Below are 142,390 nucleotides of genomic sequence, written 5' to 3'. Positions count from 1 at the left end.
GGAAACCTCTAGAAGTCTGCAGCCATGACCTGGTAATGACCAAAGGGTGGCTTTTCTTAGCACCTCCCAAAGCTAGCCAGAAAGTCCTTCCAGCTCATCTCCAGGACCATCTATGGTCTGTGGTCTATGACCCCAACTCCAGGAATGGTCTGATCCAGAATCTCACAGCCTGACCTTACACCCAGCAAGGAAATTCCTGCCAAAGCAAATGTATGATATTGCTGTCCCCAACTCAGCATCTTCAGTGGAGCTCTGAGCTTAGCAGAGAACAGGGAGATACCCCACCCCAGAATGCTTTCTCTACAAACCCCTTTCCTTCTCGTACCCACTGAGACCCTCAGCTCCCTTTCTGAAACTCAATACTAACTCCAAGAGAGCAGAGTGAACACGATGTAGATGCCAGCGGCCAAACTGTGCCTCTACTATCCTGACCTGTGTGTTCCTGAGCAAGTTATCTGACCTCTCTGAACCTCACATTTCTATAAAGTAGAGTTGATGGTGATTGTTTCCTTGCAGAACTATTATCAGAATATGTTAATTATTATTAGAATGTGACACTCAGCGCCTGGGGACAGTAAGTTCTCAGTAATGCTGCCATCAGCATTAACAACATGAGAGCAGCCAGTGTTTACTGAGCCCTGACTGACTGTCACACACCAGGCACTGCACTAAACATTTATATGTATTAACTCAATAGACCCCAGCTATTCACCACCTTCCTGCCCACCTAGGTGGTCATCTTCAGTTTTAAGGTGTGCAAAGGCAATCCAGAGCAAGGCACCCCCAAAGTCACCGTGTTGAAGCAGCTCCTTTTCAGCTTCAGGAAAGGCTGCCTGATACACCTCAGGCAGGGAGGTGCAGAACTTCGTGCTTCTCCAAGGCCTTCCATGGACGTGCATTTCCCTTCCTGCATTGCTTCCCAAGAAAAATTCTTTTACTAATCTAGAAATGGAAGGTTCTTCTATCCTCTCTGCTTTTAGAGTCCTGCCCTTCCCATTAGGCCCCTTCATCCAGGAAGTCTCCTGTGACTCTTCCCACACCCAGCTCCTCTCTTGCTCGAGCATGCTGACCTCTGGACACCTTCCTGTGGAACTCGTCTCACATTTGACCTTAGGAGCAGGTGTCCCAGGTGTCACAGCTCTGTGATGGCAGGGCATTTCTTCAGACCCCTAGGCCACAACGCCTAGGCCAGGTGGTGCTCCTCATAGATGCTTAGTAAAGATTGGAGCACCCCATTACTGAGGGGAGATTGGGAAATCCTCAGCTGCCTTCCCAGTTCCTTCTCTGCATTTCTCAAAGATGAGATGAGGGCCAGGTGCAAAGAGAGGCACTTGTTAAAATCACCCACACATTAAGAAAGGAGCCAGACTCAAGCCTAGGATTCCTGGTCCCCAGGAGAGCACTCTAGCATTGAGGCCCTAGAGGGCTGCCTCCCGTGTGGTTCATGATACTACATTAATACTTCGTAATTCTAGCAAGAGGCTCACACACTATTGCCTTCCTGCTTCAGATGGAGGCTGTTCTCTATCACCCACACACACCCCAACCATGCTGGCTCCTCCCTTCCTCCTGAGACTAGCCAGCCTAGTGACTGCAGGCTTCCATCCTGCCTCTGAGATGCTGACATGTCAGCCATCAGTCTCCATTCTGTGCTTCCAAAGGAGAGGCCGAGATGCCTGATGCAGCGTAGCTCACGCTGGGCATTCAGGCCCAGGCAGTTAGGTGAATGTATATGGCAGCTGGGTATGTGTGTATGGATACAGCCTCGCCTTTTTCTCTCCAGGATTTGTGACACTCCCTGGTCTGGGTCTATCTCCAAGTAAGGAACAGCAACTGGGTGTGACAGCATGACAGAGGTCCACTTCTCAGCTGTGTGAGGGCAAAGCAGGCAATAGAATGTCTTCAGGATCAACCTCCAAACTCAGCCTGTGCATATGTAACAAGACACAAGTGGCCTTCCTCCCAAGAAAGGAGGAAGAAGAGAAATAGAGAAGGTAGGGGAGAAGAAAGGAAAGAAGGGAGGGAAGAAGGAAGAAATTAAGGGAAGCAGAGAGAGAGGGAGGGAGGGAGGAAAGGATCTAATTTTAACATATTACATTTTTATAATATAAATCACTTCTTCACAGTTCCTCAGTGAAGACACCTCAACACACAAAGCCCTTAAGAATATGGTGTGAGTGTGTGTGGGAGTGTGTGCATATCTATATATGGCAGCTGGGTGTCTGTGCATGTGCACATGTATGTGTGTGTTTGTGCACACATGTGTGTCTTTGGGGTGTGGGGTGGATGTAGAGGAAAAGTGAGGGGGGAAAGTTGACATCTACATTTGCCTCATCCTCATACTTGTGGACAGAAGAGACAACTAAGGGACACTTAGTCACCATTTTTGGTGACTAAGAATTGCCCCATAGAGTCAAATATTGAGCCTGGTGTCCAGTTGGTGGAACTATTTAAGAAAAAGTAGGGGTGCGGACTTGTTGGAAGACGTGTGTCACTGATGTTTCAGAAGCCCTTGCCAATCCCTCTTTCTGCGTCAACTTCTATATCAGGATGTACTCTTAGCTACTGCTCCAGCACCATGCCTACCTGCTGCCTGCTCCCCACCATAATGATCATGGACTCTAACACTCTGGAACTGTGCCCCTCAAATTAAGTGTTTTATCTTATGAATTGCCTTATTTATGCCAGAACATGGTTCAAGAATGGAGTCATGCGGGAGAAATTCAGAGTGCTTGTGAGGAAACGCCAAGAAAACAAGACAAGAGTCTTGTGACCTCAGTTTCTTCAAAAACACAGAATTATTCCTGGATTATGCATTTGTGTCCCTCTCAGATCTAGTGGATAGATGTGTTTACTTCAAATTAGTCATGACAGCTGGCTATTGTTATTTGTTCACATGCATCTATAGAAAAACATAGTTTTTGCCATGTGTGGCTTGTCTGCTACATTAGGCTTGCTCTTGTGATTGGACGTTTTGCTTAGGTGACTCTTCTTAAACCTCAGAGTATAAATTGTCAGATGCTCTGAATAAAGTTGGCTATTGCATGAGACTTTAGTCTGCCTAATTTTAAGAGTCTGTTCTCCCAGGCCCCACTGCCTTTAAAGCAGGAAAGAAGTCATGGTGCTTTGTCACAACAATAGAGAAGTAAGACACTCTCATCAAAAATAAGAGCAAGGATACCTACAACCACTTAAGAATTTTTGAATATTATTTGTCACTTTTGCTTTCAACAAAAGGGAGGCAGTGGGGATGGGTCAGTAGCAGGCTATTTGCTACCAAACAGGAATCCCTAGAGTCCACCTCCTGACCTGGACCTCCTTGTTGAGTACAGCCTGGGTGTACACTGGCACACCCCTGTGTCTAGTCCTGCACTGATACACCCATCCTCCACTTCCCGGGTATCAGAGCCCTGATTTGCTGTGGTCTGGCAAAGTACAAAGCCTGAAAAAGTGGGCTATAATGGCATCAATCAAACATGACAAGCCTCACTCTTATAGTTCCCTCCTCCCTTGCAGCTAGGAGAGGTCCTTGGATGAGTAACTGCTCAAAGAGATGCCAGCAAAAGTCTGCTGAAAATAATTCTGGCCATTTATTTGGCTCTACAAATACCAGAAACTGATGGAATTAGCACCTCATTTCTTTTCTTCTTGTATGGGATGTAGAATTATTATCAGGAGCCCCAGAAGCCATACAATAACAGTAATGAGTAGGAAGAAAGAACATCAGAGATGTCAGCTTTCACAATAATTCGTAGCTGACTTACTGTCTCCCACATTCTTGGGGATGTTGTGGGGAGAGGTGTGGGTGTGGTTGCATGTGTGGGTATAAATATAGGCATGTGTGTGTGCAGGTGAAGGCCCAGGTCAACTGTGGCTGTTGTGCCTCAGAAGCTTCCTGCTCTGGATGTATAGGGTATATGCATGTGTCCACGCGCTCACATGTGTGTGAGGAAGACAAAGGTCCCTATAGATGTTTTCTTCAGCCAATCCCCACTTATTGTTTTCAAGGTGAGTCCTCTCACTGAACCTGGAACTCATCAATTGACTAGGCTGGCAAGCCACCACACCCCAGAAATTCTCCTGCTGCTACTTCCCCAGTGCTGGGATTCAGGCATTCACTTTTCTGCCCAGTTTTTCACACTGTCTTGGGGCTTGAATGCTTTACCAAATGAGCTATATCTCTAGCCAAGTCCACCTTGGTTTTGGGGGGTTTTGAGGGGTTGTTTGTTTGTTTGTTTTTGTTTTTTTGTTTTTTGGTTTTTGTTTTTTTGGGGTTTTTTTGTTTTTTGTTTTTTGGTTGGTTGGTTGGTTGTTTTTTTTTTTTCTTTTGTTTTGTTTTGATATAGGACCGCTCACTGGCCTTCCCAGTTCAGCAAGGTTGACTCACTAGCGAGCACCATGAATCTGTTCCTTGTCTCTATCTCCCCAGCTAGGATTACCAGCATGTGCCATCATGTGCGGCTTTTTTAAAGTGTGGATTCTAGGATAAACTCAGGTCATCATGCTTTTGTAGGAAATCCTTGTGCAGCTGAGTCATCTCCAGACATATTTTTACATGAGAAATTGCGAGCCAGCGACACATCCACTCCTACCTCGCATTTCCAGACCGTGACCAGACTGTTGACTCCACCTGCTAACACATCTCCCTGTGCGCACGGCTCTGCCTGTGCTGAGCACAGTCCTCCATCATGGGAGGAACACTGAGGGAGTCTTCCCAAACGGCAGATCTGTGTAAATTAGTAGCTTCTGCCAGTTCATAGGAGGACAAAGTTCATGGCTATTGATGATGTTACCATTCAGAAGACCCAAGTCCATCTGCCTACATGCCTCATCTCCATTATCCCCTGCATGCTCACGCGTGCACGCGCACATACACACACACCAAATACGCATACTTACATCATCACATCATGCCCCATGGGTGACCTTCTGACCTTCTGGTGAGAAGGTCTCTTTCCTCAGGGCTTCGATTTGAAAATTGATTCTTGTCACTAACTGAAGCATTAACAAAGTTCTCTCAACATCTATTTTTACATCTCCTACAACGGGAGCTTCTGGCAAGAGGCATCTGATTTCTACCATTTCTCTAACCTCAGCACCAGCACATGCCTGGCTCAGGACCGCTGGCTTGACTACTGTTCCCAGTAAGACAGAAATGGATTCTACCAGAATAGTGTTGAGAGGGGAAAAGGCAATGAAAGGAGCTGTGGCAACTTTCTCACACAAGACAGTGACAAGGAAGCCATGTTCAAGATGGCTGGTGACGGAAGTCCAACCCCTAGGAGTGCATGAAAGCTAATGACTTCCAACTTAGTGTCTTCTTATTCCCTGGTGGATTGGGGCTCTGCTTTTTTTACATAGTCCACACCCAAAGGTCAGGTCAACCCATACAGGCACACTCACCCTGTGTTAACAATAACAACATAAGTAGATCAGTTTTCAGGCTGTGAATCACATCTGTGTGAAGGAAGCTAGCACTTGAGCAAACAAAATACCTCCCATGGGCCAGGACCTAGGTTTCATGCCAAAATGGGCACACAATCTCCAACCATCACCTCAGACCTCAAGGAGACAAAGCTGGCATTTCAGATAAGAGTCACATGGGGCTTTTGTGTCCAGAGCCCATAAGAGGAGCATGAGGAGAGAATGGAGGGGATGTTTAGGCAAACCAGAAGAAAAGGAGCTATGCATGAAATGATGCAAGGTACAGGACAGGCTTTCTGCAGAGAGGACAAGCCCAACTGACATTTAACTTGGCCTCTGCCTTATCTGTTTCTATAATAGCTTATCAAACCATTATAGAATATTAATATAATATACAAATATTAAGAAATAGCTCCTGGCCAGATATGGTATCACATGCCTTTAACCTCAGAATCTGGAGGCAGAGGCAGGTAGATCTCTGTAAGTTTAAGGCCAGCCTACTTAGTGAGTTCCAGGACAAGTGCTACATAGAAAGATTCTGTCTCAAGAGAAGAAAAGGAAGGAAGGAAGGGAGGGAGGGAGGGAGGGAGGGAGGAAGGAAGGAAGGAAGGAAGGTGAAAAAGAAAGAAAAAAGAAATATTTCCTAGGTCTGGGGAAGAGCGAGGCTTATTTGGCATTATGTGTGTAGTTATGCATGTGTGAGAACATACATGGGTGAACATGTGTTCCCCGGTACACGTGCAGGATGAGGGGGTGCTGGGAGTCCTGCACTCTACCGGTCTCTGCCACAGACTTTTAAGACAGGCGCTGAAGCTGGAACTCAGCTTTTTCAGTTAGGCTGTCTGGGCAGTGAGCTCCAGTGATTGCCCGGCCTCCATCAGAGTACAGGCGTGCATGGCCACATCTGGCTTTTACAAGGGCGCTGGGATCAAAACTCAGGTCCTCGTGCCTGTGCAGCTAGGGTCTTACCCACTGAGCCATCCCTTCTGCCCCAGAATTTCCTGGCTTTTAAAAAAGGCAAATGTTTCTTAGAGCCTGGAGCACATTAGTAAAAGTGACAGGGTAGATGAAAATTTCCATGACCTGGACGATGGAATGAGGTATTTGGACCTTATGCAACATGAAACCATCAAGCATCTCCAAAGTCTGAGCAGGCATGGGGTGTAGATGCCAGCAGTAGGGAGCTGGCTGTTTCTGTGAGAGGCCACCAGTTTCCCTGACAGACTGCTCCCTTCTGCCTGTTCTTCCAGCTGTGCTTCCAAGCAGGCACCAGCCAGGCCTCGTTCTCACATTTCCCCGTCATCAGGAAATGTGCTGCTCAAGGGTTATTCTGGTGGGGACAAAGCACCAGGCTTTCTCCAGAGTGACACCGTGCTGGTGGGAGTCAGGCAAGCAGAGCCCAGTCTGATACATTCCTGCTGTGCACCTGAGTAAGCCTGCTCCCACCATGTTGTGTGGTAATCACACAGAATGGATCCAGTTTCGAACAGGAAGCACAGTTTAGATGCCTCTATTTGCTAGAAGGAACAGATCTACCCCACCCTGGGGCTGGCTGGGCAATCCAGAAGCTGAGCCTTCCCAGCAATCCACTTTGGTGATGCTATTGGAACTAATTGATAACTATATATTTTCTGTTTAAAATAAGTGCTTTGTCTCCCTTGCAGGAAACTGCACTCTTCTTACATCAAAATAGCTCAAACTTGAAAGCCGTATTTTTTAACAAGCAGATGGAAATCCAAAGGGGAATGCATCCTGAAATATTCAAAAAACATGACGTCTTCACCAGCAAAAACAAAACAAAAAAAAAAAAAAAAAAAAAAAAAACACAGCAGCCCACGTGAGCATCACAGGCCTGCTCTCCAGAGCACAGAAGCCTCCTTGCCCTTGGCAGCCAGGCCAGGAACACCCCCTATCCTCACCATCTGGCATTTTTGTCTGCAAAGCACAGGCTTGCTATCCTGGGCTGCCTGCCACCCTGACGACAGAGCCCTGATGACAGAGCCCAGGCACAGGAGATGGCAGCGGGCTGCACCTCCCTGCTGTGGTCCCAGCCACGCACACGCACACATGAGCACACACAGGTGCACATGCACATATGCACACACAAACAGAACAAAATTTAGAGCCCCCACCTACTCCCTGGCCTTGCCAAAGTGGGTGCAGGCCAAGCCGGCCCGGCCTGTCAGCTCTTCCCTGACACCATCTTCTCCACACACCAGCCAAGGAGGGCAGATGTCAGGGGGAAGCAAGGGAGGGAAAAAACAGCTTAGGGCTGCCAGCAGGACTGGAGGGAGGAAGCAGAGCCCTCGGGAGTGTGTCAGGCAGGTGGCAGAGGGGCCTCATTTGCTGGGCCATCTGTTGGGAGCAAAGAGAAGACCCCTAACTCCACAGCCCAGGCCCTCCCCTGCACAAACACTCACACACACACAGATCCACACACAGATGCTGATACCAACACAAGAATCTAGTCATGGTCAACCACATACGCAAGTATCCACACATAAACACCGTACTGTTTACATCAGTACACACATACAGGCCCTTGATGCAGATGCTGCCGTCAACATACATACACACATCCACTCATGCATACCCATGACCATAACACCATGTAAATGCACACACACGTGTGCCCCATAACTATACAAATGAAGTCATCTATACTCATGTATACATGCAATGATACAGGTGTACAGACACACGCATGCACATACACACCTTCTCACAGGCATGCATATCCAGTCATACATCATACAAGTGCCTACACAGGAATACTGAACTCTCCAATCACATACATTAACACCTAGATGCCCCTTGGGACCCATGGGGCCGGTTCCATCTCTTTTCCCTGAACGCTGAGATCCACAGTACCTTAGGTAAAGTGGTCCACTGTCTGCGTATGACCTACACTGCTCCACATGCTTCTGGGAACCTTGTCACCTCTGGATGACTGACACCTCATGCAATGCAGAGGTGTGGGACCAATGGTCATGCTGCATCACATCAGGGACCCTGACAGTAAGAGAAGTGAGCACACCGTGGGTGCAGGTACAATTTCTTTTTCAACTCTCTTCAGTCCCAGGATGACTCTACCCACACACGCAGGACTCACAGACCTAGAGGAAATGACCATTGTCTCACTCACATCCCAACCAACCTACACACCCTCGAATCTTCTCTATCTGGTCTCTTTCACCCCACACTCGGCTGCCTGCCCTATAGATGTCTGACCCAGAAGTTCCCAGTCTGTGACCACATGCTGGAATCTCTCTGATACCCTTCACTAATATTAACCCCAGAGTCCTGCTCCAGAGTTTCTGACTCACTGGATTGAGAATCCCTTAAGATGCACAACTGGCCTAACATTCATGCCCATCCCCAGATTCATAACCTAATGAGACTTAAAACTCTAGAGCTAGAGAGACAGCTTAGCAGTTCTGAGCACCTGCTGCAGAGGTTCTCGGCCTCCACACGGGGGCTCACAACTACCTGCAACTCCAGTCGTAGGACACCTAAAGTCCCCCTCAGACATTGTACATATGTCATGTACTTATATACCTGCAAGCGAAACATTCAAACATATGAAATAAAAATCAACAAATCTGTTCTAAAAATTACTTAAGCCCACTGGCCTGTTTGTTCATCCTCAACTTGGAAAACTAAGAGCGCCAACTACCAAAGTAAAACTTGAATGAGTCTAACACACACAGAAACTGTCCCTCAGCAACAAAGCATGTCACCATCCTCTCTACCACTGACCTGCTGCTGCAGTACACCCTAGAAATGCACCTAGTCCAAGAGCTCCATAATGAAATCTCTGTGACTCAGACACATTCGGAGGCCCACATGGTCAATTCCACTCTCCCCCAACCCCCACCACCACACACACAGGGGCCCCAACATCCGGAGTTGGAGGAATTTGATGTACCCCGCTCCTACTTTTTAGTTTCTTCTATTTGTGAAAATAGATACACAAAATTGCCCAGTCTCGAGCTGGATTCCATGGATGTTCATCATTCTAGCACATCAGAGGTATCTAGTCTCCATTTTGGCAAGGAGGAAACAGAAGCAGAGGAAGCTGGAGACTTGCGGGAAGGCACGCAATCAACTTGCAGCGGCTGCCTCTGCCCCTTTCGGTGCTTCCTGCACTATTGCTATCAAACTTCAAGCCATCTGCTTCTGTCCTCTGGGACCCTTTATTCCGGACCCTCCTCACCACCCAGCAGTCCTCCATGGCACTCCAGGCTGCTATTCTTGTCACAAGAACAAGAGTTGGCCGAGACTGCGACTCAGTGGGTAGGAGTGTAACACCAGAGAACTGGCTGGCCACAGGCCTTCCGGAAAGATGCTAAAAATAGGGGTGGGGGAGAACAGCATGAAGCATCAGCGTGACTGAACTGCTCAGAGCAGGACCTGTGGCAAAGGCAGAGGGGAAACAGATTATCCTTTCCAGCTGACTGCCTAGCATGAGGTATTGCCAGGCTCTCCGGTGGATAACGATCAGGAAGAGCGTGGTCTGGCCCGCCAGGATCATGGTGTTAACCTTGTTCCCACACACCACTGTTGGGGTGATCCTAGCTCCTCGTCTTCTCTGAGCTAAGACAAGGATATCACCTTTCTCACTGGGAGAGTATGAGGTCTGATGACACAGTACTTTTGGGGTGATCGCCTAGATTGCCGAAAGTGCTAAAATATATCCCAGGGAAGCTTGTCACTGGTCAGTCGCTATCTGTATTGCAGATGAATATTCTAGATTATTGCAAAATTGCATTTGGGATGAACAGAGACAGGAGTAATTAGCCAGACTCTAGTGTTGATACCAAAATGTGGGACTGAATTTCCACCATTAAGAAATGTCTTTAGTTACAGCTGTAAAGAAGGCAGACCTCCTGCAAGGAACTGAGATTCTCCTAGAGAAGAAAGAAAAGGCTAGAAATAAATACCATGTTAAGGAAGAGGAAGGAAATAATCCAAGTTCTTTAGCAATCGAGGAGCCTGAGAGCCTGAGGAGCAAAATGACTTCTTAAGAACACATGGTTAGACCAGGCAGGGTAAGAATGGTCTCCTGTCTCAGCAACAGCTTCATGTCCTTCCCTGGACATTAGGAGCAAAATGGGAGGCGCCTTCTCCCGTGTGCTGTCTGAAACTTTCAAACCAATTCAGACTTGATGAAAATAAAGACTCTGAGAATGGAGAAAAAAGACAAAATTGAAATTTCTAACTCTCCTGTCTGTGAACACAGCAAAATACATCATTGACCCAGAAACATCCCTTATGAGAGATAAGCAGACCATCTATTTTTATTTGCATCAGACTTAAAACACCTAAGTCAACAGGGATGTGCCACAGTTCTAGATTGAAGCAGAGAAAATGTTGATTTTTTCCAACTCAACCTGTGACTTGAGCCAATTGTAAAGAAAGCCCGTTCCTCGGAAAAACGATTCTAAGTGTCATCTGAAAAAAGCTAGACAAGAAAATGCTGGACGGAAGAGAAGGAAGACAGGTGGCTGTAGACACTTCTGTGCTTTAAGGTTTGTTTATTTATTTATTTTAGGAATTAAATGCTCCATCTGCATGTGCGCCTGCAGACCAGAAGAGGGCATCGGATCACATTATAAGTGGCTGTGAGTCACCATGCGGTTGCTGGGAATTGAACTCAGGTCCTTTAGAAGAGCAGCCAGTGCTCTTAACCTCTGAGCCATCTCTCTAGCCTGCTACAAAACTTCTATATCCACCTATGAAATTAAATCACCAGCATCAGGCAAGACTAGGCAGATCAACAAAGCAAAGGAGTAGACAGCAAGAGACAGCTGCACAGGAGAACTAAGGATCAAGTGCAGGACAGGACAGCAGGGTGGATGATTCAATAAACAGAGCTGAGAAACCGGACACTTGGGAAAGATCCTGTCGGAGACACTCCTCATTGCACTGTAACAAAAGTCAAAACAAGAAGATGGTACTCTATAGTCATCTGTGTTCTTTCTAAATACAATGTGGAAGAACACACAATGGAAAAAATAGATTCAAACTATGTACCAATTTGAAACTTGTAAAAATCAAAACCTGTGTCCAAACAATGATTGAAGTTGGGTGTGTTTGTGTTTGACATCCAGGTGAGGGGTCATATGCTCTTTGTTTCTGTATGCTTGAAAATGCCCTTAAAGAAAAGTAAGTACTCTCTGAGTGTCCTAGTTAGAGTTTCTATTGTTATGATGAAATACCATGACCTGACCAAGTTGGGGAGGAAAGGGTTTATTTGGCTTACACTTCCGTATCGCTGTTCATCAGGACAGAACAGGACAAGGACAGAACAAGTCAGGACAGGAACTCAAACGGGACAGAAACCTGCAGGCAGGAGCTGATACGGAGGCTTTGGAGGGGTGCTTTTTACTGGTTTGCTTCTAATGACTTACTCAGCCTGCTTTCTTATAGAACCCAGGACCACCAGTCCAGGGATGGCCCCGCCCACAATCGTCTGAGCTCTCCCCTTATCAATCACTAATTAAGACAGTGCCCCAAAGGCCTGCCACAGCCTAGTCTTATGAAGGCAAACTTTCTTAATTGAGGCTCTGTCCTCTCAGATGACCTTAGCTTGTGTCAAGTTAACATAAAGCTATCCAGCACAATTGACCCTTGGTCAACTTGAAACACAAACAAATCGGTGTTAAGCTATTACCTTTTCTTTCTCATTCATCCCAAAGAGCTCACATTAAAAAATATAAATAATCTCAGTCTTTACACATTCAAACACATTAAAAGTTCAGGCTCTTTAAAATGGTTAATCTCTTTTAAAATTCAAAGTCTTTTAAATACAATATCTCTTAACTGTGGGCTCCTATAAAATCAAAATTAAGTTAAATACTTTCTTACTTTGAGAGGAGAGAACCAGGCCATAGTCACAAAAATTAAAATTTTTAAAATTTATAAAAGCAAAACCAAACCCCAAAAGTGTAAATAACTCAATGTTCAAGGTCCTGGATACACTCATGACCTTCTGGGCTTCTCCAAGGGGCTGTGTTGGTTCTCTGGCTCTGCCCTCAGCAGCAGACACAGCTTGTCTTCTGGGCTCTCGCTGGCTTCACTCCACAGCTGCTGCTGTTCATGGTGGTTGTCCCATTGCACTGGCATTCCCAAAATGTCAAGGTTTCCTGCTGCAGTTGGGCTGTGCTTTCCCATTAGCTTCTTGTAGGCTCACTTCATGGTGCCCAACCTCAGCCTCTCTGCATAACTCACCTCCAGACTTGGGCCTTCAACTGCCACTGATCTGCACCTTCACCAATGACCTCCCACAGTGCCAGGTCTCAGGTGCTCTTCATGACCCCTTCATGCCTTCAAACCCAGGATGGGGTGACTCAGACTACCAAGGTCAGATGCCAATACGAGGTACAACCTTGGCTGCCTCTGAAACACAGCTCTCTGTGCTGACTCTCAGGAAACAATTCCCAGAAGAATTCACCTCAGTGGTGCTGATCTCTTCTTAATCACTGCTAATTTCTCAGCTCTAGCTGACCAGCATGGAGAATCCCAGCAAAGCAAAGGCTTCAGTTTAGTGGTTCTGGTACCTCATTAATCACAGCTAATTCTTCAGCCCCTGCTAACCAGGACCCCAGAATCTTAATTCAAAATAACAAATGGTCCTGAGTGTAGCTGGTCTTTGCTACTTGGTAGGTTCTTCTTTCTTCCACCCTCCTCCACCCCTTCTCTTCCACTCTTTCAACCTCCTAACACTAGATGAGAGAGAAAAGGGAGCAACGGTTTTGTTAGACTATTTCCTGCTAGTTAGAGGCATTGAGCTACTTGGGGAAAGTTTGATCTTCACCATCAGGGTATATAATTTCTCCTTGTTATTGTCTCTCCTTTGTGCATGACTATGTAACAAAGAGCAACCAATAACAAACCAACTACTCCCTGTTGGGGCTCCAGTGTTTATAGTCTGAAAAAGCCCTGACATTCCAAACGTCACATAACTGCAGAGACTATCTGCGGCTGGCAAAACCACAGCTCTGCCAGAGCAGGAGGCAAGTCATAGTCAGCTACTCAAAAGCAGCCCCATATCCCCACCCCTGGGATTAAAGCTAAAACATAGTCTTATCATATTGCTGTGTTTTTTTTAAAGAAACCAAATTCCCAAAGTTGTCACTGTACCTTAGAGAGTCTTTAAACTTCCCTCTGAAACTTCACAAGCCAGGCCTCCACCTTCCACATTGCCCTCAACATTCTTACCTTCCAAACTCCTAAAGAATGGTTCACCAAGCATTGAATGGCTTTTCTCACATACGTTTCCAAAATCCTTCTACAACCACGCTCACCCCAAAGCAACATGGTCAGGTCTGTCACAGCAATTCCCCACAATCCTGGTACCATTTTTTCCTTAGCTAGGGTTTTTTTTTTTTCTGCAATGAAGCACCATGATCAAAAAGCAAGTTGAGGGGGGAGGGAGGACTTATTTCATTCAGTTCCATATAACAGTTCATCATCAAAAGCAGAAAAGGCAGGAACCTGGAGGCAGGAGCTGATGCAGAGGCCATGGAGGGGTGCTGCTTACTGGCTTGCTCCTCATGGCTTGCTCAGCCTGCTTTCTTAGAGAGCCCAGAACTACCAGCCCAGGGATGGCACCACCCACAATGCCTGATAGGCCTGCTCACAACCTGGTCTTATGGAGGCATTTGCCTAATTGAAGTTCTCTCCTTTCATATGTCCTTAGCTTGTGGTCAGGTTGACCTAGTTTTTAAAACTCAGCATAAGCCATGTATAGTGGCACATATCTGTAATCTCAACACTTGGGAGGCACAGACCTGAGAAGGACAATGAGGGATAGGTGGGAGAATTAAATTTAAAACACAAAGAGCCAGAGAGGAAAATACATCTTTGGCAACATGAACCTTCATCTTCAAGATATACAGGGCTCTTTTGAATGGCCAATGCTCACTAGAACATGAGTAGTTTGGAAATGACAGTTTGTTGATGATCGCTTCAGCATCCTGGTACCTCATGGCCTTTGCTCTTCATTCAAAGACCTACAAAATTGTCTAAAAGTTAATATTATCCCTCCTTATCTGTTCTGGAGAATATCATGTGGCCTGGCTTCTCCACTTAGTGCATCCCATTTCCAATGCTGTAATTGGCTGAAAAGGAGGCATGTGTTCATGCCAGGACACATGATAAACATTGGGGCTTCCGGTGGGGCAGTCAGGGACACATAGACTCACCATTTCCTGCAGGACTTCTGCATAGCCACTGGGAGAACCCTGGACAGGGGTGGGAAGAAATTCCTGGGACTGAAGCCAGAGACAGAGTCAGGAAGCAGAAGGGGGAAATCAAGCCCCAGGACAGAATGAGTTCTGAATCAAATGCCACTTAAAGCTGGTCTCTGTTAACTGCACTGGACCAAGAAAATTTGCCTTTTCTCTCCTAGTTCTGTTACTTGTGACCAAAAGCGTCCAGATTACTCATCTTAGTAGGATCTCTGTCGCTATGACAAACCAGCACAGCCAAAGCAACTCAAGGAGCAACAGGTTTATTTCAGTTTACAACTTTCAGGTCACAGTCCATCACTGAGGGAAGTCAGGGCAGGAACTGAAGCAAAGGCCATGGAAGAATGCTGCTTACTGGCTTGCTCTTCAGGGCCTACTCTGTCTGCTTTCTTATACCATCCAGGACCGCTTGCCCAGGTGGGGTAGCGCCCACAGTTGACTGTACCGTCTGACATAAAGCATTAAACAAGGCACTATGTCAAAGACTTGCCTACAGGATACTCCCATAAAGACATTTTCTCAATTAAGAACTCCTCTTCCTACATATGTCTATATTTGTATCAAGCAGACAAAAAAACAATCAGCACACTAGTAGAAGCTATATAAGCCCAAATGGATAGGGTCTCCATGCTCCCTGCTCAGAAGTGAGCAAAGGGTGGCTTTTGCACATGCCTGTAAGTGGGTAAGGAAAGCTCAGGGATCCCGGGGCTAGGCATGCATCTGGCTCAGAGGCTGAGCAGATCCCACTGTTCTTTGACTTCTGGTCTCACTTCCTCCACCCTCCTCACAGCCCCACCTCCTTACACACACACTAATGGAGTGAGGAAATAGACTTAAATGAAATTGAACTCTTGGCATTGTCCCACCGTGATGGGTTTCCCTCAGTAGCAGGATGTGATCTGCATAGGCAGATGCTGATAGCTGAGCTAAGTATTCTTGGGTCACTTTGGGAGAGACCTAGACTCTATCACCTGAAGTGTCTTCCTCCTACCTTAGATTGAAACAGGTGGCGGAGTTCTCCAGCAGGACACCACTGCAGCGGAGGAAGATAGCATGCACGGTGGGGGTCGTACCTGCTATTCTATTGCTGTGAAGACATTCCATGACCAAGGCAACTCCTATCAAGAAAATTATTTAACTGGGGACTTGCTTACAGTTTTAGAAGGTTAGTCCAGGATCTTCATACCAGGAGTCAGATGGGCATGGTGCTGGAACAGTAGCTGAGAGCTGTACATCCTGATCCAAAGGTAGCAAGTGAGGAAAGGGAATGGGGGGTGGGAAGACCTGGCTAGGGCTTTTGAAACCTCAAAGCCCAACCCCTGTGACACACCTTCCCCAACACCTTCTAATCCTTCCCAAGTAGTTCCACTAACTGGGGACCACAGATTCAAGCATATGGGCCTATTCTCACTCGAATCACCACAGTGGGTAAGACAGTCATCAAGGTAGCCTTTTCCATTTGTCCCAGGCCAAAATGAGGCCTTCGCTGTACACTCAGAGTAGTTCATATCTTAGGAACAGACAATGTAATCAAAATATCTGGGATAAACCCTAAAGCAGCCTCCTATGTAGATCTGTGGGACAGAGTTCATGGCAGGTGAAGTCTTATGAGAGCAGCATTGGCCCAGTGAGTTCAGATTCTCCCCCACCATGAAGAGACTCAGTGATCTCAGCCAAAGGCCTTTCTTGAGGGGCCAGGATACCTAATGCCCCACCTGTGACCCCAAATCCCTGATATTTGTCCTCCAACAAAATTGGCCAAATTTGCTCCAAAGAATCCCACTTTTCAAAGATGGCTCTTCTTTGTAATCACCTTTGTCTATTTTTAAATTATTTCTTGAGACTGGGGGTAGAATTCATAGGTAGAGATGTGGCCTAGAATATGCAGGGCCCTAAATTCAACCCAAAACACCAAAAAGAAACAAAAACAACAATAAGCCTAAATTACTTCCTTGGTTTGTCCGGGTTTTTGTTTTTTTTTTTTGTTGTTGTTGTTGTTTTTTTTTTTTTCATTTTTCCTAACTATATTTGAATAGTATTTGATAGCAGCAATGGAAGAGTAAATTTTGCAAATGCAGATTAAACTGTGTGATATTAAGATGGCCGTCCTCCAACTCTCGTGTTTACCAGGCACTCATATGCACCTACCCCATCTGCATGCATCACCTACCCAAAGGCAGCAAATTCTGAATTGTACATGGATCATTCCTTTACAATTTTACAGTGTTTTAATATAAAAAAGAATAACAAACTTGGAGTCACTGCATGTGGTTTTTCGTCAATTTGCTTATCTCAGTCTATATTATGTCTCTAAGACGCAGCCATGTTTTTTAGAAGGCTAAGGCTGATTTTTTTTTTTTTTTTTTTTACTGTTCTTTGACAATTTCACGAACGTATATAATATATTTTGGTCATTTTCTATCCCCATTGCCCTCTCTCCCCCACCCCCACTACTCCTAAGTTCTTTCTCCCCACCAAGCCCGGCTCCTATCTACATGTTATTGTGTTGTTTTATCTGGGACCTCTAGGTTTAGTTCCGGTTGCCTGAATGAGTAATGTTGCATTTCAACTGCCAAACGTTCTCTTTTCTAATTGATATGCCCATTCACTCATGGACGGGTATTTGAGTGAGTGATGGTGGTCTGTGCGGCATTCTAAGCAGGTTGTAACCTCATCTGTTCATCGGTGGTGCCCATACATGAGGGGCTCTCAGGTTACCTCATCAAGGAATGGGATTGCTGGGTTTGTACACACTCACATGTTTGATTTCTCAAGATAAGGCCTTTTTGTTTTTCCATATTTCCTCTTAATATATGTAGCTGCCTGTATATTACTCCCCATTTTCATGCCTCAAGCATTAACACATAGATTATTAATTCCTCCCCATCGCTGTGGTCTGTGGTGTGCCTCCCTGCCATGAAGCTTCTATTGCCCAGGTGAACGTGAAGAAAAGTAACAAATATCTAAGCAGAAACATCAGGGGGAGCACCCAAGCTTCCACCCGCACTCCCTTTCCCCTCTCCACAAGAACAGCATGCACTATGTGGGGATTATTTTACCAAGCTGAGTTCTAGGGTGAGCAACACAGATCAGAGGCACAACCAACAAAAATGGCAACAGACATGAGCAAAGAATGCATCTGCAGTAGCAACAGCCATTGGATTTGGGAGATATTTGTCACTGAAACACAATAAAATAGCCATATCAAGACATTTAAGAGGGGTATATTCTCTTCCCCTTGCCAAACTAGCTTTAAGAGCGACCATGATAGACAGTGTTCACGGTGTTGGAACACTAACAATCAGCAGGCCAATCAGCAGGTCCCAAAGACAATGGAGAGTTTTTAGTACAGCCCCCAGAAATAATACACCCTTTCCGCCAGGAGTAGAACAGTTGATAAAGAAACGATGGGTTTTGTTGATTCTGTTAAATAAAAAGTCCAGAAAGGAGGGGTTGGTCCAGGAGCTCTTCCTCCCTGTCTCGTGGCTTTGTTTTTCTCCCTGTCTATTTTCTTACAGCACTGTTCCTATGGGACAAAGTCGCACAGTGACTCCACAGATCTGTAGCCTCTAAGTCCTAGCAGAGTCTTGACTGAGCCTCACTCTCAGAGACTTTGTGGGTCATAGGTATCCCTAACAGTAGTGTAGAGAGAGATAGCATAAACTGAGTGACACGGACCTCCATCAAGCACCTTGATGGCGTCACTCTATGCAAGCACAATAGGCTGCGCAGAGGGTAGCCCAGGAACAACCAGAGTACTCTGCCCAGGACAGAGAGCAGGTGCTCAGAAGACACGCCACAAACCGCATCAGCACCCTCGAGGCCCTGACCAATGAGCTCCAGACCTGGCTCTGTCAAACCTTATGCTCAGCGGCATCACATCACTCACCGGATGACATCAGCCGCGGACGGAGTGTTTACACCACGGAAATGGGCAAGCACTTCAAACCAGGCTGTAACCGTCCCAGAGAACCAATTGCCATACGTTTACCAGCAGAACAGGGTGCAGCTGGCTACAGCTCCAGCACCTCCTCCTGTGGCTGTGTCAGTCAGACTCAGCCCTGACCCCCGGCGAACTTTATCTTTTGAAACCGTAAAGTACGAAAGTTGGGCTCTTGCCTGCCAAAAGTTGTATTCCATCTCTGCCAGTCTGAGAGTTTTCAAAGGTGCGTTTACATAGGTGTGTCCACATACGCCCACGCATGCACACCCAAGTTTAAATTTCTCTCTGCATCGGAAGTCATAAGTACAGGCACCTGCTATAAACTCCAGGGTGGTTTGGAGAGCGGCACCTCCCCTCTCTTGCTCTATTAAATCATCTTTCCTCCAAAGGCACACATGTTGTGGCATAAGGAGCAAACTGTTGACAGATGATGGAGAAACCTCACAGGCCCATAATTGAGACTTATTTTCATACATTCGTGCCAGTTTGAAATCTAATTGCCAATAAAACAATACTGTGATCCTGCCACATCTAATACCTCCACCACTCTCCGAAGTTGCACTTGAATCCACTAGTAAACCTTAATCTCCCAGAGAAAAATATCCCATGCTCTCTGTCGGAAAAGCAGTGCTATAAATTCACATACAGTGGTTCATTTTCCAATGCAAACCTCCTTTCCCTGGTCCCCAAAGGGCTCTTACTCGGCTAACGTTAGTGCCTGCCTGAGAGCAGCACATATTCTTTGTTTGCTTGACAGATGCGCAGATGTGCCTGTGATGCTCTCTTCTGCAGAGAACGCAGAGGGCTTCTCTGGGCTCACATCTCTGGTTGTTTTTCGAACCAGTGGGAAGTTGGCCAGACACCCAGCACCGCCTGCAGAGGGAGGCTACAGGAACCCCAGCCTTCTCTCCTTGCTTTTTTGTTTGCACTCTCTTGATGAGAAGGTTTGAGAACAGATCGATCCAGATCAATCTGAAGCTGTAAATAAAAAAAGCAAGCTTTCAGTGGGATGAGGGAGCTCAGAGACTGAGTTTGTTTGTGTGGACTGAAAAATGCCACCTGTCACCTCAAGCCACAAGCCTGATAAAAACTAGTAATGGCTATTCTTCCCCGGGCAGAGTCCTGTCCATGTTACAAAGAGTACATCAGGCAGAGCCCTGAGATGCTGTCCCATCAGTCATAAGAATATTCCTTGCCTATGTCACTCTGGAAGCATCCTAGGCAGCAGCTTATTATTTTTCCACTTTTACAGATAATAAGCTGAGGTAAAACTTAACCCAGGCTGGTGGCAGAAAGATTGCAAGAGACAGAGGTAGTAGACATCCACAGTGGAACGTTATTTCCCAGACACCACAGGGCCATTGAACACAAGACCTCATGCAGCCATGACTGTATGCATGAGACCTGCGTAAGATCAAGCCAGCATAAATCCCAGCAGGGATAGGGGAGAGGTTCATGAAGACCAACCCTCGCTGAGAAGCTGCTGGCAATTGACGGTTGCTATAGGAGAGATCATTTTCTTCAGGGATGTTGTCCCTGAGAGGCCTCTCATGTTCCAGTAGATGGTGTCACATCCCTGCTCATACAGACAGCACTAAGTGAACACAGTGGGTTTGAAAATATAGCCCATGAAATTGGGGAGGGAAAGTGGTAGAGGTCTTAGGGGAGGTATTTGAGAAGAGAGAATGAGGGGGTAGATTTAAGCAAAACGTGTTACATGCATGTGTGAAATCCTTAATAAAAGGAAGAAAAAATAAGTAAAACAGGAATATTTTTTTCACTAAACACAATTGTCTTCACTTTTCTTATTTTTGTGATAAAATACTCTGACAAAAACAAGTTAAAGAGGAAAGGGTTTATTCTGACTGACAGTGGAAGGGAGCAGTCCATTATGTCGAGGAAGGAAGTCAAGGCAGAAAATGCTTCAAGTATATGGTCCTATCACAGCCACAGTCAGGAAGCAGGACGTGACAAAGGAGTGCTGTCACTCAGCTCCCTCTCTCCACCTACACAGGGCAGGAGCCCAGCCAGGGCGCCGTGCCACTCACCACCAGCATCATCTTCTCACCTCAACCATGAGCATCCCCCAGGCACACCCAGTGAAAGACTCGTCTCCCACATGACTGTAGCTTCTGTCAAGGGAAGAATGCTAACTCACCATATCAGGTTATTTTTTCATCAGACTATTTCATTTGAGCCACTGAAAATTCAGTGTCTGAACTGAGACTTGTGGAAGTAGAAAGCATACACCGGTTTTCAAAAGCTAAAAGGAAAGGCTGCGGGGGGGGGGGGAGCCAGTTTATGGCCATTTATTATATAATTTATAAAGAACTAAAAAAGATAATTTCAAAGTTTTTCAGGTGAAAGAAATGGTGATATGGATATGCTCATTAACATGATTTAGTGGTTATACATTGGATATGTATCAAATTACACACTATATCACATAAATACGTGCAATTATTATATGTTTATTTTGAAGGCATACATAGAGAGAAAATAATACCCCTCAATAATAATGTGTTTTGTTGACTATGTGTTAAAATTAGTTTGAGTATGTTGAGTTATCTAAAATATACTGCTGGCCACTAGGAAATTTTAAATCATGTGTGTACTGTGATATACTGAAATATGTATTTGTTCTTTGGTCTTGTTTCCTAGAATACAATTACTAAAATCTCTGGAATGTCTCAAGTCTTTGGGGATTGTCAACCTCCATGTCTTACTTAGGGTTTTACGGGTGTGAAGAGACACCATGACCGTGGCAATTCTTACATAGAAAAGCATTTAACTGGGGCTTGCTTACAGTGTCAGAGGTTTAGTCATTATCATCATGGTGGGAAACCTGGTGGCATGCAGGCAGATGTGCTGCTGGAGGAGGAGCTGAGAGTTCTTAATCTGCAGACAGCAGGTCTTCCTGTGACTGCGAGCCACTGAGCCTGAACTTGAGCTTCTGAGACCTCAAAGCCCACCCCCAGTGACACACTTCCTCCATCAAAGCCATACCTACTCCAACAAGGCCATACCTCCTAAAAGTGTCACTCCCTATGAACCTATGGAGCCATTTTTATTCAAACTACCACAGACCACAAAGGAAAAGGGGATTCAAGATTCAGTTGGTCACTGGTGGCCAGTAATGTATTCAAGAATGCCTATGTAATAAAACCTCCATAGAACTCAACAGGACAGATCTCAGACAGGTTCCCAATAGGTTCCTAGGAGGTGGCAAGTGCATGGAACCAATTCACACTTTTTTCCATACCTGGTCCTTCCTATCTGCTTGTTGGTTTTCTGTTACTCTACAAAACACCTGAGGTTGATCTCTTATAATGGAAAGAGATTTATTTCGCTCACAATGGCTGAAAGTCCTAATATCACCTTCCTGGCCTGGCCCTACCTCCCATAGCTGTATGAGAGATAACATCAGGGCAAGAACATGGACATGTGAGAAACAACATATCAAGCAACAAGGAGAGTACACAGAGGTCTTCTTCCCTCCCCTGAAAAAGCCACCAGTATGAGTCATGGCAACTCCACCAAGCTGAACCTACCTGATCTCAGTCTTCACTATTTTGGGATTCTCTAAAGTTAAAGAGCAGACAGAATGTATTCATATCATAAAAGAAAATTTATTAGATTGTTGGGTAGTACAATGATGGTTGTCTGCACTCTGGAGAGGCTCTGATCCTAACAGCTGCTCTGTCCAGGAAGTTGATTACCTAAGAGTTCCAATCTAGCACTAAGGGCCACTTAAAAAGTTTCTGGTCTTCAGTCCACATTGGACCCCAAAGACACTGGAGTCTAATGGCAGCAAAGAATGCCAGCAGCAGCTATGGACATATTCAGCAATAATGGAAGGCAGGCTAGCAAATAAGGCCCTCTTTGGTGTGTACTCAGAACTCTTCACATCTCAGCCACTGCTGCTACAAGAAATTGGCCATCCTAAGGGAGGGTCTTCCCTTTTCAATCAAACCTTGGAAACGTTCTCAAAGACCCACCTAGATGTATATCTCTTAGTTGATTGCAGATCCAGACTGAACATCCCAACTTCCCAACTGCCCATATCTAAATACCACAGTCATGTTAAGTTTCTAGTTTCAACCTGAGTTTCAGATGGCACACGCCATATTCAAACCATGGCACCATCTCTTCATCCGGTCTTCTTCAGTGTCTTTTCTGTTTAACAATAAACCAGCAAATGTATGTAAATGCTTCCCCGGTTTATGGTTTGAGTGAGAATTTCCCCCATAGGCTCATACATTTGAATACTTAGTCCCCAGTTGGCAGAACTGTTTAGGAAGGATGAGGAGGTGTGGCTGTTTGAAGAGGTGTGCCATCAGCGGTAGACTTTGAGGCTTCCAAAACCTACACCATACCTAATTAGCTTTTGCTCATGTTCTCCCTGTCTCTGTCTATCTCTCTTTCTCTGTGTGTATCTCTCTGTGTGTGCCTCTTTCTCTTTTTCTCTCTCTCTCCTCCTCTTGCTTGCTTTCAGCTATTGCTTCAGCACCATGTCTCTCTGCCTGCTACCATGCTCTCTACCTTAATGGTCATGGACTTTAACCTTCTGGAACCATACACCTAAGTCTATCTTTTGTAAAGTCACCTTAGTCATGATGTTTTTTCATGGCAATAGAAGAGTAACTAATACACCTGGGTTCTGTGAACCACTCCAACCAGTTGAACCTGAGGATGTGGAATCCTTGCTACAAAGCTGCCCAGCAAGACTCCCAGAAAAAACTAATCCTGGGCCTGTGACTGGTGTAGGAAGACAGGCAGTCTTGAGAACTGAGGTACCACCTGGGAGATCTGGTACTATTTTCAGACAGCTAGAATCATCTATTTCCATATTAGCTTTAATCAAATTGGAGGACAGCCAGCTAGTGTTCCCCATAGAATTTGTTGTTTGCTTGATGTGAAACCACACATGCTACCAATGTGTGTGTGTGTGTGTGTGTGTGTGTGTGTGTGTATTACTAAGTGAGAACACAGGAGAATGGAATTTGTGTTTCCTGTGTCCTCAGGTAGATGGATAGATACAGATTCATTTGTATTTCTCTCAAGCAGCCATGATCCAGATCATGCAGTCTGCTCTACTTTTTAGTTTGGGCTGAGTATCGACTTACCTATATCCATATGGACACAGCTTGAGGTTGTTGAACCTGCATGAACCTGTAGAGTGACTACATCCTTAGCAATCCATTTGTCCTTTTTGGAGGACCTGATGTCCATCCAGGTATTCTCTAGCTTCCACATGCGTCATCTAAAGAACATTTGAAACATTACCATTGTAACAGCAGTACAATTTTCCTTTTCCAACTTGTCCAGTTCTTCTAGCCCATTCTCCCGCCAGTCAAGATCTCCTTGCATCTTCATGTTGCAACACAGTCCTTCGGGGTCCTGTCATTGCCGGCTCCCTAAATCCACTTCTTCTGTATTGCACTCAAATGTGCTCATCCACACCTTGGGTGAAATACCATTGCAAATGGAACTATCCAAAGGACATGAGCATGGGACCATGTGAGAACACAGCCCTGAGAAGCGGACAACAGTGTTTTTATATCAGAGAGTAAGCAAGCACTTTCATGCTGACTAAAATATGAATTGCTTAAAACACAGTACATGCCCACTTACTGAATGGCCTGTGTAATTCTTTAATGGTGTTGTAGAAAAGCACATAATGACTTGGAAAATTGCCCCTAGTATATATTTAAGTGCTAAAAGCATATTACAAAACAGTATGTGAAGAGTGATGCTATTTTTGAAGTATTTATTTATATATTTGGGGGAAAGACTGAAGAAAAAGCTCATTGAAATGATCAATGTGGTTGTGACGTGTAAACAAATGCACCTTGTAGCATGCAGACAGGTTCTCCTTAGGTTTCTTTAGTGCTGTGGACTGAATCCAAAGCCTTACACTTCCTCGGCAAGCACTCCAACAATGAGTTAAATCCTCAACCTCACCTTTCCCTCCAGCAGCCACTCCATTTCTCCTCTTCTCTTTTCAACAAAACTCCTTGGAAGAAGAGCTCATGGGTATAGTCAACGAATGACACTAATTATTAGAAACCATGAAAATTATTAGACATGGCATGACAATCATCTCCAGTAGAGCTTAGAGTCAACGTTAGAAATGCTCAGAATATTCTAGCACTGTGCAGGCCATTCTCTAGGAAAATAAGAGGGGATATCAGAAGCAGCTCAGCAGTCACATCTCCCGATTCTCAGACGAAACCTACAGAAGGAATGTGATGGAACTCCAATGATCCATTCCCAGGACACAGCAACAAACAGCAGCAGCCAAGCCCCTCACCAAACAATGAGTATAAAACCTAAATGCACCATGCGTGCAAGTCATAGTATCATCAGTGACTTTTTGTATTCTCCAAGCACCTGTTGCCTGACATCATGGAAAATGCATGGTCTCTGAGTCAGACAGATCTACATTTGAACCCTTACTAGATACTTACTAGCCATGTGACCTTGGGGAAGTCATCCAATTTCTCTGAATCTCCACTCCTCCATTATCAGTACACACCAACAGAGACAGCTGATGTCTGTGTTAGGAGACTAGGTGCCTAGCACAGGCTCCAGAATGGGTACTAATTAGATTACACATTGAGAAGAACTGCAATGGCAGAGGTAGCATTCTGTGAGGGTAACCTTCCCAGCTAAGGCCAGTTTATGAGAAGTTTCCCTCCCTATTACCAATACTCCTCCTGCATCACTTGAAGCCTTGTCTCAGGTCATATGAAAGAGCATACAGCCTAGCAGACAATGGGTTGAACTGGTTTAAAAAGCTGTCATGGGAAAGTACGAGCTGTTAAGATTTCATAGCACAATTGGAAAGAGTGTAGAGTTTGGCCTCTAGGTTCTCTGGCTTGTGAGGACCTGTCTGGATCCCTCTACAAGAGCACAGGTATTCCTAGGTCACCCCACAAGAAAGAAGACCCAACCTAAAGATTCCTCTGCAGGGAAGCCTAATGATGCACTAGACACAGGCCAGCTGGGTAACTACTGTGACATCATCAGAGAAACCTCCCTGATGCCCCTGAGCCCACATGGAAGACATAGCCGCTCTGTAGCAAAAACCATCCTGATTCCCAGGACAGACAGGCCTTCTAATTCTTAACTACCACACCCCAAGAATGGGGCTCCTGCCACCTCTGCCTACATCCTCAGAGGCGAGAGGTGTTAACTTCAGCCAAACCTGGAGAGGAAGTGTTCACTGAGGGAGGGTAAGACCCCACCCTCTCCCAAAGATGGAATTATAGATGTTTGTGAGGCACCTGAGATGGGTACCAGAAACCTAGCCCCAAGCTACCTCTCCAGCCTCTTCTTTAGGCTCTAATGGTAAACTTGATGCATTGGCAGTACAGTGAGAAAACCTGACCAGGTGATGGGGAGTCTCGGGAAGAAGAGTGGACATCTGGGGACTGGCCTGTGCACTCAGGGGTTTTCAGACTCCTGAGCTCCTATCATTTAGCTTCTGAACCAAATCTTAGTTCATAGTGCTTTTGACTGGACCTTGTTTCTCAGCTTGAATTTCCTGTTTTGACTCCCTTGCAGTATTGTCTGTGCTATGTTTGAGACATAGCTCAAAATTAATCCTGAAATTAGTTCATTACAAAGCTTTTTTTCACCTACCCTAGCTGCAAAGACATAGTAAACTTCATCTTAATCATGTCTCATTGAAATCAAAACCTTCAAAATAAAAAAGCACAATACCCTCACCTTAAAATCATACCTAAAAGTTGACAATACTTTCTTTATATCATGAGTACACCCTTAATACTGATGCCAGCGGGTCCCAGATCCTGGATTCCTGGGGATAGAGCTTTCTTGATCTTCTGCCACTCCTCAGAGCATCTTATCCCATCGACTATAATCCTTTCCCAAACATCCAAACGACATAGCACCCCAAAGTCCACCTTTAACCTCCTTGATCGTCCATTGGCACATTCCCTTGGGCATAGCACCTTCCTAAGTGACCAGCAACACCTCAGTGCAAGAGGCATCCTTGTTTTCTCTCTAATGCAGGGGTTCTGTGCGCTATCCTGCTTGGTGGAGTATCTGCATGAAGCTATGCCTGTAACGTCACAGTCCCAAACCTTGACACTGTGTATCAGACTTGCTCTAGCCTCATCTTCTCTCTCCTGATCAACAGCATCCTGCAGTCAACTGCAATCGATAGCGCTGTCATTTCGGTCACCTTCCTTATTACCTCCCACATGTGCCCATGCGGATACAACCCTGCAATCACCTCTGTCCAAGTCTCCTCTCATAATCCACCGTTCCCGAGCTACATTCTTGATAAAGCAGTGTCACTCAACCATCTCATTATCATCGTTTCTTCATAAAAACTGTTCTGACAGTTCTTTAGGTCTATACAGGGTCTGACATAGATTCTTTAAGGCTCAAAACACAGCTGAGGAAGTGGCAGCCCAATGATACATTAACTTTTCCTGGGAAGATGTGAACAAACATCTACTTATTCCAGTTAAGAGTGTCAGTGATGTTGGGTATGGTGCACGCCTTTAATCCAAGCACATGGGGGGCAGCGGCAGGCAGATCTCTGTAAGTTCAAGGTCAGCATGGGCTACACAGCAAGTTCCAAGAATTCTAGACAAAAAAAAAAAAAAAGCCAAAATTTTGGGTTGGGGATTTAGCTCAGTGGTAGAGCACTTGCCTAGCAAGGCGAAGGCCCTGGGTTCAGTCCTCAGCTCTGGAAGAACAACAACAATAACAACAAAGAATTCTAGTGACAGAACAGAGGTCTGACCCATCCCAGTCCTGGTGAATCACTGAGTTTATTGGGCTCACTTACAATAACATGTGTGAGGGTCAACTAGAGGAGCATAGGTCACTCGAAGCAGCTGCAGCATTGAAAAGTCCCACCCTGAATGAATGGTGACTTCCCTACAGCTGCAGAGATGGAGGCCGCCCACCAGTTAACCTAACACTTCTGAAGACCACATGCTACAGCTAGAATAGAATTACAGCCACTGGAATAGGAGAACAGAAGGGAATGAGTGACTAGAATCTCACAAAAGAGTAGAATGACTCACATTTCCCATGAGGAAGGGTTAGTGAGCTTGATCCTGAGGGTCTTCTGTGGGTAAACACAGTTACTCTGGTCACGATGGTAATGGTTGCTATGCTAAAGGCATTAATTTAGTTTCCCAAAGACACACCAGAAACATCATCCAGATTCACCCACTTCCAAGTTGCTACTGCCCACTTAAAAGTATAAGTGGTATCATTAGTTAAAGACGACAAAGATGACTAAGCTGTCATCTTTGCCTCCTAAAAGTTCACTATTTTAATTGGAGCCAAGACAAACAAGACGATATATTTCTAAAAAAGATTTAAATCTCAAGAAGACATGACAGCAGGAGACAAAAGAAGAATACACCTCTCTTTTTATCCTTGTTGTATCAGAAATGGAACAAGGGTCACAGAAATATTAAATACCTTCCAGAGGCCTCCTGGATAGCAAGTGATGTGACCAGCACTCAAGTCCAGGCGGCCTGACCTCAGAGTCTGCGTTCTTAACTAACTCTCTCCTGCTCCCCTGCACCGCTCCTTAGGCCTACTCCAGAGCTGTTTCCCTGTTTCCTGTTTCAGCTGTCTCCACAGTCATTTCCAGGGGAGAGAAGCAGACTATCAAGTGTGAGTTTGCAGTCCCTAGAGTGAATGACATTTCTCTTTCCCTGGCCTGATAACACCTGCTAAAATAACAGTGAAAAGATTTCAAAGATATACGACAAAGAGAACAATGTTGAAACATCAATGGAAGATCATTTGACATGTTTCTGGATACAGCTACTGACTAAAAATTGGTAAGGAGTAGAGACAGCCCAGAGCCATTTGACATGGGTTCAATCAATAGAGAAGACACCCCGTTGTGTCCTACCATGGAAATATTGAGGCTCAGGGTTACCTTTCAGAAGGAGAAAGGAAGGCAAAATGAAGAATGAAAAGATTCTCAACTTGTGGGTTGTGACTCCTTTTGGGAGGTCAAATTCAGATATCTTGCATATCAGATATTTACATTATGATTCATAGCAGTAACAAAACTACAGTTATAAAGTAGCAAAATAATGTTATGATTGGGGTCACCACAACATGAGAAACTGTATTAAAGGGTCACAGCATTAGGAAGTTTGAGAACTACCATTTTAGAGTCAGATCAACCACAGGAGCACACAGGGGTCTGGCCTTTTGCTGAGAGATTGTAACAGTCTTTCCTTCCTTTCCTTCCTTCCTTCCTTCCTTTCTTCCTTCCTTCCTTCCTTCCTTCCTTCCTTCCTTCCTTTTTTCTTTCTTTTCTTCCTTCTTCCTCTCTTTTCAAGCAGACAGGGTCTTGCAATGTCACTCAAGATAGGCCTTGAACTTCTGAGCTCAAGCAATCCTCCCAGCTTGACCTTTTTAGGTTCATGCTCCTACCCCAGATAGTTGAAGACATTTTAAAATGACAAGTTAGATGATTAAATTTACAAAGATGGACAATTAAGAGTTAGTGTTATGTGAAAAATATCCACAAATTGAGTGGCTTAAACAGCAGCAGCCTTACTTTGATTCAAAAATCTACAATTTGAGCAAGTCTCAGTAGAGACAGCTGTCTCTGTAACATGTGGCATGACCTGAGAGGGTTCAAAGGCTGAGACTGGATTTGGTTTGATGGGTTGGGGGCTAGAATCAAAAAGGAAAGCGGCATAGTGGTACAGCTATAGTGAGTCACTGGCTCTCATCCAAAGCAAAAGGCTGAGGTGAAATTTGCTCAAGCAAAAGGATACATTGAACCCAGGAATTCAAGCCCAGCCTAGGGTACGTAGCCAGATCCTCATCAAACAATGCAGAACAGCACAATTCAACCAAAATGAACGCGGCAGCTTCTGACACACAAGTTCTTTGGGAACACTGATAGAGTGGCTTTTCCTAAATTCCCAGCAAATGTCTTATTGAGTCTCACAATATATGATTGGGCCACACCTACCCATTCCCAAACCAATCCCTGTAGCCCTCGCAATGTAGTACAGGGATTGGCAAAGCCGTGGATATCTCACACACACACACACACACACACACACACACACACACACAAGCTAGAAAGAAACTCCATTCTAGCACAGACTGGAAGTAGCAAAACGGAGCAGCCTCAGAAGCAGAGGGGGACGTGGGATAGATGCTAGGAAACCAAGCCTCAAGAGTGCCAAACACCTCCACTTCCCTGACCCCGCCTCCCTTCCCCCTCTGCCTGTTCTCTTCCCTGACAGGAAGCTGGCTGCTCCCTTGGCTAGGTGGAAAGAATGCTAATTCTTCTAACTGGAGAGCTCGGTCCTCAGAAAGGCCTTTACACTCTGCTCAATACAACTGACGGAGCGTAAACTAATTAATTCTCAGAATGAGAGCATCTCTATCAGGTTTGTCCCAAATAGTAATGAATCATTACCAGCCAAGACCTTCGCATCTGCTCACTCAGTCAGACCCCTCCAGTCGCATGCTATGAATGTCATGGGTGCTGCTGCTGGACTGCCGGGCAGCCTGCATCTCCTGGCCCCCAGAGGCCCATTAGTTTTCTGAACAGCAGAAGACCTCAGGCCTGGAAGGATGATGATGTTATGAGCACACAAGGGGGCAGCTTGTTGGGGGGTGGCTGTGGACATGGTAGAAGAAAATGACCTATTTCCAACTCTTCACATCAGAAAACTTGAAAGCTGAAGGGACCTTAAAGCCAGACAGTCCTCAACCTCTTCTTTCTTACATACCCCTGATGACAGTGAGCTCACGCTCTCACATTACACTGTTTTGCATACATGATTGTTAGAGTAAAGTCACTAATCATATTTAAACATGAGGCAGTTTGAATGAAGACATCCAATAAAAAGGAAAAAGCGAATGGACCAAAGGACAGGAAAACAATTAAGCAAGGGGTACAGTTAGTCTACAGAAAGACAAGATAGCCCATTCTACAGAGCTACAAATAAAGCTCCTTTGTGGCCCAAAGGAAAAGGAAGCCATGACCATGTTCAAATTCACAGCATCAGTAAGTACAGAAGATAAAGGAGTAAATACATACATATACACAGACATATACAAGCAGACGCACTGTGCCGTGATTTGGAGAGGGTCTGGCCTATATCCCAAGGGTTTATATGTGGTCCATGGTGTGGTGGTACAGAGAGGGGTTGTACCCTTAAGGGGAAAAACAAAAAAACCAGGACCTAATGAGAGTTACTTAGGTTAGCAGGGTCCCTGCCTCAAAAGAGAAGGCTGCCCAATGTGGTGGTACACACCTTTAGTCCCAGTCTCAAGAGGCAGAAGCAGGTAATCTCTGTGAGTTCAAATCTAGCCTCGACTATATAGTGAGTTCCAGGATACTCAGGGCTATAAAAACCCTGACTCAAACACACACACACACACACACACCCGCGCACGCACACATACAAATGTGAACATGGCCCAGGGAATCAACTAAGCAGGGCTCATAGGGGCTCACAGAGACCCAAGTGGCAATCATGAAGCCTACACGGTCTGCACCAGGTTCTCTGCATGTGTGTTGTGGTTGTGTCGCTTGGTGTTCTTGTGGGGCTCTTAACAGTGGGAGTGTGTGTCTGACTCTTCCCTCCGACCACCTCACCCAGCCTCAAAAGGAGCGTTTCTAACTAGCCCTACTGGATCTTGTCATACCAAGTTTGGTTGATTTCCCTGGACGGCCTGCTCTTTTCTCAAGAGAAGGGGAGGGGAAGAGAGAGGAGGAGAGGGAAAGGGAGGGGAAAGGAAAGTAGAAACTGCAGTGGGGATGTATTGTATGAGAGAAGAGCAAACAAACAAAAATTGACGCCCCACTTTCCTATCCATAGCCCACTCCTGTGGAGACATTTTCTCAGTTGAAGTTACCCTCTAGCTATGTCAAGTTGATGTAAAAACCAGCCAGCACAGATACATATGCATCAAGATGCCATGATGAAACCTCTTACTCGTATGCAAACTTTTAAAAATTAATGTAAAAAAAAAAATGAAAGCAAGCCCATGAGGCTCTCTTCCACAGCTTCCAGGATACACAAATGAGGATCAAGACAGTGCCTGTGCTCCCTGTCTGACCACAGGAACCCTCAATACGGGGTAGTAATTATCCCTCCACCTAATGACCTAGCTCCCTTCTCTCTTACAACCTCTCTCAAACCATTCCCTTCCACAAACCCTCAGCTCGGGGTGTATCCACCTTCCTGCCCCTCCCCCAGAGCATTTACATCTTGGCATCCCTTTGTTCAACCTATGCCAACCATTTAGAAGACCTCCCCCACTCCAGGTTTCTGTATCCTACTCACCCTTCACAGCCCAGCAGAGATGTCAGCTCCTTCAGGAAGTCTGCCATGATCTCTACAGCTGCTACTTGTATTTCTCTTCTCCAGATTCTCGGGTTTGCATCTAGACTGCCTCCCAGACTAGGCTACCCATGCAGAAATTCCTAACTCTGGATGTTCATCCTAAACCTATATTTCTAGGCAGGCATGATAGGTCACATCTATAATCATAGCCAGGATGGCATGTCAGGACTAGCCAGGAGGAATATCATGGTTTCCATGCTAGCCTGGTTTACATAGTGAGTTAACTAAGCAATTAACTAATCAGTTACTACACTTAAATTTCTCAAGAAGTTAAAATGTTTTTCTAAATTCAAGTTCCAAGACAAATCAATCAAAAAATAAGTGAAAGTATCATTAATTAAAAGTGAAAGTATCAAGAATTAAAGCTTACCAATACCGAGAGACCCTACCTGTCCAAAGGGATTCACCGAGGCATCAGATCCAAACCAAGAGCCAGAAATGCTGACCCCAGAGCTGAGGACCCAGTGAGCATGAATGCATCTTTTCTGTCACTGCTCAGTGTGCGTTGCCCACTTCTATGAGGAATGCTGAGGTATCCTAGCAAATCAAACAAACCTGACATCATACAGACCCTGAGAGCAGCTCTCCAAGGACTGACAGGTTCTGCAGATCAAAAGAAGGCATTAGGTTGGTAATTCTAATGCAAGACTCTGAAAATGTGTCTTTATTTTCTAATTCTGTGTAGATGTATCTTTCTGCACGTGGGTCTCTGCAGCTGAATACAGGTGCCCTCATCACATCTCCCTGGAGGTAGAGTTACAGGCAATTATGAGCTGCCCATCACTTTTCCACCTTTTTATTTTACTTTATTTCGAGACAGGACTTCTCCCTGAATCTGGACTAGACTAACTGGACTGACTGATCTGAGAACTCCTGAGGTCCTCCTGACACTCTGCTTCTGTACCTTCCCTCCCTTCTGTCTCTCTGCTTCTGTGTGTGCATGTGTGTGTGCGTGTGTGTTGGGGAGGAGCAGAACACTGGCAGGGACAGAACCAGCCCTCTTTGCTACACCATATACAATTCCATATACAATACCATATACAATACCCTATACTTCCCTATAGGGTCTTGCATGGTGCAGCTCTCATAAGTCCTAACCTACTCTGGCGTCACAGGCATATAGCAAGTCCCATCTGCAATGCCTTATTTCAGGACATGAGAACCCAGAAACCTTAGAAGGTGCCCACTGGACCTCAGTACCTGTCTATAACACTGGTGTGGGGCTTTTCAGAGATGCAGCTGCCCAGTAATCACCCATGTTTCTATAAATAACCGCTCCCTCACTCTGATGGTTGATCTTAATTGTCAACCTGATAGGATTAGGAATAATCTTGGAAACAAATTTCTGGGCATGTCTGTAAGAGATTATCTAGATTAGATTAACTGGAGTGGAGATTCATGTAAGTCCCAGACTGAATAAAAAAGAAAAAACAAGCTAAACACAAGCATTCATCTCTTTCTGCTTCCTCCATGTCAATACAATGTGGCCAGCTACCTCCTCCAGCTGCCACCATATTTTCCACATCATGGTAGCATGTATCTCCTAGAACTGTGAGCCAAAATAAACCTTCCTTCCTTTTGTGAGGTGGTTTATCACAGCTTTGGGAAAGTAAATAATGCATCCACGATCCTGCAAGTAGTGCTCCAAAAACTCCTTGGTTCAGGAAGTAGAGTTGGATGAAATCTTTTCTTTGGTTTATTGGTGCTCTGTTTGGGACAAATGAATGGCTTTTTGCATTTGTTTTGTCATCTCCTAAGAAAACAATCACAAGACAAGTGTCTCTCCCTGAAGCAGTCACTAGCCAGGAAAGTGAGATAATCTGATTGGTTAGGCCCAGCTTATCTGTCTATCCCAAAAATGGAAAACAACTCCACTCCTTTAGATCACCTGGTCTAAGATAGTGTTGTTTTTATTTGGGAAATATCAGAGTTAAAATAAGGTACCAGGTAGCCCAAGATGGCCTCAAACTTACTGTGTCTCAGAGAATGATGGCCTTGAACTCTTGATCCTCCTACCTCTACCTTCCAAGTGCTAAGATCACCATGCCCGGCAAAAAGACCACTGTCTCTTAAATAGAGGCAGAGCTTCATCTCTTCTTTCTCCAGGGGTTATGAAAGAAAATGTGAAGAAAAGAAGAGAAAGCTGGGGTGATGCCGGTATGTTGAACCTTTCATCTCAGCTACAGTCTCACCTCAAAGATACTTGAAGGAAAAGCTAAGGCCCCTCAAAGAACTAGAGGTGCACTTCCAGTGTCTACCAGCAGGAGTCCCCATGCCTTTAGGAAAAGCCTCCCTCTCTCCCCATCCTCCATCAGCAGCTCATATTCTGGAAGATCAGAGGAGGCCCATTTTTCTTCAGGAGTAGAGGATGCCATGCAGATGGCATCTCTTTCTTTCTTTGCTTTCTCAAGGGTGCAGTTAATATCACCAAGGCCCAGGCACCAGCCTGGAGAGGAAAGACTCAAACTGAAAAAGTGAGCATTTGTGTGAAGAAACATGGAGGACTCTCAATGGGTCCCTTCCATCAGTCCTGATAGAAAGCCATAAACAAAGAGTAAGCAGGAGAAAGGAGTAGACAGGAGATGGCTCGGTAAAAAAGCACACACACACACACACACACACACAAATGAAATCTTGTTAAGCTAAAGAGTGGGAAGGCTTCGGCTTTCTAAGGGAACATGTCTGTTGGAATGCTAAATGTTTCCCTCTAGGAAGGGACTGGTGGAGGCCGCTGATAAAGCCCGGCAAGGTAAACCCTCAGGTTTCACAGAGATCTCAGCGAAGTGCTGTTGGTAGCGTTTGTCTGTTTTATGCTCATGTATATGTCAGAGAAGCACGAAGATGTGTTCAGGGTCCCAGAGATGCTGAGAGGGTAACAAAGACCTGAGCAAGGTTTGTAAGTACCTAATATGCATTCTCTCTGCGGCCCGGAGCCCTGGCCTGCTGCGTTAAAGCCTTCCCCCATCACCTTCCCAAGCTCGAACACGTCTTTTCTCTGATGGACCTGGCCAACCTAGGTCTTTTCTGCTTCCACCTGCTAAGACAATATTGTCTCTCAGAGCCCCAAACCCCAACACCTACCAGGACTCAGCAGCAGCCTCAGTTGCTCCAGACTCCCAGTTTCCTATTGCTCCTCCATCAGCATGCCAGGCCTCACTCCAAATGGCCTCCCAGGGCCTGAGGGAACAAAGCCAAACTCCTCAGCTTGGCATTCCAAACACTCCCCATCTGGCGCCCACCTGCCTTTCCTCTCACCCCCACTGTTCCTATGTTCTTGGTGCAAAGCAGATACGCTTACTCTTTCTCCCCCAACTCCCTACGTGTGACTTTACTTGCCCACCTCCACTTCACCCCGTTGCCACCCAGTCCGCCTCTCCACTGGGGTACCCAGGCTTTTTGAGTACCGAGCTGGACTGGAGGGAATGAAGCTTAGCCAGGGTCGGTGGGCACGGTGCAGGACCTCAGTCAGCGGTGAGCGTATGAGAAGCTGTCTTCTCAGGAGGCAGTTCCAGTGAGGCGGCTCATTTAATTGGGGAAAACAAAGGCTATTTAAAGCTTTGAGGAGTGGAGAGAGGCTTTCGGGGTAAGTGTGCAATATTGGCCGGGGTCAGGGTGCTGGAAACGCCTTATTTGCATGAAGAAGAACTCCAGCTACTTGCTGGACATGACCTTATAAATAGAGAGGAAGTTTAACCTGTAACCTGGCTGCCAGGCTGTGTGACCAGGTCAAGGGTGGCAGAGGTGGGGGTCATAAAGCCACATGCACAGGGACATGCAGGCCCAGGGCAGGGAATGCTCCAACTCCTGCAGGTCTCAAGACGAGATTTGTAGTGTTGTGGACATCCCTTGGCCTCACTCTCGCTCCAGGACAGCTCTCCCAGTCACAGGGCTCCACAGCCTCTCATCACCTCACTCCAGAAGCCCCCAGGAAAAATGATTTTATCCTACAGTGACCTTTAACGCTTCCAAAGCTCCTTCGCTGGGAAATTGCGGCTAGATGGAGAGTTTTGGGAAGCAGACCAAGATGAGTTCAGATATTGCTTTCTAATTGATTGGCATTAAGCAAGTCCCATTGTCCGGGATGCCTCAGGGTCACCCACAAAATTGGCATGGAGTTGCTTACCTGATGAATTTTCCCGAGGAATTAAGTGAGACAATGCACGTTGGGTCTCTAGTGCGCCCTGATACTAAGAGGGCACCCCCAGAAATTCTGCTTCCCTCTCTGTTATGGTTTGAGTCTGAAATGTCCCCCAAAGGTTAAAGGTGTGGCTGTACATTGTCTTACTTCTATTTCTGTTGCTGTGATAAAATTCTCTGACAAAAGCAGCTTTAGGGAGAACGGGTTTATCTTGGCTTATAGTTCATCGTGGCAGGGGACACAGCTTGTCACGGCAGGGGAGGCGTGGCACCAGGATCACAAAGCCAGCAATCCAGAAGCAGAGAAAAAGCAGAAGTGAGGTCAGATCACAAAACCTCAAGGCCTGACTCCCACACGGCATACTTCCTCCAGCAGGCCCCCACCTTCTCGTGGTTCTACAACCTTTCCAAACAGGACCACCTGCTGAAGACCAAGCGTCCAAACGCACAAAGCAAATGGGGCGCATTTCACTTTCAGACAATACCAGCTGGTGGGGCTTTGAGGAAATGACTAGACGGTAAAGGTGTGACCCTCATCGGCAGATTCATCCATTGGTAGTTTCATAATCTGACTCTACACTGGGAAATGGTAGAGACGTGGGAGGTAGAGGCTTCGAGAAGGAAGTAGGTCACTGGGTTCATGTTCTTGAAGCATTTTTCTTCCCTGGCCCTTTCCTGTTTATTTCTCTCTGCTTCCTGAGAACCATGAAGTAAGCACCTTTGATCTACCATGTCCTTCTACCATGAGGTTCTGCCTCACCATAGCCCAGTTTTAAAAAAGAAAAAAAAAAAATGCTGCCAGCCAACCATGAACTGAGTCCTCTGAACTCAAAACCCTAAATAAATCTTCCTCTTTAACTGTTTCCACCTTCTCCCCAGGTCATCTAAGCAGCATTTTAAAGTGACTAATGCACTTCAGCTGTGTCCGTAAGATCTTTCTAATGTTACCTTCTTGCCCACAAAGGCAAAAGGCATTTCCGTGTACGCATCTCTTTGTCTGCTCCATAAGGGTCATTTGTATAATGCTAATGGTATCATAAAGCAAAGAAAACTTTGTAAAGGCTCTGCTTAGAGCCAAATAAATCTGGGTGTGGGTCCTGATAAATTGCTTGATCTATGCGCCAGAGACACGTGATTTAACCTTTCCCTGAGCCTCAGTTTGTCACATATAGCATGGAAGTAATAGCAGTGACTATTTGAAGTCATCGTTTTGAAGATTAAATAAATGGGCAGTTGGTTTAATAGAGTCTGATTAGTGAATGACGTGTGAAAATGAGCATTATGCTTTCCTAGGCTCTGGCTTCATCCAGGCCTTGATGAATCTCCAGTTCCTAGTTTGTAAGCACATTATAGGAAAAGCAGCCAGCTTTTGTTTTGAATATTTAAACTGAAATTCCAGTCTACCTTCAAAATCATAATTACATATCTGATGTCCTACTCTGCTTCCTCCTTTGTCGGCTAGGTATCTGTGCTAATCAATATTGATTGGCAAGTTGATCAGGATCTAGATTTACCTAAGAAACGAGCCTGTGGGCATGCCTGTGAGGGAGCTTCTAGAGTGGGCTGGCTGAGGTAGTGTAAATGTAGGTGGCACTGTCCCATTGGCTGGGAGCCCGGAGTGAAGGAAAAGGAAAAGGAAAGCCAAGCACCAGCATTATCTCCGTTTCCTGATTGCAGGTATGTGGCCAGTAATGGCATCTTTCTGATGCCATAACTTTCCCACCACAGTATCCCCTAGAACTGTGAGCCAAAATAAGTCCCCCCCCCAATTTAAACATATCTGTTTGCTATCAGATATTTTGTCACTGCAACAAACGGTAACTAAGCCAGAAAAATATCATCCACATAGCCAGGTGATGGTGGCCCACGCCTTTAATCCAATCACTTGGGAGGTAGAGGCAGGCAGATCTCTAATTCAAGGCCAGCCTGGTCTCTAGCCTGGTCAGAGTGAGTTCCAGGACAGCCAGGGCTACACAGAGAAACAAAAACAAACAAATAAACAAATCATCCTGTTATCTTGCAGGGAATAACATGGCCTTTCCTTTTGCCTTTCTCTTCTTAAGCCATTTCTCCTCAAGTGCTTCTAGGCCTGGAAACAAGGATGGAAATATGGGTTGTTAGGCATTAGTATTGCTCTATAAATATGGCAACATCTAGCCCCTTCTGGGCACGTAATGGGATTATATTTTTCTGTTGCCTTGAAGATTGCTGGAGTCATGTGACTCAACTTAGTCAATGCAATATAAGTACTAGATTCCTCTAGGTTGGGTAGAGACAGACCTAGAGAATGAACAGTGACTCTATCTTCATTATCATCAGTCACTGTGATTTAGAGACTGTTTCTTACTAAGCATAACCAAACCTATGTAACTTTTACATAGACTCTTACATGGCTTTTCTTTACCATCTCTGTTTCCAGGCTCTGTGGCAAGTTCCAAAACTCATCTTGGAAGCAATGAATGAGCTCTTCAGAAGACTTCACCAAAAAAGGGGGACTATCCACTACCCAAGAAGCTGCTCAACTGGACATCCTCTGAGCCTACTCATCTGCCCTTGGTCATCTATCTTAAAAACTTCTTATAACCAAGTGCTTGAATAGTCCTTGACAGGATAGCTGAAGTGCTGCATCCCAAAATATCCATTTAATTTATAAGTTGCTCGCACAAGACTACTTCTTCTCTCTAATTCACTATCTCTGTAGTAGTTTCCTATTGCTGCTGTGACAAATTACCCCAAACAGGAAGGCTTAAGCAATACTAACTATCATGAAACTACCTAAGTATGGAATTTAGGGAGATTTAAACATATGATGTTAGATGTAGCCCCCCCCCCTTTGACTTTCTTGTAAAGGAGTAGTATCTTTTGTTGAAATCTACTGTGGTTAGGGCCAGACCCAGGACCTATAGGGAGAATATGCTCTCTGGGTCCTCCTTTGAGTCTCTGCTCCATTTCTCTGTTGTTTTTAGCTTTCATCAGTCATCTACACTTTTTAGATCATAACTCCCTTCCTCTATCTCCCAAACATGGAGGTCAAGTACTTCTAGCACATCTAATTTCTCCTACTTCATCTTTCCAGCCCTGATCTCTGACCCTAGCCAAGAAAGGCTTAAGTGCCTTAGACTTGTGACTAGATTAGGCCTGGCTGGACAATTCAGTATACACTCTCTACCTCAAGCTCCTTCATTTAATCACATTTAGCAAGTCTTTCACCCAAACTATATAAGGTAGTTTATCCACAGGTTGCCAAAATGAGTACTTAGATACCACAGAGAAGTCATCATTCTCCGACCATCTCTCCAATTGTCTTTTGCATATGTTCAGCTAATTCTAAAAAGGCCATTCCCCTACCTAAGAAATTTAATAAAAAAAAATAACTTGCTAATTTTCTTTCACCCAGAATTTTTTTCTGTTTTGGGGGCTGATTTGCTTGGAATTCTTGACATGAGATCAAAAGCAAACTGTTCTATAGCCTCCCTAGAGACTACCCTGCCCCATGAGATAAATTTCTTGAATGTCTAAAATGGCATAGTCTAATAGGAAGAGCATATAACATAAATGTGCAAATTTTAATTATTAGTAATTACATGAAACAAGTTTTTTTTTAAGATTTATTTATTATGTATACAATGTTCTATCTGCATGTACACATACATGCCAGAAGAGGGCACCAGATCTCATTACAGATGGTTGTGAGCCACCATGTGGTTGCTGAGAATTAAACTCAGGCAGGACCTCTGGAAGAGCAGCCAGTGCTCTTAACCTCTGAGCCATCTCTCCAGCCCATGAAACAAGTTTAAAAAAATAAAACAAATTTGAGCATTATGTTTTATGTAATTCTATATAAAACAGAATTCACGAAATATTATGAATAAGAGACTAACATTCTTTTATTGTATTAAATGTTTATCTTACATTTCATCACATATCAAAATAGATTAACCATATCTAAATATTCAGTGACCATCTTCGGCTGGCAGCACTATACTGGACAGGTCCATACTTAGACTTCATTTGTTAGGTTGGGACTATGTGAGGCCAAATCAGGCCTATGATTATGGCAGGAGACAGGTCAATCTAGGCAGTAGCTTCTGGAGGTGTATCTGTACCTGGTTTGGGTGTTCTCCGTTATGTGAGTGAGTGCTTCCTCCTGTTCCTACCCATATTTTCTGGTGACCCATTTCCAGGCAATGGAAAGTCTCGTTCACTGTGCTTTGAAAGGCATGGTATGCTTAGCTTAGTGCAGAGCACACATCCAACAGATGTTATTATCCTACCTGATGTCAAGTGTAAGAGGAGACACACAGTAGGTACTCAAAAAGTAACCAATAGCTGAATTAGCCTTATTTTCCCCGACTAGGACTATCAAGATACTTTCAGATTAAGCTAACGCCAGACTTGAGGCTGGCTGCAAAGATTTACCAAGTATGTCTTCCCTCTAGGCCCTAGAGTAGGCCCTAGAATCTAAGGCCTGGTGTTTAATTAAGAATATATCACTACTTCACAACATATCAAAGAAAGAATCACAGACTGGGAATGTACAACAGGAACTCTTCCTCCAAGCACAAAGTTATAACTGATTAGATAATCTAGAAAGTAGATGACAGTGTAGAATGTCAAAGCTAGGATAAGAGTCCTCTCAAGAGTCTCCTCACCTAACTCTCATGTCTTTAGATAAGGAAAGGGACTCAAGGACCAAGGAAGGGTATCCCAAGTCCCCTGAACTCAAACCAAAGAATTCAGAAATTCTTCAGAGCAGAAGAAAAACAATTTCCTGGCTTGGTAAAGAGACGGGTCAAAAGATATGGTCAAAAGTTTTTCATTTTGATTCTGCCTCCAAATTGGAGTCATGACAGATTTCCTTTCCTGGGAGGAATTTGTTAAGTTCTAGGAATAAGGAGAAAAATCCATGTGTAATGATTTATTCTTTGTTATAAATTTGACTAGATTTAGAATCACCTAGGATGATATACCTCAAGTTTGATGTGTGAGGTCATTTCCAGAGAGGTCTGAGTAAGAATGGAAGACCAACCTTAAATTTTAGATGGCATTGTCCCATGTCGTGGGACCTATACTTAGTAAAAGAGGAAGTGTAGGAGGAAGCTCGTTGAGCACCAGCCTGTTGGGCACCAGCTTTCATCTCTCCTGTCTGCAAGGCTGATTATGGACACAACATGACCAACTGCCCCATGTTCTTGCTGCCAGGCTTTCCCTGCCACGATGAATGTTAAGCATCCACTCAAACCATAAGCCAAAATAAATCCTTCCTCCTATAAATTCCTTCCTGTCAGGTAATGTAATTGGGTCATGATCACAAGAAAGGTTACTAGTACAAAAATTTGGTACCATGAGTGGGGTTCTCTCCATGTGGTTTACAAAGGGCCTTTAGAATTGGTTTGAAGGAAGAATATAGAAAAGTTTGGAACTGTAAACTAGAGAAATCCATAGACTGCTATAAGCAAAGCTAAAATGAACTGTTCTGGAAGGAAAAAGAAAGATTAGAATACAGAAAGAAATACAGACAATACAGACAGTGCTCATAGAGTTTAAGAAAAGGATAAGCACTCTACTAGGAACTGAGCTGGAGGCCATTCATATCATATTCTGTCAGAGATAAACGGGCTGAATTACGTCTGTGTCCTGAGAATATGAGCTAGACTGAATGTAAAGGACTAATTGGTTTGGCGGAGGAAGTTTAGAGACAACAGAACATTAGCGCTATGGTATGGCTATTGCTCACTGTATTAACCCAGATTTATAGTGGGAGAGAGTAGAAAGTGGGGCCGAAAGATGTGAAAATTATGCAGTTCAGCAAGGAAAAGCACTTTAGCTCCATTAAAGTGAAGGTAAGGTTGTGAACAGGGCAAACATTGTGACCTTGATTATCAAAATGACTGGTCCCTGTTTTATGAAAATTTTTTCCTGGGAAGATGTAAGACAAACATCTATTCACTCCATAAACAGAAACCACAGATCAAAAAATATATATTCATATCAAACTTCAACTTGATGAACCAGTGTGTTCTTATTGGGGTTACGAACAGAAATGTGGGTGAGTGGCTACTTATAGGAGCAGAGATGACTCAAAAGCAGCTGCAGCACTGAGAAGCCCAGCCCAACAGAGATGATGACCTAGGAAAGCTGCATTCCTGGAGCTCTTTGCACAGCTTACCCACAGACTGACAGTCTGAGAACCTCTTCTCTGGAGCTGCTCAGAGTCCTTTCCCACAGCAGCATTTACCCCTTTTCATACTGCTGGGGAAGGACTGTGAAGAACTGCTTCTGTTCTCCCGTCATATTAGCTTTTGTCTCCTGGGCCTGAGTCTCTTGCACCTGAGTCTTTTGGGCCTCCAAATCCCTTGTTGAGGAAATATTTAAAACCTGAGGAAATTTTCTAACAGTTCCAAAAAACTGCTGAGGCCAGACAATGTGTGGTGGACCTGGATTCCTTACATAGAGCATCCAAACGGGCTACCCATGAAAACATAAAGATAAAGCATAAGTCGCAGTAGAAAGCCTCAATATTGGATATGTGTGGGATTATCAACGAGGAAAGCTAGAGGCATTGAGTGAAACCAGCTCAGAAAGAGGCCATGTGTACTGCAGACAACTGAGCTAGAAAGACACTTAGCCATGTTGGAGTACGGAAGATGCCATCATGAGCCCCAAATGCCAGACATGAAACTCCCTTGTTGGTGTGTGTCCTGCTAGCTATGTTTTGTTTTGCTTTGGTTGGCTGGTTGGTTGGTTTTTGGTTTTGTTGTTGTTGTTGCTATAATCCCATTCTTCTTTTTCAGAGCGGGAATGTTTAATCTGTTGCTGTATATTGCAAGTATGTCATGTGGTGGTGGTAATGGTTTTGTTTGCTTTTGCTTTTTTACAAGGGTTCAGAGTGAAGCGATTACCTCGAGTCTCAGAACAGACTCTGTACTTTGCCTTTTAAGCCATGTTAGAACTGTTTAGACTTAACTAAACTCTACTTTCAGTATGAAATAAACATGTGATTTTTGGGTCCATGCTGCAAAATATTGTGGCTTAAAGTGAAGTATATGGATGACAAGTTGAAAAGGGTGCTTTATGACAGCTGATCTTCAACTTGGCTGAAGTTAGAGTTACCTCAGAGACACACCTGCGGTGGGTCTGTGAGGAGGCTACGGAGAGGTTTAACTGAGGAGAGAAGATCCACTCTAAGCATCATTCCATGAGCTGGAGAGCCAAAAAGTATAAGGTGGGAGAGAGGACGCCCCCAGGCGCGAGTACTCTTCCGTCTCTGCTCCCTGACTGTGGATGCATATGATCAGCACATTCCCCCCATCAGGAGGCACCACCATCATCAAGTGTGATCCCAATCGCATCCTTCCTCCTGTAACTGGCCTCTTGTAAGATATTTGGTCACAGCAAAGAGGACAGTAACTAATATGCCACACAAATGAGACACCAACAGCCTTCTATCAAGATGTCTTAAGGTCACTCAGAGCCTCTAGCACAGGCCTAACTTTGCAGGTGGCAAAACTAAGGTGCAGAAATGTGACAGAATCATCGAGTAAATCCAAGTTTATGGGTCCTTTCATCTGTGGAAAGAAGCAATCTCCCAGGGTCATGATACCCACTTTCTCTGAATCCTGACTTATTGCTTCTGACCTTCCAGGCAGGGCGATCACCCATCTCTGAAGACAGAGAGGAAAAAGAAGCACCCAGAAGAAGCATGAAAAAATATGAGCAGTTGGCTGACTTTTCTAAAGAGAGCTTGACAGGCGGGAGAGATGGCTCAGTGGGTAAGAGCACTGTCTGAATTTCCAGAGGTCCTGAGTTCAGTTCCCGGCAGCCACATGGCAGCTCGCAACCATCTATAATGTGATCTGGGGCCCTCTTCTGGCATGCAGGTGTACATATAGATAGAACACTCGTATACATAAAATAATAAATATATCTCTTTAAAAAAGCAAGTGGGGAGCTCTGACATTACAAGGGGCCAGTGCAGTTTATAACCTTCCTAATGTTGCAACCCTGTAACACAGATGATCATTGCCGCTTCATGACTAAAATTTTGCTACTATTGTGAATCATAATGTAAATATCTGTGTTTTTCTTTTGGTCTTAGGTGACCCCTGTGAAAGGGTCACTTGACCCTCCCCAAAGGGGTCACAACCCATAAGTTGAGCAGATATTTGTATTATTAAAGCATGAACACATTTCTTCCATGCTGGATGGGTTGTACTCTCTCTCTCTCTCTCTCTCTCTCTCTCTCTCTCTCTCTCTCTCTCTCTCTTTTTTTATCCCCAAAGCTCAACCAAGCTGAAAAGCAGCCTGAAGTATCTTTGCCTTTTTTTAGAAATAAACATTGGGCTAGAAGAAGGAATGTGAGTCCCAGAGCCAGGTCAGAGCAGGGTGAGAGGCAACAATCAGACAGAGAGGAAAAATGCAAATGAAATGCAGCTAACAAGGAGAAATGCAGAGACCCTAGGCTGATTCCATCCAGTGTGTATACACAGAGAGAGAGAGAGAGAGAGAGAGAGAGAGAGAGCGTCTGCCGCAGCCTTGCATCCCACATCATTCAATTCCCCTGAGTGTTCTAAACCCAGATGATCAGATAATAAGAGGTAGAGTGGTATGCATAACATCAAGTTGATTAAATTTGTTTACTGATAATTCTTTCAGGTTCCCATGAAGATTGTGTAATTTCCTTGCCGTATTTCAAACAGATTTGGGCTAATGCATTATTGACAGCACCCTTGCAGGCCATCTCCACAATGTCATTCAGGATAATTATTTCACAACAGATTTCCAGGGCCTCTGGTTCCTGTTGGGATTCACTTGGGCATAAATTACAGAGCCGAATATTTAATCAGTGTCCCCATTAGAACCCTGTGGCTTATTTTTAGGAGCTGAGGAGGGAGAGTGGGTGAGGGAGCAGATATTTGTATTATTACGGCATGAATACATTTCTTCCATGCTGGATGGGTTGTTGTCTTTTTTTCCCCCCAAAGCTCAACCAAGCTGAAAAGCAGCCTGAAGCATCTTTGCCTTTTTTTAGAAATAAACACAAGCATTAATCTTTTGACTGCATTAAATTAAATATTAATGTTAACGGATCACATAATGTAAAGTTAAAAAAATTATTAACATTGACACCAAATTCTCTTTCTGTAACTTTTCTATTGTATAAATTAGTTCAGATATAAATATTGTCACTTTGGAAGGTGAGACCCAGGGAGCAGAAACTAGGTGATTGTTTGAGGGAATTTCTAAGAACAACCATGTTGCAGAAGGTGGGGAGTGCTAGAGAGATGCCTTAGAGGTTAAGAGCACTGGCTGCTCTTCCAAAGGTCCTGAGTTCAATTCCCAGCAACCATATGGTGTCTCATAGCCATCTTTAATGAGATCTGGTGCCCTCTTCTGGCATGCAGGCACACATGAATGCAGGATAAACTATAAACAATAAATTTAAGTAAAAAGAGAAGGGTGGGGGAAAATGTTCTATGGACAGTGGCTGACTCCATTTGCCTCCTGCACAGGTTTTTCAGCAGCAACTCAAACGGACCAAGATTCCCCTCTAAAGGAGTAGTCTCCAGGCTAATTGGCGGTTCCAAACAGTACTGTTTGCATTTCAGGCCTTTGAGCTTTGAGAGAAAGAGTCAATAAAGCAGCTGGGGATGAGCTAGGCATCCACTTACCAGCCCATTACCGTGCTGCCTCCTCCTGTCGTCTGTCTCCATCAACCACACCAAATAACATTCAACCCAAGCCTGTTGACTGTGACTCCAGTCACTTCCTGAAACCTTCGGACCAGCCTACCTAAGTATGAAGCAGGCCAGGAACAGGCCTCTGGCCTGTGAGAGGCCTCCAGAGAACGTGAGTGTCTCCCAGGGCTTTCATGACTCTAGACTTTATTGCACCAAACTCAAACATGCCTTATCCGACTCGGCAAGCATCCCCTAAGCCATCTGCATCCGCTGGTTGTCCCCTGCACAACTAGATATTGGCTATACTTGCAGCCCAGGCTTCCCAGCAACCACTGCCAGGGAGAGCACTTCCTAACACACATGGATTTCACTGTCTGCAGCTCCCGCAGGACAAAGTCTCCTTTAACTACCCTGATTGTGTCCAGTCATGGGCCACTTGCTGCCCCGACTCCATCAAGGCTTTCCTTCCACAATGAGAAATGAAGATCAGAGACCTTCTCCGCCTTCGCCAACATTGCCCTTCTGCAATCATGTGTCTTGGAAGGTTGACCTCTGAGAGCCCTGACCCCTGCTTTCTAAAGGGAGGAATTTATGTTTCTCTCTGCCTGGGGTTCTAGCTTGGCAAGAGCAAAGAGATCCAGCCCACTGGGCCTAGCCTAATATCTGCATTTGAAAGGAGGGACATTTGAACCAGGCCAAATGGAAGGGAGGTCTCAAAGGCAGGGTTGACAGCCAGCACACCGGGTCCTATAATCCTGACTTCTTGGCTTGGCTTACCAGTAATGTGATCTTGGGGAGATAGTAGAAGAAATGAGTCCCCATTTCTTTATGTGCAGAAGAGGATTAACATAATGTGCCTTCACCACCACCTTGAGAGCCTCAGGGATCTCATAGGGAGAAGGGACTGGGGTGGGAAGCCCCATTGATGAGGACCTAATTGTGCTCAGTATGTGTATTATTTTTCTCATTGCTGTGACCAAATGCCTGGCCACTAGTGGTTTATGAGAGAAATGCTTTATCTGAGATGAAGTTTAAGAAGGATCTATTCCACTGTGACAGGAGAGGCATGATGGCATGAGTGGGAGGTGGCTGATCACGTGAGCAGTCAGAAGGCGGAGAGATGGATGCGGGTGCTCAGGCTGCTTGGTCCTTACAAAGTTTAGGCCCCCAGCCTGTGAAACGCCGCCACCTACAATCAGGGCGGGGCTTCCATTATAGACTTAGCCAGAGGTCCGCTTTCCCTGGTGACTCTGAATCCGTCAAGCTGTCTCGATTAACCATCACATCATGGTGAAGCTTCCTCGCACCACCACCCACAGAAAGCACCACACAGCTGCTCAACTGAGGCCCCACTACCAGGCAAACACAACTCTGCCCCCAGGCTGTCCTCTCCTCAGTCAATAGATGGCTCTCTCTCCTTATCTTCCTTTTCCCTTTCAAGGTTCAGAGAGAGGCAGGAGAAGCCAGGTCCTTTGTGGGGGTGGCATGCGTGTGTGTCACGCTCTCTCCTCCTCTTTCAGGGCAACCCACATGCCCCACATGCCTGACTCTACCTGGGGACTTTTCTCTGTCTGTCTGATTTTTGGTCTCTCCACAGGGCTCTTCATAGTCTAGACAAACACTCTCTCTCTTAGCTACACTCTCAACCATTTTAAAAAAATTATTACCTAGGCTCTTGCTTAGTTACTCAGGCTGGCCTTGAATACCAAGTCGCTGGGCCTGCAGGCATGCCCACATGCCAGGTGAGCAAGGGCCTGGTGAGCAAGCGTCTTTACTACTCACGTCACCCACAGTCATTGTCGCTGGTCACCATGAACTCAGATTACACTTCACCCCACTGCCACAGAGTCCTGTAAAATGGGAGCCTCTCCAGCCCTCAGATAAAGACCTGGATCCCAATAAAATGTGTTGAGAGGTTTCAATGCATTGAAGAGATGGTTGGGGCCTTGAGACTCCATTCTCACCAAGGAGGGGTAAAGTTTTGGGAGAGCTGATTGTTTATAAATTGAGTCAGTTTCTTCGTCCCTTCCCATCTTCCCCATCCATCTATTTCCTTTACACCCTTCCTCCATGCATGGAGCAGCATGGAGCTCTCTCTCCAGTTGCTGAGCATTCTGTAAAGCCAAATAAGCATCCTTTCTGTAAAAGCCAAATAAGCCTCCTTTCTGTATAAACTTCCTTGCCTGGAGTATTCTGTTATAGCAACAGAAAATGGACTAAGACATTATTTCTAGAGGATTTGGGGAGAGGAGGCTCTAACTCAGCTTACATTTAACTGCCAACTACACATTTTCAAAGTTGGCCTACGTAATATCCCACCTCATTGTCATACCCTCAGGTGAGGTGGGCCGGACCAGTAATTGTTGTTATCAGGTAAAGTTGGTAGTCATCAAAAAAGAGGGAAACATAACAAATTTGGGGCCCCCTGAGGACAATTCGTTAGTGCTATTAACACGCTGCTAAAAGTCAGCATTGTTGGGGGAGGGTTCCTGCACACATTCTGCACTAACTTTGTATACAGCACACCCCTCGGTGTACATGCTTCGATCTCCACTCTCCCAAGAAAACAAGTTCAGAAAGGACACTGGAATCCAGCTCTACTTGGCTCCAAATGTATGATTATCAGCCACTGTATTAAAGGGCCACCTACTGGTGGCCACACTGCTTCACCCTCTGCACTCACCTCAAAGCTCTCCAGGCTCCATGGTCACATCTTTGACCTGGGATGCTGCAGCCACAGAGGCTGAGATCCTTCTAGAACACTCTGCTGAACCCAGCTCTCATGGGAAAAGAAAGTGCAGTAAGGCAAGGGTCTCCGGTACCGAGGCCGGCTGGACAGAGTCATGTTATGTCCAATGTGGGGGCCTGGGAACCTCCTCGGTGGCTAACTTCTGCTCTTTGGGCTGCCTCTGAGGCAGGAAGGGTGGCTGGCTAGTGGAGGTGAAGTCGGGCTGTATCTGTCACAACATTTAACTTGAATACAGAGTCACTTAGCCTCCTAACTGCTCAGGGTTCTGATTGCAAAGCCCCAGTAGCAAGTCCTGGGGGTTGGTTCGACCTGACCCTTGTATTGCTCAGGAGGCAGTGCCGAGTATAGAGGGGCTAAACCAAGAGAAAGCCTGCCTCTGCCGGATGAGGGAGAAAGGGAGGAGCCAGGAGAAGAGCTTGGCTCTGTAACTGCTTCAGCTGGAGGCCCAAACTGCTGACTCTGCCCTTTCCCAGAGCTCGGAGGAGGTGAAGCCACGCCCACATGCAGCCCAGTGGGACCAATTAGAGCATTTACAGCCAAACACTGGAGGGGTGTGCCTCCTCAGCTCCATCTTGCAGGTTGCTATAATAAAAAAGCACCTATGACACTGCACAGATTAATACTCCACTGAGCAAATTAATCCTTGAGATTTCACTCACTGCCTGTGGCTTAGCAATTTTAATTGGCTCTAAACTGCCACCTGAATTGATGTGAGAGTGTAGGGACGTCAGAGACGGCACGAGCCGCACTCACGCATGGATATAACTTCTGGAAAAGGATGGCGGGGGTGGAGGGCTGTTGCAGATGCCAAGGGGTGAGTGCACCTCGGCCTTCCGGTTCCCATCTCTGTATTTCTGTCACCATCGAGGAAGCGGTCGGAAGAGTTGTAGAGCTGTTCTTGAGGACCTGTGCCTCCTTCCCCTGCCCCTCCGGCCCCGGGTTCCGGTTCCCCATTAACTGGCCAACTCTGCAAACTGTGAGTACTCGGTATGTGTCGGTACTGTGGCAGGAAACGTGTGTGGCAGGAGCCTGTGCGTTCGGAGACCGCTGCGTCGCAGGAGCAGAGGCAGCGTTACTGCGACGACCCCGGAGTGGAAGTGGAAAAAAAGCCTCACAGTGGCCAAGGCCCAGTTCTTTCCACTTCGGCCGCAGAAGTTCCCCTCCCCCTTCATAGACAGGTTTATGGAGCTTCTGCAGCCGGGTGAACGTGGTGGCCTCTGCTGCTGATACCCTTGTGGTTCAGTTCCACCCCCATCCTGTCCTGGGACCAGAGGGGTGCCCCTCTCGGGTCCTCCCCTGCTACACACCTCTTAGAGGAAGCGGGACCTGCGGCCTCCCTGGAAGGTTCTGCCATGACCGCAAAGGTCTGTATTGCGCCACCCAGTGGTAGCAGCTACTACTTGTGTCAACACCACCTTGAAACGTGGCTGCCTCCCCAGAACTGACTCCTGCTCCTCTCAACGCCCTTCCCTCCTAGTCTCTCAGCCCTGCCAGGCTTCCTCTGTCATTCCACCCTCGCTCAACGACAAGTTTTTAAAATTTATTCTTAAAATAACTTACTTGTGTGTGTGCGTGGGTAAGAGAAGTTCTTTCAGGAGTCAGCTCCGTCCTTCCACCACGTGGACTCAACTCAGGTCATGACATTTGGAGGCAGGTTACTTTACCCATGAAACCACTCACCAGCCCTCAACACCAGTTCTTTAAACACTTTCTTTACTTTATTCTTTTTGTATATGGGTATTTTTGCTTGCATGGGTATCTTGCACCGCATGCGTGCAGTGCCCTCAGAGGGCAGAAAAAAGGCATTGACTTCCCTGATCCAACATGTGGGGGCTGGGAATTGAACTTCGGTCCTCTGAAAGAACAGCCATTGTTCTTACCAGCTGATGCATCTGTCTAGTCCATCAACAATTCTTGAAGCATTCTCCCTGGCTATAAGATGTCAAGCCAGCTGAATTGTCTCTAATCTTAACTTTGGAGGCCAAGGCAGGAGAATCACAAGTTTGAGAACTCCTGGGCCTGTTTGAAAAATGAAGAAGGCTATGGAGATAACTCGGCCAGCAAAGTGCTGGTCATGCAGGCATGAGGACCTGAGTTTGGTCCCCAGAACCCATGTTAAGAAGCTGGGTATGGGGGTCTGTGGTGGGCTGATGGGAGAATCCAGTTCATCTAGGCACGGAGTGAGCGTAAGATGGAAAAATGACTAGAACTGACATTCTTTGCCAGTTGGAAGGATGAAAAAAAATATCAGGGTGCATTGACAAAGCAGAGAGATGTGTGAGACAGATGCTGGAAGGAAGAACGGGGGGATGACGCTAGATTACACGAACCTGGCAGACCGAGCTGGTGGGCTTCGTTCCGTGTAAGTACCATGCATTAACTCCTGTCACCTTACTGTCCTGTGACCTTCTTTACGTCTCTTCTTCTGCCAGTTGGCCATACCATCCTGGGGCCCAGATTCCAATTTTATACCTGCAAAGGGCAGGACCTGTGAGACTTAATACGAGCCTGACATACATATTAAGATTAGTCTATGTCAGTGTTTCTGAACCTCTGGGTTGAGACCCCCCCCCACAGGGTCACATATCATAATATCCTGCATATCAGATATTTACATTAGGATTCATAACAGTAGGAAAATTACAATTCTGAAGTAGTAACGGGATAATTTTATGGCTGGGGTCACCACAACATGAACTGTATTAAAGGGTCACAGCATTAGGAAGGCTGAGAACCACTGTTCTATGTAGTTCTGTTCAAGAGTATACAGAACCTCAAAGCATAAGCATCCGTAGAAGCCCCCGGAAAGGATAAGCCTCATCATTTTGAAGAAGTGTGGGGTCATCACTCTGCAGAAATGTGGGTGTGACTCTCCTGGAAAGCTGATGTGCAAGGTTAACATCCCTCTTGCATCCTGAGCCTAGGCTGTCATTCAACATCAGCCTCTCCGCACACATGCATTATCCTCTAGCCATTATTTATAACAAAAAATGACTTTCCTGATGGGGGAAAAAAAACTTTGAGTGAGGGATCCTCTTGTGTGAACCAAAAATAGCCCTTGCACAGTGATCCACACAGATTCAAATAAACCAGGACAGTGCCAGTATAGAACCTCCTATATCCCAGGAGTCAACAGCATCAGCTCTCAAAGAATAACCCGCTAGACTGGAGCATCAGGACTCTGAAACCCTGGAATCTCTCAGATGGGTCAACAAGTGGGTATGTACCAAAGCCCAACCAGAAATCAATCAACCAGTTAATCCCTCTGTCTGTCTATCTCTCTCTGTGTGTCTCTCTCTCTGTCTCTCTCTGTCTCTGTCTCTCTCTCTCTCTCTCTGTGTATATATTATCCACATGGCTTGCATGTGGATAATAGAAGACCTCTTTATAGGGTTGGGTCACTCCTTCCATCTTTGGGTGGGTTCCAGGAATCAAACTCAGGTTGTCAGGCTTATACATCAAATGCCTTTACCTGTTGAACCATCTTCAGATCTAACGTCCTGTGTTTTCAGGAAGCCATTCAGTGGTTCTGATGGCCCAGTTTACAGTTGACCCACCATTTTTGAACCCTCCATACTCAAAGAGTCAACGAACCTTGGACAGAAAATATTTAAAAGGCAATAGTATACTGGTGCTGTCCAAGAACAGGCTTCTCCCGGGTTGTTATCCCTAAACAATGCACTAGAACCACGATGCCCTTGCTGTCTACCCTGGGTCAGGTATCTGGGTTCCTCTAGAATGTGTCTTATCAAAAACACTATACCATCTTCCACAAGGAGCTTGAGACTCCTTGAAATTTAGCATCCAAGAAAGTTTATGGAACCAGTTCTCTCAGGACAGAGAGGTTCAGCTGTATGGATGGACTGCCGAAGTCCCTGCAGGCAGGGGCCCTGCCATCTCTCAGCATTGTGTGCCCAGAACCCTGCTACAGAGGGGGCTTACGGTTCTGTGGGTATGCACGAAGAAGGGTAGGAATATACGCATGAGTGAGAGAAGAAACGTCACAAGTAGAGGAAGCAGAGGAGAAATTATGCACTGGATCTAAAAGAGACACCTTGTTGGCATTACTTTTTAACTCTTATTTTATTTTCATTTCTTAATGCCTGGATTCTGAGCCCTGCTCCTGGGTGCCTCTTGTTAGCGTACTTTTAAAACTATTTTATTTGGGTTTCTTAAACCTCTTCCTCCCTCCGCCATCCCAGTCCTTTCCAACACCTCAAAGCTGGGTAGGACAGTAAGGTTAGCGGGGTGACAGGCACAGTCTTCCCAGGCTACTTCCTGATGGTTAGGGCTATCGAGCTCCTTGGATCAAGTCCAATCTTTGTTTCAGGGTAGCTCCAACTTCTCCTCAGGAGCAGGGTTGGGGTCACCACAACATGAACTGTATTAAAGGGTCACAGTATTAGCAAGGCTGGGGAACGACACCAGCAACCTTCTTTCTTGGAGCCCTCCTTTCTCTTTCTGGGCTCTGGCATGTATTCCCTCTCCAGAGCCCTCAGATTTAAACTATCTGCAGCTGGCAAAGGGCCCCTCTCAGAGCCTGCACCAGTCAAATAGTTTGCTGCTGTGGACAATCTGAATCAGCCCCATATCCCACACCTGGGATCAAAACAAAAACATTTATGTCCACAATAACTCCTAGAGGTTGCCATGATTTCATTCTGACTCCAGTGCAATGAGGAATTGAAGGGATGGGGAAAAACAGTGCCGGTGTGGGGATAGCCACTGGGACATCATCTCCCCCTCCCCCAACCTTGCACAGAGTCCTTAGCGATACCCCTGTGCCATGGAATCACTCCAACCTGAATCCCAGATGAAAACCAAGCTGCTTCCCCAGACCCAGAAGCAAGAGATCCCTTGGTCGTAAGTGGCCTATAAAGACCCCATAAGTTAATTGCTTAATATCGTTATAAAGGGCCAGTTGGTCTTGGGGTGAATAAGGCTAATGCTGTTCTTGGCATCCAGCTGAAGGATTCAAGGCGCCAGAAATACAAAGGAAGGCTTCTTTCAACTTTCAGACTAGACTGTTGAATAAAACTAGAAAGATGGGGAAGGGGCTGCCAGGGTGGGTGGGGGCTATTCAAAGAATAAAGATTCTTTTGGTAAAGAAATATTAATCGTAATATTCACATTGCGTTAAAATATATGTTTGAGATCTCCAGAATGAGATGTTCATAAATAGATAAGCTTTAAGTGGATGGTTTTTTAGCCTGGATTTTCCTCTACTGAAATATAATTAACACTTCCTGAAACCAGCTAGCTTGGAATAATTTAGTTCAATTGTAAGTATGCAAAACACTTAACAATTAGCTCTGTGAAATGAGACCAGCAAGCACGGAGCCGACTTCATTAATGCCCTAAGTGCACATGCCCCATTATGAGAGCTTTCAGAAATATTGTATGAATCCGAAACACCCTCGTAGAATGGAACCGGGAGGGAGTTTCCGATTATTTCCATTCATTTCAAAGCTACATCTCATAACGCAGCCATCTGAAAGATGATGGCAATTGGTTTTAATATTTTTACAGCCTCTTCTGAGGTGGTTTAAAAAAGAGAGAGAGAGAATGAAAAGAAAAGAAACCAAAGTGTAACGAGGTCTTTAAAGCCAGTGAGATTGAATTTGCCATTAAGAGGGGCAGCTTGGGCCGAGGAAAGCTCACGGTTCTTGGAGTCAGGGGGTTATGCACTCGGCCTGTGTCCACGTGTGTTTTCTCACCTGCACATCAGGGGAAGTACTGATGGAACTCATAGCCCTCAGAACTGGTCCCACCCAGTCAGAACATATGCTGGCAGTAAGCCGTCCTCTCCTCCTTAAATTTTCTCGAGCCAGAAAAACAGTGCCTCCCTCAGAGGCCTGTTGAGTGATTTCCATGAGATAGTGACTCAGAGGGCTCAGAGTCAGGGGTGGAGGAGTGGGAGAGTGAAGGGAGTGTGAGATTTGAATCAAAATGAAGGCAGGAGGCAAAGCCTTCCTAAGTCAGTGCTAGGGTTGGAGAGAGAGCTCAGCAGTCACTACTGCAACTTGCTTTTCAAGTATGAGGCCTGAGTCTGATCCCACAACACACATCTTTTAAAAGCCTTCAGTGCTATCGGCCAGCCTAGTCTAAGCCAGCAAGCTCCGGGTCTGTGAGGAAAGACACACCTTAAGACGTCCTTTGCCCTCTCCATGCACACCCTCACATCCACCTGCACAGGCAAACATGCACACACACATTAAAAATTAAACAATCGACTCTTGCTACTTGTAAGCTCTGAGGAAGCAAACAGAAACAACAATGACAAGAAAAAGGTAGAGTTCTCGCTCCTTTCAGTCACCAAAATGCAGTTTTAACTCACTGCTTCAAATGAAAACCACAAGTTGAAAGCCTCCTACCTCACGAGGCTTGTGTGGGTGCCTGCCCAAATGACCATTGGGGACAGTCATAACATGGAGTCTCCTACAATAGACAAGGTCCAAAGAGTTCATTCCAACTCCTGAAGGCTGGGCCAGATGAAGTTTCCACTGCGTTACCTGCACTCTGTCCTTGCTGGTCTGTGACAAGCTGGCCGCACTGAGGAGAACCCTGGGGACGGAATGTGACCTGGAGAGCCTGCTTTTCCAGGCAGAAGGGCTCTCCCAGGGAAGAGAGGGGAGGGATTGTTACAGGGAGGCAGGCAATAGCTTCAACTGATTTGGAATCTACTGAGCACCGAGACAAGACAATCAACTTCTTTTCCTGTATTCCACTGCCCAGTTTAGAGAAAAGGAACCTGAGGCTCAGAGATCTCAGCTGGCTCAAGCTTACACGGCCGAAAGACAATAGCTCTGCAAGCTGGATTCCTGCTCAGTATTCTGCATCAAGCTCCCACTCTGAGTCTTCCCCCATCGCTGGGCAGGTGGACACTCCCTGAGGTAAAAAACTTAGCACAGTGATGTAGCCTCTGGAATCTCCATGGGAAACAGCTGGAACAGCCCACGGCTGCAGTAAAGAAGAGAAGGCAACCAGGACACAGCAGTGGGTTAGAACAGCACGTGTGGGGATGAGGGGTGGCCCAGTGGGGAGGTACGTGCTTGCTATGCAAGCGTAAGGTCCTGCATGTCCATCCCCAGCACTCACCTAAAAGCCAGGCATGGAGGAGGGGCAGAGACAGACAGATCCTCATTGACTAGCCACCCTAACAGAATCCAAGAGCTGCTGGTCCAGTGAGAGGCCTGTCTCAAAAATAAGATGGAGGATGATTGAGGAGGGGACTCAACACCAACCTCCAGCCTGCACACACATAGACACACACATATGTACCCAAACACATAGACACATGCATATACACACATATACACACAAACACATAGGCACACACATATACACATACACACATAAACAGGTAGACACACATATACACATACACACATAAACAGGTAGACACATACATATATACACATATACACACAGAAACACATAGACACACACATACATACATAAACATACATACACACAAACACATAGATACACACACATATACACATACACACACATACATACACATAGACACACACATATACACATACACACACACAAATACACATAGACACACACATATACACATACACACACACACACACATACACATAGACACACACCCCACAGATTTGTTAGTCTTCTAGCTCTGAGTGTGAGAAGTCCAAAATAAGTTAGCAAGGCTTCATACCTGTGGAAGAATTCGAGGAGGAGGAACAATCTGTTCTGCATCTCTCCCAGGTTCTAGAGGTAACAGCGCTCCTTAGATTCTGGCCTCTTCATCTTCGAAGCTAGCAGAAAACTGCCTTCACATTCACTCACGCCATTCTCTCTCTCCTTTGCTTCTGTTGCCACAGATCCCGCTGTAACTCCCATCCTCCTGCGTTCTTGCAGCGCGAACCCTGCATGATCTTGGTTAGTCTCACAGCAGTAGTCGTCACTAAACCACGTCAGGCTGGGCATGCTGACTCACAGTGATCCCAGGACTGAGGAAGCAGAGGCAGGAAGATCATCCAGAGCTGGAAGCTAGCCTGGGCTACTTAGCAAGACTATATATAACACATACACACATTAGGAAGTCCTTTTGCTAGAGAAGACACAAACATTAGAACAGGACATTTTAGCGAGCCACAGGCCTTAACAAATGAAGTCATAATAGCCATGCCATCTTCCGTTGGAACAAATGTAATTCTGTATTAGCAATAGTCTCAATATCCAGTAGTGGCACGCTACCAGTAATAGTAATCCGAGCATGATATCATGCGTTCTTTTCAGGATTGTGTCATTTTATCTTTAAAAGTGCCCCCACAGGGCCGAGACTGTGGTGAGTGGGCAGAGCACTTGCCTAGGATTTGTGGTGCCCAAGGTTCAACCTCCAGCACTGCATACACTGGGCATTATGGTGCACACCCGGAACCCCAACAATCAGGAGGCAGAGGCAAGAAGGTCGGAGTTCAACCTCATCCTCAGCTATGTAGAGAACTTGAGTCTAGCCTGTGCTTTGTGAGGCACTAACTCAGGGGGAAAAAGTGCCCTGCAAGCTGGGTTCACACCTGCAATTCCAGCACTCGGAAAGCTAAAGCAGGAGGACTGAGTGTTTGAAAACAGCCTGGCTACATGGTAAGACTCTGTCTCAAAGAACCTGTTTTTCTGGCGCCGGAAAGATTGCTCAGTGATTAAGAGCACTTATTTCCTCCAAGGACCTGGGTTTGAGTCCCACACCTTCATGGTCGCCAACAATCATCAGCAACTATAGCTTCAGAGGAGCCAATGCCTAAGCTGTTCAAGGGCAGCCAGGAAATGCTGGATTTGAACCGGAGCCATCTCCGGTTGAATTAGGCATCTAATAATAATAATAATACCACAGACTCAGCAAATATTGCAGTACTCTAGAAGACGTAAAGTTAGTCTCAAGCATTAAAACAGAGCACAGAGGGACTGAGAGTGGGGCTCAGCAAGAGACCTAACGTGCCTAACATGCCCTAGGTCGCAGCCCCAGCAATGTAGAAACGAAAAGAAGCTCAGATCAACACCCGGTAGCCAGTCCTCAAAGCACTTGAATTGCAAACGTGAGGTCCTTAGTTCTTCCAGAAAGCCAGGTTTGGTGTTGCACACCTGTAATTCAGGCACTGGGGAGCACAGACAGGTGGGGCCTGAGGCTCACTGGCCAGTCACCCCAGCTTCCTCGGTGAGTCCAGTGAGAGACTGTCTCAAGAGCAAAAACAAAAATTAAAAAAGAAAGAAAAAGTTGGACAGCACCTGAAGGTGAACCTCCGGCCTCTATACACACTCACACATGTGCGGGTGCTCCTGCGATGTCCACCCCTCACACACGTGCATATGTGAACGCACACACAAACAATGAACTCAAACAGATACAAGAGTACAGGGAATAACACAGAAAGATGTATCTGGGGCCAAACCCACACCCTGCCACTCCGACCTCCATTTTCCCTTCTGTAAGCTGGGATTAATAACACCTACTTCTCTGTATTCAGGTGGAGATTCAAATGAGATAATGCACATTGTGCTCTATCACATGGTTCCAGAACACTAGGTATTGGCTGAAAATCTCAGTGCTTAGGCTGATGCTGGCTGACCCTCCTGTCAAAGGAGAGACCCTCCAATATCCAGGAAAAAGAGATGGGCTAGTTACAGTCCGAGGCTCTCCCCCTTTGACTCCGAGGGTCTGGGGAGGCTGGCCCTTGCTCATCGGTGTGTGATGCCTCTGCACACTGAGAGATAGTCCTAGCACCCCCTGCCCTTGGGAAAAGACTTGACCAGCTTCCTCTGACTCTGACCAAAGACCAGCCTCCTGTCGCTGCCAGCATCCTCTAGTCCCTGGGCGGGTGGCAAGGATTGATGGGATGTGTAAAAAGGTCTTCTAGAATCTTGCTCAGCACCCCTTTCCGCAGATACCCTTCAAGCCTCTGCAGCAGGCTCGTTTATCAGGCTTGTGAAAGCATGGCAGTGAGCCTCCGGGTCTGCAGCCCGGCCCCCAGCTGGCCCACACAGGAGATTGATGACTGGAGTGATGGAGACAGAAAAGCTGGCTAGGGCGGTGCCTTTGTCCCTGGGAAGGGAAGCCTCTCTCCTGGCTGGCTCATATGCTCCACAGCCTGGCTGCAGGGCCCAAACGGGGCAGAAGCAGTGGGCCTCTACCAGGAGACCTGCGGTTCAGAAGTCAAGGGTCCCAGAGGCTTGTCCCGGATCACACAGAGGATCAGTCAGGCGGCTCTGTGACCTTGAACATGTCATGGCCCACTCTGAGCCTCCACTGAATCAACTCCAAGCTCAAGGAAATCATGTAAATCTTTCCCAGGGCTGTTGAGCACTTTAAGTGGGTTCAGACCCATAAAGTACCCAGAGGACTGCCTGGCCTACTGTAAGGGCTATGTTTTATTAGCTACTATCTTGTTTGAACTTGGCTCCCTGGTCTTTACTTTAGGAGTCCTCTGACTCCCATACTAGTGCTCTTCCCATGACTTCAGGACCACCTCCCTCTGGCCAGTCAGTGCTCTGGCATTGGTACACCTTCCCTCCCAGTCCACAAGGTCTCCCTGGATCTTTCTCATCCTTCCCAAATAGTCCTGACAGCCTTGGCAGCATGCTTACTAGGAACATCTCTGCTGGATTTGCCCTAACATCAAGCGTTAGTCACAGAGACCTGTGAACTCTAGATCACTAGCAGCTGAAGTCCCCTTTTTGGGCAAGGATGAAAATCACTGGATGGAAAGAGCTGGTGTCACCAAGTCCCAAAAGCTTTCCAGTCAGTAAGTGGCTGCCAGCTCAGTCTCCTTTCGAGGGTCTGGGGAGGCTGGCCCTTGCTCATCGGGTGTGTGATGCCTCTGCACACTGAGAGATAGTCCTAGCACCCCCTGCCCAGACGTGTCCTCTGAGGAAGCAGGAGGCTGGCATACCCGCAGCTGGACACATGCGGCTGTTGTGTTAGCCAGTTAAGTATGATCACCTTGGCATTTGGTCCATCAAAACTGTCCATGCTGAGGGTTAGGTGAGATGGCCCAGTGGGTAATGGCACTTGTTATGCAAACCTGGTGACCTGAGTTTGATTCCTAAAACCCTCATGAAGGTGAAGGACAAAACTGACTCTACAAAATTATCTTGTGTCCTCTACATTAATACCACGGCACAAGTGCACACACACACACACACACACAAGTACGCATACACACACACACACACACAAGTACGCATACACACACACACACACAAGTACGCATACACACACACACACACAAGTACGCATACACACACACACACACAAGTACACATACACACACACACACAAGTACGCATACACACACACACATACACACACACACACACAAGTACGCAGACACACACACACACAAGTACGCAGACACACACACACACACACAAGTACGCATACAAACACACACACACACACAAGTACGCATACAAACACACACACATACACACAAGTACGCAGACAAACACATACACACACACAAGTACGCATACAAACACACACACACACACACACACACACACACACACACTGCAGAGGTGTGAACACAGACCCTTGAGAGTGATCCACAGGAGCTCAGGAGAAATGTCTGGCAGGGGAAGCTGCAGATAAATGCCACATTGCCCCAGCTGGGCATTGAGCTCCTGGACAAACACTGTCAGTGTGAAAACCAGGAGTCTTCATGAGCATCACGTGGGTCACAGCACAGGGTGGAAAACGTGCTGAGGCTGGACAGCAGAACTGACAGCTATGGATGAGGGAAGAAGACAGCAGCACTCCAGGGCTGCTCCTCATCAATGGGCCAAGGAAAGTTAAAAAAAAAAAAAAAAAAAAAAACCTACTTTCCAGGTCACCCTTTGTCCACTGAAGATTCACCTTAGTCTGGATGTACCTACTTACACCTGTAGTCCCAGCTACTCCAGAAGCTGAGGCAGGAGGATTGCTTGAACCTGGGAGTTTGAGGTCAGTGTGGACAGTGTAGCAAGATACTATGAAAGAAAAGAAAGGAAGGGAGGGAGGGAGAAGGGAAGAAGGGAAGGGGGAAGAAAAGATGTGGTTTTCTTTCAGAACTTTGAGATTGTTGTTTGTTTTTTGAGATGGTCTCATGTAGCCCAGGCTGACATCAAACTTAGTATGTAGACAAGATGGCCAGCAATTATTGAAGGCCATCAGCCACAGCCTGGGTAAACTGGGAGACTTGGTAGACTCCATGGTGCCAAGGATGCCCACACACTCTCCCTCTTCGCTGCCACCCACTCTAATGGCAGAATTGGCCGCTCATATTTAACAATGGACCTTCGATCCCAGCACTCAGGAAACTGATGCAGGACGGTGAGTTCCGGACAAGCATGGTCTACAGAGTGCTGACTCAAAGCAACAACAGGAAAAGACCAGGTTGTGTCCTTTGCTAAGAAACATGGGACCTACAAAATAAGATGCCATTGACTCTGGCATCCTGAGGAAGATGGGCACCTCCCCACCCACTCCAATCCTTTCCCTCTTTTCTTTCTCTGTTCTTGGAACTCCTGTCTTCTCCCTCAGTTCCAGTGGGGAAAGAGGTAATCCCAGGCCTTCCTATTCAAAATTTATCTTATTAAAGTTGTTAGGAATGGACCGTATATTCTATGGCTGGGTATCTCATCTGACTTTTAGCCATTGTCCTATTTTACTTTGGAACTTGTACCTGGAGGAGCATTCACTTCTCCAGTCAGCAACCTCAGGCTTTACCCAGCTTGATTCTTTTTTTAAGTTTTTATTTTATTATTTTAATTTTAATTATGTATGAGGGGTATGTACATATGTGAGTGCATGTTCCCCTTGGAGTCCAGAAAAGGGAGTTTTATTCCCTGGAGGGGGAAGAGAGGAACTATAGGAAAAGTATAAGGAGCATGAAGTGCACCATTCTGGGGACTTCTAACCACCTCCTCATTTTTGTAGCCTTTATCAAAACTGAAAGTTAAGGGTGAGGATATAGTTTAGTTGATAGAGTGCTGGCCTAGCATACATGAAGTCCTAAATTCAATCCCCTAACCACATAAAACGAGCCATAGTGGTGCTCAGCTACAATCCCAGCCCTTGAGAGAGGGGGACAGGAGGACCAGAAGTCTAAAGTCATCCTCCTACACTGTAAACTCAAAGCCAGCCTGGAATATACGACACAAGCCCACTTAAAAAGAATATTTTAAAAAAAATAGGTAAAGAGGAATGAGGAAGAGGGGAGGGATGGAAGGAGAGAAGAGCAGTTGAACTAAGTTGGATGGTGATAGATAGACCCTTGGTGTTTGGTGTTATATGGTATCATGGCCACAGCAAATGGAGCCTCCTTCAGCCTGAAACCAGAGGAAATGAGAAGGAAACCAGAAGGGCAAGCAGAACACTGCCTGCAGAAAAGATACAGAAGACAGTCTTAGAAAGACGCTGTATTGGTTAGGTTCTTGCCAACTTTACACAACATAGAGTGAATCATCTGGAGAGAAGAAACCTCAGTTGATAAAGCACCTCTATCAAATTGACTTGCAGGCAAATCTGTGGGGCATTCTCTTGATTAATGTTTGATATGTAGGGTTCAGCCCATTGTGGGAAGCACTATCCTGGAAAGTAGTCCTGCATGGTATGAGAAAGCAGGTTGAGTATGCAGAGAGAGCAAGCTGATAATCAGCCCTCCTGCATGGTGTATTTCAGTGCCTGCCTCCAAGTTCCTGCCTTGAGCTTATTGTCTCGTTTCCCTTCACAAGTACAAGCTATAAGGTAAGTAATCCCTTTCCTGCCCAAGTTTGTTCATGTGTTTATGCTATCAATAGAAAGCAAACCACGACAGAGAACAAAGAGAAAAGCAAATCAGTGTTATTGTTGAAATCTGAAATGTGCCATACAGGCTCATATTTGAACATTTTTCCCAGCTACTGGTACCACTTGGGGTGGTTCTGGAAACTTTAGGAGGTGGGGCATCACTGGCAGAAGGAGGTCACTAATATAAGTAGTCCCTACCTTTGATTTTGGTCTTGCTTTCTCTATTTATGGGTTCACCAAGCTGTAAGTAGCCACAGCATCATGTAACCACTATTACGGATTAGAGCCACTCTGTCAGGCTTTGTTTGGACTGAAATGCCCTAAAATCATAAGCCAAAATAAAGCTTCCCCCTCAAGTTGATCACACTCATTCTCTGCATTACCCTTTCAGATGTTTTAGTCATAGAGACAAAAGGCTACAGCCACTTATCCCAAGAGAATTGGATACTGGAGACAGGGACAGAGAAAGAAGCCATCTGTAATCTCTGTAATCCTGTTACTATGAGCCCTGTCAGCCCTGCTTTTCATCTGAAAGTCTTTGTCCTCCTCCTCCAGTAACAGCATACTTCCCGATCCCTGATACAGGCGCTCACTCCAGCAGGCAGGGTTCCATGCAATGGTTACACTAGCAGCAATCGACTGGTGTCTTCCATGAGGCACGTGTGGAGGGGCAGGGGCATCATTCAAAGCCTCTTGGTCCGATTACGAGGGACATTGTACCATGATGTCTGAACTTCCCTTTTAAGAGTCCAAGACCACATACCTGCAGAGATTTCCCCAAACCCTCTGGCTAAATCTGCAGGCTAGAGTCCTACAAACAGCCTGGTTATGTTTGGAGAAGAAAGGAAAAGCCTGAAAAATTCCCACAGTTACTGACATTCACTTCATGTCCAGCTGTGACATGAAGAATTGCTTGTTTTGATTGCCTGGAACTGACAAAATTATAACCCTGCCAGGCCACTACATCATTAGCAGGCAAGCTGCTTGGAGTCAAAAGACTTGGGTTTAAATGATGGCCCTACTACTGACTAACTCTATGACCTCAGGAAAATTTTCTAACTTCTCTGTCACTCAAATTTCTCATTTCAGGCTGGGAATATGTATGTCAGGGGGAGAAAATGTGCACAGAACACCTGAGAGTTTAGGTTTGATCTCCACAAAACAAGATTTTTTTTCTCATTTTCCATGGCAATAGAACCTGACTAGAATGGTTTAGAAAATATTTAGCAAAATGGAGGGAGAAACATTCTTCTTCAGTAGTATAGTCACTCATACATTGCCAGTGTTCCTATAAGTAACCCTAATTAAACTTAAAGAACAAAAATATAAGAAAAACCAACAAAAGATAAGAAAAGAAGAGGAAGAGAAAGTGGATGAGGAAGAGGCAGAGGAAGACAAGGAATGGGAAATGAAAGTAGGTGATGAGAACAAGAAGGAGGAGAGCAATGTGAGATGGAATGGACGAGAGAGGGTAATAGAGAGGATGAATATGATTTTTAAAATACTGTATACATTTATGAAAATATCAATAAAAGAACATATTTAGCAAAACAGAACATCAAAGTACAACAGTGCAAGAGGTTGTCTGTCCCCACCTGCCTTTCTTTTACATAAAAGGCCAGCAACAAGGATGCATAGAGGAAACATGTTACAGTGGATTGAATGGTATATGGGGTGGGCAGCTTCGTTGGTTGTGTAGTTTTAATGGCAATGAAAAGAGAAAATTTTAGGTTGAAGTGTAATGTTTTACCTTGTCATAGGAGTTGATCTTTTTTCCAATGCTTCCTCTACACATTAGCTCAGCCGTGTATTTACCTCTTACCGGCTCACCATGCCCCTTCCAGGAGAGCAGAACTGTCTCTACTGCGCAGGTGACACATCTGACTCCTGGTTTCTCCTTTTGCCTGCACAAGGGCTTTCTAACCCCCCTGTACTGGCAGCACAGCATAGACGCCTGAGTGCACTGAGGGAGACCAGTTGTCTCTTCCTAAAATATCATAAGAAATAAATATTAAAAATTTAAAAAAAAACTAGATATGGGGTCTAAGGTAGACACTCAACCCTTAGAACCTCTGACCCAGGGAGATGAGGAGTCTTAGACTAGATCCAGAATAAAAAAAAAACAAAAAACCAGCTGAATTACTCTGCAGATCTCAGAGAGCCACAGGAGTGGAAAACATCTAGAGCTGCGAGACCTCTCATGACCCTTGGAAAACCCTTCCACAGGGGCCACCAACCATCAGAAAGCACAGATGGTTACTACATTACAATTCATTACAGTTGTGAAGTAGCAACAAAAATGAGTTTATGTTGGGGATCATCAAAACACGAGGAACTGTATTAAAAAGTCACAGCGTTAGGAAGGTTGAGAACCACTGATCTAGAGCTTTCCCCATCTTGAGGAGCCTTTCCTGCGTGTCAGCAATACAGTACTACAGCATTAAGGCATAACTTGCAGTTTGTGATCACTCAGGAACCTAGAGGATCCTAATATTTGTCTATATCCTAAGCCTGTCCTTGCTGCTTTGTTCTCAGTGACAATGGGGGCTTAGGTCCTCCTACCCAAGCATGTTTCCTCAGGTGGAGAAAGACTGATGTAATTAGGTAAGGATGTGGTGAGGCAAATGAGGCTGCAGCGAGGAATGACATGGGCTGGACAAGCATCAGACTCCTTCAACCCAAGCAGGTAACTTGGTGGTCATGGCCAATGCTGTTAAAACAAATACATCACAGAGCCCACTAGCTGCTTCCTCTCAGTTACTACCATTTACTTACTCTGCTTTCCCACAGTCTCATCCCTGGTTCTGAGACTGTTTAGAAGAATGAAGAAATAAATCACTGCTTTCCTTTCTGGAATGTCCAGTTCCTGAATTCCCAGGCTCTGTTGGTTCGGAAAATGCATTCTGGAAGTCTCCATTGTCACCTGAGAGAGTCTGAGCATCAAACAGGTTTGGCACCAGGATGTTTATCAAACTGGACTAACCATACCCTCTGTGAATACTTCACAGTGAGGCAGGCAACCAGGAGCCAGATCAGCGGAGAGGGATGCCCCTACGTTTAATCATAGGAACAAATGTGGAGCTGGAACATTGGCTTCCCATCTATGTTTTGTTTGTTTTAGACAAGGTCTCCCTATAGCCCAGACTGGCCTCAAATGTGGGAGCCTTTACCTCAGCCTCCCAGATGCTAAGATTGTAGAAGTTTGTCGCTGTATCTCTCTTAAGATATACATGTGTGCACATCTGGATACACATACAGAGCCATGGAAGAAAGTTACCAACTCAGTGTCCCAGGCAGTTGAGCCAAGGCCATGAATCGTGGGGAGCTGAGCTATGATGATACCACAAACTCACAGGGGTTCCCTTATCCTGAGGCATATCCTTCCATGTACAGAATAGCAATGCCAACAGCTACATTGGCTGCCTGTTCAAGGGACCAGATAAAATCAGGGAGCTAGATTCTGGTGCAAAGTCATGGACCAAAGATGAAAGAGATTCAGAATTTAAGAACAGCGCCCAGAAGACAGGTCAGATCGCTTTGGTAGTGGTAGGAAGCGGCCTCACCCCAGCTTCCTCCGCCCTCAGAGGACCCCTCAACAAAAAGAACAAGAGAAGGCACCTTCCGAGCCGCACCGGCCTCGAGACCCCAGACACACAGACTATCTGGCTGCTCGGCACACTCATGTTACTCCATGTCTCTACACCTTTGCTCTTGGTGTTCCCTCTCCCCCGAAGCCCTTCCTACAGTCTCACTGTGTTGCTTATTATGGTGCAAGACTGAGCTCAGAGGCCACCAAACCAGGTATTCTAAGTGAGCATCGCCGGTGTTTAAAAATCTCTCACCTCTTCAGGAGAGGCTTGCCGTGGGTTCTTGGCTCCCACTGGACCAAGATCTGCCGTGGTTATCCTTGGAGCCCAACACCTATCACAGGACTTGGTGTGCAGTCCTTAATGCTTATGAGGCCGTTTCTCACTGTGGAGGAAACAGTGGCTTGGGTTGTAAGAGAGAGATGGTCAGGAGCTATGACAAGGTTGGCTATGAGCAGGTTGAAATTTGGTGTGATGTCCAAAGGCAGACAGAGCCACACAGTGCTCAGGGCGGGGGAGGGGCTCTCCTACACTGGGATGATAACTAGAGACATGGGAGTAACATGAGCTTCTAGTTAGGGGGTGACTTGGTGATGGAAGGGAGAGAGAACAGTGCCTTTCAGGATGTTCCTAAAATCATTCTAGGCATAGACAACCCTTTATGTGAGGATGAGAGCATGGCAGCTGGGAATGTTACTGTTACCCAGAGGTTGCACATTGGGCACAAGCCAAGGCAAAGAGAAACAGACAAACAAAAACAAAGCAACAACTACAAAAAAGAGGGGCACTGGCTGACAGATGTATCTCCAAGGGTTTCAACAAAACCTGACCCAGACCTTCTAGTATGAACCCCACCCCAAACCAACATGAGTGGGGGGGTCAAGAAGATAGTGTTTTCCTGACTGGCTGGGTATCTGCTAAGCTACAGTTTGATAATGCTGGGACAGAAGACTGCAGGGCTAGGAGGGAAAGCTGGAGTAAGGATGTCCCAGCCCTCTGGAGCACAGTGCACTGTGTTCCCATTCTCCTGGACGTCATCAAATGTAGAAGGCTTGATGGAAGAGCTCACACCTCAAGCCAAGGCCTAGGACAAAAATGGTAAGGGACATTCTGCACTCTTGGTCCCATGACACTTCCTACAGCCGCCTGAAGGGATAGAAGTTTCAGAATGGACCAGAACCTTTGAACAGTCCAGAAGAAACAATGGCCCACTCAGAAATGAAACTGCAGGTGTGTGATACTTGCAGGGCTGACAGACTTCCCAGCGCTCTGAGCCAGCCTGAACTGAGCTCATTATCTGGCAGCAGCTCATCAGTCCACATGGAGACCACCACAAAAGCTGAGGAAGAAAGCCATTAATAGAACAGAATCAATAAAGTCTCCTTTGACCTTCCATGGGAATCCCTTGTCTTAAAGGAAGGGGGACTGGAGAGATGGCTAAGAGGTTAAGAGCACTGGTTGCTCTTCCAAAGGTCCTGAGTTGGATTTCCAGCAACCACATGGCAGCTCACAACCACCTATAATGTGATCCGGGTGCCCTTTTCTGGTGTGCAGGCATACACGCAGGCAGAACACTGTGTAAATAATAAATGAATAAGTCTTAAAAAAAATACATACCCAGGGAAGCCCAGTCTCCAACCCTAGAGTAGACCTAAGGCTCTAGATGGGAAGAGGAGTAACAATATATATTGTCTCTATGACTCCTGCCCTCCAAGTCCAGATGTGACGCTAAATGGGGCAAGGAGAAATTTCAACCATTCAGGAGCCTGGAGTGTTTTGTTTTAGTGTGTGTGTGTGTATGTGTGTGTGTATTTTTGACACAGGGTGCTGTGTAGCCTAGGTTAGCTTATAACTCACTGCATAATCAAAGATGACATTGAACTTCTGATCCTCCTGTCTCCATCTTCCGAGGACTGGCATTATGGGGCTGTGCTGCACCAGGTTCATGTACTGCTGGGGACTGAAGCCAGAGCTTTGCATGCTAGGCTAGCATTCTGCTAACGGGGCTACATCCCCAGCCTTAAACCTGTAGTTTTGACCTCCACGCTGTCAAGCTATGGTCTCCACTCTAGCCACCGTTAAAGGTAATTTGACAAGGTTCAGCCGTAAGAAGTGGCCAGGGAAAAATAAAACTCTTTCATTTCTCTACACCACCAAGTTGACACTCGTCAATAACCTGTTATGCAGAGGCCACCATGGAGCCCAAAGGAGGGAACACCTCGCAGCTCCCCGCCTCTGTTTCTCCCACACATGAAATTCCAGTCAAAAGCCCCTCAGTCTTAATTACCAAACAAAAACAACAACAAAAAACTCGCCAGCCTCTCTCACTGTATGTCTTTATACTGTCATCTGCTCTGGCATTTTAATATCCAACTTCCCGTTGGAAGCCAGATGCCTGGATGTTCGCACCCCATCCTAATGGCTTAATACCCTGGGTACTGGAGTGGGGAGGGGGCTTCAGAGAAGGGGGAGGATGAAAGCCATCACCACATTGAGCACAACTTTGGAGCAAATGGATTTGAATATTCATTAAACAACATTTAATTTAAACACCCAAACTCTAGAAGCAGCAACATATGGCCTGTTTTATTTTACATAAACTGAATAGGAGGTGGGGCCATTAGTTTCTGCAGACATAATGTTCATTACCAATGAAGAATGCATCCCTTTGAGGGCATCTCAGCATTGTACTGGGCCCATAGGCCTGATGCCCCTGAGGGTCAGACAAGCCTCCATTGAGGGTTCCCTCGTGACACTCTTGGGGCAGCAATGTCAGATAAATCCCTGTCCCTCTGAAGATGCAGATTAAGGCTTTGTTATCTCCTTAGTGCGTGCTTTGGAGAGTAGCTCGGATGGTACTGAGCCCCCTCGGTACCTAGAGACAGTGTCTGGGTAGTGTAAGTCTGACCTATACGTCTCCATGTCATCTGCCAGCCAGTGGCCTGGGGCCTCCCCCTGCTACGTGTGTACGGAAAGCTCCGGGCTGGGCCAGGTGTCCCCACCTTGTGTGTGTCAGTGCATGCTCTCCCAGGCCTCTGGGTGGACATGGATATCATTTGTGGATTCCCTCCAGGTGTGTGGTACATGGGCCCTGGTGCTAGATCCAAATGTGTAAATGTAGCTTTTGGTGCACATGCGGCTGTGTGTGCAGAGCAGGTGTAAAGGGTGTAAGAGGATTCTGACATGTAGGAACAGAGGTACACACAGCACCTACTTCCGTGCATACATGTGTGGGAACCCTCTTTAACTGCCTTACACAGGGGATTCTTAACTTGGGTCTCACAGGTTCCTCCTTGTGAGGTGTGTGGATAGACTGTCAGCAGCGTGTTCAGGAACCTGAATGTATTAATATGAAAGCACTTGTGGCAGCAGGGAGGTTGGGGTTGGGGGAGGGGGTGATGGCTCAGTCAGTAAAGTGCCTGCTATGCAAGCATGAGGACTTGAGTTCAAATCCCCGGCCCTACATAAAAAGCTGGGTGTAGTGGTACATCTCTATGTCCCAGCACTGGTGGGGAGTGGGCAGGATAGGCAGATCCTCGAAGAGCATTGGGCACCTGGCATAGCCAAATTGATGAGCTTCAGGCAGACAGCAATGAAGGAAGGCAACTGAGGTGGACCTCAGACCCCACACGCATGTATAGCCAAGTGCATACACATGCACACACACACACACACAGAGAGAGAGAGAGAGAGAGAGAGAGAGAGAGAGAGAGAGAGAGAGAGAGAGTATGCATTTGTCCCAGGCATGGTGGTGTATGCATTCCTGTAATTTCAACACATGAAAGGTAGAAACAGGAAGATCAGGATTTCAAAACCTGAAAATTTCAAGGCCAGCCTTGGCTACATGAAATCCAGCCTCAAAAAACACAAAATTAAAAAAGAAAAGAAGAAGGAGGAGGAGGAGGAGGAGGAGGAGGAGGAGGAGGAGGAGGAGGAGGAGAGGAGGAGAAGAAGAAGAAGCCGCCTCTGTGGTTCTCATCTCAAGTAGACAGGCACTTTGCTATATGTTCTTGAATGTTCTTGAGTATACACTTTTTTTTTGTAAATATATGTTTCTGTTTTCATTTTTGTTGTTGTTTTCATACAGGATGTTGAAATGTTGCCCCACTGTCTTCAAACTCTCGATCCTCCTGCCCCAGCCTCCCAAGTGCTAGGTTTATAGGTGTCTGCCACCATACCCACCTTATTTAGACATTTATAAGCATGTCAGAAAGGAGCTCACAGGCCACCCTCACCAATGGATGGAGAACTAAAGGGCTCCATGTAAGGTGGGCCACATGGCCAGAGCAAGCACAATAGCTCACGATGTCTAATCACGTGTGTGCAGGACCTGTGACAGAAGAGTCGGTTGTGGTCATCTAAGGGAGATCCTCCCAGACTGCTCAGACTACAGTGGAAACAGAGGAGAAATTAAAACTAGCTCTTCCCTGCTCCAAATGTCACCTTCATCTGGGAGGAGGTGGTCTTCTGTAAGATATTGACTGCCATGACAATGTGGGGTGGCAGATTTCTCCCACGACCAAAACCACACCGGCCCCTTTCAGGAAGAAATTATTTAGAGTGTTTCTTGGCCCCTACCCTCAAGGCCAGTATAGAGCAAGAGCTTGGACAGGACCTTGAAGACTTTTCAAGCAAAAGTCATGTCAGGCTCTGCCCTGACTTTCATTACTGCCTGCTGTCCAGATGCTAAAACCAACAAGGGCACCTCCCTTGAAAACTCTGGGAGTATCCAGGGACAACTTCCTCCCCTTTGTGGAGATGGGCCATGTGTCTGGACTCTTTTACCCTGACATCCAAAAGCTCTGACTGGTAAACTCACTCTTGGACACAGAAAAGTGAGGGTTGTGAGTAGCATGAAGAAAACCACAACCTGAAAGCAGATCTTTTTAGCATCGTGAAGACAAGCTGGTAATTTTTAATCTATGATCTGCCCAGGAGACTGCTTTGTTTTATTTGTACTCAAGCTGTCTGTGTGTCTGTCTCCTGCTGTGTACGTGTGATGTTAGTACATATGTTTCTCCTCTCACGCCTTCTGACTATGCACAGGGCTGGACAGATGGCTCAGTGTTTAAAAATACTTGTTCTTTCAGAGGACCCAGGTTCCAATCCTAGCACCCACCTTGGGGGTTCAAAACCAGCTGTAACTCCACTTGCAGAGGATTTGGTGCCCTCTTCTGGCCTCTGCAGGCACCGGCATGTACATGGTACACATACTATACATCCAGGGTACACAAGCGCATATGCAAGCACACATGTAGAAAATATAGTAGAATTTGGGTCAAAAATTTTTATTGTTGTTTGAAACAGGGTGTTATGTAGCCCAGAATGGCCTCAAATTCAATATGTACTCAAGGCGGGTTCTCTCTTCCTGAAGAAAGCTGGCTCACATTTGTAGCTCCCAAACATGATCTGTTCACCTCCAAAGGGGGGATGGAAAGAGTTGTGCATTACCAGGAATTTTTTTAAACACCTGCCTGCTGTCTCTGGATGCAGTCTGCTGCCTTGGGTTTCTGAAGCTCAACTAAGAGGTTCCCCACCGCAAGCTGGAATGAATTTCCGAGCCAGCCTCAATTGCAAATGCCCAGGCTTGAAGTGACAGAGCCTGGGAGGATTATAGAATTTAGGTGCCTTTAAAGTCTGAGTAGAGGACTTACTGACAGCATGGTCTGGCGTCGACATGAGCCCCAAGGTCAGCCTGTTTATATAGCAAGGCTGTTGAGATAGCTAATATGGGCTGTCAATTTTATAAGACTTCAAGTCATCTAAGAATCAAACTTCTAAGCTTGTCTATGAGGAAGTTTCTAGATTGACTTAACTGAAGTGGGAGGACTCGTCCTAAGATTTGGGCTGATGTTTCATGGGCTGGGTCCCAGGATGAATAGGATGAATAAAAAGGAGGAAACAGGCTGATCACCAGCGTTCTTCTCCCTCTCTGTTTCCCGACTGGAGACAATTCAGCCATACCTCTCACCCTCTCTACCACAATGGACTGTATCCCCTCAAACTGTAAGCCAAAATAACCGCTTTGCCAACTGCTTGATCACAGTGAAGAGATAAGTAACAAATACAGTTCTCTACCTGCACTTCTTTCCTTTCATTTCTGCTCACCTTCCCCAACTGCTCCCAGCAGCTCCCTTTCAAAGATGTCTACCACCTCTTCTGGAAATAATCCGGCTCTCTAGCTCTGTATCCAGAAGCACGCCAGTCTTGGCCTCAAAGCACTATGGCATACTCCATCCTGGAGGAAGTGATACCACCTGCATGCCATCAGGAAAACCAACTACAAGTCTCAGCACCAGACTGCAAGGCCCCCTCTCCCCACAGAAACTGTATTAAGGCCTGTGGCCTGTCTCCTTGGATACAGCTGATCCAATGGCTTTCCTGCTGTACCTTGAGGTTCAGGCTTCACCTTACATAGCCTCATACTCGCCCTCCCTCCTATAACAGCTTACACCTAGAAACTTGTGCACAATGGTTAGGTCTTAACATTTCTTCTGTGGAACTAAACTACCAATGCATTTGCTGAGACATGAGCATCATTTTGAGAGATGTTCAGTTTACCCTGAGGCAGCCTGTTCCCCTAAGGACCAGCCAAGGGGGCAATAATGCACGTCATGCTGCAGTCCCTAGCTTGCTCCCATGGCAGCCATCTCCTCTCACCTTCAGGATGTGTAGAAGCCAGAGAGAGATCCCTTCTCATCTCTCGGCTCACTCACCTTCCACCCAGGGACATTATGAGAATTAATGGGATAACAGATGAAGCGCCTCCAAGGAAACAGGCTACATAAATCCAAAGTGTTATTATTAAATTCCAAATTTAGCCCTCGGGATCAGTGAGACATGACAAATCTGGGCTGGGAGCAATCTCAGCTGCATGGACAGGAAGTCCCTATAAAATCAGAAGCCATGACATGCAGGCTTTGGAGGCCCCCACCTCAAGTCTCTACTTCCCGAAGGGCTGCGGGGGAGGGCTCTAAGGGACTTCTGCAGAAGCAGCTGGCCTCTGCTTATCCCCCCAGCAGGAACAGGAAGCTCCCTGTCCTCAAGAATCTCCTCTCTCCTTCTGTTACCTCTGAGTTTTAAAACCTTGCTCCTGTGTTGGGGGTTGTAACTCAGTTGGGAGAATGTTTGTCTGTCATGCACAAAGCCCTGGTTTTGGAGCATTATAGCATATACCTGTAATCCCAGCGGAGGTAGGAGAATCAGAAGTTCAAGATCTGGCTGGAGAGATGGCTCAGTATGTAAGAGAACTGGCTGTTCTTACAGAGATTCAGAGTTTAATTCCCAGCAACCACATGGTGGTTCACAACCACCTATAATGGGATATGATCCCCTCTTCTGTCATACAGGCATACATGCAAATAGAGCGTTCATATACATAAATAAACAAATCTTAAAGAAAAAAAGAGTGAGCTCCACGGCAGCTATGGCTACACAGAGAAACCCTGTCTCAAAAAAGAAAAACAAAAACAGAACAAAACAAAAAGCACAAATAAGGGCCGAGGGGATAGGTCAGTCAGTGAAATGGTGATTGACAAGCATGCGGACCTCAGTTCAATCCCCACAATCCATGAGTTTTTGGTTTTGCTTTTTGGAGTTTTTTGGGGTTTTTTTGTTTTTTTGTTTGTTTGTTTGTTTGTTTGCTTGCTTGCTTGTTTGTTTTTGTTTCGTTTTGTTTGGGGGGGGTGTTTGGTTTGGTTTTGGTTTTCCGAGACAGGGTTTCTCTGTGTAGCTTTGGCTGTCCCGGACTCATTTTGTAGACCAGGCTGGCCTGGAACTCACAGTGAGCCACCTGCCTCGGCCTCCCTCTGTGCATCACACCTGATTGCGTTCTGTTTCTAAGGGCAGACGTGGTGACGCACGCTTGTGATGCCAGTGCTTGAGAGGCAGAAGCCCCTGGGGCTCACTGGCCAGCCAGTCCACTTGTCAAGGTCCAAGCCAATTAGACCGTGTCTCAAAAACCAAGGTGGACTATGACTGAAGACTGACACTCAAGATTGTCCTCTGGCTTCCATACTCATGTTCACATACTTGCAACGGCCCCCAAGCAGACATACACACACAACAACAACCTAATTTTATATTGGAAAAAAAGGATTTCAAAAGATATTTTTCTAAAGGTTTACGCGCTGGTTAGTTTTAACTGTCAATGTGATAACCCATAATCATCTGAAAAGAGAGTCTAAGACATATCTGTGGGGGTAATCTTGATTGTTAATTGATGTAGGAAGAGTTAGCCCATTGTAGGTGACACCATTCCCTAGACAGAGCGTCCTGAACAGTATGAAAGGAGAAAGTAAGATAAAAGCAACACAGTAATTGTGCATGTATGTAGTCATTTCTCTCTGCATTTGGCCATGAACGTGATGTAACTAGCTGTCTCCAGCTCCTGCTGCTGTGACTTCCTCAAAGTAATGGACTGGAACCTAGAATTATGAGCGAAAATAAATCCTTTCTCCTCTAAAGCTGTTTTTGTCAGGCTATTATTTCATAGCAACAGAAATGACAATAGAACAGCATAAGTAAGCAGATGAAAAGATGGTCAAAACATGGTTGGGTTTTTTTGTTTTGTTTTGTTTTGTTTTTTGAGATAGTGTCTATGTAGCTTAGGCTGTCCTGGAACTTGCTACGTAGGTCAGGCTGACCTCAAACTTACAGATATATACTTGCCTATACCTCCAGAGTTCTGAAATTAAAGGTGTGTGCTACCATGCCTGGCAAACTCATTAGTTATTATGAAATAGAAATAAAAACTATAATGAAGGCTGGAGGTTTACTTCAATGGACGAGCATTTACAAAAAATAGATACAAGACTCTAACACACACATATGCACAAAAAGACATTCATAAACTAAGTGTGGTGCAGACACCTGTAATCCCAGCACTAAAAAGGTTAAGGCAAGAAGATCTCAAGTCCAGTATCAGTTGAGGCTTCTGTAGGGTTCTGAATTGAGAAGGTCCCCATGAGCTCAAATGTTTGAATGTTTGGTCCCAGTTACTGGAACTGTTTGGGATGGAGTAGGAGGTGTGGCCTTGTTGGAGTATGTTGTCAATGGGAGTAGAGGTTTTAAAAGCCCACAGCAGGCTCATTTTCTCTTTCTGCCTGCTACCTGTGGATCAAGATTTAGAAGTCTTGGCTACTGCTTCTGTATCATGACTATCTGTTTCCCACTATTGTTAACATGGACTAACCCTCCAAAACTATAAGCAAACTCTAATTAAGTGATTTCTTTCATAAGCATTGTCTTGGTCATGGTTTCTCTTCATAGCAATCGGACAGTAACTAATAAAGCTACATAGTGAGTTCAAGAACAACTTGAATCATACAATGAGACCTTATTTCAAGAAACAAAAACAAACCAGGGCTGGAAATGTAGCTCACTTGGTAGAGTGCTTACTTAGCATACATGAAGCCCAGGGTTGGCTCTCCAACACCACATAGAGCCAGGCCTGGTGGTAGAGGCTCTAATCTCCGCACTTGGGAAGTAGAGGCAGGAGGATTGCAAGTTCAAGGTTACCTTCAGCTACGTATCCCGTCAGAGGCCAGCCTGGGTAACATCATAAGACTGTATCAAAAACACTAAAACCATAATTAGCTTGCGCCTTCACACTCTGTTTGGCAGCTAAAATCAATACTACAGATACTAACAAGTGTTGGAGAAGATGTAGAGAAATTGGAGCACAAAGCTTTCTCATGTTCTGGAATTATTATTTTTTCACCAATCCCAAAGAAGCCTCCAGCACTGCTTGCTTTTTGGTTCTCTTAAATACCTGCCGGTTTTCTAATAAATACCCATCATGCTCCAGAGGCCTCTAGTCAAAGAAAGAGACCCTAAAATGCATCTATTGTTTTCTTCCTACCACACAAAGACTGGTACTAATCCCCAACCCATTCTCTAGTGATGGTCTAGGCTAGTGCTGGCCTGTGTAGAGGTGTGGCCTCTCCCACATTTGCTGGGGTTGAGGGAGACTGCGCCTTCACTGAGTGAGCGAAGCTCTCCTTAGACCTCTTATGCTGAGCACTTCCTTCCTCGTTCTTAGCCTGTCTGTGATTGGTGCATCCCACAGACAGCACCCACATGAGACAGCAAAGCTGAGAAACTATCTGGACCACTGCTGACACTAGGATGCATCCACCAAGCCTAGAAGCCTTTGCATAGCAACATAAGTGTCCAGCCCACTCAAGGCTCTTTACACTGAATCAAAGTTATCTGCAGACAAGGCCTCCTTCTAGTCCACTGATGACATAAGGAACACCACGGTAGACAAGTCAAGACTCGGGCCCCAGGAGTCACTCTGTGCTAGTGACAGACTGTGTGGGATGACACAGGACAATGAGGCAGACAGAATGGAAAAGGTACCACAGAGCTTCATGAACTCAGCGGTGTAAGGAAAGAGGCTGAAGTGTAGCTCAGATAAAGCATTCTCCCTCCCTGCTTGTTCCATCCCAAACCCCACAAGCATGTGTGTGTTGGGGGGTGTCGATGCTTGTGTATGTATGAATGAACCTGAGCTTCTTCAAATGACACGTGCTGTCAAGAGGGACATGAACTGTGTGTGAAGTAGCCTGAAGCCTGGTTCCCTCCTCACCATTAACAAATTCAAAGAAATCAGAAAGTCACTGATGCTCTCCGAGCTTCTGTGTAGGTGCTAGATCAGCCAAAGAACTTCCTTTGCTTCTCTGGGGAAGCAAACTGAGTCGTCTTGCTTGACTTGTGCCCTTTACTATGGAGGCCTGTGACTCAGCAGTCTTGATGATAGAATAGGCCCTTTCTTTTCTTTCTTTCTTTCTTTCTTTCTTTCTTTCTTTCTTTCTTTCTTTCTTCCTCTCTCTCTGTCTCTCTCTTTCTGTCTCTCTTTCTCTCTTTCTTTTTTTTTTTCTGAGTCAATCTTTCTTTGTGTAGCCCTAGCTGTCCTGGAACTCACTTTGTAGATGAGGCTGACCTTGAACTCACAGTGATCAGCCTGCCTCTGCCTCCCAAGTGCTGGAATTAATGGCATGCACCACCATGCCAAGCCAGATAGGCAGTTTCTAACCAAACTCTCCCAGACATGGTGGGAACTAGAAGGCTAGAATCTCCCTTGGTGTTGGGTACTTCTACAGGCTCAAAAAGGACAATGCCGGAGGCCCACTGCCCAGCCCAGCACTCAGCTGGGTGAGGGGCCAAGCACTGTAAACAGAAAACAGCAATCCCTGTATTAAGGAGGGAAACGCAGAAGTCAGTCTAAGGCAATGTATTTTCTGAAGAAATACACAGTGCCCGCTGAAAAAAGACCATGATGTAAATCTTTCCTTCTTCCAAACAACACAGAATAGAAATCTATATAGAGGCAAATCCTGGGTGTCTAAGGACCTAAAAAAAAAAGAAAAAGAAAAGAAAAAATCCAATTTGGTAGGTTCCACCTTACTGCCTTCCAAGTCCCTGGGAAGGCTTACTTAAATGGACACTGGAGATGGATGTCATGTCACAGCTCCTACAGCCCCTTGCATCATCTCTTTCAAAGCACTAGTCGGGCTCTTCCTCAGCTCCCTGGGGCAGGATGTGTATATATTTATTTACATGCGTCCATTTACGCTTATTCTTGAGAGCAGAGGATCTACATCTCAGAAACTTCTACGGAGGAAGAGAGGACATGTTTGAACAGTGGTTCATTCACATTTTGGTGGACCAGTAGACAGAAAAAGATGCTCTGTTGGTTTCCTCCTTTCTTCCCTAGGGCAGGATTTTAGACCCTGAGGAAAAGAGCTACTGAGAGCCACCTAACCAAAGCTCATCCTAGCTAGGAAACTGAGTCCCAGAGGCGAAGAAAATTGCCTCAGATTACAAAGCAAAGACTTGGAAGATAGCTGCTTGTCCCTATCCAAACAGGACAGCAGGATGACACGGTAGCATGCTGAATGCTGAGCCATAATCGGCTACTGGGGTTCTAGTGCTCTGCCCTCCAAAGAAACGGTAAGCTGCCTGACTGGGCAGCTACAAAAGGAGAATGTTGTTTGCAGAGGATCTGCAGAGACCTCGCCCCACGGACGGGTAGACATCGCCATGCACATGTGAACAGCAGCAAGCGCTCCAGGTTCAGTTTCCCCACCAGGGCTGAATCTTGTAAACAAGATTACCACCCGGCAGACCTTCCCGGAAGAAGAAAGGCTGACCCCTCCGTTAATCTAGCAGCAGGCTTTCTTCAGGCTTCCCCGAGAGCCGCAGCCTTGACAACAAAGCGGGCGATTCCAAGCCTGTGCCCACAGCGCCCCCTCGTGGAAGTCGGCCGGAGGCACCACCTTTATTTCCAGAAATGTTCAGGTTTGGACGGTGGGGGAGTGGCTATCCCCCACAACTGTCCCCAATACCCTTAACTTAACTCGGCACCAGACGCACCTGCCAGGCTTGTTAAAATTCAGGGTACTGCCCCCCCACACACACACCCCTCACTTTCCAGTAGAGTTGGCTGGATAGGATCCTGAAATTTGCAATTCTAACAAGTTCCCAGGTGGCACTGAGGTTAGCGCGAACACGAAAGGCAAAACCTTCCTTAGCTACTTCCCAGGTTCATCAGACTGATGAGCAACCTGTGAACCTCAGCCTCTTCTCTTGCAAAATAGGGAAAACAGTACCTTCCTCCTAGATTCAGCTCGTAGTGTACCCTCAATAAATGTGTTCATGTGTATCATGTGTGTATTTACATGTATGTGCACCCCTGTGCTCTCCTGTGAGTGTACATGTGGAGGCCAGAGGTGGACCTCGGACTTACTCTTCTATTGGTCCTCACCTTACTTTAGACGGCCTCTCTCACTAAACCTAGACCTCATCATCTAGGCTAGGCTGGAAAGGCCCTCGGGAATCTGCCTGTGGCTTCCCAGCAACTCGGGTTATAGACAACCACGCCAGCCCAGCTTTTATGGAGGTGCTGGGATCTGAACTCAGGTCCTCATGCTTTCATGGCAAATACTTCACCCCTAAGACATCTCCCTAACTCTGTGCTCAAATTTTGTATTAGCAGTAGTCTTAGTATTATCCATCTGCAGGCTTCTCTTGGACAAGGTCTGTCACACAAGAGACGCAGGCAGAAAGGACCTTTGTGAACTTTCAGACCAAACCTCAAAGCTATTAAAGTTTCAGATGAATGAGTGCTCCTGCCCCTCCAAGCTACAAAGCGAAAACTGGGGTGAGCAGCTGAGCATTTTTTGCAAACCCCCAAGCTAGCCCTGTACCTGAGAGGAGGGGGTGGGAACCCAGATGGTAAGCCCATGGCTCCTGCTGCCTGGAGGCTGAGGAGCCAGGATGGTCTGCACCCCTTTCCCAGTACACAGCTTAGATGCCAGCTCATCAGCCCTCTCCTGCCGTACCAATCTTTCCATCATGCCTGATGAGCAGTCAAATGGTTCAAGTATTTCATGTGGAAAAACTCAGCATGTGACAAGGACACTTGATCTACTGTTCAACTCTAATTCCCCACATTTTCTTTTACTCAACCAAAATACTGGATGGGAAAAGTCCTCAGCCTGGCACACAAGCTCTTCCTTGGGTTGCTCCCTGCTGACCGCTCAAAGCCCCTTCCACTAGAACAGGCCTGAAGACACTGAGAGACAGGGCTCAGGTCTGGCATGGCGGTAAATTCTGAAGGGCAGATGTATAGCTGTGTAGAATCTCCTGACTCAGGAGAGCTTGCCCTCCGACAACCCAGGGTCACAGTCCTCTTAGCCAAGCTGAGGTCTGTGTGGAATGGGATTTCCCTGTAAGGATGGCAGGAGTAAAGAGCAACTGTCTGAAGCCACCAGCCGCACAGGGCTTTTCATCCCCACTCAGCAGGATTCCCGTCTCACTCCGCTTTCCCCTGCCCCGCTGCAGGGTGGACACTCCCTGGTGCACCTCTCAGTACCCCCTTTCATGGCCTCAGATGAGACCCTGTGCCCATGAATTCGAATCAGATCCTATCGCTTGCCCCCAGAAAGCTTCCAGGATCCAGCTCTTTACACCAATTTGGGTTGTGAACCCCCACTGTGTCCCAACCATGCATTGCTAGCCACTCCAGGAGCAGGACCACAAAATCCTCGGTTACTCTCCTATTGGCTTACCTTTCCTTCCCAGGTGCCAAATCAGGGACCAATGGTGCACATACTAACTTGCTAAGTGGGAATGTGTTTGGCTACATTCAGTATCCCTATGGCAAATGGTACCTCACTGGCCAATGGTATGTCCAAAGCAGCAGCTTGATGACTGAACACAGGGATGCCTTGGGGCCACACAACTGCACACTAATGGCCCCCTCACGACACACACCCCACTACTAATTGCCTACATCCTCTCCAGCCTGAAAGAGATACCCTCCTTTTGAGGTCAATTGCAGATCACTGTCCACATAATGGACAGCTTATAAACCCACCCATCTCAGCTCCATGCGAGTTTGGTATAGGGTGCTCTCTTCAGGGCAAATCAAAGCACTTGCCAAGGAAGGGCAGCAGAAAGCTGCCTAATTGCCACACAGCTGCAAACGCAAGGGGCCGGAGCAATGAAAAGCAGCACCTCAAACAACACACTGGAGACACTGTACTTAGAGAGTCACCCCCAGCCATGCTCACCTCCTTTGACGATTTAGGTGGAGGGAGGCTCACATACCACCTGCCAAGTAGGCACAAGGTCTGGGGTTTGAGTCCTGTGCCCTCGTTAGTTTCACCAAGCTGGAGGGACTGTACTCTTTTGATCTCCTTAGTAAAATCAACTTTGCATTCTTACAGGTTTGCCCAAAGCCTGCAGAGAGCAGTGTCAATCTAGTCATCGTTGGGGCTGTTAATACAGCTCCCAACACTCCCAAGTTCAATAGCACACAACCTAGTTTTCCCATATCCTCACTTCCTGTCAGTCAGTTGCTCAAGTCCTTCAGCCTCCACTGTTCTGTCATCCTGAGCCTCAAAAAACTTAAGATTCAGAGTGGCAGAACAGGTACCCTTTGAAGCCCTCGGTTTGACACTAACCCAAACATCCAGAGGTACTGAAAGCAGCAAAGGGCGATTGCTATAGGGGACAAGCTGATGAGGGTGCTAACTGGCTGAAGCAGAGGATGGTTGCCAGGGAACGCCCTTACCTACAGCCATCACAGGAAGGTGAGCCACACTGGATCCAGCTGTTTCAAAAACAGCATCACTATCAAGGAAAGCTGGAAGGCAGCCAGTTTGTCTAAGCAGTTGTTTCTCTGGAAAACCTGGCCCACCTTTCTGGAGCCCAGGCAGCATGCCTGTATACTGACCCTACCCACACTAGACAGAAAAGGCCCATGAACATCCTGCCATCCTTGCCACCCTTCCCACTTGCTCCAGCTATGTATCAGCTTGGCACCTGATTTTTCGGAAAACCATTTTGGCCAGGCAGTGGTGGCGCATAATCCCAGCACTCAGGGCAAAGGCCATCTCTGTGCTGCACTTTCAACAGCCCAGCCACACACAGGAGTTGCTGCCCCGCACTGCTCCCTGACCCTGAACCAACACACCCAGCACCAGCCCATCCCATAACCATAGGCTGCTCAACCACCAGCCTCCCCGGGGGACAAGGCTTCTCAGTAGCCCTGAGCTGCACACACCGCCGCCTGCCTCTGTACCTTAGTTCATCCTACTCCACAGCCCTGTAGCCGCTATAACCAGTTCAACCCTAGCCGCTTATTCCCAGCAAGGGACTACATCCTCCAAAGGAAAAGCTTCATACCCAAGCCTGTAACCACCTTTGCTCTCCCAACTGAAGCCTACTCCTTGTCCTTGTTCCCAAAGCTGCCCAACCTACTAGGCTTTTCAGCAGCTCTTCACTGCTTCAGGATGTGTGGTCCCACATGGATCCATGCTGATCATAAATGTAACCTTTACAGAGAACGTGTGCTTCCCTGAAAAGCTCTCCACCAGCACTAGCATGTGCAAAGCCACAGGCTCTACCACAAAAGGAAGGCAAATGTAGCACCCATAAACTGCAATGTCTTTCAGGCTGACTCCTACTCAAACACCTGACTTGACGAACTCACAATTCAGGCCCTTGACTTTGAGCTCTCCCAGTACCAGGCAAAGTGTCTGTTGCTGGCCTGGCAGTGCCACAACACATGCTGCCTAGCCCGAGAAAAAAATACAGACAGACCCATTTCCATTAGACAACGAAGCTTGGTAAGGTTGCCTGAGTTTCAAAACTCAATTACAGAACGGAGCCACACTAGCAGATTCAGCTTCCTTCAAGTAAAGCCAGGAGCCAGGCATGGGGGTGGGAAGACAGGCCTTTAACCTCGCTACCAGGGAAGGCAGCCTGATCTGGTCTCCAGACCAGCCAGAACTAGAAAGCATCTCAAAAAAAGAAAAAAGAAATGGGGGGGAAGTGATGGGGGGAAGGCCACGGAAACCACCTAACAACGCAAATGCTAACAGGGCACACTTGACTCTGGTCCTATACTTTGCCCGTTCATACTCAACCCTCACCACCCCCGCCAGGAAGGATGTGTACCAGCCCCTTATACAGCTGTCACCTAAAGCTTAGGTGGTGAACCCAACCACCTAAGCAGCCATACTTCTAATACCCACGAACAGCAGACACAGAGACACAGAAGCTTTTCAGTTTATTTGTCCTCTCAGAAATGTGCACATCACAGCAGATCAAGTCACCGCAAAAAGATCTACTCCTTTGGCTGTGAATAAAAAAAATAAATTCAGTCAGCAACAACATTGAAAAGGTCTTTAAAGTTCAAAACAAACTAAAATTAACTCATGCAGAACAAGTACTAATAACCTAAATAAAACAAATTGTAAAAGGACACAAACATCCAAAAATTACATTCACGTTAGAAATGAACAAAAACAAGTTAACATCTCTAAAAATGTCGAGAGTCACTGTTAGTACTGTTACAAACTGAGCTTGCCAATCTACTCAGCATTATGCACTTGCTCAAATTCTACGGTCTACGTAACAGCTTGAAGTGTACCTGTCTCCAATCTCCACTCACTGCATCAGTAGCAGGAAAGGGGGGATGGGAAGGAGGAAAACAAGACAGTTCATTAGTCCCTTTTCAAACACCAAAATTATCTGCACTCAAGTACATGCAATCAGATACCTCAAGTGACTATTCTGTGGCTGTACATGGAACACCTTTCCTGATTACCACAGCTCCAATATGAACAAGGTGGGAGGCAACAGCATTAATGCAAATCCACACTGCTACAACCAGCATGTGGATGTGGGTGAAGGACACGCTCCCAAGGCTGGGCCCTCTGGTTCTGCCTAGCCTTGCTGTGCCAGAGGACCCAGCCTTAGGGATCTTTATAGACTACATGGGGAGGGCTCTAAATGATTAGCCTTTTGAAATCTGTTTCAATTTCATACCAATCTTGGATACCACAAGGCATACAAATTAGCAACAAAATTTTGCTGAAGGAAAAATACAATTACTACTTTGCAAATGTGATTACTGATGCCTCGGTTTGAGCTCCACTGCATACAAAGGGACACTAGGTCCCAGCATCAAGCAAAACCGTCCAGAGGACATTAGTAAGGCTGTCAAATGGCCTTCAGGTCTGGCTCAAACAAATGTGCATTACTGAAACCTCTACCAAACGGTGTAATCTGCAACACTTACGCAGTGTCCATGGGCAGTGCTCACTAATTCCACAGTGCTGACAGGAAGAAGCCAGTCACTGATTATGGTCTCAGGCGGACAGTTTGAAAGGCAGGCAGCAGGGGTAGTGGACACATTTCTAAAACCCTACAAACTCAATCCCACTGCAGGTTACAAATGTAGAGTAGGGAACCATTCTGATTACAATGCATGTGGTAAAGTCTTACCCAAAGCTTCAATGTAACCTCAAAGTTTTCTGGTAAGACTAGTTGAGAATGGAAACGCTAAGACCAACCAGCTTAGAGCAGATGCGGCTCCCAAGACAATGTTAGCCTTGCAGCACCCAAGAGGATGGGTCACTGAACTACAAAGAACCAGAGCACCTACCTTCCTTTAGTCTCCAGCCCCATGTAACATGCATTTCTGAGTTTCCAAAATAAATATAAGCTTTTCCTTCTGGTAGTTAAGATACTATTTAAAACAGGGCACTGGCATTTTAGGCCATATGATAAAAACTGTTGTGCAAAAGCCAACATGCAAAGCATCAGAGCCAGCTTAGTGAAAGTGGCACACCCCACACCGTGCCCAATCTCAGTACCTGCTAGAGATTTCATTTCTGCTGAACAAGAAATCCAAGACAGTAGAGGAAGGGAAAAAATTTACAGAACACTTGATTATTCAGCAACCCAACACCATAATTCCATTCTACTATTCACAATTAGCTAGCAAAGCTGGTATAAAGCTACTACTCAAATCACTGTGATCTCAGCTAACTGGAGAAGAAAGCAATTTGACATTTGTGAAGCACAGGCCACATGGATCCAGCTGCTTCAAAAACTAGCATCCATGTTGAAAAACAAAATGAACTCCCAGGGAACATTATCTACCCGCCCTTGAGGGATCTGTGCCAATTAGCATGAGGAGGACACCTCCGGAACAATCAGGGCTGGAGAACACCCACTATGACCTCTGAACCAATGTGGCCTTTTGTTGGGAGTGTGCTAGTCTATGAGCAGAAGAGAGGTGGGCCAATCTACTCTAGGATATGACTATGCTACTGAGCTTCTCAAAACATTACCTTCTGCAATCCAGAAGAGGGAAAAGGAAAAACACCAAGAAAGGTTATTTAGGAAACCCCTTTTCAGACCATAAACATTAAGCTCATTAATTACTGACATCTCTATATCTGCCACAAACCATACCTTTTTGCCGGCACCAACGTTGGCCTTCGCAGTCCCCCTGACCTTCTTCATTCTGTTCTTGCGTTCCTTTCGTTGTTTACGGGAGGTCTTTTTCTTTTCATAAAGGCCATGCTAAGAGAGAAAAATGCATCCAGTGAACTCAGTCCTCACCACCCTGATGGGGAAGCTGAGGTGACAGAGAACTTTGAAACATAGCTTTACAAACCATCACAACTTCTGAAGCTGCGTCACACTGTTGACAATCTTGCCTTTCAATGCCTACTTCTCTAGTGAGAGCTCTCCCTCACACTGTGGAGATCCTAACCCACTAATCTGCTCTTGGCATTCCTGACAGAACTCAGAATTCCTGAGGGCTCTCAGCCAATTCTTCAGGAACAGATTCCCAGAGCACCACTTAAAAAAAAAAAAAGAGTCTATATAGCCAGGCATGGTGGTACGTGCCTTTAATCCCAGTACTTGGGAGGCAGAGGCAGGCTTACCTGACTTATAGGCAGCCAGGGTAACACCCAGTCTCAATAAAAATAGGTCCAGTAAATCTTCACATGAAACTGTTATACCAGAGGATTCATCATAAAAAGGAGTAAATGGATTCAAGAGACATCTGGGCATGGTGGCCCACACAATCCTAGCACTCAGGAAGCTGAGGCAAAGTAATTTCCAGTTTTTGTGGCTAGCCTTTGCTAGAGACCATGCCTGTAATTTCACCAGTGTAGAGGTAGAGGATCAAAGGTTCCAGGCCAGCCTGGGCAAGTGAGAGGCCACCACTCTCACATCCAGATCCATCCTGGTCATAAGTTATGAGTTTTGGACTAAATAGAATTCAGGTGCTCTTTGTTCATTGTGATACATAGAAGGCAGCTTGCCCACGAAAGGACCAACTTTTCCCGAGCATGCATGGCAGCCAGCCTCGACCAGCAAAACAAGGCAGGCGTTGTACTGTGTATCTGTAACAGCACTACTTTCCAAGGCCAGGGAAGGCTGTTGCTGAGCTCCAGTTCAGGAGAACAGGTCAACCACATGGAGACGGGGTAGGGGGTAGGAGGTAAGCACAAGTCTGGAAAAGCGTCCAGATACCATACTTTATGATACCTCTTTTAAAGTCAAGAGGTTTAAGTTTAGACCCAATTCCCTAAGGAACCTGTGCATTAAGCAAACAACTCCCAACTAACCCTTTTAAGATTCCTAGTAAGTTTGTTGTTCCTTCCCAAACTTGGTTACTCACTCTTATCTGACAGCACAGTGATATTGGAAAGCAAAAATCTTCTAACTTGCCATCCTGCCTCAGCCCAGGCTGGAAATTACAGACATGCATCCGGATTAGAACCAATCTTCAATAGTCACTGCACAAAAGATACCTACTCTTGCAAGTCTGTGCTTAGGCTCATTCTTCTTTGCATAATCTAAAGAATCATAGATCATGCCAAAGCCAGTTGTCTTGCCACCACCAAAGTGGGTTCTGAATCCAAATACAAAGATGACATCTGGTGTGGTTTTGTACATTTTGGCCAGCTTTTCCCGAATTTCTGTCTTTGGTACTGTTGCCTTTCCAGGGTGAAGAACATCGATGACCTAAAAAGAGGAGACTCACCAGTATTTTAGTATTCGTTACAGTTAACTACATCTTGAAAAGAAAGCACTACAGACCCAACTTCAGTGTGCCCACCCTTACCATCTGTTTCCTCTGAAGCAGACGGTTTGTCATGAACTTCCTGGTCCGGATGGTCACTGTGTCATTCTGCAGGTAACACACAAGTCAGTAAGATCACATTCACTTTTCTTGTGATTCATTCATTACACTAATTCATTCATTACTAGCCAATGTGGCCTAACAGACACAGGAGTTGGGGACAAGCTATAAACTACCATTAAAACTCATTTTCTCCCATCTGTCATCAGCACTGTAAGATTATCATTTGGGGCTAACCTCAGCACTATTGGTTTTGTGATCTATTAGCACCACTACAGAACACCCTCCAGTAGCTGCCAACCATTGCTTCCAGGGCTGAGAAGTCTCAGTGGTTTCCAGGATAGCCTCACCTTTTCCCTCGGAGTATGAAATACCAGGGTAGCTGGCACTCAGCAAGCTTAAACAGTCTAGAATTCTGCCCTACTTAAGTCAGCAAGTTCGCCTTTTGGCCTCGATGTGTGGCTGGCTCAAGCCGCCTCGACAGTACCATGCCTGAGGGAAAGGGGAACGAGCCAAGCCACCCTGGGACGGCTTCCCTTCGATCGTTTTACTCCTCCCAACACACCCAACGTCTACTCCGCCGAAAAGTTCGCGCGCGGGCTTACTCGAAGGGTCCATGGGCGCAGGAGCCGGAGGCGCTTTCCTCCCCTCGGCCCGCTGGCGCCTGCCTCGCCCCTGCCCCGAAAGCCCAGCAGTGGGGTTGGCGGCCCCGGGCGACCGGCCGCCGTGAGGCGGGCTGGAGTTGGGTGAGGGGGCCCGGGGCCGCCGCAGCTGCGGTGTCGGGCCCGAGCGGCCGGGGATGGCGCGGATAGGCGACAGATTGCGCCGGGAGCCCGAGGAGACTCACCATGATGAGCGCGGCGCCCGACGTGCAGAGGAGGAAGAGAGGACCGAGCGCGGCCGGCCAATCATATCAACGCTCACGAAGGACCCCGGACGGGGCGTGGCCGAAGGCGTGAGGCCGACCATGCTGGCGCCTGACTGGAAACGCCGGGCTGCGAACGCCCGGCTGCGAACGCCCGGCTGAAGGCGGCCTCGCCGGTCCTTAACCGCGCCGAGGGCGTGCACCAGCCGAAGGTGGATCCAGGCAGATCGGAGGTTTCACCACCCGCCGTGCTCCCTTCTTCCCGATTCTCCTCGGTCCTCTCCGGCTTTTGTAGGCCGCTGTTTCCCCAGACAGGCTCTCGTGCTGTAACGCGGCCTGTCCTGGAGCTGTCGCTGCGTAACGGCACCACCTCGAACTCGGATCCGCCGGCCTCTGCCTCCTGTGTGCTGGGACTGGGAGGCACGCACCACCACACCCCGCACGGCCCCTGTGAGGGACAAACAACCCTTTCACAGGGGTCACCCAGTGCCATAAAAACACTAAGATTTACATTACGATTCAGAATCAAAGCAAAAATACAGTTAAGAAGCAGAAACGAAAATTATTTTATGAGCTGGGTATGGTGGCACAAGCCTTTAATCCCAGCACTGGGGGAGGCAGAGGCAGGCGGATCTCTGAGTTCGAGGCCAGCCTGGTCTACAAAACTAGTCCAGGACAGCGAGGACTATTACACACAGAAATCTTGTCTCAAAAAAAAAAAAAAAAAAGCCTTTCAGCAGCCCTATTTTATACCAAAAGATTGAGTTTCTACAAATCTTATATAAAATCCTTTCTTATTTCATGTACACAACCCTGCAAATTGTTAACTATTTTTATAAGGTTTTTCATATGTGATGTTTCACGTTCTTCAAAACAGGATCTTGCGATGAAGTCCAGGCAAGGCTTTGAAGGAGCCAAAAATGATCCTGAATTCCTGATCCTCTTGCCTTCACCTTCACTTAGCAATATATTGGATTGGGAGGGGGTTATGGTTTGGTTTTGAGACTTACTCTCTCTAAAAATTTGGTAAGTCAAGTATAGTCAGGCAAGAGGATCAAAAGTTGAAGCCTGCCCTGGGCTACACAGTGATTTGCAGACCAGCCTGAATAACAAGACTGGATCCTGGCTCCAACTAAAACTTTAAAAGAATCAAGGATAGTACAAGATAACCACGCTACAATCCACAGACCCAAAGAAGCTAAGTAACAAGGGAGGGTAGAGGAATGTCACTCAGAAGGGGAAAGAGAATAGACAGCAGAGTGGATGAAGAGAGTGCCCTGGGCAGGAGATGGAATGCGGAAGGAAACAAGGGTGGGGATCAGATGTGGGAGAACAGGGGTGGGAAGTGAGAGGGCTGGGAACAAGAAGGGAAACTGAGAGGGGACATCTCTTTGTCAAGCTGGAGGGCCTGGAACAGGGTAGGCTCATGGGAGGATATGGTGTGACTCTAGCTGAGACTCCTAACGGGGAGGGACATGAAGACTGAAGTGACCACCTCCTAGGCAGGCAGGACTAGTGGAAGAACAGAAGCAACCCACCCACAAAACCTTTGATCCAAAAATTGCCCTGCCTACAAGAAGTGTAGGGCTAAGGAGGGAACAAAGATTGAGGGAGTGTCCAACCAATAATTGGCCTAGCCCATAAGAGAGAGCCAGTCCCTGACACTATCAATGATGCTCTGCTATGCTTGCAGACAGGAGCCTAACTTGACTGTCATCTGGGAGGCTCCAGCCAGCAGCAGATCTGGACAGATGCTGGGACTTGCAGCCAAGCATGGGGTGGAGCTCTGGGGGTCCTGTGGAAGTGTTGGAGGAAAGATGGAAGGACCTGGAGGGGACAGAAACCCCACAAGAAGACCAAAAGAGACAACTAACCCAGTCCCATGAGCCTTACAGAGACTGAGACATCAGCTAAGGCGCATGCATGGTCTGGACCTAGGCCCCTGCACACATGGAGCCGATGGGTGGCTGGGTCTTCATGTTGGTCGCCTGGCCAGTGGAGGAGGGGGCTGTTTCTAACATGGACGCTATTGCCTACGTTTGGATACTTTCCCCTGGGAGAGCTGCCTTGCCTGGCCTCAGGGGGTGAGGATATGCTCAGTCCTGATGTGACTTGATGTGCTGGAGAGGGTTGATATGGAGGAAGGGGCACTTCCCTTTTTCTGGAAGGAAAAGGAGAGAGGAAGGGGAAAAGAAGGGAAGGAAAAAGAAGGAGAAGGAGAAGGAAGGAGGGGGAACTGGAAGGAGAGGAGTGGGGGGCGCCCTTGGGATGTAAAGTAAAAACACTGAAATAAAAATAAATAAAAACTCAACTAAGCAATAAAAATAATTTTATTTTATTATTTTTTTAAAAAGAACCGAGTAACGGGGCTCAGCGGTGCATACCTTTAATCGCAGAACTTGGGAGGCAGAGGCAGGCACATCTCTGTGGGTTTGAGGCCAGCCTGGCTAGGACAGCTAGGGCTATACAAAGAACCCCTGTCTCAAAATAAAATAAAATGAAATGAACTAAGAGCAAGTATGAAATAAGAGCAAGTATGTAGTTCCCCTCAGCGGTGAAACGTTGTATTGTATGCAGTGGCTCTGGGCTAAATCCCTAGCGCTGTTGAGGAAAACAAAGGTATCTGTTTGAGCCAGGCGTGGCGACACAAACCTCTGAGCACATCAGTCTGGGAAGTCTTAGCCGAGATCTGGAGGCCACCCTGGGCTACAGAGCAAGCACCAACACACCAACTAGGGATACACAGGAAGAAACTGTCTCAAAATATAGTTTATCTTTTTTTTTGGCTAATCTTTATCCTTACACAGAGTTAGCTTTTGGTGGTTCCTGATCCAGAAATTATGCTTTCCATAAAGTGGAACAGCATGTAAAAATGAATTAACAGTGCATTATTCTAAGGGAAATATCAGAGTGCCCTGGGGGTTAGTGTGCACGAGGAGACCAAACTGCACCCTCTGGCATCTGCCTGCACAGACATGCACAAACACAAGGATGGTAGATCCCCAGAGTAGGCCCTCACAGCAGTACCACAGCAACATTTTAGGGGGACGGTCTGGGTCCTGCCTGAGCTTGGTTTTGCTAGGAAACAGACTTAAAGCATTTCTCAGAAGCCCATAACAGCTGCCTGAAGGCTCCTGACTGCATCTGTCAGGCTCACTTGGAATATAATCTAAGCACTTAGACTATGAAGGCAAAGGGTGACAGGTTCAAGACTGCAGGCACTGTATAGTGAGGTCCATTCTCAGGAAACACACACACACACACACACACACACACACACACACACACGTCCTTCTTCGGGCTTGTATATATTTCATAGACTTTGTCTTCAGCTACTTTTGACTGTCCAGAGGTGCTCTTCTGTTCCTTTGGCAGGTGGATTTTAGATTCCGATGTCTCTTAAACAATTAGATGCTTTTCATTTACAAAGTGTTGATTTTGATTTTCTTTTTCCTTTTGATGTAAGTGGTTTTTGGCCTTGAGATAAAGAAAGTGCGCAACTTCTCTGCCTCTTTGATAAACCCGCAGGAAAAAGCAGTTTCGGACCCGAGCGGCCTCGGTGCATTTTCAGCAGTCGGCGCTAGGTGGCGGTGCAGAGGGAGGGCGCAAAGCGCGGTGCGCGAAGCCTCTCTTCACAGACTCCGGCGGCGGCGAAGGAAGCGGCACGTGCGGCGCTCTACGGTGGCCGAGGGGCTGCGGGGGCTGTGCGCCTCCTCGGGAAGGAGCAGCGACGGTGGTTCCTGTAGCTGGAGCCCCGCAGGGCACCTGGGCAGCCGGCACAATGGTGAAAGAGCAGTTCCGCGAGACGGATGTGGCCAAGAAAATGTGAGACGCGGCCGGGGCAGGGCGTGCTGGTGGCGGAGCCGCGGGCCCGGGGCCCGGGAGGCCCGGGGAGGCCCGGGGAGGCCCGGGGAGGCCCGGGTGTAGGACAGTTGTTGAGGGGGCCGAGAAAGAACTTCCAGGATGGGTTTTCTGGTCTTGGGAGGTCCCTGAACTGCGGCGCGAAGCATGAGAAGCGACGAGCTGTATCGTAACCTCGGCTAAGAAGCCGCCTCCGGAAGCCGAGCGCCGACTCCTCTCGGCGAACCTTTTTTTCCCTGGCGCGAGGGGGAAAGAGAATGCTGACCCAAGGTTACTAGCTAAAAGTGATTTCACAGGCAGCAAGGTGGCAAGCTCGGCAACCAAGCCTCTATTCTGGGTCCTCTGCCTCATGAGTTTTCGGGGCTTGTTTTTAAAAAGACGGATCCTTTTTTTTTTTCAACGTATGTGAGAAAGACTACCGAGGCCAGTGTTGTGTACTAAAGGCCCTGCATAAATGAAGTGTTTGCTGTTTGGTCTAGTGTAGAAGAGACGAATCAGCCATAGTTGTGGCAGATGCAGAGGGGAGATAATGAATAAGTCTGAGCTCATCGCAGACCAGTCCCCTTTCAAAAAGCACACGGGAGGGACCGGGTGGTCTGATAGAAGTGAAGCAGGGCACTTACACTCTGGGAGTCTTGCAGGTAGTGTCAGACTTTTGAAGTGTTTGACCAGGAGGCATGACAAGGCTCCCGACTGGGACCTGAAGTGGGGTTGGGGATCTGAGGGTGAACGTGGGGACATTGGAAAGAAGCAGATTCAAGAAAGCTTAAGGTATAAAATGGAAAAGAGAAGTAGAGATGAAGGTAACCGAGAAATGAGACTGGTATGTGTGTGATTACTATTCACTGGAACAGATGTTTTACTGGGGTAACTTTCCAGCTGTTCTCAGTATCCACCCACCCCCGTACTTCACACAGACCGTAGTCACATAAAATGCTTTCTCACACAGCAGTCCACTGATACTGTAAGAATGCAGATGAGGCCAAGTGAGATGGCACAAGCCTATAGTCACAACACGTAGGTCAAGGCAAAAGGTCAAAAGTTAGCCTCTCCCAAGATACACAGCAATATCCTTCATTTCAATACAAAACTAGATCTATGTGTTACTTGAATCTTCCAGCAGCTCTCTATTACACTGACACTTAATTTTCTCCTGATTCCCAAGCCTTGACCCCCTGTAGGCCTTACTAGTCTCATCCTGCACTCTTTGCTAGATATCTTTGCCCTCCTGTGCCATCTGCATGTAATTCCTTGATGATGCCCAGTGTGTGTCAGCCCAGGAATCTTTGCCTTATGCTTCAGATGCTCTATCTCCAAATTGTCTTATGCATGGCTCCTTTTTACTTGGAATTCAGTGGAAGGTCAGCTTTGCAGAGAGGCTTTCTGACCAGCCCCTGTTGTACCCTCAGACTCTACAATTCATGTCATTTTAATTCTCTCTGTCTTTTAGGAACAGTCACCACTCCACAGGACATTGGTTCCAACCACTGCCACCGCCACCACTCCTACAAACAGATACTAAACGACAGATACGAAATGTATTAACAGATGTTAACACAGAGTGGCACGACATCTCTAGATAAACCATTTGCCATGTAAATTGTTGTTTTACTGTGTTTTTTAAAGAAAATAACAGAAGCGAAAAAGCCTGTACATGTTCAGTATAATTTCTTAGATATACTGAGTTGGAAATGCCTATGCCCAGTTGACCAGAAGTGGCTAACCTAAAGAGATTTGGAAGGCATTCATATATACAAAGGACACACTTGGGAGGATTATGCAATGAAAAGAAAACAAGGAGGGTTGTAACCAAGGATGGGGGGGAGGCTCTAATATTTAAATGATATCAGTGGAAGATGAAACTTCAAAAGGCATTAAAGGAATAAATGAATAAATAAGTGGCAGTAAACAAGGAGAGTATACAGAGAGAAGAGGAAAACTCAGTGTGTAGGGTACCAAGGGAGTAGAGAAAAGGAGGCAGTTCCGGATTGGGAAGGGGGTGGGGTGAACCGCCAGTGCCTGCAGAACAATAAAATAAGACAGTTTTGTTCGTCATTAGGCCCGTCACCACGTGTGACCTTGGAGAACAATAATATATTTCATGAGGAAAACAGAAACTTTCCCATATGATAAAGGGATGTTTTGAATGAAGACTCTGAGAAGTTAAATATATATTTGTGTTTGGTGGAATGAACCAGTCTGGAGTCAAAGGGCAGGTTGGTTTTGGTGGTTTCTGTGTGTGTGCCTGGACTCATGGGCTTTGATATACTTTTTTTTTTCTGTTTGTTTCCATTGCAGAAGCCATATCTGTTTTGGAATGAAGTCCCCTGAGGAGATGCGCCAGCAGGCACATATTCAGGTTGTCAGTAAGAACCTGTACAGCCAAGACAACAACCATGCCCCCTTGTTGTATGGAGTGCTTGACCATAGGATGGTAAGGCTCTGCCCTCCCAGTGTCTGAGAACTGGCACACTAAATCAGTGGCTTGCCATGTTGGAAGCAGCCAGGGTTTCTCCCCTCCCTTCTCCCCTACAAGTCTGAGTCCAAATCAGGAACTCTGTTCTTTGTGACTGACGAGGGTACACTGTAATTGGTTGTGAGGGATGTGGATTGGGCCCCTTTCTTGTGCTCCTCACTAATGCTTGGGTGTACTTTCCTCCAAAGGGTACAAGTGAAAAGGACCGTCCTTGTGAAACCTGTGGGAAGAACTTGGCAGACTGTCTGGGCCACTATGGGTACATTGATCTTGAGTTGCCGTGCTTTCATGTGGGGTACTTCAGAGCTGTCATTGGCATCTTACAGGTAAGCAAGGGAGAAATTCAACAATACTTAGTCAGGGACATTGGAGTGAACCCAGGAACTGTGAGTGAGGAGGGGTATGTTCAAGTGAAGTTTTTATACTGAATACATAGTAGTGTTAATCATGTGTTATGTTAAGTTTCGTACAGATTCTGTAATGTTTTCTTTCCCTGGAGAAAGTAATAGCTGGCAGAGGAGATGGCTCAGTGGGTAAAGGCACCTGATGCCAAGTCTGACCATTGAGTTCAATAGCCAGGTTTCGTGTTGTTGAAGGAGAGAACTCACTCCTGTCCTTGACACATAAACTATAGTTCACATTAAAATAAATACATGTTAAAAGAAAAAAAAATCTCCCCCAAAATGAAAGTGGTAGTCTATTCATTGCAAACAGTGCTAAGCTAGGTTATAATCATACTATAATCTTAGCATTCAAGAAACAGAAAAGGAGAATCCCAGCTCCAAGGCCAGCCTGGGCTGTGTCCTGAAACCTTATCATAAAAATCCAGATTCCAGGAGCTGGAGGGATGGCACAGTGGTTAAGAGCACTGTCTGCTCTTCCAAAGGACCTGGGTTCAATTCCAGCACCCACATGGCAGCTCACAACTGTCTTTAACTCCTGTTTCAGAGGACCCAACCCCTTACGCATGCAGACAAAACACTAACATACATAAAAAATGAAAACATTTTTTAAAATGTCCAGATTCCAATGTTAAAAAGTTCTACAGGCTTGGTGATGCACTTCTATAATCAGAGGGCTGGAGAGGCAGAGGCAGAAAGATTGCACATTTGTAGCTAGCCTGAGACATGTGATGAGTTCAAGGTCAGCCTGAACTATATAGTAGATCCTGTTTCAAAAACCTAGGGCGGTATATAAAGTTCATTTATAAGGACTTGCCCAGCATTCATAAAGCCCTAGGTTCAATCCCAAGCACTGCACAAAAATAACAGTTCAAATAATACAGAAAGCACAAAGAAAATATATAGCAACAAAATCTTGCCATCTAGCCTTGAGTACTGCCAGAGTTCTGTGAACACGGGCTACCTCTAAGTGCAGATCTTGTTTCATGATAATTCACTCTGTGTACACAATAAAGCAGGGACATTTATTTAGTGTGTGTGTGTGTGTGTGTGTGTGTGTCTATGTGTCTATGTCTATGTCTAGGGACCACGCAGTGGGGATCTGAGGATAACTTGCAGGAGTCATTGTTCTCCTTCCACCTTGTGTTCTCAGGGATTGGACTCGGGTCATCAGGCTCGGCAGTAATCCATCCATTTCAGTAGCTCCAGAAGTGACATTTTAAAGGGAAGGAATTTTTTAGCTTCTTATCTTTGTCTCCATTCTGCTTAACATTTAAAAGATGATCTGCAAAACCTGTTGCCACATTATGCTGTCCCAGGAAGAGAAGCAGCAGTTTCTAGATTTCCTCAAGAGGCCTGGCCTGACTTACCTGCAGAAGCGAGGCCTGAAGAAGAAGATCTCAGATAAGTGCCGGAAGAAAAGCACTTGTCACTACTGTGGTGCCTTTAATGGTGAGGGGAATGCCCAGAGGCTCAGCAGTGACCCTTCTGCTCACTCTTGGTTTCATGAATTGATTCTGTATGACATTTTTAAGTCGGCTGTTTTCCTGTGAGTTAGGCTCACAGGACCAGCAGCTGGTGTGATACTAGAAAACGTTCCTCTCCCCTTTGATTGCTGTACAGTTTCATTAGACTGTAATCTTTAGCCAGCATTGCTGAAAACCTTTTTTAATCCTTAAAATGAATTCACTCTCGTAGGTACCGTAAAAAAATGTGGCTTACTGAAGATAATTCATGAAAAATACAAGACCAACAAAAAAGTGGTGGATCCCATTGTATCAAACTTCCTGCAGTCATTTGAGACAGCCATTGAGCACAACAAAGAGGTTGAGCCACTGCTGGGAAGGGCACAGGTGAGCTGAAAACTCACGCCTCCCTTTTGCCTACACCTCTTACACATCATATAGGGAACGCATAAGTATGCACAAATATTTGTGCGTATTTCTTTCCTCCTCTACTCTCTATCCCCAGTATACTCACATTCTTTTAAAAGAAACAAGGGTCCCCATAGAACCTCATAAGGAGCTGGCAGATGATAGGTGTGTATCTGGCACTAACCTTATTTGAATTGGCTTTGTAACTCTTTGTATGTGATTTTCCTTTGGTATTTTTTTTTTCTTGTGGGGTTGTGGGAGTAGACGGGGTCTCAGGGCGTAGCCTAGGATTCTCCATTCCCATTAACTCCTGAGTCTCCTAAGTGTTGGCATTATAGGCTTGTGCCACCACACCCCGCTCATTCCTGGAGCTGGTTAGTCAAGCCCACACTTTGCCTTTGTTGGCAGCACCACATGATTTAGTAGAAACAGACTGATGGCAGTGGTCCTCGATCTACAGGTCCTTCAGGAATTAGAAATTACAGTCTGTCCCCAAAAGACTAGTGAGTTCTCAGACTCACGTCACACTGTATGAGTCCAAGGCTGGTAAAGAGTCCTTCCATGGAGGTCAGCAGTGCTGTCTCACATCCTCTGTGCCCTGCTCGCCGTGTTTTCTCACCTGTGCTTCCTGGTTTCTGCATCCTTGGATAGGGGACAGTTGTGAGCAGCCTCTTTCCAGCAGCCCTGGCAGGCTGTTGTGCCACTCTTGGAGAACTGCTGTTGCTAATAAGAGGTTTCTAGACCTTCTGCTCCTCTGGCTTTCAGTTCCGTGACATTCCAGTGTCCTGTGTAGCTCTGACTGGTTCTCAACTGAGGTCTGGCCTCTTTCCTATTTCTACCAATTCTCAATGGACTTGAAGATTTCCTGCCTTATTTTCTCAGATGATAGGGATGTGTTCATAGCTGGAAGACAGGAGCTAAGGAAGGGCATTTGTTGAGGGCCTCTGCCAGTCTCCATACTTAATTAAATGTCATCCCTGCTGCACCACAGTTGCCTTCCATGCTTTGGGGTCCTAATGGTGGTAGCTAGTCAGATGTTTCTTTCTAACTTTTTTTCTCACCTAGAACCCCAGGGGAAATGTTAATGTCAACTTAAGTATAACATTTCATTATTGAAATGTAAGATTCAGTTACTAAAATTCCCACAGAAAATGTAGTAAGTAGAAAACAAGACACACAATGACCATTTTTTGTTTGTTTTCTTTATCAGTGGTTCTCAAACTGCGGTTCTTGACCCCCAGGGTCAAGCAACCTGTTCAGATGATTTTTATACAGCTCTGTTTCTCTGTTTCTCTCTTAACTGGCTCTCATGTAAATAACTGAGGTCTCTTACGTTGTTTAATAGCTTCCCGACACAAGAACAAAGCAGTTATCAGTCTGTTCTTAGCCCTGTCAGCTGATTTGGCTTCCTCCCAGCATCCGTCCCAGAGATGCCTGCACTTTGTAGCATTCTTTGCTGAGCTCACTCTTTTTGTCGCTGCTACGCATCTGCCCATCCCTGAATCCCTTAGCTGAATCCCCTACTTCAGCCTGCTGGCAGGAAGTCCAGCCCTAGTCTCTCCCTTGCTTAGTGATTGGCATAACGGGACAGTTGGGGAGCAGTGTGTACATAACATTGAGACATCATATTCTCACAAGATATGGGGGATAAAGAAACCATCATTTGAATTACACGATGACCTTATCTCTCCAGTGACCCTTTCACAGGGGTTATCTGAGACCATTGAAAACACAGATATTTACATTACGAATCATAACAGTAACAAAATTACAGTTATAAAGTTGCAATGAAAACAACTTTGTGGTTGGAGGTCATTGTAAGGAGGAAGTGTATTAAAGGGTTGCAGCATCAGGGAGGTGGAGAACCACTGGTCTGTGTACTCCTGGCTGTCCTGGAGCTCACCATGTAGACCAGGCTGGCCTGCCTGTTCCTCCCAAAAGCTGGGATCAAAGGCGTGTGAGGCCACACCGGCCTCCATTCTTAGGACATTTAGATCTCTGGTAATTTTCATAGTTTTTAATAAGTTAGTGATTCATAGCTTAACATATTTAATAAAATATTGTATTTCTTCAAGAATTTGATATATGCATATATTTTCATCATGTTCACTCCCTATTCTTCCTCCTAAGTCCACTCAGAACCACTGCTTGTTCCTACCCATCTTCATGGTCTCTCTCTTTTAAGTAATCCACAACGTCAAATTTATGCTGCCCACATATCCAGGGTGTGGGGTCACCCATTGGTTCATGGCAAACCTAGCAGGAGCCACACTGTCAGAGACCTGACTCTCCCTTCCATAAAGCTATCAGCTAGCAGTGGCTCCTCAGCCAGGGGTGGGGTCTTCTGAGTCCGTCTCTTTCTTCATAACCTAACACTTTACATTAGTGAACTTAATTCAAAGGTAATTAAGCTTATTAAGAAAAACTTGATGATAATAAAAATCAGACAAAGGCACAAGTCAGTGAGGTGCTTGCGAAAGGACTTCAGTTGAACATCCAGAAGCCACTGGTGGGGAAAACCAGTGTGGGTACTTGCTTATAAGCTCAGCTGTGGGGAACAGAGATGGTGGATACATGGGGCTCACTGGCCAGCTAGCCTGGTTTCCACCACACAGCAAACAGAGGGAAGGGTAGCCTTACCAACTTCTAGGAAGCAAACCTACTCACCTACCATCCCTTCCTTCCTACTTCCCATAGGAGAACTTGAATCCCTTAGTAGTTCTGAACTTGTTTAAGCGCATCCCAGCTGAAGATGTCCCTTTACTTCTGATGAACCCAGAAGCTGGAAAGCCCTCTGATTTGATTCTCACCCGACTTTTGGTGCCTCCTTTGTGTATCAGACCTTCTGTTGTGAGTGATTTGAAGTCTGGAACCAATGAAGATGATCTGACAATGAAACTGACAGAGATCATTTTCCTAAATGATGTTATTAAAAAGGTCGGTGTTTTCCATTAATGTGTGCATGCTGCACTGAGTGTATGTAAATATGCTTTCTCGGTAAAATGCGAGAAAACTCAAAGAGCAGTGTTTGGTCTCTGTACTCGTAGCATCGGATCTCGGGAGCCAAGACACAGATGATCATGGAAGACTGGGATTTCCTGCAGCTGCAGTGTGCCCTCTACATCAACAGTGAACTCTCTGGCATTCCTCTTAACATGGCTCCCAAGAAGTGGACACGAGGCTTTGTCCAGCGCCTGAAGGGGAAGCAGGGTAGGTTTTTGACAAGCTCTGCCATTATTATCTATTGAGGGAGTATATGTCTGTTCTTATAACCCAAACAGCACAGGGTGTAGCATGGCACCCATGGTGTGGTTTGATTTATTTAGGTCGATTTAGAGGTAATCTATCAGGGAAGAGGGTGGATTTTTCTGGCCGAACAGTCATCTCGCCTGACCCCAACCTCCGGATTGATGAAGTAGCCGTGCCAGTTCATGTGGCCAAAATTCTAACTTTTCCTGAGAAGGTAAGTACCATTTAGCTGCACAGTTCCCCTTTTTTCAATCCAGTGTTTTCATTTTGAGAGTTCATGCTACACATAGAATCCCCAGAAACCCACATTTGTGAAAATGTCTCATTGCACAGTGTTTATGGGTTTGTTTATTTGGTTGGTTAGTTTTAAATGTATGAGTGCTCTGTTTGCGTGTATATCTGCACACCAGATCCCACCATAGATGGCTGAGAGCCACTGTTTGGTTGCTGGGAATTGAGTTCAGGACCTCTGGAAGAGCAGCCAGTGCTCTTAACCGCTGAGGCATCTCTTCAGCTCATTCCACTTTGTTAAACACACAGAACATCTGTAACTTCTACACTAGGACAGTTGTACCTGGAGGCTGTTGGATTTTTGTTTTTTCATTTGTTGGTTGCAGAGGTAGAGATCCAACCTGGGACCACTGTACCAGGCATGTAAGCATTCAACCATTGACCTACACCTTGCTTCACAGACCAAGAACAGAATCTTGTTTACTCTAAGGAGGCAATTCTTATAAAATAGCTATATTCAATAATAGTTTTTTTTTTTAAGTGTTTCTTATTTGTTTTTGGTTTGGTTGGGTTGTGTGGGTTTTTTGTTGTTGTTGTTGTTTTTGATACAGGGTCTCACTATAACTGGCTGTCACGGAACTCACTATGTAGACGAGGCTGACTTTGAACTCACAGAGCTCTGCTTGCCCCTGCCTCCTAAGCGCTATGATTAGATGTGTGTGCCACCACTGCCAGGCTCAGCTTTTTAACTCTCCAAAGGGGTTCTGGATCCCATGCTTAAATTACGTTCTTTCTGTTTTTATTTTTGTTGTGTATGTGTCTGTGTACCTGCGTGAGTGCGAGCACACGTGTCCTGTAGTGTGCTTGTGCAACTCAAAGGGCAAATTTCAGGAGTCAGTTCTTTCCATGGCGAGGTGCAGTGATGCGTTCAGGTCCTTAACCACAGGTCCATCTCTCCAGCTCTTAACACATTGCTGTCAGCCAGAGACTTTTGCACATGAAAATGAAAGCTTTTTTATATCTGTAAAACAGAAGAATCAGCTTTTCCTTTTTATGTATTTATCTTTTTCACAGTGCTAGAGATGGAACGGGGCCTCATAGATGGGAGGCCAAGCGACCTGATCCCAATCCCATTCCGCAGTGTTTTGAAACAAAAAGTCATGCCTTCTATTTGGCTTCCCCAAACACCAAAATCCACTCAATCCATTATGAGTTTGGTCAGTGTCACCTAGCCATTCTGGTTGCAAGTTTGGTGATGTGGGCATTTTGAGATGGATAATCGTTTGGGGAGTGTTGTCTTTGGAGTAGCTCTCATGTCATGAGAGCATCCATTCCACCTTCTGTGCTGCAACTTGTTTTTCCTACTGACAACTTTCAACAGTTTTGTTGGTTTAATTCTCACATTGTAAACTATGTCACTGAAAACTTTTTCCTAAACAATACTATTTAAAAAAAACAGACAGTGCTTGTGCATTTTGTAGGCTAGCCATCTAAAAACTTCTGGTCACAACGTTGTCAGAATAACCAAAGATATCGGTTCTCCCTAGTTTTCCTGGGATGGTATGCTGTAGAATCACTGAGTCAAAGAGTCTGATCATTTGAAAGCTGTTGCTGCTCATCCAGAAAGCCTGTAGCAGTCTGCATTCAGTTCACACTCTGAGTATGAGATGGTAGTTACAGTCTGCATTGTCGTGACCCCTCCCCCCCTGCAGCTCTTCATGGAGACCTAGACCACTGTAGGGCCTGGTGATAAAGCTTGCTGATTAGCTCTGTGCCTAACATTTATAGACTGCCTGGATCATCAGTGCTCATGGTAACCCTGTTCCAAGAGTCCTCATTTGAATGAAGAATGATCTGATGCTTCCTCATGAAAGCGTTGACTGAGAAGTTACAGAGCATGGCTGGAGCACGCCAGCTGGTGCTGCCGCAGCTTCTGAGTCTTAGAGCCTGGCAGACATTGGCAGATGGCACTGCCGTAGACTGCAATCCAGTACAGTGTTGTACAGTACAGTACAGGTGGGGAGACCAGAGACTGGGAAAGGGCTCAGCCAGGCCTCCGTGGGTCTAGACTCCTGTCTGCCAGCCTGTTGTTCTTAAGACTGCAGTCAAGACTGGGCCACAGCTGCCCTGCGGTACTCTCTCCCCCTAGAGTGCATGCAAGGAATAGCTGAGTACTGTTGTCTAGCTTATAGGAAAGACAGACTGTCTTACTGTGTTTTTATCACGGTCCTATAGGTGAACAAAGCAAACATCAATTTTTTGAGGAAACTGGTTCGAAATGGCCCTGATGTTCACCCAGGAGCCAATTTCATCCAGCAGAGGCACATGCAGATGAAAAGGTAATGCTTTCCCAGTTGTGTAGGATTAACTTGCCTTACAGTACTGCTCACCAGCCCGTGCAGTGAATTCCAGATAGAGTGAATGGCATTTTGTAGTGTAGAACCTATGTGTTTAAGTTGAGTGGACCCGTGTCTGTCATTGTTTCCATTTGACCACTGCATGTTTATGAAGTATTGTGTTTTGGTTTTTGGTTTTTGGTTTTTTTTTTTTTAACCTGTGACATTATTAGACCTAGATGCACAGAATACCTTGAGATACAAATGGTTCGTTTTCTATATCATGAGCTCTTGAGGATCTTTCATTGGAGCTTATTTCACCAAGTTTGGCTTGCAGTGCCAGGTGAGGTGACCACCAATGGCTTATATAATGAGGGTCTTAAGACTCCTATAGAAAAAAGAATATTATTGTATTTCTGTTATTCTAAAACAAAATACTTTCCTCTTTTAACATTTGTCTTCTTGGATCTGGATACCGAATCCAGAGCTTTGGGGATGTTAAACAAACACCCTATGTGCTGCTGAGCGGTACCTCCAGCTACTGGCACCCTCTTTAAAAATAGGGTCTCATTGGGCGATGGCAACACGTCTCTAACCTGAACACTCGGGAGGCAGCGGCAGACAATCTCTGAGTTTGAGGCCAGCCTAATCTACAGAGCAAGTTCTAGGACAGCCAACACTACACAGAAAAACCCTCTCTTGAAAAACAAAAAATGTAGTCCATATTGGTGTGTAATCTCAGCTGAGATTTGAACCTAGGGCTTCACCCATGGTAGGTAAATGTTCTGCCACTGAACCATATTCTCAGGTGTTTTCCCATTTCTAAAATTAGGATATGTCTCGTAATCAGCTTGGCTTAGTTTATTAGCTTTCTTCTTGGCGACACATATGCTAGTGTTATGACTTGAAAATGGAGCAATGTGTGGTGGCCCTGTCTGTAATCCCAGTTCTTAGAAGGCTAAGGCAGGAGGCTCACAAGTTCAAACTACATGGGGAAGACTTGACCTCAAATAAGTCAGTAAGGTAGTGGTGCTTAAGGGTTGTAGATACCGGCTCCTTATCTGTGGTGGGAGAGCTTGGTTCAGAGACCATGTGTATCCTGCACAGGTTCCTGAAGTATGGAAACCGGGAAAAGATGGCTCAGGAGCTCAAGTTCGGCGACATTGTAGAGAGACACCTGATAGATGGAGATGTGGTATTGTTCAACCGGCAGCCCTCGCTGCACAAACTGAGCATCATGGCCCATCTGGTGAGTGTGAGGTTGCTACTCTTATTTTTTGCTAAGTGGGAGCTTACAGGTTATACTCAGCTGAATTATGAAAATAATTCAGAAATCTCAAAGTTTATAACTGTAAACTTCCCTTTCAATTTAAATAAGACTTGCTTTGACCTTTAAATTTTTATGTGTGTGTATGTGTCCGTTTATGCATGCTCACATTCATGCTGTGATGTGTGTGTGGAATTAGGGAACAACTTGCAGAAATTGATTCTCTTCTTTTCCCGTGTGCTTCCCAGAGGTCAAACTCAGTTTGTCAGGAATAAAACTTTTTTTTAAAGATTTATTTCTTTATTTTATGTATATAAGTGTTCTGTCTACATGAACACCTGATGCCAGAAAAGGACATCAGATCTCAGTATAGATGGTTGTGAGCCACCATGTGGTTGTAGGGAATTGAACTCAGGAGATCTGAAAGAGCAGACAGTGCTCTTAGCCGCTGAGTCATCTCTCCAGCCCAGGAATGAAACTTTTTAGTTTGATTTTTCATTTTCATTTATTTTTTTATTTTATTATTATTTTATGTATGTTTATGTGTGAGTGGGTGTGTATGTCATACATGTACAGGGACCTATAGAGACCCAAAGAGGATCCTCTGGACTGGAATTATAGGCAGTTGTGAAAGGACCAGGAAGGGTGCTGGGACCCAAACTTAAGTTCTCTGGAGTAGCAAGTGCTTCTAACCTCAGAACCATCGCCAGCCGCTTCCCTTCAGACTTAAGATGGGAAGTATAAGAGTTATATGCAGAGAAGCCTCAAGTTAAAAAACAAAAAATCATACATAGCATATAGCGGCACAGACCTAATTGAGAGGTGGTGTGAAAAATGGCTGCAATAGTTTAATTTTGCAAAGGAAAATATTTGTGTTGTGTGCTGGCATTTTAAAAATCTATTTGGGTTCTTATCTCTTCTACCCTTTTCCACCCCAATCTCCTAGTACCCCACACCAGGTAGGGTAGGAGAGACAGAAGGTCAGGGTGTCTTTGGAATGCTGCTGACTAGGGTCATTGGGTTCCTTGGGGCAAGTTCAATCTTTATTGTAAGGATATCTCCAACTTCTTGTCAAACCACAACAGCAACCAGGAGTAGCAGGGGAGGTAGTCGCTTCCTTCTCCTTTTCTTTTTCCTCCTCCTTCTCTTCCTCTTCTTTCTCCTCCTCCTCTTTGTTCTTCTTTCTTCTTTGTGCCCCCATCCCTCTTGGGGCTCTGGCATTTATACCCTCTCAAGAGTTCCCAGCATTAAACTACCTTTAGCTGGCAAAGATCACACCCCTGCTAGTGCACCAGACTAGCTTATGTTAATAGTTAATGGCTGTGGACAATCTGAAGCATTCCCGTATCCCTCACCTGGGATTAAAATAAAACACATTCACATAACGTAACTGGATTTTTAAAGGAACCAAAACTCACACTAGAGTTGTGTGTACAACTTTATATAAAACAGGCAGAAAATTGGTTTGGTTTTGCTTCTGCTTGTTTACTTAGCCACTAAAATGCTTAAAAGACTTGCATCAAAGGGTCTCTTGAAGAATGTTGAGTGCCATAGGCTTACTGCAGAGGCAGACATGGCTTTATAAAGAGCTGTATGCTATGGGCTCACCTGTAGATGTAGCTTCGCTGCTGCTGCTGCTTTTCATTTTCATAAGCTGAAAATGAGCCTAAGAATTCTCCCTAGATTCAGGTTCATCTTTTTGGCAGAACTGATGTATAATGGGTCTGGTTATTGCGCGTGGCTTGCTTGGGGAGGATCGTGATCTGCCCATCCCAACTCTTGCTGATACTAAGAAAAAAATGTTTGAGTCTGTAAAGGGAGCCCCAATTTTGAATTCCTTCCATCCTCATACCTTATCCAGATGTCTTTTACTGAAACTGTTTCCTTTGCTCTTAGGGCAGTGGCTCACCCTGAAGGACAGTTCACAAGGAGAGGCAGGCAGCATGCATGGCTAGTTCAGTTCCCTTCATTTCCCTTTGAGGAGTTGAGACTCAGTTGCTTCCAGGTTATTTACTTGATAGGCTTCAGTTTCTTGATTTTTGGCTTACACCTGCTATAAACGGTATAAAACTTGATAAATATTTGGGGATTGTAGACTATCCATATTGTCGCCTGTGTTGGTATTTTTCTTACAGTATGTTAAATTTGGTCTATTAGAGCTTGTTAACTAAATCTGCAATCTTATTTTTGTTTACAACAACAGAACTAACAGAAGTTTACTTCCTTAAAGTGCTGAGTTTTCTAGGCAGCATGTTTTTGCCTCATGACTTGAAACAAGGAAGCTTTTGGGTGCATGCCTAAATCCTTTTCCTGTTTTGTTTTGTTTGGTGTTCTACAGGCCAGAGTCAAGCCCCACCGGACCTTTAGATTCAATGAGTGTGTCTGCACCCCCTACAATGCTGACTTTGACGGGGATGAAATGAACCTTCATCTTCCCCAGACAGAGGAAGCCAAAGCAGAGGCCCTTGTTCTTATGGGGGTAGGTAGTGGGACACTGCCCGTGAGAAGGGCCCCATGTGAAAAAGCAGTGTATGTCAAGGCCAGGCTCAGCTGGGCGGTGGTGCAGTATGCCTTTAATCCCAGCATTTGGGAGGTAGAGGCAGGTGAATGCCTAGGTTACATAGTGAGTTCCAGGCCAGCCTGGGCTACAGAGTGAGCCCCTACTGGAGGGTTTTTTGTTGTTGTTGTTGTTTTTCCCTTGATAGACAAGGAAACTACAAGGTAGTGAGAATGCTGGGGTGGAGTCCTCAGTTCAGCAGTCGTAGGATGCGGGGATGCCGAGTCCAGCCAGTGCTAACTTAACGCCTGTTTCTCCTTCAGACCAAAGCGAACCTTGTAACCCCAAGAAATGGAGAGCCACTCATTGCTGCCATTCAGGACTTCTTAACAGGTGAGTTTATGAACTTGGTAGGAGAGTTTGACTTCTCAGTCACAGTGATTCATACAATGGCCTGAACTGAATGCTGTTTGTTGTCCAGACTTAGGAGTGTTGTACTTTTGGTTTGAGAGAGGTTCCCCCTGTATGGCTCAGACTGACCTGGTGCTCAGAATCCTGTGCCACACTCCCAGGTGCCACGATTATAGGTGTGCACTGCTGTGCCCTGCCCTGTACTTAGGTTTGTTATTTGCCCTTGAGCTTGCTGGAGTTTCTTTCTTTCTTTTTTTTCTTTTTTCCTTTTTCCAAGACAGGGTTTCTCTGTATATATCCTTGGGTGTCCTGGACTCACTTTATAGACCAGGATGGCTTTGAACTCATAGAGATCCACGTGCCTCTGCCTCCCTGAGTGCTGGGGTTGCAGGCATGAGCCACCATGACTAGCTTGTTTTTCAACCAGTTGTTAGTCATTTGATTCTGTGTGTACGCACTGAGCTCCACAGTCTTGGTATTTATTTTTCTGTTGTTTCTTTTGTGGTAGAGGCTGAGGGAGAGGAAGTGAGGACATAGCATGGGGTGCTTCATGTAGGCTGAGTCCAGAGGGTTCTTTGAGGCTTCATGTAAGCTGAGTATGTGTTGGGGCATGTTTAGTATGGCTTCATCTGGCCTGTCTCTGAACTTACCATGCTGCCAAGTCTGTTCTCCTGAAACTGGGGGCTTTCTATGCCTAGTATCTGGCCTAGACTCTGCCATAGCTTTGAAATGAAGCAGTGGATGAAACAAAGTCATGTTACTAACTGTGGAGTAGAGTTGGGGGCACGGTCTGTTTTAATTCTTTTCTGGGGAACAGTATGACTTGATTTGAAGGTTAAAAATGTGTGCTTTCGAGGGCATAGGAGGAAAAAAGTGGGGGAGGGAGGGATTGGGAGAAGACAAGGGAGGGGCCACGGGCCAGGATACAAAGTGAATAAATTGTAATAAATAATTAATAATTTTTTTTTTAATGTGTGCTTTCACCAATGTGGTTTCTTTTCATTTTTGTGCTGGTTCTTTATCTCGTTAGGTGCCTACCTCCTCACACTCAAGGACACTTTCTTTGATCGATCCAAGGCTTGTCAAATCATTGCTTCAATACTGGTTGGCAAAGATGAAAAAATTAAAGTGCGCCTCCCACCCCCTACAATACTAAAGGTGTGCTGGGGTCCGTGTGGGCTGCTGGTGGAGTGGAGGAGATCGTGCTGGTGCTGGGCTTGCCCGTGGTCACTGCACCCTCTTGCCTCACTGGAGTGGTCCGTGCTGAGAGCAAACAACCCCTCATCTGCTGCTTCCTTCCCTCTAGCCTGTCACTTTGTGGACTGGAAAGCAGATCTTCAGTGTCATCCTCAGACCTAGTGATGACAATCCAGTGAGGGCCAACCTTCGAACCAAGGGCAAACAGTACTGTGGCAAGGGGGAAGACCTCTGCACCAACGATTCCTGTGAGTGGAAGGAGTGGGAGGAGCAAGCAGTGCAGGGAGTGAGCTTCACCCCCTTAGAGCAGCTCCACGGTTTCTGCAGAGGCTTTCGAGGAAGTGTTTTCTTTAGCAGCGTGTCAGTCTCCGTTTCTGTAGATGGCAGAGATCATTTGGGCAGAGTGGTACTTTTTAATGGTTTTGTCAGTTAGTACAGTTTGTTGTTGTTTTTTTTGAGGGGTGGGGAACAGGTAGGCATTAAAGGTTGCTTAAGGTTTATAATTTATTATTATTATAGTAATGTTATTTTATAAGCCATTTAGACAATGTACTCATTGTCTAACAGCACAACTAATGCGTAAGGCCTCGCACCGTAGCCTAAGCTGGCGTGGAGCTAAGAGCAGTCCTTCTGACTCACTCTTGGACTGCTGGAAATTCAGTGGAGAACAGTCCCACCTGGCTCTATTTCAGTGGTAAGGGCAGAACTCAGGGTTGCATGCCTGATGCTATTATGGAGCTACACCCCTCCCCAGGACGTACAGTTTTTTAACTGATTTTACTCGGTTGGAAAGAAGTCCTGGTATTGTGAAGATTCAGCATAACATATAACAGAAAGAGGATTTAAGTACAATTCATCTGATTCTCTCTAATAAAATAGTGATCCTGAGTGAGATTCATAACAAACACCTAGTGGTTGCTGTCTAGCACAAGGTCTTTAGCTCTTCCAGGTTACTGGCAAGCAGCCAAGACATAGTGAGGGTCAGAATGAACATGGCTAGCAGGGCCTTGGGACTAGCTGTGAATCTCTAGAATGCCCCACTGAGTTCTCAGAAGGTCAGAACTTCTATGTGTTACAGTGTGTGGAAGGACACCGGTTCTTCTCATATTGTTGCCTTAACAGAAAACAAATTTTTGAGGAGAAATGTTTTGGCTGTACTTTGAATTTCCAGGATGTAAACATTTTCCTCAACCAGATAATTGTTCATGTAAATGCATTGTCAGTATCACCCTTCCAGATGTTACCATCCAGAATAGCGAGTTGATGAGTGGAAGCATGGACAAAGGAACCCTTGGGTCAGGATCCAAGAACAACATCTTCTACATCTTGCTGCGGGACTGGGGGCAGAACGAGGCTGCCGATGCCATGTCTCGGCTTGCCAGGCTGGCTCCAGTCTACCTGTGTAAGTGTCTCAGCAGCTTTGCGTTTCGTGTTAATGCTGCAGTCGGGAAAGCCTTAGTGCTTTATGAGTGTTCTTTCACTGTTTAATTCCTACACCCACACAGCACAAAAGGCTAAGTCATTTGTGCATTTATCCGTGACGTCGACTCAGTGCTGACAAGTTGGCAGATTTGAATTCCATTTTTTTTCTAATCGAAACCTACAGTAGCTTCCTGTTGTCTACAAGAAGGTGCATTGCATAAAAAGCCCTTTGTGCACTGCTTTCCAGATGCCTGGGGAAGGTCTGCAGCTTTCCTTGCCTTGCACCTAGCTGATTGAGTATCAGCCCTGCTTACATGCTCTCTCCTTTGCCTGTTGAGACTCTGATGGGGTAGTATATATCAGGTGTCTTTTTTTCTTTCTTTCTTGCCTGCTTGCTTGCTTGCTTTTTTTCATTTCTTTTCTTTTCTTTTGAGACAGGGCTTCTCTATGTAGCCTTGGCTTTCCTAGAACTTACTCTGTAGACCAGGCTGGCTTTGAACTCATTGAGATCTGCCTGTCTCTGCCTCCAGAAGGCTGGGATTAGAGGCATGTGCCACTATCCATCTTTATCAGGTGATTTTTGCCTGTTTCTCTAAATCGAGTTTTATTGATGTTTTGTGCATATCATGGGTTTGAGTATGGGTACACTGGTGCCACAGCATGAGTGTAGAGGTCAGAGGAGTCTCTCCTTCCGCCCTGTGGATCTTAGGGATCAGACTCCAGTAGGTAGCCCTGGTGACAAGCACCTTTGTCCACTGAGCCATCTTGCCAACCATAAGATCTTGACTCTACTCATGGTTGAATAACTTTTTTGCCTGAATGGAAAAATCCTGCATATTTTCCCTCAGAATTCCCTTAGTGTTGTTCTGTTGTAGCTTCTAGAGGTGCAGTGGAAAGGATGCAGCCATTTTTATTCCCACAGTGTTTTGAACTCTGTGTGTGTGTGTGTGTGTTGTTTTGTGTTTATTCTTGTTGGAAAAGTTCACAGTGGTAAGCCCTGGTGTAGGCCCTTTCATTTCTTGTGCTAATCACTCAATCGGTTCCTGTAAATCTACAGCAGTACCCTTTCTTTTTGTAGATTTCCTCATTATTTCTTTGATAATTTTATCTCCATTTCTTTCTGTTTGGAAATTGTATTAATTGATTTACTGGATCAATTCTGCTTTTGTTAACTTTTTTTTATTATATATTTATTTTTTATTTCTTTCATCTTTTATCATTTCTGTTAATTTTAAATGTTTTCTTTGGTATGTCTTGGATTTCTGATAAAATTTTCCATAATTATTATTTGCAGAGAAGGTGGGTCTTTGTCTGTTATCTAACATTGGGATTTTTCCAGATTCTTTTTTTGTTTTGTTTTGTTTTTGTTTTCAAGGCAGGATTTCACTGTGTAGCCCCCCTGGCCTGGAAATGAGTATGTAGAATAGGCTGGCCTCAAGCTCTGCCTGTCTCTGCCTCCCATGAACTGAGATTAAAGGCATGTACCACCACACCAGACTGGAGCTGCCTTACTTTGATCTCTGGATTTGGCTTTAACTGCTCTGAAGGAATATTACTGAGTATTTTAATATTTGCTCCCTGAAATTTTCCATTTCCTTTTCTTTTGTATTTGTGGCCTCATATTTCACGTTAAGAACTGCCCTAAAATACATGTTGTCCCTTGTTTACCCATTTGTGTTGGCTGTGAGATACCAATCTCTGACTGGAAATGGAGCTGTGGCTTTGCTGGGCCTCAGTTCCCTGGTTGAGTTGAGAGCCAGCCTTCTCACTGCAGGTCCACCGCATAGCCCCATCAGTAACAGTCTTCCCTGAGGAGGCTTGATTTCCTCAGAGACATCGGAAGACATCTCTTGTAGTCTTAGGCCCCGCCCTGGGGTGGTGACTTAGAAGCTGGACAGGAGGAGCACAGGGCTCCCCATCATACATTGCACAGGCGGTTCTTTAGTCTCTGGACTCTGTCTGGCTGTGGCTTGTATTTGCAAATCCAAAGCCCTTGCTTTCTTTCCTGAGAATGTGAGCTGCAGTCTCGGGGCAAAGCCCAGAGCCAGTTCCTTGCACAGACTTTCCACCCATTCTCCTCGTCTCTAGTCCATTCATCTCTGTGTCTGCAGAAACTAGTGGTCTCTCTTTTAAGCCTCTCCAGACTTGTTGGTTCTCTACATGAAGACACTGGAGGTCCTCTCCTTTTCCAGGGGACTAGGTTGACTGCTCAGCCACCCACTTCTTCACACTGGAAGTCCTCCTTTTCTGGAGATGACATTTATATTTGCCTTTTTTCTCCTACTGGGGACTGAACCCAGATTCATATAGTGCTCTCTCCACTGAGTTACATCCCCAGCCTGACACTTCCTCCTTTTCTCTCTTTGAGAGTGATTTCTGAGAAGGGGAAGGCAAGCAGTGGGGATGAGCTCTACTCTACTGTCCGCGACTGATAATGGTCATCACTCCTACTCTGTCTGCCAATTCTTCCTCAGCTAACCGTGGGTTCTCAATTGGGATCGGTGACGTCACACCAGGCCAGGGACTGCTGAAGGCCAAGTATGAGCTACTAAATGCTGGCTACAAGAAATGTGATGAATACATTGAAGCCCTGAACACAGGCAAGCTGCAGCAGCAGCCAGGCTGCACTGCCGAGGAGACGCTAGAGGTGAGACTGCCCTCCAGATCGGCATAAGCAGTTGTCCTAATTATAGTGTGTTTGGAATGGGCCAAAAGCTATGAAGAGAAGTGGGCAGGGGAACAAGAAGGAAAATACCGTCTTGACCCAGTCTTGAGGTGTATCCTTATTTGTTTGACAAGGCAGGGCCTTTGCTTCCTTTCAGCTCTACACTCTGGTGTGAAAACATGGGCATCTGCTCGTTGGACCACGACTGGCCTTCAGTGCCTCTGCCCTCCCTGTTTGCAACATTCTTCTGTAGAAACCACATTCTAGCTCTAAATCGGTTGATTGTTACCATGACTTGGGTACAGGACGGGCAGCGCTCCTGCTGGATGGTCTTACATACAGCCAACAGCCTTCTCACATTTGAAGCCACTGAGTGCTGACCTAGCCATAGCAAAATCTCTGGGAGCCTGAGGATCCAAAATAACTGAGGCAGCAGTTGGGCGCCTGGCTTTGTTTTGTTCTGCTCATGACAGTCTCTGTAGCTTAGGTTGACCTCTAATTCAAGGTCTTCTGACCTCAGCCTCGAGTCCTGGGATTTGTGAATACATGTTACCATACCTGGTTTTTTCTTGCCTTCTTTGTGGCCTCTGCCTTGCACCTTTGCCTCACTGTAGTATGAAAGGTAGGATTCTGAAGCATTACGTTTCTAAGCTGGATGTGGTGGCACTCACTTGTAATCCTAGCCACCTGGAGGCCAAGACAGAAGGCTGTGGGGTTGAAAAGCAGTGCTTTGTTCTCTCTTGAGATCATGTAAACATCTCGCTGAAGAGGGCTCAACCTCAAGCAACACTGTGGCTAAAAGAGAGGTAAAACAATGAAGAAGTCTGTCTTTTTGTGACAGGGTTTCTCTGTGTAGCCCATGGTCTCTAATTCACAATCCTGCTATAGCTTTCTGAGGGCTGGGCTCAAAGGAGTGTATATGTACTAATCCCCTGGGAGTCGGCTCACTTTCAGTCTTCCTGAGGTTAGACAGAGGGAAGAGGATGTCTCTTACTGTACCCACTTAGAAAAGCACTTGAGGCCTCAGTAGGACCATGTCTTCTAGAGGGCTCAGCAGCTTCAGTTGTGAATTTGGCTGTGCTCACAGATCGCATTGTTCCTGTAGTCATCTTGTCACATTCTTTGCTCATGCAGATTGGTAAGTACAGGTAGAGATTGTACAAGCAGAGAGAACAGTTCCTCCCCATGCCGGATGCCATGTCTTTACAGAAGCATGTGTACACGCAAGTGTATGACCAGGAGCCATCACATAGACCACAGTACACAAAGCCATGCACATTCTGCTTCATGAACAACTTGAATTTTTTTTTTCTTCAGAATTTTGTTATAGTTTGCTATTGACATTTTTACAAAACTCTTCCAGAAGAAAGTTGTTTATGCAGTTAGGCTTTTTGATTATCTAGGCTCAGTAAACTTGATTGATTGGAAATCTGACATCCTGTTTAAATGTTGTTGAATTTTCTATTAAATGTCAGACTGAAGGTTTATGATCAGAGTGTGGCTCATCACAGACTGCATTTTCTTCCCTCCTGTCCCCCTCCCCCCCAGGCCCTGATCCTGAAGGAGCTGTCTGTGATCCGGGACCATGCTGGCAGTGCCTGCCTCCGAGAGCTGGACAAGAGCAACAGCCCCCTCACCATGGCCCTGTGTGGCTCCAAAGGTGAGCTGAGCCCTCAGGGTTGGCTGGTTGGGTGCTCTGTAACTTCACAGAGGCTCCTCATTTCTTTGAGTTCCTGTTTCTAAGTCTTGGAAGACAGAGCCTTGTTTGCATTTGGGGTAATTCAAGTCTTTGGAGAAACTGGCTGGGTTTTTGAGTTTGAAGGTTCTTTGACTAAATTTAATGTTAAAAAGAAGAAAACTGGGAATTTTTTATAGAAGATTTAGTGATGTAGCAATTTTCTTGTGTGTGTGTGTGTGTGTGTGTGTGTGTGTGTGTGTGGTTCTGGGCATCCACTTGTGCATCTTAGGCAAATGCTGCACTGCTGATCTCTAGTCCTAGCATAGATGTGGCAAAATTTAGCTTTATATTTACTTAGTCCCTTAAAGCATTAGATTTCATAATACCACGCTCAGACTCAGAACCTCAGGGCTTCTGCTGCTGTTTGTTCACTAGGAAGGAGACTCCCAGCTCTAACTCGGCTGCCTTTTGCCATTGTTCTACTTGCGGCTCCTGGTGCACACCTGGGGTCTCCTGCCTCCGTGGCTGCTTCTCATTCTTTACACACAGCTTCCTTCTCCCGGTCCTCCTCTGTCCATCTGAAAGATCTCCCTGGGCCCTTTCCCTGGTCCCCCCCCCACGTTACTGTGGATGTAATGCTACCTTCACTACCCTTGGGCTCCTGGGCTCTGAGGATAAGAGTTGCACTCTGTCACAGTCTGTCATTCTTCTACATTTTTCAGGACAATTTTACATTTCTGACCTATTCCCCAGGTTCCTTCATTAACATATCACAGATGATTGCCTGTGTGGGACAGCAAGCTATCAGTGGTTCCAGGGTGCCAGATGGCTTTGAAAACAGATCTTTGCCTCACTTTGAGAAGCATTCAAAGGTAATGGCAGTGTTTGTCCAGATTGTCCTGTGAGGAGCATAGACCTAACAGGATCTAAAGCCATTGGTTGTTTTCATTTGGTGTTTCGTAATGTGTTGCTGTGGCGTGAGGTCTACTTCACGTCAGTCTTCACCCATTTGAAGTGCCTGTTCGGTGACTGTTGGTATGTCAGAGTTGGACCACCATCGCTACAGTTTATTTTTACAGTTTTAGTAGCTCGAGCTACATATGGCTGTGGCTTGGAGGTGGGTGGGACTGGCCCACAAGAAGGATGTCTTGAAGGCAGTAGCTTCCCAGGTAGTGGGTTGGGCACCCTCTGAGGTCCTTGCCTCTTCTGGGATAGCAGCTCCAGCTTCCATTTTCCTCTTCGGAACCACTTCTGCCCTGCAATGTACCCTAGTAAAGATGGTCTGTCCAGATTGTTTCTCCTGTGGGTAAGGGCACAGCATCTGCCAGTTATTGAGCCACTGGCTGGGTATGTGCAGCCTCCAGGGGACATTTTCTTACGTACATGGATTTTAGAATTTTGGACCTTGAACCTTGTTTGATATTTCTCTTCTACCTCTCTTTAGCTCCCTGCTGCCAAAGGCTTTGTGGCCAATAGCTTTTACTCTGGTTTAACGCCTACTGAGTTTTTCTTCCATACGATGGCCGGTCGGGAGGGTCTGGTGGACACAGCTGTAAAGACTGCTGAAACAGGATACATGCAGGTAACTTGAGGAAGTGTCATTAGCCACAGAGCGACAGCACCATGTGAGTGTGAGCTGAGCCTGCATGATGTGGTGTGGTGTGGTGTGGTGTGGTGTGTGTGTGTGTTACGTGAGCTGTGGTTTAACCCCATCTTGACAGTAAATGCAGAACAGTTAGACATGTTGGTGTTCTGGAACTACAAAAACAAAAAATAGTGACCCAGCTCAGATCATCCTGTGTACCATGAATGGTAGAGACCAGGCTAGAGTCTCTGTGGCTAAGTCCCTTAGAGGTGGATGCTGAGCTTATAGCCTGAACTTATCATTCAGCCTCCTTGGGCTGTTTTCTCTCGTGACTGGGGTGTGGGAGTGATAAGTGTCTTCTAGTTACTGAGAGGGTTCTGTTTCTCACATTGCCACTGTTTAGGTCCTATTATTTGTCCTTTCCATGGCTTCTGGGAATTAGAGCTGCAGGGTGACATGGCTGAGCTAGAGGGTTCTTTGCTGTACTTCTGAGATGGCTGTAGAAATTGACCCTCTGGGCCTCCTCTAAGATTGCAGCAGGACTTCTTTCCCACACATCCGTAGCTCTATGTGTTACAAGGAAATCCACGTTTCTGTTGCTGGGGATTGAGCATAGGGCCTTCCGAATGCTGGGCCAGTGCTTTAATTGCTGAACACGGTCCCAGTCCCCAAAACTGTCCATGAATTTGACTTTTTATGACACCAGTTGAAGTTGACAGGCTACATTGTTGAGCCTCAAAGTTGATTCAGGATTATTTCCTGTCTGTCCTCTCTGTGGAAGCGTGGTCCTTGCAGACAATGAAACCAGAATTGAACCAATGTACCAGACAAAGGTGATGAAGGTAATGGCTAGGTGTGGTAGCTCACGTCCATAATCCCAGCACTCAGGGAGTCAGAGGCAAGTAAATATCTCGAGTTCAAGGCCAACCTGGTCTATAAAGCAAGTCTAGGAAAGCTAAGGCTACACAAGGAAACCCTGTCTTGAAAAAAACAAAACAAATAGGTGATGAGGGTAAAATAGTGGCAGGAGACACTTGTCTCAGACAGAGCCCTGTTTGTTGTCACCTGGTGCTATAGACATCTGCCAGGAATCACCCTTTGGTTTTTGAGTTGTGCCACTTTTGTCAGAAACCCAATGAACTGTCAGTGCTTCCCACTCTCGACATGAGAAGCCGTGACGTGGAGTGTTCACATATATAGTGTGAGTTTCCCGGAGCAGTATGTTAACCGAGAAGTGGGTTCTGGCAAGGGGAAGCTTGTTTTTCTAAGGCGCACTGCTGGCCGGCGGTGGAAGGCTCTCCCAAGCGAACTTCAGAAATGGTCGCTGCTCTAGATTTCAACTCTTTCCCTGCTTTTTGCTCCTCTGTCCTAAAAGAGGGCTTGCGCCTGATTCTGTTCTGAAGGCTGCAGGTGTCCTGGCCTGAGGATGTGTAAAACTAGTTTGTACCCTAGGGAGCTGACGGGAAGGCAAAGCAAGCAGCCCCAGTGTGCAGTCTTTGGGGCTGGTGAGGTTTCTGTTGCAGTGAGGAGTGGAGGTTAGAACATAAGCAGTGCCAGGCTCTTAAGGCATGGTTGGTCTTGCTGTTCTCTGGCAAGGGAGGGGCTCCTAAGGGATTTCTACTAAAGTACTGTTGATGTACTTAAAGTGCTTATAACCCAAGGCAGGCTGTGGCTTGCCTAGCACACATGACCCTGGGTTGATCACCAGCACTATGAAAAACAAAAGAAAACAAACAAATAAATAAACGACCTCTAACCTTTAAATGTTGAACGACAAGTCTGATTGTGTGCTATGAACAGTCTTTAGCCAGCAGCTGAGCTTCCTTCTCTTCCTGTAGAGACGACTGGTCAAATCCCTGGAAGACCTCTGCTCCCAGTACGATCTGACAGTGCGGAGCTCCACCGGTGACATTATCCAGTTCATCTATGGAGGAGACGGCTTAGATCCTGCCGCCATGGAGGGCAAAGATGAGCCGCTGGAGTTTAAAAGGGTTCTGGACAACATCAAAGTGAGTTGCAGTGCTCTGTTGAGGGCTACAGACTTCTGGGGGCTTTGTCCTAGGTGTTGGTACTGTTCGTAGTACCGCACTTCCCACTTAGTCATCTCTGCCTCAGTACTAGATTAGCACCTTTCTCTGAGGTGCTCTGTTGTTTGTTTGTTCTTTTAAACATTTATGTATTCATTATGTGTACAGTGTTCTGTCTGAATGTACATCTGCACCCCAGAAGAGGGCACCAGATCTCTACAGATGGCTGTGAGCCACCATGTGGTTGCTGGAAGAGCAGACAGTGCTCTTAACTGCTGAGATATCTCTCTAGCCCGGTACTCTGTTTTCATTTGTGAGCCTATTATTGGTCCAAATCAGGTGCCAATGGAAGAGGCTCTGGCTCCTCTCATCTAATGGAGTGATCTGGAGACAGCTTCATAAAGAATGGGTGGTAGGCAGCAGGCTCATTTCGTGTGCTGTAGCCAGGAATGTAAGTTGGACCCGTTCTTTTTGAAGAGCAGTTGGACAAGATTCAACTAGATTTCAGTTTTGAAAACCCAGCTCTCCTAGCAACAGAAGGTTGTTCCACTGAGGGGTTTTTCCAGTTTCTAGTAGTTGCAAGCCACCAGTTACAGATGGGTTAAAAAACAAAAAACATTTAAGACTTTGAGGAAACCTCATGAGCTTGAGAAGTGTTGAAGTGTTTTTCCTCTTGAGATGTTTAATTGGCTAGTTTTGTAGTACTGAAGTTGAGGCCAGGATCTGAAGTATGCTGGGCAAGGGTTCTACCATGAGTAACATCTTTGATCCTTTGTTACTTTTTTACTTTTTATTTTCAGACAAAGCTACAGGATTTCTTCTCTAGCTAGGCAAGCCTTGTGCTTGTGATCTACCTGCCTGGGCCTTGTAAGTAGCTGAGAGTACAGCGTGGACCACTAGGCCGGGCTACAGCAATGTACATTTTTACAAATACAAATTGCTCCTGACAGTGGTGGCACATGCTTTTAATACCAGCACTTGGGAGGTAGGCAGATCTCTGAGTTCAAGGCCAGCCAGGTCTACAGAGTGAGTTTCAGGACAGCCAGGGATACATAGAGAGACCCTGTCTCAAAACAAAATCCCAAAAAACAAATAACAAAATATAAACGTGGGCTGGAGGTCAAGTTGGGGAGCAGTAGATCCATGCTCAGCAATTAAGAGTAGAGCTTTTTAAATAAGGGGGCCTCCTCCATGGGCAGGACAGTGTGTGCCTGCAATCCTGTCATCTGGAGGGAGGAAGATTGGGAGTCCAAGGCCAGCTTCACTACATAGTGAGCTGGTGGTCAGCCTGAGGTACATAGGACACTGTCTCAGACAACCACTGGTTTTCATTTTCACATGAAATGTCCAGAGTTTGTTAGCAAAGAAGGCCACAAGTTGCTAAATGCTCACTCTAAATAGTTTTAGGTGTGATAAATTCTCTGCCTAGTACTCTCCCTCCCCTTCAGCAGGCAAATGTAATGCCGTGTCCTTTCTGTACAGGCAGTGTTTCCATGCCAGAGTGAACCTGCACTCAGTAAGAACGAGCTCATCTTGACCACGGAGGCCATCATGAAGAAGAGTGAGTTTCTCTGCTGCCAAGAGAGCTTCCGTCAGGTAGGTTATGCCTACTGGTGCTGAGAATGTGGTCTGTCAAATGCCTCTCACTGCATTTTATAAGCCAGGGTTTTAGTGTGAGTTTTGTTGTGTCTTGGGCAGTATTTCATTAACCAGCAGGAAGAATAATAAATGTCTTGTCTTTACAAAACTGACTCCCTATTAGGAGAAAGGACCAAGAGATCTAGTCTGTATAAACCCTGTCAGCAGCTGCATGTCCACTTCTTATTCTTTCCTCGGCCATTCTGAATACCTGTCATTAGTGACGGCCATGTGTCTCAGATTGCAACCTCTTTCTATCACAGATCAGAGACCCATCGTGGGGTCTTTGCTTTCCTCCTGAGGCCATCATCATGGTGTTCTTTGAAGGTTTTCATTGGCTTGCTTTTTGGTTTTGACTGGTGAGGACCTGCTAGAGCAGCTCCTCCTTGTCAATAATCATGGCTAGGATCAAAAGCAGAGGCATTGAAACCCAGCCAGTGCTCACCTCTGGGCTTGGATCCACAGGCCAATTTTTTTTTGTTGCAGCAACAACAGAGGGGAGTACTGGGGAGACCCTGCTCCCTTTCATCTCATGTGGAGGTGTGAAAGCTGAGCAGTCTCTTCCAGGTGCCATTTGTGTTGGATTTTCTCTACAAGTCATCTTCCTTTTTTAAGAGAATGGAATTGGAGTTTTGCTTTTCTACATGATTCTATTAGTTGTTTTTCTCTTCGCCCTTAAAGACCTTCACTGAAATATAATAACCATGTGCCATGTTGGCGTGGCGTGCGAGCCAACTGACAGCTTAACTCTAGCTTGTTACCAGCATAGGAGGATACATATTTCTGTCCCATTTCTAGCAAACACAGGCTCCTCTTTTGGTCTGCTCTTGTACCTTTGATCAGTTTTCACAGGTAGCCAGGTGGCCAGCAGTTTCTTCAGTGAGCACTGGCCCAGCTAGCACACTGTCAGTCACATTGAAGACTGGATGATGTGAGAATGGTAAAACGTGTTCTCTCTATCCAGTAGCTCATCGTCAGAGGAGCTCAGATGTACTTAGAGAACTAAAATTCACTGACTAGAGCAGGTTTGGGCCAAGACATGCTGAGCCCAGCCCATACTACAGCTGAGGCAAGTCTGAGTAGCCATGGCCCTTGTTCTTTGGCCCTGATGAGAGGCTAACACGGATGATTTCGGCACACCGGAGTGAGTGTGAGACTAGCGACAACTTGGCCGTGAGCTGGTCTGCTTGCTGACGGTGGCGCGCCTTCCTTCAGCGTGCAGGGGCTTATCCACCAGAGTTCTTAGGGCTTATTTCAGATTGGTTTCTTCCATGTGAATCTTCCCTTTTTTAGAAACCTCACTTCGAATGTGTTGTGTCCTAGGCCGGGCAGGTGACAAGGTGTGAAAGCCACATAGAGAGTTTTTTTTTGCCCTGAGTGGCATGGAGAGAAGTCTGCCCTGTCCAGTGGCTTTCTGCCTTTCCTTTACAGCTACTGTCCCAAACTGTCCCCAGGTGACTGATTAAAGTCTTGAGAACTTTTCTTTCCTTTTCAGTTTTACTCTATTTTTATTTCTTTATATTTTGGGTGGCATGCATAGCATATGGAGATCAGAGGACGACTCTCCTACCACATAGTCTTAGGGACAAAGCTCGGATTATCAGACTTTGGGATAGGCATATTTACCCACTGAGCCATCTCACCAGCCATGAGGTTTTCTGTAACATCATTCTCTGAGGCATTTTTAAAACTGTTTAATGTAGATGAGGTTTTGCCTCTATGCGTGTCTGTGCATACCTTACATTCCTGATGGCCATGGTGGCCAGAACACAGAGCATCAGGTCCCCTGGGGCTGGAGTTACAAATGGTTGTTGGCTTCCAAGTGAGTGCTAAGAATTGAACCTGGATCCTCTGGAAGAGTAATCAGTGCTCTTAACTGGTGAGGTATCACTCCAGCCCTTTCTGAGACTTTAATACAATTTAATAACGCTGTGTCTTAAATGAAGTCATTTCTGTCTAGAAAGATGTCTAAACTGCAGGGTTGCCCTCCATTTTTTACTCCTTCTCAATATAAAGAAAGAGTTGGTTAGCCCAGGCAGCTATGAAGAGCTGTGACCATAGGAGGTGATGGTCAGTGCTTCCAAAGAGGCCTTCATGATGGAGTCCTGAGGACTCTCAGTGTGGAAACTTATGCCTTTTAGAGTCCACTATGCTGAGCTCCTTCTCGAAGCCGTGTGCTTGAGATAAGATCCCAGGATAACTCAGGGGGAAAGTTTGGGTAGTGAGGCCGAAAAAACATCTTAAACAGAGATTCAGTTCTCTTAGAGTGGAAAGCGTAGCGCGCTCCTTCCAAGCACACTGTGTAAGAAAACCAGTGCCTACATTGCACCCTCGATGCTGTGTACTTAGACGCTGCTAAGACATGCTGCACTGTGTCACTGTTCGCGGCCATGGGATGTGTGCTGTCTAGACCACTCAGAATCATACAAACTGATGTATGTTCTTTCCAGGAAATAAAAACATTCATTAAAGGGGTGTCTGAGAAGATCAAGAAAACCAGAGATAAATATGGCATCAATGATAATGGCACAACAGAGGTACTGCCTTTCCAGATGTGTCAGGACAGAGCATTTCACACATGGGTCTAGTCCTGACTGTGCTCTTGCCTTTGCTCTTCCAGCCTCGTGTGCTGTACCAGTTGGACCGGATCACCCCCACCCAAATAGAGAAGTTTCTGGAGACCTGTAGGGATAAGTACATGAGGTAGGCTGCTAATTGTCCTAGAATTCCAGGCATCCATGCAGGATTCCTATGTCCTGGATATTCTCTATGGGTTCAGGATCCTGGCTGGCCTAGTTTCATCTCTGTTGATGTGATAAAATACTCTGACCAAAAGCGACTTAGCGGAGGAAGAATTGATTTTTAGCTCAAAGGTTTAGGTGATGCTCCATTCGTGGGAAGGCAAAGCAAGAACACATGTACTCACATCCACAGGCACAAGCAAAGAAAAGGGGATGCCTGCCTGCCTCTGCTGATGCTGTAGCTTTCTTCACTGTTGCACAGTTCAGGTCTCAGCCAATAAAAGGATTTTGCCCACCACTGGGGTGGGACTTTCCATTCAGTTAACACTCTATAAACTAGCCCTCAGACACACTCAAAGGCAACCAGATTCAGATAATTCCTTGTAGCACTCTTTTTTAAACTGTATAATATTGGGGTTCCTTAAAGCTTTATCCCTTCCAGCCCCTCGGTAGGAGAGAGATGGTTAGTGGGAAGATGAGGCGCAGACCCCTTTACATGTCTTGGCTGTTTAGGGTCACTGGGTTCTTTTGGGGTTATCTCCCGGTCTCTGTCAGCAGCAGATGCAGCAAGCAGTCTCCTCTAAGCCGCTGTTGAGACGTTTCTCACATTCTGTTTGTCTCCAAGTCTCCATGTCATCTGTCTCTGGTCTCTCCAAACTGTCACTCCCCACAGCCCACACTTTCTCTTTTTGGGCTCTCATATTTATATCCTCAGAGCCCTAGACCACGCCCCTCTCTGTGCTGTACGAGGCAGGCTGTTACCATCTGGCAATGACCACGCCCCGTGCTAGACAGTTATCAGCTGTGGACAAACTAAAGCCCAAACTAAAATCCCACCCTTGGGATTAAAAAAAAACAAAAACATACACATAACGTAACTGAGCTTACAAAGAAACCAAAACTTCCATTACAGTTCCTCATTGAGAGTCTGTCCTTCTCTGTGAATCTAGGTCAGATGAGGCTGATAATAAGAACTGACAAGCACACTGCTCCAGCGTGAGTGCCAGGCTTTGAGCACATTTGTGCCTTGGACCTGGAGTCGCTAGTGGGACACTAGGATCCAAACCTAGTGTTAGGATAACAAAGGAATTTCCTGAATGTCTTCCTCATAAGAAAACTCAAATTATGTAGATAATTTGACTTCATCCCTTTGACCAACTTCATTATCCAGTAAGAGCAGACTGCTTTGAGCTACTCCGCACAGTGCACATCAGGCCTGTATACGACACAAGCTCACCATGCAGAATTTAGTCGTATTGTCTGCCCCTCTGACCATTTCACTCCCCCACTGGCCCTAGTGTGTATTGTCTGCCCCTCTGACCATTTCACTCCCCCACTGGCCCTAGTCTGTATTGTCTGCCCCACTGACCATTTCACTCCCCCACTGGCCCTAGTCTGTATTGTCTGCCCCTTTGACCATTTCACTCCCCCACTGGCCCTAGTCTGTTCCTAGTCCATGCCAGCCTCTTCCTCTGGCCCATTGCTGTTTTTAATCCTAAACCCAACAGAATATATGTGTTTTTTCTTTTAAGAGGCAGTAGTAACCAGAAGCCTGTCCCAGCACTTTTGATAGCCTTTTCTTTGTTGTATCATAGTCTCTGTGCCGTTTCTTCTAGGGCACAGATGGAGCCAGGCTCTGCAGTGGGCGCACTCTGTGCACAGAGCATTGGTGAGCCAGGCACCCAGATGACCCTGAAGACTTTCCACTTTGCAGGGGTAGCCTCCATGAACATCACCCTGGGTGTGCCTCGAATCAAAGAGATCATCAATGCTTCCAAGGCCATCAGGTAGCTTCTCCCTGGCATGTTTCTTGGAGACCAGTGGCCCTGGTACTCATGAATCCTGATATGTTAAATGGGCAGTGTCGGGAGGGCAGGTTTGCTGTGTTCATCGGTGTTTGGATTTTTTAGAAAGTTGCTAAAATCTTTGATATACTGGATATACTCAAAAGGAAATCTGTGGTCTTGCCCATTTTGTTTTGATTTGTTGACAACTACTACTTACATGAAAGAGATACTATTACACGAGCTAGCAATACTGAGCAGTAGGTCAGCAGCAGACATCTCATCCCTTTGCTGCCATTACGGCATGCCTGAAGAGCCGTGACTGATTATTTTCCTGCCTCTAGTGATTCCGTCAAGAGACCTAAAACTACAACTAGAGATACATCATGTTTTTAGGAGTGGAAATCATTTTGCTTATTCTCTAAGTCTTTCAGAAGTATTTCTATATGAAAATTAGCTGTTCCTGGTTGGTAGACCAGTAGCTGTAGATATAGAGGGTGGTTGGAGCTATGTTTGCTTCCTGCAGGGTGATCAGATCTGTCCCCAGGGCCAGTATTCATGGGATACTGTCCCCGGTGAGAACAGAAGATGATAGTGGTGGTCAGAGGAGCAAGGGTATTGCTGGAGAAGGGCAGAAGGAAGTGAAATACACTAAGAATCACTTCTCTGGGAGCAGAAGGTCAAGAATTAAGAGATAGGTCTTTTTCTAGGAGGAAATGTTCTTCAATCTTGTCCTGGATAGAGTGGGCGCCTGAGGTCTGCTGAGAGCCTTAGTGAGCAGCCTGTGAGGCCCTTTGTTGAAGCCCTCCCTGAAGGGAGTTGGAGTGAAGTACTCATGGCTGTGAGCAGCACTGAGGTTGACTACACAGTGTGCCCTTCTGTGAGTAATGATAGTTTTTCCTTTTTGCAGCACTCCAATTATTACAGCACAGCTAGACAAAGATAATGATGCAGATTACGCACGCCTGGTGAAGGGTAGAATTGAGAAAACCCTCTTGGGGGAGGTAAGGAATCCCTTTTAAAAATATATATATAATTTTTTATTTATTACACTTTATTCACTTTGTATCACAGCTGTAGCCCCCACCCTTGTCCCCTCCCAATCCCGCCCTCCTCTTTCCCTCATCTCCTCCCATGCTCCTTCCCCAGTTCACTGATAGGGTAGGACCTCCTCCCCTTCCATCTGACCCTAGCTTATCAGGACTGTCTTTCATAGTCTTCCTCTGTGGACTGGCAAGTCTGCCCCCTACCCCTCAGGGGGAGGTGATTAAAGAGCCAGCCACTGAGTTCATGTCAGAGACAGTCCCTGTTCCCCTTACTAGGGAACCCATTTGGAGACTGAGCCACCACAGGCTGCCTCTGTGCAGGGGTTCTAGCTTATCTCCATGCATGGTCCTTGGTTTTAGTATCAATCTTAGAAAAGACCCCTGTGCCCAGATTTTTTGGTTCTGTTGTTTCCCTTGTGGAGCTCCAGACCCTTCCAGGTCTTTCTGTCTTCCCCTTCTTTCATAAGATTCCCTCCCTGCACTCTGCGCAAAGTTTGGCTGAGTCTCAGCATCTGCTTTAATACCCTACAGGGTAGAGTCTTTCAGAGGCCCTCTGTGGTAGGCTCCTGTCTTGATCCTTGTTTTCACCTTCTGATGTCTATCCCATTTGCCTTTTTGAAAGAGGATTGAGAATCTTACCCAAGATCCTCCTTCTTGCTTAGCTTCTTTAGGTGTACAGATTTTAATATGATTATTCTACATTATATGTCTAATAGAAGTGAGTATTTACCATGTGAGTCTTTCTGCTTCTGGGATACCTCACTCAGGATGATCTTTTCCAGTTCCCACCATTTGCCTGCAGATTTCATGATTTCCTTCTTTTTAATTGCTGAGTAATATTCCATTGTGTAAATGTACCATACTTTCTGTATCCATTCCTCAACTGAGAGACATCTGGGTTGTTTTCAGCTTTTGGCTATTACGAATAAAGCTACTATGAACATGGTTGAGCAAATGTCCTTGTTGTATACTTGAGCATCTTTTGGATATATGCCTAGGAGTGGTATAGCTGGATCTTGAGGAAGCGCTAGTTGTCTGAGAAAGCACCAGATTGATTTCCAAAGTGGTTGTACAAGTTTACATTCCCACCAGCAATGGAGGGGATTCCCCTTTCTCCACATCCTCCCCAGCATGTGTTGTCACTTGAGTTCTTAATCTTAGCCATTCTGATGGGTGTAAGGTGAAATCTCATGGTCGTTTTGATTTGCATTTCCTTGATGAGTAAGGATGTTGACCATTTCTTTAAGTGTTTCTCTGCCATTCGATGTTCCTTTAATGAGAATTCTCTGTTTAGCTCATTTTAATTGGATTACTTGATTTCTTGCTATTTAATTTCTTGGGTTCTTTATATATTCTGGATATTAGCCCTATGTCAGATAATAGGGTTGGTGAAGATCCTTTCCCAGTCTTCAGGCTGTCGTTTGGTTCTGACTACAGTGTCCTGTGCTTTACAGAAGCTTTTCAGTTTCATGAGATCCCATTTATTGAATGTTGATCTTTGAACCTGTGCTGTTGGTGTTCTGTTCAGGAAGTCGATCCAGACTTATCACCCTGCACAAAACTAAAGTCCGAGGGAATCAAAGAACTCAGCATAAAACCAGACAGACCAAACCTGTTAGAAGAAAAATGAGGAAGAGCTTTGAGCTCATTGGTACAGGAATCCCTTTTGAAAACAAGAAAATGGTATCAGACTTCCTCTCAGTGTTAAAGAGGTGACAGAGCAGCTTCTGTGGATGTGGGCTGCAGCAGAGGCCGTGTGGAGCGTGAGCTCTGCAGGCTTGGGGTGAGGAAAGGACATGATAGTGGAGGCTAATGCTTTGCTCTTTCGCATGGCAGATCTCAGAATATATTGAGGAAGTGTTTCTTCCTGATGACTGCTTTATTCTTGTCAAGCTCTCCCTGGAACGGATTCGACTTCTGAGACTGGAGGTGAGTCAGAGAGTGAATGTGTGAGAATATGATCCTCTGGGGCTTGAATCAGGTCCTGACAAACCAAGAGAGAAGTTCTGCAGCTAGAGAAGCAGTGTAAAGATTTTGGCTTGTGTTGGTCATGCCATTAGCTGATGTCCTTTTGAGGTGACCTTGATGTAGACAAGACATGACCATCACAAGAAAATGTTTGGCCTGGTGTGGGTGCGGTCTACAGTTGTTGGTTTATCATCACATGGTGTTAGTATATTTGATCTCTTTTTCTATCTTCACATGCTGAGGGAGGAGCCTGCCGGTTTTCTTTGTGTGTTTGTTTCTTTCTTTCTTAAGTAAACCTGCACTCCAAAAGAAGGCACCAGATCTCATTATAGATGGTTGTGAGCCACCATGTGGTTGCTGGGAGTTGAACTCAGGACCTTTGGAAGAGCAATCAGTGCTCTTAGCCTCTGAGCCATCCCTCCAGCCCCTCTTGTTATGTTTTCAATTGGTGGGTTAACCTGACCTCTCTTAATGGTATTTGTAGAGATAGATAACAGTTAACTGATAACCTTTTGGGGGTCAACCGAGGTCAACTACTATTTAAGCCTTTCTTAGCCTTGAAAATACTCTGAAAGCCATTCTCAAGAGCTACAGTCTTGTGGTTCCCATACAAGAGTCAAGTCTCTCCTCGGTGCCTTGTGATATGGTAACGGTTGCTCTATAGGCCTTGATGAAGCTTGGTAGTAGAGTGTTGCTTCTCATGTACAGACAAGGTCGTGGGTTTTATCCAGGGACCAGAAGAAAAATAAAAACTGAAGAATCCATTTACATCTGGGAATGTAGCACAGAAACAAGAAACTTTTCAGCCTTCCTGGCCTCTGTTCTCCAGACAATCAAGAGCATTCTCTGTGGGCTCTGTTTGTTGCCATTAGTTGAAGATGAATTTTTAGTGAGGAAAATGTTCATAAATGCTATTAATGAATAAAGCACAGGTGTTGCACATAAATATGTAGTATATCAATATTTGTGGTCTTGGAGAGATGGTTCAACAGTTAAAAGCACTTACAGCTTTTCCAGAAGGCCAAAGTTCTGTTCAAGCACCCACATAGATCATCTCAAAACATCCTGTAACTCCAGCTCCAAGGGATCTGACCCCCTCTTCTTCATGTAACCTACACACAGGTAACATGCACTCACACGGACAAACACACGTACACATGAGTATAAGTAAACTTTGTATTAGAGGTGGCATAAAATAAACTACCAAGACTTCTTAAAGAGCCATCATGCCATCAAGGATGAAACCATTGGCACTAAGTCTGCAGATGTTTGCTGGTAATGTCCCTGGTACCTCACAGGTGAATGCCGAGACAGTGCGGTACTCCATCTGTACATCCAAGCTCAGAGTGAAGCCTGGAGATGTGGCTGTCCATGGGGAGGCTGTGGTGTGCGTCACCCCCAGGGAGAACAGCAAGAGTTCCATGTATTATGTGCTGCAGTTTCTGAAGGAGGATCTACCCAAGGTAAGCAAGGCGTCCTCTTACGGAGAGACATCCAGGAATGGGGCCGGGGACCAAACGACTGCAGAGACCAAGGCTGGACCCCAGTACTTCATGGCCATATACCCAGGGGGTCAGTCTGGTTCCTATTACTAATTTATTGGGGGGGGGGATTTGGCTCCCTCTCCCCACCTCATGGATCCCAAGAGTCACACTGAGGTTGTCAGACTTGGTGGCAGGCTCCTTTATCCACTTGACAGCTTCTGTACTCAGTTCTGAGACTGCAGCTCTGTCCAACAGTCTTCTTTCTCCTCTCCTAGCTGGTTGGAGGTTGGGCCACAGTCCTCTGGACCATCTCCCCTAACCCTAAACAATACATAGTTGTCCCTGGATTACTAGCGTTGTAGTGGTGATAGCTGAGAATGGTGTGAATGTGGTTACCAGCCCATTCTTCAGTCTTCAGCCCTGTTTCTGAGGCTCTCAGGTGGAACTACGGGTTGCTGCATCTTGAACATTTGTGTTGAATACAGGTGGTAGTACAGGGCATCCCAGAGGTATCCAGAGCTGTCATCCATATTGACGAGCAGAGTGGGAAGGAGAAGTTCAAGCTTCTAGTAGAAGGTGACAACCTGCGGGCTGTCATGGCCACCCATGGTGTGAAAGGCACCCAGACCACTTCCAATAATACCTATGAGGTAACATCCCCTGTGGACCCTCAGCCAATACCCAGCTCAGTTTCCTGACATTCTCTCTCTCTCTCTCTCTCTCTCTCTCTCTCTCTCTCTCTCTCTCTTCCCCCAACAATTACACAGCAATCTATTGTGGGAAATAGAGCAGGATTTGCTTTGTGCTTGCCCGAAAAGGGAAAAAAGTAGGAGTGGGGTAGTCCCAGAAGAGGCTGTCTCTGCTCACTCCCAGCTCTTCCTAGGTGGAGAAAACGCTGGGCATTGAGGCTGCCCGGACAACTATTATCAACGAGATCCAGTACACGATGGTCAACCATGGCATGAGCATCGACAGGAGGCACGTGATGCTGCTCTCTGACCTGATGACCTACAAGGTGTGAGAGAGAGGGAGCTCCAGCTTGTCTTGGGTACTTGAAATCCACTGTCAGATAAACATAAACAGATCCAGAGAGCTTCTATGACATGTAACGCACACTGCTGTGAGGACTGGCCTGGACAGGAAGTAAGGTGTCAGCACCAAAAGCCTAAATGTGGTGATGGCCCCAGGTGTTTTGGTAAATTTCCAGTGTGAAAATTTCAACACAACCAGTTTTTGGAAGAGAGAAGCTTGACCGTGGCTCTTCCTATGTCCTGGGTATTATTCTATAGCAAAACTGAACTTTATCAATCCCAGGTTGCTCATGGTGACTTGGGGTGTTGGTTCCCTAACCCATTTCTTATGCTGCTTCTGGAGCAGTTTACAGAGAGTAGGGCTGGGGATGTAGCTCAGTGGTAAAGTGCTTGGCCAGCATGCATGGACCCTGTGTATGACCTCCATCAACACACATACACACCTATCCACACAAACACACAGAGTGAGAGACAGAGGGAGAGGGTTACCTTGCTCTCAGGAATAGGGAAGCTGCTGAGGGTGTTTGATTCCTCCTCATACAGTAGTGTATCATGTTTTTATGACCTTTCCCTGTACTCCAGTAAACAGTCTTCAGAAACCAGAGACGTGAGTCACAGGTCGAGAGCATAGCCATGCTCAATATTCCTGAGTCTCTGGCCCACCCCAACACCAAAAGAAAAACTACACCATGTGTGACAAGGGCAGCCAGCCCTGAAAGAGAGGGTGTTTCAAGTGTGTCTTGTGGTATTATTTAAATGCATGTGCTCTTCACTGTGTCTGCCATACAGGTTTTTGTGTTGTATGTGGAGTGGGTGCCCCTCCATGTATGGAGGTCAGATGTCAACATTGAGCGCTGTTCCTCACGAAACATTGACCTTTGTTTTTAAATGCATTTATTAGCATATATTAGTTATGTATAACATGGGATTTCATTACGACCATTTTATGAATGTATATGATGTGGTTTTGTTGTAGTTATCTCCATTTACAAAGTCTTAACCACTCACTCCAGGAGCTCATCCTGTTCCTCTTCTCAGCTCATCCTTCTATTTTCGTGTCACCTTTTTTAGACTCAGTGAATCTCAATATGGATGCTCACAAGAGCAGGGGTGAGGGAGGGATCTGTTACAGGAGCATGGGCACCTTTCCAGGGTTTACACCATTGACGAATGTCTGTCCTTGAGCTCATCAAAAGCTACCTGATTATAAATCCTCGTGTGAGGCTTCATGACAACCTCTCTCACATGATAAGATGCTGACAGTACCAGTCTTCTGTGGGTCGTATGCGTGTTTGGTACCTTTACTTGGCTGGAAGTGCCTGAATTATTTCTAGTATCCGTTTCCTAAGAAGTAACCCCCTCCCCTCCTCCTACTTGAAAAGCCCCCAGATTCCTAATTCTACTCCGTGAAAAGCTACTTGGCTGATTTTGTTGCTGATGTTGTGATGCTGCTGCTTTGGTTTGGAACTTCTGAAAATGGCATCCTCTGACCATCTCCCCTGATGCAGGGTGAAGTCCTGGGTATCACCAGGTTTGGCCTAGCCAAGATGAAGGAGAGTGTGTTGATGCTGGCCTCCTTTGAGAAGACAGCTGACCATCTCTTTGATGCTGCCTACTTTGGGCAGAAAGATTCTGTATGTGGTAAGTTTTGAATGGATCTATTGTCTCTAGAGCACAACTGAGGCTCCCTACCCTCCCTCTCATAAGTCTGTGAGCTACTTTCAGTGCAGTTTTTGAATTCCAAACAGAATATGTGGAACCCGAACCAGTGTTAGCCCTTGAAGTTAGAATTGGCCACATTGACTAACACTCTGTGTTGTCTAGACTTGACCGGAGGGGGACAGTTGAAGAGCCACCAGGTGTAGCAGAGGGTGGCCTATGGTCATGCTTTCTGCTGAGAGACTGAAATTCATTTTAAGAGCTAAGTGTCGGGCTGGAGAGATGGCTCAGAGATTAAGAGCACTGGCTGCTCTTCCAGAGGTCCTTAGTTCAAGTCCCAGCAACCACATGGTGACTCATAATCATCTAGAATGAGATCTGATACCCTCTTCTGGCATGCAGGTGTACATGTAGGCATAACGTTGTATACATACTAAATAATTCTTTTTTTAAAAAAAGAGCTAAGTATCCCAGAAAATAGGAAGACATGGGAAAAGATAGGGGGTAGTGGGAAACAGAGAGAGAAAAGGTGACTGGAAAGTCAGGCCAGGTGATGCACAATTTTAATTCTAAGAATCAGGAGGCAGGGACAAGCACATACTGAGTTCCATTCCAGCCTGTTGTACACAGTGAGTTCAGGCCAGTCAAGGCTACACAGGGAAAGCCTGTCTTAACATCAAGGTGAAGGAAAAGTGAGCAGAACCTAGGGTGAGGAGGCTTAATATGGGAGAAGACAGGCCAGAGGATAGCTGTCAGATACTAGGACTGAGATCCAGCACCTCCTCCTGACACCTTTACAGCCTTGGCACAGCCTCTGTCCCCCATCCTACTTGGAAATGGCCGTCTCTAAGCTTGCAGCGCTCTAGCCCATCATTAGCTCTCTCTATATATTGGACTTAGTTTAGCTCTTTGCCTCTGGTTCTGTTGTCTTTGGCATCAACTTAGAATACATCTGCCTTTTGCTTGTTTCATGGAGAATAGAGCCTATACTTAGAGCTTTTAAGACTCTGAAGCTGGGCGATAGTGGCACACACTTTTAATCCCAGCATTGGGGAGGCAAAGGTACGCAGATCTCTGAATTTGAGGCCAGCCTTGTCTAGAGTGAGTCCCAGGGCTGTCAGGAAAAAAAGAAAGAAAGAAAAGAAAAGGAAGGAAAGAAAAGAAAAGACTTGAAGTTAGGCCTGATCTGCACCCATCCATTCCGGAAGTCAGTGGAAGCCTTCTTGGGTGTTCTGATATGGGCACTGTTACCCCGCACTGCACTTCCAGTCCACTGTTACCTTTTCTTCTAGGTACTAGGCTAAGGAAGGCAGGTGGCAAACTCACCATCTCCTGATCATGTGTAGGGTTCCTGCTGTCTAAGCAGTTTCTCAAAAACTGTCTATCTCCTGCTTTTTGATTCCTGTTGTTGAGGACTGAATTGCCTCCAGTGACCTGCTGAGCTGTGGCAGACACTCTCCTTCCAAAGACAGGGCTTCTTGGCCATCCCCCTGGTATACAGTAGGAAGGAAAACGATGAGCAGAATTTAGCCAGGTGATACTTGCTAGAGCTGGGCCTCAAAGAATCCGATGTTTGCAATCTTAAGTCAGTAATGTTCCCTCTACTCTGTTAATCCAGCCCTCTGACCACATTTCTGGTTGGTTCTAGGTGTGTCTGAGTGTATCATCATGGGAATCCCAATGAATATTGGAACTGGGCTCTTCAAGTTGTTGCACAAAGCCAACAGGGACCCAAAACCGCCCAGGAGGCCCCTGATCTTCGACACACATGAATTCCACATTCCTCTTGTCTCATAGTTTTATGACAGGAGGTCACCACTCCTGACCACCTTGTCCTGTCTGCTGCTGAATGGAAGAACCTTGTGTCACTAGAAGAGATGCCTGCATGACTTTCCCATGTCAGACATGGTCCATGGCCTCAACAGGAGCTCTTTGGATGGAGAACTTTTTTGAGTCTGCTTGTTAAGTGAACTGAGGGGGCCATTGCACCTCAGTCTGTCACTGCAGATAATTAATGCTAAAGTGTGCCCACACCTGCCTATTAACCAGGTCTAGGTAAACACAGGCCAGGATGCAGTCCTGGTTTCCTGCTCCTCGGTTATGTTGTATTATCCACTGATGTACTCATGTAAATACATTACTGTTATTTATTTGTTCTGTTTGAGAGATACTCAGTGTTTGTTGTTATTTCACTTTGAAACTAGAGGTTGTAGAACCAACAAAAACAGCTTCAAACCGCTACTGGGAAAACAGCTAGGAATGTGAGGTCCAGTGTGGTTGGCTAGGCCCTAGCCAGGCACTGTTCACTTGAATTTAAATGTGTTGAAAGAAAATGAAACAGAAACTTGAATTTCCTAATAATGTGAGTCACTATTGAAGGGCTCTTTAGCCTGTACGTTCCATGTGGAGACTCTGTCCAACATCACAAACGATCCTGAGGGAAAAGGGGAGGTTCTGCTAAAATCTCTTATGCACAGAAGTCCTGGCAAGGTCCCTTATTACTGAGAGCAGCGGTTGTTTGTCCGCACCCAGTCCTGTAACATTTTTGGGCCCTGGGGAAGTATACCGAAGTTCTCATCAGGGATGTAGGTGCCTGGGCTGCACCTTGTCCTGAACTCTGAAGGATGGATGTTGAGGGGATCATCTGAGGTTAAATAACCCACCAAGTTTGTTGTGGGTCAGTTTGATCTAATCTTTCACCAAGGAAGTGCAGTCTCTGATAGATTCTGTCTGGGCCCTGGAAGGGATCAGTGGGGTTGGTCTCACCACCAAAAACTTCCTGCTGGGACAGCATCACTCATGGAAAGGCAGAGTACTATGCTAGCAGCAGTCTCATTTAGTCTCAGTGTGGACCAAAGGAAAGATAAGAGCAAGGTCCTTAGAATACAAAGGTCACTTCCGTTTTCTCTCCATCATTCCAAAATGAAGAGTGGAAAAGAAAATAGCAAGTTCTTTTCAATGGAAAAGAATTGGTAAGTTAGTCCTTGTTGGTAGGGTGTGTTGCAGTTTTGTTTTTTGACACAGGGTCTCATGCATTCCAAGCTGTCCTCAACTTGGATTTGCAGGTTAACCTTGAGCTTAGATCATCACACTTCCATTTCAAAGGAGGTGGGATTGCAGGTGGGGCTACCCAGGACAGTGAGGACAGCGCCGTAGTCACTGAGCTCTGAAATTGCCACATGCTTCGGCAGTCACTTTCAACTGAACCATGTCTATCAGTCCTACCCACCCCTGGTGACTTTTTTTCTTTTCTTCAGACAGCGTCTCACTATGTCAGTCACGCAGGCCTGCAAACAATCGGGCTTTGGTATCTTCGTTGGAGAGAGAGTACCACACAGCCTCATGACCTTTTCCCTTGGTTCCTCCACTGTTTCAGTTTCCTCTGCCAACAGTTCGTCACACTGTTGCCAGCACCTTGGTGGCTGCATTCTCCATCTGCCAACAGTTCATCGCACTGTTGCCAGCACCTTGGTGGCTGCATTCTCCATCTGCTAAAGGCATCTGGAGACAACTTAGAAAGGCCAGGCACATGGCTTCTGTGACCGTACCCCCTACCAAACATCCCATGTTATAACCAGCACTGCAGGCTCTTCCTGGATGTGCTTTCAAGCACCTGTACACATAAGACGGGACCATTCCTCTGCCACATTCATCCTCTTGTGAGATCTCACTACTGTTAACTTTCTCATATAGAGGAATAGAAGGTCTTGAGGAAAGAAGGAGACATTCCTGGGCATGGTTTGGAAAGTAAACACTCAGTTCCTCACACGGGAAGAGCTAAGTTGTTTCTAATCAAGGCTAGAGCAATTTCTGGCTTTGAAAGGAGGTGGTGGCTTATGGCAATGTCCCCGGAGAGTCTCTGGACAGGGCCCCTCAGCCAGTGGTAAGCACAAGGTGAACATCAGCAGGGTCCCCATGACATGACGGTCTGTTCTCTCTACATTCTATTCTATCCTGGAGAGCCCATGGCACCCCCTGTGATGTCACTAGTGTGGCAACATCAACTGCTCAGGACATTCATTCCGTGCCTATAGGTCTCATCAACAGGCATGTGGGCGAGACTGCGACGTCTATTTGGGAAAGAGAATGTGGATGGCAGAGACTCCAAAGAGAGGAAGAAGGCAGTTGGCCTCCCATCTCATTTTAAAATATCAAGAAAGAAGTTGTCCTGGGGAAGGCACAGTGAGTCCTGGTCAGGGGGTGGGGAGCTTTCTAGAGGAGGTGGGCTTGAGGTGGGAGCCACAGTAATGGGGCAGTGGAACAGGATTCTCTGGGAAACAAATGGACGTCCCTGCTTAACGTAGGACATGAGTGAAGGATTCCAGAACATTCTTTTGTCTGTCCCCAAAGCCAGTAAGCAGGCAAGGTCAAAGCTGTTTTACTGTAAGGTTTTAGCTTTACTCTTATTGGGCATTTGTGGCGTGACATGGGGACAAAAGGAGAACGTCAGTGGTCAGCGAGAGTTAACACTTCCCAATGTAGGGCAGGGCAGCACTGGACTTCACTCTCGCAGGTTTCTTCTAGGTGTTGTGGCTATCTGACAGTAGTTATAGGGACAGAAATGTGCTCCTGGCTATGACCTTATGTGCTCATAACTCGTCTGACCATCTGTCTCTGACAGTGGCACCCTTAGGTTTCTGAATCAGTAGTTGTGGGTGGCAGTCATTTCTGTAATACAGGCAAACTTGTCAGAGGCAGTGGACCAGAGACTGAATCATTATTGCCAGTTCTGGAGTGTTTTGGTCTGTCTCTGGGGAGAATTATTCAGTCTGTTGACCATCTTCTGCCACTGCATGACTGTCTAATCCACAGGCACAATCATAGAGTGACAAGGCAGGAGCTCTCTGTGTCTCTAAAGCACCTGAGTGCTTTTGGACTCTTCTGTTTTTCTCCTGGCTTCTGAAACCACAGACTCGAGGACTCAGAAGCCAAGTTGTATCTTGGTGGTTCGTGAAGAAGCCTGAAGAGGCCATCTCTGTGGTCATCTGAAGCACGTGTTGGGAAGCAGAGGAAATACCTGGCTGCTTAGATACCCACTTCTTAACAGTGATGGCAGATCTGAGATACAGAGAGCAAGCATCTCAGGCTTAGGCCCAAACCTTTAAAAACTTGTCACTGGCAACATTTAAAATCTTGTCACTAGGCATGCTCTATTTCTGTCCATCCTCTGTGCCTTCTCACCATGCAAGTTCACTTTTGTTTTTACAGGAGCCAGTGAGGAACCACCATCCTCCACAAAGCTCCCCTCCAAGAAGCAGGTGAAGAAGGAAATGGAGAGGCTGACCACTCAGCTGCAGCTTAAGACCAGGGAGAGAAATGAGCTGTGTGATCACCTGATCCTCGTCACAGAAGGATGCTTGGACAAAAGGTATCCATTATTTCAAACCCCGTGGTGTCAGTCTTGGGTCTGCAAAGTCACCCTCATCTAACCCTTTAAAGGATACCTCCAGGGTGTCATGTCCCTAGATGCTTCCCAGAGGAGAGGCAGGAAATTAAGCTTGGGCACGTGTGACATCTGGAAAAAACACTTAAGATTCTTCCAAATGAAACCTTGAGCCTGTGCTCTGAGTCAAACAACACAGGGATAGAAGCAGTGGAGAGTGAGTTCCCAGCATGCATTTGGAAAGGCATTGATAGGTGTTGGTTTACATGAGATCTGGCTGCTGTGAGTTTGATATGAGATTTTCACTTGCCTGCCAAGTGATTGAATGATGGAAGCTTCTGTTAGTATCTGAAGTGCCTTGATCCCACTTGGTCCATCTCAGTGTAGGACAGGAAGGCCTAGAGCTCCACATGGTTCCTCTCTGTCCTCGTGTCTTATTATCTCTAGACAGTAAATGAGATGCAATGTTTCAGCATCCCACTTTTCTTCCTGTCTCTCCTTCTCTGACTGTCTTCATCTTTCTGTCACGTGTGTGTGTGTGTGTGTGTGTGTGTGTGTGTGTGTGTGTGTGTGTGTGGAGGGGCACATAACACTTTGGCATGTTTGTGTATCCCTCTAGACTCTTGGAGCCAGTGGTCGGATGTGGGGCCTGTGGATGTCAGTCTCAACGTGATGCCACTGCTGACTTCTGGGTGTCCCACTTTAAGCTGTACTTAGCCTACGTGGTCAGATTGGAGGCACAGTAGAATCCCTCGGGCAGTTGATAAATATGTCCCAGGGCTTTGTCTCATCCCCAGAATTATGTCCAAATCTGTAGACACAGTCAGCCAGGACCTTGAATCACTGTTCTGAATACAGGAAAAATGAAATCACCAGTTTTTGGTGGCCAAGACTTGTGGACTTGCCCTGTGAGAATATAATGGCTAGAAAACCCCCCCCCCCAGGCTGAGTGAATTCATACAGCCAGGGCATCTTTCACCTGTGGACCTACACACTCTGCTGGCCTGGGGCCAGGATAACAAGCTGTATACTCAGCAGAATGAACCAGTACAGAATGTGGCATCTTCTCAGCTTGGGTTTTTTAGGTCACAGCCTGAGTTCATGAGGTCCATGAGGCCTATATTCATAGGGTTCTTTGATTTGGGGCCAGGCCCTACAATAGGCAAAATCCTTTTTGTGAGAGACTCAAGATACAACATAAGAAGGTGACACTGAACCTGCAGAGCTTGGAGCATGAGCACACTGAAGCTTTACATAACCTCAAGGATCTTGACAGGGAGACCCGCTTCTATCGGTAAGTGCCTGTCAGGGACCCCAACAGTTTTGGGACAGCCATCTCTGCTTGTGTTATTCTGGGCTGGAGAGTCCCCAGCTCTGGTCCTATCCCTTCTGCCTCTTAGCCATCAGCATGCCTATACCTTTTGGACTCAGTTTTGCAAAGTATGAGAGAGACTGTTAGCCATTCCCAGGATTTTCATTCAAGCCTCAGGAGCCTCTACATAGAAATCAATTACAGCATGAGAGAGGTGTCAGGTAGCCCTGGGCCTCTGGGACTCAGACAAGGTTTTGCGGAGCTGAGTGTTGTGGAACAGGTAGATAGAAGGTGCCCCTTGGTGCTCTTTTCCTACCTTGAGGGCACTTGTCATCAATTTTTGATGTTTCCCCATTTCCTTGTACAGGAAGGGACAGGTGGAGACTCCTCTTTCTTTTGGAGGGACAGGGAACCCTGTTAGTGTTGTGGAACTTCAGTAGTTGTTATTCTCTGATGAATTAGCTGTTCTCTTCATGGTCTTGTTAGTGCAGCAGGCATGGTGGTATTGGGCTCCTCCTTACGTCCTCATGGAAATGTTGGGCCTCTTGGTGTTCATGGGGTCCTGAAGGTGGTGAGGGCAAGAGCAGGCTGGCGGGGTGAGGGGTGTAGGAGGAGGCCGACAGAAGCTTACTCTTCAGACGGTGTTTCCAGCAATCTCCACAGCCGGCTCCAGATGGAGCAGACTCAGCTGAAGAGGAAGGTGGACATGCTGAGGCAGGAAAACAAGGAAGTGAAAGAGGATTGGGCCCTGCTGCAGCACCAGTTGGTGGACCTGCAGCAGATCTGTGAGGACCAAGAGGAGGAGACCTGCGACTTCCAGACCCAGGAACTGTCCAAGGTCAGGGACCATTTGCCCATTGGACTTATCTATACACCTGAACTTTCACCTATCCCCCTGCTCGCTAAAAGACACACCCCCCACCCCCCCACCTCATGCAATATGACTGTTCTTTTCTCTGTCAATGCACAGTACTCTGGGAAATGAGCCTAGTGTGAGAATGTCAGTTACTGACAGGCATACCCTGCTGTTCTGCTGAAGGCGCAATCAAAAGAGCAGCGTGGGGAATGAGACACCCCACGATTAGATGTTCTCTGGAAAGCCAGAGTGCAGTGTACCCAGATCATTGGTGCCCTCTGGGTCCTGTGGCTGTTTGGCCTGGCGGGGTCATGTGACATCACAGGTAGGAAGCAGCTGGCAAAAAGAAGAGCCTAGTGGTAATGCCAGATGAGTGCTTCTCATTGTCATCCATTTGGATATCGTGTGGCCTCCTCCATTCTTCCTCACTCCAACGTGGTCTCCTCTGTTGCCCAGCTCTTAGTTCACACGGACAGACGCCTGAATTAGAGTTTCTCAGCCCTGTTTTCTGGGAGTTATTTGGAGTGTTTATAATCTGGTGCTGCCTAGATGACAAGGGAAATGGGGAGGACTTTTGACAGTTTGATGAGGTCAGAGTCTAGAGACTTCAAAGGAAAAAATTCTCTACCCACCTCAACATGTCTGGCTAAGCAGAGCAAGCTCCTCACAGCTAGTTTAGTCCCCAAGGGATGGATAACAGAATTGTGAGACCATTCTGAAAGAGCTTGTGTGTGGAGTCTAAACTCCACGCTCTTCTAGCATCAAGCCTCTGGGCAGGGTGGACAACCATGCAGTGTGCATTGGCTAGAGGAGGCCATTGGGCGTCTTTCACGCCAGTTTCTACCTTGCAACAGGGTTTCTTCCTTGCCCTGAAGCTGCTGTTCTGGCTGTCCTGGCTGGCCAGCAAGCTCTGGGGTCCTCTGTGTGTGCTTGCTCCTGTATGACAGTGTGCGCATGCCTGTGTGCAACCCTGCACTGAACACCAGCTTGTAGTGAGCAGGAGCGGGAAAGACTGGAGAAGCCCCTGCAGAACGCCAGGAAGCAGAAGCAGCTGTCCTTCCAGGACTGAGCATTAAGGCTGCAGCATCAATTTGAGGAGCTCCAGATGAGGTAGGAGTCCAGGCTGGGAGGAGACGGTGAAGCCATCTGGGTCCCCTCTTCTTGGATTCTGTCTCTGTCTTTATGGGCTTTTGCTCACCAGCAAGGCTAGGAGCCACTCCTGGGAAAGAACACCTCAAAGTATTGTGCTGCTCCAGTCAACAGGAACTTCTGTCCAGGAAACAAGATGTTTGACACCTTCTGAGTCTTTTGTAAATTCCTAGCAGGCTGTCCTTAAACTCATGACAATGAGGACCTCTCCCTCCCAAGTGATGGGATCTCAAGGGCTGCACACCACACCAGGCTAAAATTTTATTTTTATCCAGGAACATCCCCTGATCTCTGCAGTGTTTACCCATTTCTGTGAGAAGGGTTCTCTGCAGAGACTAGGTTAAGGCGTTTCCAGGATGAAGCCAGGCAGATGTCTCTGCTACAGGGATGATCAGAACCTTGATGGGAGTGTTCTGTAACACACTCCCATAGACAGCCAGCATGCAGTCTGCCCACCTCTAGTTCCTAGGAAAACAGAGCTTTCAGTGTGGTGCCAGAGCCTGTGCAGGGCCATTGTTGGCAGGCACACAACTCAGGAAATGCTGCTCCAGCATGACAGGCTCCAGCATGCATAATGCTTGGGTGCAAGGTGCCTCCTGAGCAGGAGGAATGAGCCAGCCTCATGACCTTGTTCAGGTGCCCAAGTTGCAAGGCTGTATTGTTTCTCTCTGTAAAATGATGTGAAGTTATTCATCAGAGAGTCATCATGAATAACTTCTATTTCAATCTGATTATTAGGGTCCGTGATTTTAAATAATGATGCCCCTGGACTGTAGGAGAAAGTGCTAGTCTTCGCAGCAGAACAGAGAACATCCAGTTCCTAGATCTAATTCTGACCTGCCAGTAAAATGGAAACATTTTGTAGGCCCAGATACTGTGTGACTCTTCTTTCTTGGGATTACAATGACTTCAGTTAGGAGATCAGTGTTGACTGTCCAGCACAGTTGAGGTGATGGGAGGTAGCAGCTTGAAGGCTGAGATGGCAGGTCCCTACCAGGCCTGGCTCTTAACTGCCTTCCTCTCACAGGTCTGAAGAGCTGCGCCTTGAACTGGACCTGGCCATAGCCCACGAGGAGAGCCTCCTGCAGAAGGAGCTGCTGCACCAGGAGCCACCCGCTGAGCCCCAGGAAACACGGACTTTCTGGGAGGAATAGTCCTCTTCAGAATGGGTTTCCCTTGTGTGAACAGGCCCTGATTCTATCTAGCCAGTGAGCCAGCCAGGCTGCTTCTGGGTCTGAGTCCCTTTGCTTTTGTGACAACACCCCTTGAGAGAACTGGTGTCTCCTTTGCCACTAAGTGTTCAAGACCAGCCACAGGCTGTGGGTGTGTCCTGCTAAATCTGCAGTGAGAGAAGGCTGCTGAGCATCATTTTCTCTGTGGGTTTTGGTTTTGGTTTTCTTTCTTTGTTGGTGTTTTTTGTTGGTTGTTTTGATTTTGCCTTTCTTATTTGGATTTTACATATTCTTGTTATTGTTTTATAAAATTTGGTTAGAGTACTCGCTTTTTATATCGACTACCCTTTTAAAGACCGTTTTGGAAAAAAATGTGCTTTATTATGATTAAAAATGCAATTTCCAACGCTTTGCTCTTTTTAAAAATTCATTTGTCTAATACTTTACAGCCCAATGCCAGTTCTCTCCCTCCTCTCCTCCCCTCCCCTCTCTCTTTCTCAGAGAAGGGAAGGTCTTCCTCTGGTTTCAGGGATTGTGAGCCCTACCCTACCTTTCTGATCTTCCTTAATTCAGGGAGGCAGCTTCTTCCTCCATGAAATGCCTTCTACCCACCACGGCCCTCTTCTTCAGCACCAGACAAGAGCAAACAGACCTCAAATCTCACTGTGTAGCCCGTTACATCCCAGTCTCAACAGCTCTCCATCATGTCTCTCAGTCCTCAGAGTCACCCTTTGACATAGGTACCATTATTAGTCTTTCTACTGAGCAAATGGGGAAACTTGAGTTATGGAGGAGACAACAGATGTGGCACAGAAGAAAGGGATTAAAATTCATACCCATGGTAGAGTGCAGCCTGGCATACTCAGATCCCTGGGTTCAGCCTTCAGTACTGAAAAAAAAAATCAAGCCAACCTGAAACACACACACACACACACACACACACACACACACACACACACACCCCTGTGCTAGCCACAAATTTCCAAAACCAAGTCTACCTCCTTCTCACCTCACTGTAACCTCCAGGAATGTTTCCAAAGAATGTGCAGATCAACTCTTTGGGGTACTCCAGAGTTGAAAGAATCATTTGAATATCAGAGGAATGAAGGTTCTCTTCTATTCTTAGTTTACTTTGGTCTCAGAAACACATGGGATTCCCAGAGACTGAGATGTACAGGTGTCCCTGAAGGCTAATGGCCAGAAGCAAAACGATCCAGGAAGAGACAACAAAGAAACTCTGTCCATCTTGAATTAGCTGTCCTTAACTGGTTCATACTTCTAGAGTCTGACATCAGGTCCTTTATTTTAGTCACATTTAAACACAGCACTCTTTAGGAAAAAGAAAGTATTAGCTCACTCCCCTGTGTAAAACAAAGCTTAGACATGTTTATATGGAACCTCTTTTAAAGGAAATATGGAATCTCCCATAAAGATAGTTAATGTTGATGCAGAAAGATTGCTCACGATTTAAGGTCTGGGAGAATGACTGAGGTAGGGTTTCCTTAGGCCCTATGATAATAGAGAAGTTGCCTAGGCTGTTGTAAACTACAGGTGACATCACTCATGATGATAAATTTAATAAATTCAGAAGCAATGCTCAAGATTTAGGCGAAAAGCATATTGGATAAACAAACATAATGTCTGGGTGATACCGGTGAAACCTGCCTCTACAAATTGCAAATGCTCATCAGACTGTAAACCACGTTTTTTCTTACCATGCCTGCTGGAAGACTAGTCAACATCTTTGAAGTTTTAATCTGCATGTTTAACTTTCTCTGGCTTCTCCAGTAGTCATCTGTGTGCACAGAACCTGTTATGCCAGGATCACGGGACCCTCGGAGATCACCAGGAGATGACTCTCTGCAAGAGCAAGAGAGCTTCATTATGAAAGCAAAACTCGGGACCCAGGTCTCACTGAAGTGGGATCCAGAGCCCTGAGGGAGCAAGGTCTTTTGTTTGTTTGTTTGTTTGTTTGTTTTGTTTTGTTTTGTTTTTGAGCAGGGTTCTTTAAAGGGAAAAACCACAAGCAGGCAGTTTCCATGAGAGCAAGCAGGGGTGTTCATGCCTTGACATGACAGGATAGGGTAAAAGCCATAGAGGTGAGGTGACCTTCTACAGAATCACAATTGCCATTCTTCTAAAGTACATCTGGAACTCTGGGGAGAATTTTTCCAACAGATTCTTATTGATTGTTGCCAGGGAGATTGTCTCTATTTTCTAGGAAAGTTAAGTTTGTTTTCTGCCAAGGGCACATTCTGTGATACCTGAGTTCAGCTCCTGGTCAAGATGGCTCCTCATTTCAAACTGGAGTCACCCAGGCTAACTTAAACTCTTCAGACCTTTTGCTCTCAAGAGTGATTTTTTCAGCTCAGAGCAGATATATCTCTAGACTGCACATGAGACACCAGAGGGGCATGTGGACATCCAGATTGCTGGGCTTTGGCACAGACTCTCAGGGCAGGCCCTCTGGGATACTAAACCTGCATGTGCCCCACAGAGACTCTTATCAGTAAGACTCCAGTGAGCCAGGCCCCATGAAGACTCCTCCAGAAAGAGTCAAACAGGTTTGTGACTGTGCTTGCATTTAAGCCAGGGGACTTTCCTCTGACTGCTACCTAAGCCCTTCATATCCCCAGGCCCAAGTGATTGCCTCCATGCTCTTGTCTGTGCTCCGTGGCAAGGGAGGGGACTGCCTGCT

General features: G+C 46.1%; 3 protein-coding genes and 1 long non-coding RNA gene across 11 annotated transcripts; 3 read left to right on the top strand and 1 right to left on the bottom strand.

Moving 5' to 3' along the window:
* The first annotated feature begins 49,179 nt into the window (after window positions 1-49,179).
* On the top strand, window positions 49,180-58,259 carry LOC132656566 (uncharacterized). Its single transcript, XR_009594324.1, has 3 exons — window positions 49,180-49,557; window positions 55,317-55,474; window positions 56,435-58,259. It is a non-coding gene; the product is annotated as an uncharacterized LOC132656566 (long non-coding RNA).
* A 24,269-nt stretch (window positions 58,260-82,528) lies between these two features.
* On the bottom strand, window positions 82,529-87,412 carry Rps24 (ribosomal protein S24). 4 transcript variants are annotated; one of them, XM_060390695.1, is made up of 7 exons: window positions 87,275-87,412; window positions 86,410-86,475; window positions 86,100-86,309; window positions 84,741-84,851; window positions 84,137-84,157; window positions 82,909-82,928; window positions 82,529-82,614 (listed from the first exon to the last, which is right to left on the bottom strand). In XM_060390695.1, the coding sequence occupies exons 1-5, from the start codon at window positions 87,275-87,277 to the stop codon at window positions 84,149-84,151; spliced, it is 399 nt and encodes a 132-aa protein (XP_060246678.1). In that variant the 5' UTR covers window positions 87,278-87,412; the 3' UTR covers window positions 82,529-82,614; window positions 82,909-82,928; window positions 84,137-84,148. The 4 variants fall into 4 exon arrangements, with proteins under 4 accessions (XP_060246678.1, XP_060246679.1, XP_060246677.1 ...); XM_060390696.1 differs by having other exon boundaries at window positions 84,137-84,154; XM_060390694.1 differs by lacking the exons at window positions 82,909-82,928; window positions 84,137-84,157.
* A 3,511-nt stretch (window positions 87,413-90,923) lies between these two features.
* On the top strand, window positions 90,924-131,990 carry Polr3a (RNA polymerase III subunit A). Of its 4 annotated transcripts, XM_060390688.1 has the most exons (32): window positions 90,927-91,117; window positions 92,604-92,748; window positions 93,452-93,587; window positions 93,818-93,955; window positions 95,311-95,482; window positions 95,729-95,883; window positions 98,602-98,841; window positions 98,952-99,114; window positions 99,231-99,367; window positions 101,620-101,723; window positions 102,828-102,969; window positions 105,326-105,466; window positions 105,808-105,877; window positions 106,926-107,053; window positions 107,202-107,340; window positions 108,330-108,494; window positions 110,989-111,161; window positions 112,728-112,839; window positions 113,611-113,729; window positions 114,302-114,439; window positions 116,281-116,451; window positions 117,952-118,065; window positions 120,558-120,644; window positions 120,728-120,810; window positions 122,465-122,635; window positions 123,543-123,636; window positions 125,515-125,607; window positions 126,945-127,109; window positions 127,616-127,780; window positions 128,014-128,145; window positions 129,670-129,802; window positions 131,469-131,990. In XM_060390688.1, the coding sequence occupies exons 2-32, from the start codon at window positions 92,702-92,704 to the stop codon at window positions 131,615-131,617; spliced, it is 4,176 nt and encodes a 1,391-aa protein (XP_060246671.1). In that variant the 5' UTR covers window positions 90,927-91,117; window positions 92,604-92,701; the 3' UTR covers window positions 131,618-131,990. The 4 variants fall into 4 exon arrangements, with proteins under 4 accessions (XP_021496927.1, XP_060246673.1, XP_060246671.1 ...); XM_021641252.2 differs by lacking the exon at window positions 92,604-92,748 and having other exon boundaries at window positions 90,924-91,117; XM_060390690.1 differs by lacking the exon at window positions 131,469-131,990 and having other exon boundaries at window positions 90,926-91,117; window positions 128,014-128,178; window positions 129,670-129,804.
* A 122-nt stretch (window positions 131,991-132,112) lies between these two features.
* On the top strand, window positions 132,113-140,104 carry LOC110550957 (disks large homolog 5-like). 2 transcript variants are annotated; one of them, XM_060390693.1, is made up of 6 exons: window positions 132,113-134,002; window positions 135,029-135,188; window positions 136,354-136,497; window positions 137,167-137,353; window positions 138,319-138,481; window positions 139,548-140,104. In XM_060390693.1, exons 1-5 carry the CDS (start codon window positions 133,870-133,872, stop codon window positions 138,445-138,447), a joined length of 753 nt encoding a protein of 250 aa, XP_060246676.1. In that variant the 5' UTR covers window positions 132,113-133,869; the 3' UTR covers window positions 138,448-138,481; window positions 139,548-140,104. The 2 variants fall into 2 exon arrangements, with proteins under 2 accessions (XP_060246676.1, XP_060246675.1); XM_060390692.1 differs by lacking the exon at window positions 139,548-140,104 and having other exon boundaries at window positions 137,167-138,461.
* Window positions 140,105-142,390: the final 2,286 nt, after the last annotated feature.

Source organism: Meriones unguiculatus, chromosome 9 (genome assembly GCF_030254825.1).
Source record: "Meriones unguiculatus strain TT.TT164.6M chromosome 9, Bangor_MerUng_6.1, whole genome shotgun sequence".
In the NCBI taxonomy this organism is placed as follows: domain Eukaryota; kingdom Metazoa; phylum Chordata; class Mammalia; order Rodentia; family Muridae; genus Meriones; species Meriones unguiculatus.
Note: the sequence above shows the minus strand (reverse complement) of the source record. Positions and strands in the feature narration are given on the sequence as shown.

Bases quoted from the DNA above. Each gene is read 5' to 3' on its own strand.
- Rps24 (XM_060390694.1), bottom strand. The intron at 86,310-86,409 runs GTAAGGGTGGGC...TCCTCTTTTTAG, and splicing joins TGCTTCAGAGGAAACAGATG to GTCATCGATGTTCTTCACCC. The intron at 84,852-86,099 runs GTAGGTATCTTT...TTTCTCTCTTAG, and splicing joins CTAAGCACAGACTTGCAAGA to CATGGCCTTTATGAAAAGAA.
- Polr3a (XM_060390688.1), top strand. From the start codon at position 92,702: ATGTTAACACAGAGTGGCACGACATCTCTAGATAAACCATTTGCCAT. The intron at 93,588-93,817 runs GTAAGGCTCTGC...TTTCCTCCAAAG, and splicing joins GAGTGCTTGACCATAGGATG to GGTACAAGTGAAAAGGACCG. The intron at 129,803-131,468 runs GTAAGTTTTGAA...GGTTGGTTCTAG, and splicing joins GCAGAAAGATTCTGTATGTG to GTGTGTCTGAGTGTATCATC.
- LOC110550957 (XM_060390692.1), top strand. From the start codon at position 133,870: ATGTGGGCGAGACTGCGACGTCTATTTGGGAAAGAGAATGTGGATGGC. The intron at 135,189-136,353 runs GTATCCATTATT...ATTTGGGGCCAG, and splicing joins GAAGGATGCTTGGACAAAAG to GCCCTACAATAGGCAAAATC. The intron at 136,498-137,166 runs GTAAGTGCCTGT...CGGTGTTTCCAG, and splicing joins AGGGAGACCCGCTTCTATCG to CAATCTCCACAGCCGGCTCC.